A 144,179-nucleotide genomic window follows, 5' to 3' on the forward strand; every position below is an offset into this window, starting at 1 on the left:
CAGTGTATATAAGGACTCATAGAGTCATCAATGCCAATTATACAATCAATGCAAAAACCTAAAAAATATATTATAATAAATAGCATATATGCAAGTGGATAAATCACATAGTGAATATAAACATCTACGAGTGTAGATACATTAAAAGTGCGTATATACAATGTAAGGCTACATGTAAAATATACAGAAGTAGCTAAAGTGCCTAATTTAGACCAGGCGGAAAAGTGAATTAAAAATTGCAGTATATTAATACATATAACACAGGTGGACTTCACATTCCTCCGTCTCGGCGTCCTCAAACCCTTCATGCGCATGTTTATCTAAAGAACTCTATGATGTCACCGGTATGCTCTGAATGGGTTGAATGGCGCATGTGCGCCTGGAACGCAGAAAGCTTTCCTATTGAAAATTGACCTGAGTCAAATTCTGACATCACTCGCACATGCGCAACATAATCAACACACCTTACAGTGGCGGGCACCAGCGCTGCCATTAAGAGTACGCTATTCTACTTGCCCACAACTACTAATTTAAAGAGGCTCTGTCACCAGATTCTCAAATCCCTATCTCCTATTGCATGTGATCGGCGCTGCAATGTACATAACAGTAACGTTTTTGTTTTTTTTAAAACGTTCATTTTTGGCCAAGTTATGAGCTATTTTATATATATGCAAATGAGGTTTGAAATGGACAACTGGGCGTTTTTTTTTCGTTATGTCCAACTGGGCGTGTATTGTGTTTTTAACCGGCCGTGTTTACGTGTATGACGCTGACCAATCAGTGACCAGTCAGCATCATACACTCCTCTACATTCATTTACACAGCAGCGATGTGCAGCCACATAAACAGAGATTAACGTTAATAAAGTGTCCTGATAATGAATACACATGAAATCCAGCCTGGACGTCATGTGTATTCAGAATCCTGACACTTCTGAATCTTTTCTGTGAGATTTCCAGCAAGGGAAACGAAATCTCGTTTACCTCTGTAATCTCGCGAGATTTCGTTTCCCTTGCTAGAAATCTCAAAGAAAAGAGTCAGAAGTGTCAGGATTCTGAATACACATGACGTCCAGGCTGGATGATCATGTGTATTCATTATCAGGACACTTGATTAACGTTAATCTCTGTGTATGCGGCTGCACATCGCTGCTGTGTAAATAAATGTAGAGGAGTGTATGATGCTGACTGGTCACTGATTGGTCAGCGTCATACACGTAAACACGCTCAGTTAAAAACACAATACACGCCCAGTTGGACATACGAAAAAAAACGCCCAGTTGTCCATTTCAAACCTCATTTGCATATATACATAAAATAGCTCATAACTTGGCCAAAAATGAACGTTTAAAAAAAAAAAAAACGTTACTGTAATCTACATTGCAGTGCCGATCACATGCAATAGGAGATAGGGATTTGAGAATCTGGTGACGGAGCCTCTTTAAGTCAAAATTTAAGAGAAGGATATAATATTGTATAATATATAAATATATGTAATTATCACCTTAGTTGTAGTTACCCAAAACGATAAGACGAAAAAACTAAGAACAATCGGAAAGAATATCTATATACCTCTATATGGGAACAGAATCTGCCCACCACATAGAGGAAATCAGATATCTGCCAATAACATATAAATTAAACATTTCGGATACTATACCCGAGATTATACTAAACAGTAAAATTACATCCTTAATGTTATCACATAAACATGATCAAATATACTGTAGAGGGACCATCCGTTATTTATCGAGAAGAATCCTCTGTTGATACAGAGGGGACCAAGCATATCTAAAGCAGGATATGAGGAAGATGAGATGTGCAAGCTCGGAGGAGGAAGTCCACGCAGGGGCGGATTACAATGAGGGCAATATGGGCAAGTGCCCGGGGCCCGAGGGTTGAAGGGGGCCCCGTTCGCCCTAGTTCTCCCTTACCGGCTGTTAAAATTACAGCCGGTTCAGAGAACCTGAGTGAAGCGGGACCGCTCACCCAACCAGTGGCGTAGCTATACACTACACTACGCACTACACAATAAAAAAGTTACTATAGTAACGGGAGCCGCGGCCTGTTACTATAGTAACTACAGTACTTACCTTCCTGTTTCCGGTGCGCAGCGCATGACGTCACCACCATCCTGAGTCAGGACATCCGCTGCGGCTGAAGAGCAGGGTAAGTTTAATACCCCTTCTACTTGGAGCTGATGGCTTGGAGTCCGACTCCCAGGATCACCTGTTTTAAGGGGACGTAGCGCTCGTACGAGAGCTGGTGCTTCCCCTTCATTTCGGTCACTTGCTCACATTGTGAATCCGTGTCGGCGATCCACAGTGTGACCGAGTAAGTGAAATGAAGGGGAAGCAGCTTTCGTACGAGTGCTGCGGCCCCTTCAAAACAGATGATTGGGGGTTCCCGGGAGACGGACCCCAAGCCATCAGCTATTGATGGCCTATCCTGAGGATAGGCCATCAATGTTTATGGACTGGACAATCCCTTTAAGTCTATGATGTTGCAGGCTTAGAGGGCCCATGAGACAGGATCACAGATTGTGTGATGCTGTCTGCTGGGCCCTGTATCTAAGCCAATCACATGGTAGGCTTAGATACAATGCCCATGTGTGATCCTGTCTGCTGGGCCCTGTATCTAAGCATCTTACATAAGCACATGGTAGGCTTAGATACATGGCCCATGTGTGATCCTCTCTGATGGGCCCTGTATATAAGCCTACCACACGTGTTACTAATCGTTTTTGTTGTTTGTGTTTTTTTACAGGTTCGGTTGTTGGACTACGTCGGATTCCAGGACTACTTCGATGACGGCATTTTTATTATCAATAAAAAGATTAATGAGGGTTGTCTTGGTGGTTTTTATTTCAATAAAATATTTTTTCTATGTCTTTGTTTGTTTTTTAAACTTTATTATTACCGCCTTAGTAATGGCCGCTGATTGACAGCGTCCATTACTAAGGTGAGGCTTAGTGTTAGCCGGTACAGAGGTGCTGTATATATGTACTGAGCTTGATTCTGGTGCTGTGTCTGTGTGTGTATATATATATATATATAAATATATATATGTACTGAGCTTGGTTCTGGTGCTGTATATATATACAGTGAAGGAAATAAGTATTTGATCCCTTGCTGATTTTGTAAGTTTGCCCACTGTCAAAGACATGAACAGTCTAGAATTTTTAGGCTAGGTTAATTTTACCAGTGAGAGATAGATTATAAAAAAAAACAGAAAATCATTGTCAAAATTATATATATTTATTTGCATTGTGCACAGAGAAATAAGTATTTGGATCCCTTTGGCAAACAAGACTTAATACTTGGTGGCAAAACCCTTGTTGGCAAGCACAGCAGTCAGACATTTTTTGTAGTTGATGATGAGGTTTGCACACATGCTAGATGGAATTTTGGCCCACTCCTCTTTGCAGATCATCTGTAAATCATTAAGATTTCGAGGCCGTCGCTTGGCAACTCGGATCTTCAGCTCCCTCCATAAGTTTTCGATGGGATTAAGGTCTGGAGACTAGCTAGGCCACTCCATGACCTTAATGTGCTTCTTTTTGAGCCACTCCTTTGTTGCCTTGGCTGTATGTTTCGGGTCATTGTCGTGCTGGAAGACCCAGCCATGAGCCATTTTTAATGTCCTGGTGGAGGGATGGAGGTTGTCACTCAGGATTTGACGGTACATGGCTCCATCCATTCTCCCATTGATGCGGTGAAGTAGTCCTGTGCCCTTAGCAGAGAAACACCCCCCAAAACATAATGTTTCCACCTCCATGCTTGACAGTGGGGATGGTGTTCTTTGGGTCATAGGCAGCATTTCTCTTCCTCCAAACACGGCGAGTTGAGTTAATGCCAAAGAGCTCAATTTTAGTGTCATCTGACCACAACACCTTCTCCCAATCACTCTCAGAATCATCCAGATGTTTATTTGCAAATTTCAGACGGGCCTGTACATGTGCCTTCTTGAGCAGGGGGACCTTGCGGGCACTGCATGATTTTAATCCATTACGGCGTAATGTGTTACCAATGGTTTTCTTGGTGACTGTGGTCCCAGCTGCCTTGAGATCATTAACAAGTTCCCCCCGTGTAGTTTTCGGCTGAGCTCTCACCTTCCTCAAGATCAAGGATACCCCACGAGGTGAGATTTTGCATGGAGCCCCAGATCGATGTCGATTGACAGTAATTTTGTATGTCTTCCATTTTCTTACTATTGCACCAACAGTTGTCTCCTACTCACCCAGCGTCTTAGTTATGGTTTTGTAGCCCATTCCAGCCTTGTGCAGGTCTATGATCTTGTCCCTGACATCCTTAGAAAGCTCTTTGGTCTTGCCCATGTTGTAGAGGTTAGAGTCAGACTGATTAATTGAGTCTGTGGACAGGAGTCTTTTATACAGGTGACCATGTAAGACAGCTGTCTTTAATGCAGGCACCAAGTTGATTTGGAGCGTGTAACTGGTCTGGAGGAGGCTGAACTCTTAATGGTTGGTAGGGGATCAAATACTTATTTCTCTGTGCACAATGCAAATAAATATATATAATTTTGACTGTGGTTTTCTGTTTTTTTAAAAAAATATAATCTATCTCTTACTGGTAAAATTAACCTAGCCTAAAAATTCTAGACTGTTCATGTCTTTGACAGTGGGCAAACGTACAAAATCAGCAAGGAATCAAATACTTATTTCCTTCACTGTATATATACTGAGCTTGGTTCTGGAGTTATATATATGTTCTGAGCTAGGTTACTTCCCGCACGAGGACGTACAGTTACTGAGTTTTTCCCGGTGCACACTGTCGGCGACAGTGTGCACCGGGAACCGGGAGGTCAGCTGTCGCCGACAGCTGACACTCCCCTCTTGCCGGCCAGTGGTCCTTTGCCGCTGTTTTCGGCGAATTAACCCCTTCAATTCGGCGATCGGTTGCAATCGCCGAATTTTAGGGGTTTCTAGCATATCATCAGACCCTGGTCTGAAATCGCGGGGTCTGCCGACAGTTAGTATGGAAAACGGAAGCCAAACCATAGCTTCCGGGTCTGCTATGGACGGAAGCCCATCAGGACCAACCTTCGGCTGGTCCTGATGGGCTTCCTGTCAGAGTGACAGGAAGTCACTGTGTCGTTCCTAATGCACACTGTCGGCGACAAGGTGTGCATCGGGAACTTGGAGATCAGCTGTCCACGACAGCTGACACTCCAGTGTTGCCGATCAGCGGCTCATCGCCGCTGATTTCGGCAATTAACCCTTTACATGTGGGGCTCGATTGCGATCTCCGCATGTAGCGGGTTTGTAGCGCATCAGCAGCCCCCATGCAATCGTTTTCCTATAATAAGTCATTTATTATAGGGAAAAAATGAAAACGTCAAAAAAAAGTACACATATTTGGTATCACTGTGTTTGTAACGACCCAAACTATGAAACTATAATGTTCATTTTTCCGCACGGTGAACGCCGCAAACAAAATAAACGGAAAACTGTCAGCATCGCTATTTTTTGGTCACCACCCCTCCCAAGATATAGAATAAAAAGTGATCAAAAAGTCGCATTTACCCCAAAATGGTACCAATAAAAACTACAACCCGTCCCGCAAAAAACAAGACCTCCCACAGCTTTTTTGACGAAAAAATAAAAAAGTTACGGCTCAGAATAGCGTGTCCCAGAAAATAAATTATTTTATAGAAACTTAATTTTATTGTGCAAATGCTGCAAAACTTAAAAAAAAACTATACACATATGGTATCGGCGTAATCGTACCGACCGGCAGAATAAATTAAACCTTAAATTATTGCGCACAGTGAACGCTGTAATAAATAAAGAATTTAAAGCGCCAAAATCGCTGTTTTTTGGTCACCTTAGCGCTAAAAAAGATCCTCAGGGGCCAAAATGCTCACCATACCCCTAGAAAAATTCCTTGAGGGGTGTAGATTCCAAAATAGGGTCACTTTTGGGGGGTTTCCACTGTTTTGGTCCCTCCGGGGCGTTGCAAACCCGACATGGCACTGAAAACCAATCCAGCAAAATCTGGCCCCAAAATCCACTAGGTGCTCCTTTGCTTCTGAGGCCTGGATTTCAATCCATTAGGACAATAGGGCCACATGTTGTATATTTTTAAAATCTGCAGAATCTGGGCAATAAATATTGAGTTGCATTTCCCTGGTAAAACCTTCTGTGTTACAGATTTTTTTTTATTACAAATGAATTTCGGCAAAAAAAATTTGTAATTTCACCTCTACTTTGCCTTAATTCCTGTGAAACGCCTAAAGGGTTAAAATACTTTCTGAATGTGCTTTTGAATACCTTGAGGGGTGCAGTTTTCAAAATGGGGTGATTTATGGGGACTTTCTAATATATAAGGCCCTCAAAGCCACTTCAGAACTGAACTGGTCCGTGAAAAAATGGCCTATTGAAATTTTATTGAAAATATGAGAAATTGCTGCTAAAGTTCTAAGCCTCGTAACGTCTTAGAAAAATAAAAGTATGTGAAAAAAAATGATGCAAACATAAAGTAGACATATGGGGGATGTTAACTGGTAACTATTTTGTGTGGTATTACTATCTGTTTTACAAGAAAATACATTTAAATTTAGAAAAATGCAAATTTTTGCTAAAATTTGAAATTTTTCACAAATAAATATTTAATTTATCGACCACATTTTTTAACTAACATAAAGTACAATATGTCACGAGAAAACAATCTCAGAATAGCTTGGATAGGTAAAAGCATTCCGGAGTTATTACCACATAAAGTAACACATGTCAGATTTTAAAAAATCATCTGTGTCCACAAGGCCAAAACAGGCTGTGTCCTAAAGGGGTTAAGAGAAGGTAAATATATACAGTAAAAACTAAATCCAAAAAACCATGGAGGAATCTCAGTTTTTTCCAATTCACCCATTATATGGTACTTCACATGGTGCCAATAAAAACGATACCTCCTCCCGCAAAAAAATAATCCTTCACACACCACTCCATTGACGTAAAAATAAAAAAGTTATAAAGCGCCTGACCACTTCAGTGTCTCAAAGTATTCTGCTTTCTTTCTTCTATATGACTCATTCTGCTTTTACAGCTAAATTAAAACCGTGCCAGATCTGTGGCCGCCTAAACAGAAATCTGCAAATGTGTACGGTACAGCGTCTTCGGAGTTTGCGGGGGGGGGGGGGGCAGACCTGAAAAAGTGCCCGGGGACCATGGTGCCCTTAATCCGACCCTGAGTCCACGTATCAATTTTAATCTAAAAAGATATAGAGAGAAAATATAAAAATATAATCATGAGACGTTTTATATAGAATCATAAAGTAATCAAGTTACAATCAGGCAAAAGTATGTTCAAGGCCTAACATATCGTACTAAAGACACCCCAGGAAAAATGCAGGTGTACCCATGGAGCTAACATCAAACTCAATGTACCTATTAGACCACTCTAGAACTAACCTTAAAGTCAAGATTTAACCCATTAGGTGATAATGCATTAAGCCGGAAAATCCATTCAAGTTGAGTTTCGCAGTCCTGTCACCACCTCTCCTATGGATGGGTACATGGTCTATGATCCAAAATTTCAGATCATTGACGCTATGTCCAGCCTTCAAAAAATGGCTTGAGACAGGTAGATCAATTCTTTTCGTATGAATCGTAGACTTGTGTTTATTAATTCTGGCCCTACATTCTTGTGTAGTTTCCCCCACATTAATTAATTTACACGGGCATTGCAAAACGTAGACTACATAGGTGGACAAGCACGTCAAGAAGTGTATAACCTGAAATGTCCTACCACTGCCAGGATCAGTAAATGTATTACCCGTAACAGAATTAGTACAATTCCCACAATTGAGATGAGGGAAGTACCCAGTTTTAGGAGGGGCCAATGTCAACTGATGGCATCTACGAGAGGGTCCTACATCAGCATGAAACAAATGATTCTTGAGATTTTTAGTCCGCCTGAAGGCCATCCTGGGAGGTGCCTTGAATTCCAGTACAGACCCGGATAAATAACTCAGTGTATGCCATTTACGGCGATGAATAATGTCACTAATTTTGCCACTAATATTTAAATATGTGGAAATAAAGGACAATATGGAAGGTGAATCCTGTCTGTGAGCAATTAGAAGATTATCACGAGACGTCATACAAACCTTTGCATTAAATTAGCTGCATTTGAATAATAAATCCATATAGTGTAGCTGTCACGATGCGGGGTGTGGACCCACTGGGCCGTACCGCGTAGCGGGATGGCAGCTGGCCAAACAGGTAAGTACAGAGTTCAATTAGTTCAGCGAGCATACCTGAGGCAATCGTAGGCAGTAGCGAGGCAAGAGCGTCCAGGACCAGGCGGCGGGAAGTCGTCAGGTGAGGAGTAGCAGATCAAGCGTAGACTGTAGCACAGCACGGCAATAGCACAGCACGGCAATAGCACTAGGTAGCACGGAAACAGGATACGGGATACAGGAGCAAGGTACACTGGGAAACTGGAAGACACTGGGAGACACTGGCAAAGAGCAAGAGGACAGAGCCCTTTTTATAGCCCAGGGCATCCCGGGCTAGATTGCAGACTTCCTGCAAAAATGGGTGCACTGGCCCTTTAAGGAGACACTCGAGATACGGAAGTGAGTGCCGGCGCCTCACAGGAGGACGACGCTGCAACGAGGTAAGATGTCCATGGCCACGGCCGTCGAGGTTAACGACCGAACGACAGACCGTGGCCATAGACGTTACAGTGGCTTAAATGGGAAAAATAGTGCAGTTGTGTATTGTACGAAAGGTCTACACAAGATGTGTTTCTAATCAGAATATAAAACTTACACCTTATTACAATATATTACTGATGTTCCTTTTCTCTTTCTCACAGCAATGCAGGATTGGGGTACAACGATATGTGGGGTTTTTGTATTGTTGCATGGTGTATTTCAGAGATCACGGGTTTAAATAAAAATGATTATAAAAAAACCAACAACCAATAGGAACAAGTTCACATGTATAAGTATTGATGTAGCAAGAAGCAGTATCACTGTCTCTTATAAGAAAAATACATTCAGTAGTGCCACGTCTTTGTTCAAGGAGAGTTGCTAGTTTTGTGTTAAAGAGGTTGACCGATTTCTACTGAAATGTCCAAAATGACCTAAAATATTGTGTTTAGACACAGGCACCCTAAACTACACCCATTGCTTACCCCTGTGCTGCATTTGAAGGTCCCCTGCTCCTCCTGGTTCAGAGGTATTGACAGTGGATGGCAGCCAATGATCCCGTTCATAGCTCTCAATATGGAGGCGTTCATGTGATCTACCCACTTGACCGCCTCCTAGGCTGCCTGCCCCCCCCCCCAAAAAAAAAGGTATACCAGTCCAATCGAGGCCAAAAGTCCCTGAATAGAGTATACGTTGGGAGCTTACCCGATTAAACTTAGGGCCAAAACGTAATGTGAACTAGGCCTAACACGTTTAAAAAAAGTTTTTATTATACATGATTGTGGTGCTTGGATATGTTTGTTGCAATTGCACTGCTGATCACATAACATGTACTATATGTTTTGTGTCCAGATCACAGTAAATACAATAGCCTAAAGCCTTGACCAGAACACAAGAAAGAAAATACGTGTGCATCATGCTGTATAGCCCTCGTTAGGATCATTATAGCTCTCTAGTGATGGATGTTTTCCACAAGTAGCAATCCCTACTTTGTAACCAAATTTTGGCAGTGCTTGTTCTAGCACTCTTTAGTGCCTGAAAGTGACTTTTAATAGGTGGTATGCACCATTGAAAAAATAAAGATGTTGAGAAGAATGATTGTTTTGTTTTCCAGAAACAGCTGCCTTTTTGTCCATGAGTTGTGTCTTGTACGACAACCCAGCCCCATTCATACAACTACTTTAACGTTATACTTTGTACTAGGGCAGGGCAATTATGATCGAACTCAAAATCATGATTAGTTGAACATGTAATCTTGGTTACGATTATTGAACGATTATTTAGGTCACACCCCCTTTTTCATGCCACACCCCAACTTGCATTCTACGCCATTGAACTAATATTTATCCCCTGAGCCTGCTGTATACTACTGTATATAATATACCCCCTGACACTGCCCCACTCAGTATATCTCCCCCATAGTTCTCCCCACACATTATAATGCCCCTATAACTACCTCCACACAGTATAATGCGTTTTATATATATATATATATATATATATATATATATATATATATATATATATATATATGTATATATATATATATATATATATATATATATATATAATTTTTTTATTTTATTTTTAAATGCCCCTATAACTGCCTCCACACAATATAATGCCCCTATAGTTGCCCTCCACACAGTATAATGCCCCCATAACTGTCCTCCACACTGTATAATGCCCCCATAAGTGCCCTCCACACAGTATAATGCCCCATAGCTGCCGCTACATAGTATAATACCCCCATAACTGACATCCACTCAGTACAATGCTCCTATAGCAGGCCTCACACAGTATAATGCCCTCATAACTGCCCCACACTATATAATGCCCCCACAGCTGCCCCCAATAGTGACTGATAAAAATAAAAAATACATGCTCACCTAACCCCGTTCCAATGACGAGTGGAAGAGATCCCTCTGATACTATGATCTGTGCAGCTCGGCGCAGACAGGCGCCATGACGTGATTGCCTCACGTTTAGCGATACATAGTGAATGGTAGAGCGGGTCCCCTTATCTACCATTGGATTCAACTGTATCTGCATCCTGAAGATGTAGATACAGTTTAAACCGGGAGAAAATAATTGATAAAACCGAAATTCACAAAATGACGTTGATTAATTGCCATGAATTTCTATTTAGATTATTTTTCTATTAATTGCCCCAGCCCCACTTTGTACCTAACTATGTGGCAAGGTACTTTTCACCAGAAATATGCCTGTGTATAGATTTCAGAGATTAAGACAGTAATTTACATATACAAAACAGCCATAACATTAAAACCACCTCCCTAATATTGCATACATCCCCCTCATGGCGCCAAAATAGCTCTGACCCGTGGAGGCATAGACTCCCCTAGACCTCTGAAGGTGTCCTGACCTCCATGGCTCAGACTTCTTTTTCCAGCACATCCCACACATACTCAAGCAGATTGGGATCGGAGGAATTTGGAGGCCAAGTCAACATCTTGAACTCATTCTCAAGTTCCTCAAACCATTCCTGAACAATTTTTGCAGAGTGGCAGGGTGCAATATTCTACTGAAGTGGCCACTGCCATTAAGGTGTGTACTTGGTCTGCAACAATGTTTAGGGAGATGGTACATGTTAGGGTATGTGCACACACACTAATTACGTCCGTAAATGACGGACGTATTTCGGCCGCAAGTCCCAGACCGAACACAGTGCAGGGAGCCGGTCTCCTAGCATCATACTTATGTACGATGCTAGGAGTCCCTGCCTCGCTGCAGGACAACTGTCCCGTACTGAAAACATGATTACAGTACGGGACAGTTGTCCTGCAGCGAGGCAGGGACTCCTAGCATCGTACATAAGTATGATGCTAGGAGCCCGGCTCCCTGCACTGTGTTCGGTCCGGGACTTGCGGCCGAAATACGTCCGTCAATTACGGACGTAATTAGTGTGTGCGCACATACCCTTAAAGTAACATCCACATGAATGCCAGGACCCAAGGTTTCCCAGCAGAACATTGCCCAGAGCATCACACTGCTTGTCTTCTTCCAATAGTGCATTCTGGTGCCATCTCTTCCCAGGTAAGTGATGCACATGCACCCAGTTGTCCACATTTAAAAGAATAAATGATTCTTCAGACAAGGCCACTCTCGCCATTGCTACATGTTCCAGTTCTGATGCTTACGTGCTTGTTGTAGGTGCTTTCCGCAGTGGACATGGGTCAGCATGGCCACTCTGACCGGTCTGCTGCTACACAGTCCCAAATGCAGCGAGCTGCAATGCACTGTGTGATCTAACAGCTTTCTAAAATAGCCAGCATTAACTTTTTCAGCAATTTGGGGTACAGTAGCTCTTCTGTGGGATCGAACCAGACAGCAAGCCTTCACTCCCCACATGTATCATTGAGCCTTGGGTGTCCATGCTCCTGTCACCAACTCCCCAGTTGTCCTTCCTTGGACCACTTTTGGTATGTACTAACCACTACATACCAAGAACACCCCCACAATACCTGCCATTTTGGAAATGCTGTAACCCGGTCGTCTAGCCATCACAATTTGGCCATCGTCAAATTCGCTCAGATTCTTATGCTTGCCCATTTTTCCCACTTTCAAAGCATCAACTTTAAGAACTGACTGTTCACTTGCTGCCTATTAAGTTACACACCTTGACATTGTAACGAGATAATCCATTGTAACGAGATGATCCATTCACTACACCTTTCTTTTCTAATGTTATGACTGAATGGTGTGTGTATATATATATATATATATATATATATATATATACACACAGATGTAGCCATCTTTAACTTGACTCTGATAACTTGCTGCAGCGTGATATCACAGAACAAAAGCCATTGAAAGCCATTGAAAAAGTCATGAAAAAGTTTCATGACGCTGTGTATTTAATGCGTTAAAGGTCAAGATGCAGATGGCTATATATATGTATATGTATATATATATATATATATATATATATATACACTACCGTTCAAAAGTTTGGGGTCACCCAGACAATTTTGTGTTTTCCATGAAAACTCACACTTATATTTATCAAATGAGTTGCAAAATGACTAGAAAATATATGACAATGTTAGAAATAATGATTTTTATTTGAAATAATAATTTTCTCCTTCAAACTTTGCTTTCGTCAAAGAATGCTCCATTTGCAGCAATTACAGCATTGCAGACGTTTGCCATTCTAGCTGTTAATTTGCTGAGGTAATCGGGAGAAATTTCACCCCATGCTTCCAGAAGCCCCTCCCACAAGTTGGATTGGCTTGATGGGCACTTCTTGCGTACAATACGGTCAAGCTGCTCCCACAACAGCTCTATGGGGTTGAGATCTGGTGACTGCGCTGGCCACTCCATTACAGATAGAATACCAGCTGCCTGCTTCTTCCCGAAATAGTTCTTGCATAATTTGGAGGTGTGCTTTGGGTCATTGTCCTGTTGTAGGATGAAATTGGCTCCAATCAAGCGCTGTCCACAGGGTATGGCATGGCGTTGCAAAATGGAGTGATAGCCTTCCTTATTCAAAATCCCTTTTACCCTGTACAAATCTCCCACTTTACCAGCACCAAAGCAACCCCAGACATCACATTACCTCCACCATGCTTGACAGATGGCGTCAGGCACTCTTCCAGCATCTTTTCAGTTGTTCTGCGTCTCACAAATGTTCTTCTGTGTGATCCAAACACCTCAAACTTCGATTCGTCTGTCTATAACACTTTTTTCCAATCTTCCTCTGTCCAATGTCTGTGTGCTTTTGCCCATATTAATCTTTTCCTTTTATTAGCCAGTCTCAGATATGGCTTTTTCTTTGCCACTCTGCCCTGAAGGCCAGCATCCCAGAGTCGCCTCTTCACTGTAGACGTTGACACTGGCATTTTGCGGGTACTATTTAATGAAGCTGCCAGTTGAGGACCTGTGAGGCGTCTATTTCTCAAACTAGAGACTCTAATGTACTTGTTTTGTTGCTCAGTTGTGCAGCGGGGCTTCCCACTTCTCTTTCTACTCTGGTTAGAGCCTGTTTGTGCTGTCCTGTGAAGGGAGTAGTACACACCGTTGTAGGAAATCTTCAGTTTCTTGGCAATTTCTCGCATGGAATAGCCTTCATTTCTAAGAACAAGAATAGACTGTCGAGTTTCACATGAAAGCTCTCTTTTTCTAGCCATTTTGAGAGTTTAATCGAACCCACAAATGTAATGCTCCAGATTCTCAACTAGCTCAAAGGAAGGTCAGTTTTATAGCTCCTCTAAACAGCAAAACTGTTTACAGCGGTGCTAACATAATTGCACAAGGGTTTTCAAGTGTTTTCTAATAATCCATTAGCCTTCTAACACAGTTAGCAAACACAATGTACCATTAGAACACTGGAGTGATGGTTGCTGGAAATGCTCCTCTATACACCTATGTAGATATTGCATTAAAAACCAGACGTTTGCAGCTAGAATAGTCATTTAGCACATTAACAATGTATAGAGTGTATTTCTGATTAATTTAATGTTATCTTCATTGAAAAAAACTGTGCTTTTCTTTCAAAAATAAGGAAATTTCTAAGTGATCCTAAACTTTTGAACGGTAGTATATGTGTGTGAGTGTGTGTATGTAATTTTGATCTTAAGATAAGTCATGCATTATGTATGGATCAGCACCATGGAGAGCTCTGTACGTTAGCAATGTCTTATACTGTACATTATAACACAATATAAAAGACAATATACTTTGATATCTACAGTCATTATGACTACTTGTATATAATAAGGCCAACAACATATCTGGAGATATACTCAACCTTATACATGTTATCACTTTCTTGTTGATGAAAAGAAGTGCATCCAGTTCATTATTCCCATTATTTCCTACACATACAATGCTTCAGAGCATCTGATCAGACTACACAGAGTATCCAGGATGAATAGGAAATAAGTGAAGGTATATCAATGAATATTCATAAATACTCCACTAAAGGCTATATAAGTCCCTCGTTGAACAGTCAGACCTTGCTCTAATCCACAGAAGAAGGGTTTGTCGGCTGAACTGTTCAAAATTCAGGTATGTTAAAATTAGACTTACAATTTTCTTTTTTTTTTAATATGAAAAGTTGTTGTTAGTTACAAAATGTTTATTTGAGTCCATTATACGGTACTTATCAGTTAGAGAGTCTTGTGACTGATAACTACGGATGTAGCAGTGCTGGATTTGTAATTTACCTCTTTGTGGCTGCATTGAGTGTGCATCATGATATAGTGGAGTTAATTCCATATGAAAAATGACAAATCCTGATAGTCATGAAAAATGACAAATCCTGATAGTTGTGTCATATGTCAAACTTAGCTCTGCTTTATTTTTCTAGTAAATTAGATTATTTTGTTCTGACAAAAGACCGACTATGAAGTCTGAAGTGGGAACCTCTCAGTGCAGAAAGCAAAGTCTTATAGAAGATGCGCGCAAGGAAGTTTCTGAGTTAACTGCATCTGATCCTATGGCTGAAACAAGTGATTATCCTGATGAAGGTAGCAGCGCCTTAAATATTATTTTTACAATCAGAAAACACAGCGCCTCTCCCCTTTCTAGCAGCCTCAAGATTTTGGAGGTAAATTTTATTCATATGTATATACAAATTTTATTCTTCACATCATTCCCAGCTAGTTTGACCTGTTAGGAATTTAAGAAGTCACCAGGATATACTACAATATACAGCATATTTATTGATAGACAATTGCGCAGGACACATATACAAATAATAATGCAATAATAATATTGAGTACATTTTTATATAAACTCTGTATTATTGAAATTCAATGGGAATATTTGATTATTTAAGTTGCTTGACAGGGGTCTCACACTGTAGACCTAAATGTCCTGCCTGTGACTGTGATCAGTGGGGACCATCACTAGCAGATTACCAGCTTTGAGTGGCTAGAGAGTCAAAAATAGATTAGTGAGTAAAGCGAAACTACCAGGAACCACAACGTTCCCTCCATCCTAGACAAGAAAAGCAGCTCCACAGTGTGAGGACCGAATCAAACAACGCTTCATATCTCAGCTACCTGGACGCCTGTGAGTATAACAGGAGGGAATGGATATTGAGATTATTTGGATCCTATAGTTACCCTTTTGAGAAGTCCCTTTAATGTCTTTATAGGACTCATATGTACCGGGTGAGTACATTAAAGATGCAAACATTCAATTCAATACAATTATTTCAAGCATTGTGCCTAAGTAAGTAACAAGATATGTCGCTTGAATCTTTAACATACTCAGTTGACTGACTGAAGGCATCGTATCACTTACAGGGGTTATCCAGCCAGGACAAACCCCTTTAAAGTGTAGCCCCCCTGGTGATCACCTGACCATTAAGGATCCAGCCGCTAATATTACGGGGAAATATTGTATCACGCGGCACCCATACAAATGAATGGCCAACAGTAAAATACGCTGTCAGGCTGCATTCGCTAGGGTGAGAGCAACTCTTTGCAGCAGCTTTATTCTCTGGCTGTTGGGGGGCCTCCTTTATGCCATTCACATGCCTTAACAGCATACCTAGACAGTGGTTGTTCTAATTTGACCCCTTTATTTGTTCATTGTCCAGCTTCTCCTGACGGCTAGCACAGTGCAATACTACTACTATGGATATATTATATGTGTATGATTTCCATATTATTAGTACTTTTTTCTAAGCATATACAGACAATTTATTTATTCAGCTCACTCACAGATTTTGAGAAATATATGAAAGCAGATTATGAGAAAGGTTCCCTACATTGTAAATCGATAAGATTGTGATGTCACGTAGTTTTATATTTTATCACTAGATGGCAGAAACATCTTAATTTTCAGTCCAAGTGTTATTAACCCCTTCCCACCGCAGCCGTTTTTCAGATTTTCATTTTCTCCTTCGAAAAGGAATAACTTTTTTATTTTTTCATCGATGTAGTCCTATGAGGGCTTGATTTTTGTGGGACGAGTTGTAGTTTTTCATTGCACCATTTATTGTACCATATAATGTACTAGGAAAAAAAAATAATTGTGAGGTAGAAAATAAAAAAAACAGCGATTCCTACATTGTGTTTTGCGCTTCATTTTTACAGCATTCACGGTGCAATTAAAATGACATGTTAACTTTATTCTGCGGGTCTTTACGTTTACATTTAAATTGATATAATTTTTATTATATTACTACTTTTACAAGGAAAAAAACTATCTGTAAAAAATAAAATTTATTTTGTGTCGTCCAATTCTGTTAGCCATAACTTTTTTATTTTTCTGTTGATTGAGGAGTATGAGGGCTTATTTTTTTCAGGATAAGCTGTAGTTTTAATGATACTATTTTGGGGTACATGCAAGGTTTTGATCACTTTTTTTTGCCATCTTTTGTGGGAGATGAGATGACCAAAAAACAACAATTCTGTAGTTTTACCTTTTTTTTTTACAGTGTTTACCGTGCGCGTTAAATAATTATTTATTGTAATAGTTCAGACTGTTACAGACGTGGCGATACCAATTATGTTTGTTTATTAATTTTTTTACAATGCTTTAGGGGGAAAATATTTTTTTTTTCTAACTTTTAATATTACTTTTTTTTATACATTAAAAAAATAACTTTATTTAACTGATTTTACTTTTTTATTAGTCCCCCTAGGAAACTTGGACCAGCGATCGTTGGATCGATTTCACTATATACTGCAATACTAATGCAGTATAGCGTCTTTTTGACAGTCTTCTACTAAGCCCTGCCAGAAGCAGAGCTAAATAGAAGCACAAAGATGGCAGACCCGGGGACTTTTATTAGGCTCCCAGGCTGCCATAACAAACATCGGCACCCCGGCGCGATTGTGACGCGGGGGAGGAGCGATGGGCTGTTAGAGGGGGCACCCCCTCTTTCTAATGATTAAAATCCTGTGGCATTTAATGGGTTCAACTAGCCAGATCACGCTCGAGCGCGATCCTGCTCGTTACAGTGAAGTATTGGTCTGTAACTTAAAGCCGACACCCGCGGGTTCAGCTCGTGACGTACCCGGCTGTTACGTAACTGTATATCATATGTCGGGAAGGGGTTTAAAAAACAGTCTGTAATTTTAGTATTGGCCAGGTAAGTATAAGGGTATGTTCACACTGCTTATTTTCAGCCATTTTTCAGGCCATAAACGGCCAAAAAAACTGCCTAAATATCGGAAGCAGAATGCCTCCAAACATCTGCCCATTGATTTCAATGGGAAAAACGGTGTTCTGTTCGAAAAAACGGCGGGTAAAAAGACGCCCCGTAAAAAGAAGTGCATGTCACTTCTTGAGCCGTTTTTGGAGCAGTTTTTCATTGGCTCCATAGAAAAACAGCTCCAAAAACAGCCGTAAAAAACGCCACGAAAAACGCGAGTTTGCTTAAAAAACGTCTGAAAACAGCTCCGTATATGACTTTTTTAGTAAGCGTGTGAACATACCCTTACAGATGATAAACTAATGATCGTCCATATCAATTGTTTTTCAGGAAAATCGATGTGTATCCATGAAACGCAAGGATCACCCACACATAGTTTTGATGCAGTTTTTGTGGCAGTTTTAATTAAATTTTTTGAGCTAAAGCTAGTAGTTGATCCAAAAGGAAGGAAAGGCAAGACTGATGCATCTACTTTCTTTTCTGTCCACTGCTATGTTTGGCCTAAAAAAACTAAACCAAAAACTGCGTCAAAGCTGTGTGTGTGATACTGGCCAAAGACTTGGCAGCAAAGTATGCAACATTTTTCCAGAGCCTTTACAATATTTAAAACTGTGCGGCAGGGAGGAATTGTTGTCCAGGTGTGTGCTGGTATTGAATGACAAGGCTGGGCCAAACACAATCTGAATGTCTTGGAAAGTTGGGAATCGGAAAGTTTTAAGCATCCTGTTTACAGCCACCACCTAAACTTGTATCTGTTTCCTAAGCTGCAGCTCATTACATATATACAGCATCAGAACAAAGCTCATTACATATATACAGCACCAGAACAAAGCTCAGTACATAAATACAGCATCATAACCAAGCTCAGTACATAAATACAGCTCCAGTACCAAGCTCTGTACATATATACAGCACCAGAACACAGCTCATTACATATATACAGTACCAGAACCAAGCTCTGTACATATATACAGCTCCAGAACCAAGCTCAGTACATATATATAGTACCAGAACCAAGCTCAGTACATATATACAACACCAGCACAAATAAAGCTCAATTTAGTGCAACCCCTGCTGTATAGGTTTGCACTAAATTGTTTCCAGCTCCCAGCATGGCCCGAACAATGGTAAGTATATGCTGGGAGTTGCTGTTTCACAAAAAAAAATCATTTCATAATCATACCACCCATCATCTCGCTGCAGATCATACAGTGACTACAGTACTGATTAGAGGCAGAATAAACATTTACATTAAGTGACTCAACGGTGACGTCTCAGATTATAGTTCTTTTTCTCCCTCCGGTTCGGACCTCTATGATGATTTCTCCCGGTCACATCCCATTTCTGCAGTTTGCCGCTCAAATGTCTTTAGCTTCTAACTTTTTAAACATTTCTACACCTATAAACAAAGAAAGTTTTCATTATACCACACACTACGCCCCTAAATATAATAGCGCCATACACTGCACTTCTAATTCTAATAGCACCATACACTGTGTTCCACACACACACCCTGCCCCCTATAGATAGTTCCTGCCATAGAGCCCCCTATAGATAGTGCCCCATGGAGCCCCCTGTAGATAGTGCCCCCATATAGCCCACCCCTGTATATAATGTCCCACATATAGCTCCCCCTATAGTGCTCCACAGATAGCCCACCCCTGTATAAAGCCCCCTGTAGATATAGCCCACCCCTGTATATAGTGCTCCACAGATAGCCCACCCCTGTATGTAGCCCCCTGTAGATATAGCCCACCCCTGTATATAGTGCTCCACATATAGCCCACTCCTGTATATAGTGCTCCACATATAGCCCCCGCTGTAGATAGAACCCCCCGTAGATAAAGCCCCCCCCCCATAGTTAAAGCCCCCCACTGTAGATAAAGCCACCCCCGTAGATAATGCCACACACTTTTTTATTAGGATAAAAAAATAAACTATACATACTCACCTTAATCCCGTTCCCGCACCATCCGGCAGCAATAGAGACCTGCTCTCTTCTGCGCAAGTCTCCTGGGGTTGAACGACGCAAGCAGCGCGATGACGTGATCGCGTCGCTTGCGTCTATGAAAGGCGCTGATTGGCAGGGCAGAATTACTTTCCCTATCAATCAGCGCCTTTCAACTACGCAAACGGCGCAAAGTATCGTGCCGCTTCACTCGTAGAAAGGCCCTGAATGGCCGGGCACGGAACGTACCCAGCCACTCATTGCTTCTAATTGTTCCTGTGTCCTATAGATGCAGGTACAATTATAGTGCAGGAGGGGGTGACGGCGGCTGGTTTTAGTGGCGCCGCCGACCTCTCAGAGAGGCAGCAGGCCGCCGACATGGACGGTGCGGCCCTGGCACCCCCCTCTATGTTGTGCCTGGGGCACATGCCCCGCCTGCCCCCCTAGCTACGCCCCTGCTTAAACACGAGAGCATAGCACGATAACAGACCATGATTTCAGTCTGATTGTCACAAAAACATCTGAAATTACTTTTCTGATTTGTTTTTTCTTCATAAATAAGTGTCTTAACACAGAAGGGGATTGTGTATGAAAAGAGACTAGTTTTTACATACGTAGTAACAAAATGTACAGCTGAAAAAAAGACATTGGTCATCCAGTTCAGCCTATTGTCCTGCAATGTTGCAAATAATCATGAGGCAGAAGTGAACACTAAGGGCGGGTTCACACATGGCGGAATTCCACTTAAATTCCGCTGCGGACACTCCGCAGCGTTAATCCGCAGCGGAGCCGTTTCTCCATTGACTTTCACTTTAAATTAGCAGTGTTCGTTTACACGATGCGTACAATTCCGCTGCGGAGCATAGGCTGCGGAGCGGAATTTGGTGTCCGCAGCATGCTCTGTCTGTTGCGGAGCAGTGGCGGACTCATGGCGGAATTTCTCCATTGACTTCAATGGAGATTCAAAGTTCCGCAATGAAGTCCGCAGCTGTCATGCACATGTCATGTGTGCTGCGGATGCGTCTTGCTTTTTTAACTTGACATTTCTTCATTCTGGCTGGACCTATGTATTTCTAGGTCTACAGCCAGACTGAGGAAGTCAATGGGGCTCCCGTAATGACGGGAGCGTTGCTAGGAGACGTCAGTAAATAGTCACTGTCCAGGGTGCTGAAAGAGTTACGCGATCGGCAGTAACTGTTTCTGCACCCGGGACAGTGACTACCGATCACAATATACAGCAACCTGTAAAAAAATATAAGTTCAAACTTACCGAGAACTCCCTGCTTCTGTCTCCAGTCCGGCCTCCCAGGATGACGTTTCAGTGTAAGTGACGGCTGCAGCCAATCACAGGCAAAGCACAGGCTGCAGCGGTCACATGGACTGGCGCGTCATCCAGGGAGGTCGGGCTGGATGCCGAAAGAGGGACGCGTCACCAAGACAACGGCCGGTAAGTATGAAAATCGTTTCCTTTCACTAGGGAAAGTGCTGTCCCTTCTCTCTATCCTGCACTGATAGGGAGAAGGGAAGCACTTTTCCCGCAGTCTGCAGCAGCCAGTCCGCATCAATGTACTGCACATTTTGTGCAGATCCGCAGCAGAATCTGCAACGCAGATTCTGTGCGGCATCGATGCGGACAGTTGCGGAGGAATTCCGCCATGTGTGGTCATGCCCTAAATGTCAGTGTTTTTATTGCTTATTGAAAGATGTGACAATTTATCATTTTATGGTCACTATTACCTATTATTGCCCCACCCCAGCCTGCACCTCTGTTATTTTGTCAGATCTATGAGTTAATATTAAGTCCAAAAGGGCCTTCCCTCTAGTTGGGTCCTGCACCAGATGGAAAAAGTAATTATCTTAAGTTATTGACAGATACCTTTATGAGATACACAGGTTTTAGTTTGCTAATCTGGATAATTATAGTCCCCCATAATAACTACCTCATTGTGATTTGATGCCTCATCTTTTTGCCTTACCAAAAGATTTTCTGTGTATTGTTTTATATTTAGTGGCTTATTGCAAATCCCTAAAGTATTTTTTTATGGTTTTTCCGTCCATGCATTTCTACCCATACTAACGTTACATGATCATTTCCCTCACATAGTATCGTTCCATAGTGTGGGCTTTAGACAGGACGTTACATAAAGGTAAACCTATCCCCCTTTTTATTTTTTTACGATCCTTTGTGATCAAACTATAACCGCTGTTAGTTAACCGCCCAGTCAGTGGCATAACTACCGCTGTAGCAGCCATAGCGGCTGCTACGGGGCCTCCAGCCGGCACGCCCCCCCCCATGCCCGGAGGCACCGCTAGCAGCCACTATGGCTGCTAATCGAGGTAGCGATACCACATTCAATAGTGTCTGCGTCCTTTGGACGCAGATGCTATTGAACACTATGGCAGAGCAGGGAGGCTACTGTCGCAAAGACCGGGCCCCTAAACCTGGGGGGCCCACAGGGCACCGTAGCCGCACTGCGCTGACCGCGCTGATCCTGCTTCCTGAATGGTGGAGCAAGAAGCTGACGGCTCATTACTCCAGTATTCACTCCGCCGTGAGTGGCTCGGCACAGGCAGGCGTGATGTAGTGACGTCATTGTGCCTGTCTGCACCGAGTCACTCACAGCACAGACTGGAGGAGAAGGATCCTCCACCCGTCGTGGGAACGGGATAGGTAAGTAATTATGTTATTATTTTTCTATTAGGCACTATGGGGTATTATACTGGGTAGGGAAGGGGGGTTGATATGATAGGATCATCTTACTATATAAGGGGCATTATACTGTATGGGTGGCATTATACTGTGGAGGCATTATACTCTGGGGACAGCTATGGCGGACATTAGACTCTATGGGGGGCATTATGCTATGGGGACAGCTATGAATGGCATTATACTGTGGGGGGCATTATACAATGTGGGGGCAGCTATGGGGCATTATACTGTGGGGGCAGCTATGAGGGCATTATACTGTGGGGACAGCTAAGGGGGGCATTATACTGTGAGGACAGCTATGGGGGCATTATATTGTGGGGGTAGCTGTGAGGGGGCATTATACTGTATGGGGCATTATACTGTGGGGCAGCTATGGGGGGCATTATACTGTGTGGGACAGCTACGGGTGGCAAGATACTGCATGGGGCATTATACTGTGGGGGCTGCTATGGGGGCAATATACTGTGTGGGGGCAGCTATGGGGGGCATTATACTGTGTGGGGCAGCTATGGGGAGCATTATACTGTGGGGGCAGCCATAGGGGTATTATGCTGCATGGGGGAATTTGTTTGGGCATTGTACTGTATGGGGGCATCTGTGTGGGCATTATACTGTATGGGCCATCTGTGTGGGCATTATGCTGTAAGGGGGCATCTGTGTGGGCTTTATACTATATGGGGCATGTGTGTGGGCATTATACTGTATGGGGCATCTGTGTGGGCATTATACTGTATAGGGCATCTGTGTGGGCATTATACTGTATGGGCCATCTATGTGGGCATTATACTGTATGGGGCATTTGTATGGGCAATATACTGTATGGGGCATCTGTGTGGGCATTATACTGTATGGGGCATTATACTCTATGGTGGCAGCTATGGGAGCATGGTACTGTATGGGCTGAACCGGGTGTGTATGGGCGGGGATTGGGTGGGATTAGAGGCGTGGCTTAAAATAAAAAATTTGCCGCTGCACGCCGCATCGATTGTCCCTCTTTGTGATACTTGAAAGTATAGCACTGTCTACAGGGAGGGCTGTATAGCACTGTCTACAAGGGCGCTTTATAGCACTGTTTACAGGGGGGGGCTGTACAGTACTCTTTACAGGGGGGGTCTGTATGACACTATTTACAGGGGGACACTATTTACATGGGCGGGCTGTGTGTGGCACCCAGGGGAGGGGGGCCCAGTCAAAAGTTTGCTATGGGGCCCAGTGTTTCCTAGTTACGCCCCTGCGCCCAGTCATAATTATCATCCAGTCATGTCTCAGTTATCCCCACTATGTCATACCTTTCCTCTAACATTGTTAATTCTAGTTAACCAATTTTATTTGTCCGTTTTCTAGCATTGGTCAGGATACAGTTTAGAAGTTTTGGGTATTTTTTTTTATTTTAAACTTATTCTTATTAATTATTCTAAACCTTCCCTCCATTCAACCCCGATTCAATAATAATTCCTAGTTCTCAATCTACACTATCTTGCCCCCTACATGTGTAATTGCCCTTACCCCAATCTCTATTTTAAACATGTCATGTTTAAACAGAGAAGTCATCCCAGATGTCCAAGAACCTAAACCCCCCTTTCCTGCACCAGTTCTTGAGACACTTGTTTACCTCTCTAGTGTGGCATGTGGCACAGGTAGCATTTTAGAAAATACTATATTTGAGGTAATTTTTAAGGACCTTCCACCGACCGCTAACTTTGTTATTGGTGCCAATGTGCACCATGACCGCTGGGTTCTCACCAGACCTTCACAGTAATCTATCAACCCGTTCCGCGATCTGTCAAAGTCAAGTGCCAGGAATACAAAATATTCCCAGCCTTCGTGATGTGACAAATTGCACTGTCTGTTATTATACTGGGCGAGGAGGCACAATGGGGCATTCTACAGTGTGGGGGCAACATGGGGGCACAACATTGTGTGTGGGCACTATGGGGCATGATCAGGGTCATATTTACAGTTTGTGATGCTCTAGGGACTTTTAGGGTTGACGCCCCCGATAACGCAGCTTTTCCGCCGCAAAAATCGCAACATGTGCTAATTGAATTCAATAGGGAAATCCTGCAACAAAAAAACAGCGATTCCACAACATAAATTGACATGCTGCGGATTAAAAAAACGCACCGCAGGTCAATTTATGAACGTTTTTTTGGTGGGTTATTTACGCAGTGTGGATGAGATTTTTTAAATCTCATCCACTCTACTGCTATTTTATTATGCTGCAGATTTTTCCGCAATGAAATCCGTTGCGTAAAATCCGCAGTGTTTACGCTATGTGTGGACATACCCTAAAAGAAATGCTCAGTGCTACCCCGTTAACATTCGTTCTCCTGCTCCTCACATGAACACTGGGTCCCATTTCCCCTATTATTGATCAGGTCACAGTTTATTATTGTTTAGGAAAAAAAAAACACTCAGTACATCGTCCTACTTTTAAAAGCAAAACCATGACTTGGATAAGTAGAGTAGAGTGATCAGTAACCTTCCTTAGCCTTCCATAATAAAACACATGACACCGAGGTTGGATTTTAATGGCCACAGCAGCCGTTTATTATAAATTTTATGCAAATAAAATTTTATAACCAAAACATTAAAACACCCAAGAATTCCCCAGAATTGTAATTCTTCCCAAAAAATACATAACAAAACCCTTAACAGGGTCAATATAAATAACAACATGACCAGGGGAAGCCCTTGAGGTTACCGCCAAAGAGAAACCAACTAGCCATCTGCCACCACCACTTGTTTTTTACCTCCAGCCGTAACCCGGCTCGAAGGCACCGCTCACTTCTGCAGATGGCTTTTCCCATAAAGCACTTCAAAGGGGTAACACCCTAAGAAGCCTTCCACATATTTTGGGGGACGCATACCCCTGATGCGACCCCCCCACCAGTTTTACTGAGCAACCTCAAGGACTCCCCCCGCCACTGCGAAATGGGCCTTGACCACCTCAAGGCTATGAGCTCCTCCACACCAACACCCCTCTTTCAATTCCTTCTGCCAGGGCCAAACTCCATATATCCATCCCAACCTCATTCAGGTGCACCCCATCATGTCTCCAATAACACCCCACTCCTGCTTCCAGGTCCCTATGCCTGACCACAACTCCACCATGCTTCGCCACAAAAGCTGACACAGCCCTATTAACTTTTATTCTGGCCTTATTCAACCTTTCCACAGATCGAGCCAAACGCCATGACTTTCTAGGCACCATGTCTGACCAGACTATCATTAATCTCGGGTGCAACGCCCATAAGCACAACAAATCGTGCTTAATGTCCCTTATCAGATCGCGAAAAGGGCGCACTCCTAAATCATTTCCCCCCACATGTAACACTAAAATGTCAGGAACCCGATCTAGCTGAGTATATACCTGAAATTCCTGTAACACCTTAGCCCAGACCATCCCCCTAAAACCCAACCAGTGTAGGACAGCCTCCTCCCGCGGAATCCTCAGTTGGCGGCCATCAGGACGAACATCCGCCCTCAGAGCGCCCCAGTAAACAAAAGAGTGCCCCAAGATCTAGACCAGACAAGGGCGTAAACCTGTAAAGAGAGAAAAACACACCTCTTACAATCCCATTCGCACTCCATTTGTCACAGACTCAAACCCCCACCTTAGTAATAACTGAACCATGTTAAAGCAGATGAGGTCGCACGTAGGTGCGAAAACGGTTAGACTCCCACCTCCCACCTCCCAATATGCCTCACCCCCACCTCATCCAAACCCCATCTCACCGCTTCAGTCGCCGCGCCAATTCGAAACGAATGTGAGGAATATTCCGTCTCCCGCACCCCGCTTGCAAGCAAACAGCGTTTGAACACCGCACAAAACTGGAATCAAGATATAAACGACCCATTCTCATGTCGCAACAACGGAATCCCCGTTAACCCCCCCTGCACCCCAAATGCAGCAACACAATGTACCGGACACATCACCGAACACTCGAAAGCGAACAACACTATCCGCCTACCCTTGCCCGTTGTGTCCGGTTTTGACCTGCGCAGCACAATCTCCACCCTGTCAGCAAACAACTCCACATCATCCAGACCTATTCCGCCCGCCCGTGAAACACTTGGCGACACCAGTTCGCCAATTAAAAACGCCCCGAAAAAGCCTAACGGAAAAGCCAGGCGGAACAATCGGACTTCAAAAACCGAACTACAAACCCCTTCCACCGCCGTTCCCAGCAGGCAAAGAATCCGGAAAGAAACCGGCCGCCGCCGATCCACCGACACTCTCCCCCTGCGAACCTCTTTCAAAGCTTGCACTGCTAAAAACTCCTTAGTCACATCCACCAATCCATGCAGTTTCAAACCAAACGCCACTGCGGACACGAACTTGTTCACCTTGGATACAGACACACCTGACTCATACGCGTCCCCCAGCCAATACAACAAAGCCACCAATCTGTCCCGGTCAGACCGGACGTCACCTAGGGATCTCAACCAAAGCTCCCATTAAGCCCAGCCAGCCCTGTATGCTGCCCACGTAGTACTCGCCAGAGATCGCTCAATCAATGCTTCTGCCGCAGCGAAACCAACTCCCAAAGATGATCCGGGCAAACCTTGCCGATCCGATCCGCTCCCGGCGCCAGCTGACGAAAACGGTCCCACTGCGAGCGAGAAAGGGCATCAGCAACACAATTTTCAACCCCCGGAACATGCACCGCCACCACCCAAGCATTTAAGGACAAACACACTAGCACCAAATGCCGTAACAGTTGCACCACCGGAGGAGATGACGCCGAGATATTATTGATAGCCAACACCACCCCTAAGTTATTGCAGTGAAAACGAATTTTCTTGTTCCTGAGCCTGTCCCCCCAAATGGTCACGGCGACCACAATAGGGAACAGCTTGAGTAAGGCCAAGCTTTTCGTCAAACCGTTGTCAACCCAGGTATCTGGCCACCCTCCGGCGCACCACTGGCCCCCACAATAAGCTCCAAAACCGCCCCCTCCAGCCGCATCTGTAAACAAATCTAAATTCACTGAATCAAGAGCCCCATCCATCCAAAGTGACCGCCCGTTATATTGGCCCAAAAACCGATGCCACACTTCCAAATCCGCCCGGTGCTCACAACTCAATCTCACAAAATGATGCGGTGCCAACACCCCGGCAGTCGCCGCCGCCGCCACACGCCTACTAAACACTCTGCCCATGGGCATGATCCGACACTCGAAGTTTAACTTTCCCAATACCGATTGCAAACTACGCAACGTAACCTTTTTAAGCCTAGCCAATGCCTGAACCTCCAAACGAAGCCCCGTCAATTTATCTTCAGGTAGCCTACATTCCATCAAGCCCGAGTCAATTTCTATGCCTAAAAAACGAATAACCGTAACCGGACCCTCTGTCTTATCCGGAGCCAACGGGACTCCAAAATCCCTCATGACCCCCTGTAGAGCATACAAAATATTAGCGCACACCGCTGAACCACCCGGGCCAACACACAAAAAATCGTCCAGGTAATGAATGACAGACTTCTAACCTGCGACCTCCCGTATTACCCATTCCAAAAAAGAATTAAATGCCTCAAAATACGCGCACGACAAGGAACAACCCATAGGCAAACAACGATCAACAAAAAATTCCCCTTCCCAAAAACAACCCAACAACCTTTGGCTCATGGGATGAACCGGCAATAACCGAAACGCCGCTTCAATATCCGTTTTTGCAAGCAAAGCACCTTCACCCGCTTCCCGCACCAAAACCACCGCCTTATCAAACGACGCGTACACCACCGAACACAACTCTGGATCAAGCCCATCGTTCACCGATGCACCCCTGGGAAAGGACAGATGATGTATTAAACGAAACTTGTTCGGCTCGCGCTTAGGCACTACCCCCAATGGAGAAACCACCAAGTCATCCACCGGGGGTTCGACAAAAGGCCCCGCCATGCGGCCCAAACTAACCTCCTTACGCAACTTCTCGGTGACCACCCCCGAGTGTTGATACGCGGACCGAAGATTCCGACGAGTGACCGGGATGTCATACGGGGGAGAAGGAATCACAAAACCCATGCTAAAACCGTCCTCAATTAACTTTGCCCCAGCCCTATCCGGATAATTACTTAGAAAGGGGGCCATCCTTTCCAACCTCACCGGTGTCAATCCCTTGACCAGCTGCACCCCCCGAACCCCCTCCCCTTTTTCCTTTCCGCAAGCACTTTGACGCACCATGGGACGTCCCGCTGCAATGGGAACACACATGCTTGAACTTGCACGTGGCCCCAAATTTACATTGGCCGTCGTTAAATTGCCAACAGAAACCAAGTTTCGAACCGGAACTCTGACCTGACTGGCCGACCTGCCCTGCAGATCCCCCGCTCCCTGGAAAGGACTGTCCTGGCTTAACCGGAGCAGTCACCCTCAACCACAAAGCGATATCCTTCTGATCTCATCTAATGCTGGGTCGCACCGCCTTCCGCTGCTGAAACTGCTCATCGTTTCACAGCCATGCCATACCGCCATAAACCCGATGCGCCTCACCAATAGCATCCATATAACAGAAAAGAGCAGAGCAATGTTCCGGAGCCTTTTCCCCAACTACGCTAGCCAAGATTGCAAACGCCTGCAGCCAGTTCACGAACGTTTGTGGAATAAGACAATAACGCCATCGTTCCTCCTCCTCTTTCTTACTCTCATCCCTTTTCCCTTTATCCAAATTAAATTTTGCCAAAGGAAGGAGAGAAAATATTTCCACATATTCGTCCTTTCAAATGCGCTTGCGAACCTCCTGTTTCAAATGCGCCCCCAACGGACCTTCGAAACACACATAAACTCCCCCCCGCGCTCTATCATCCAACCGTACTCTATCACCTTCCTGTGCCCCATCCGTCTGTACCGACACCGCCACAGCCCCCGTGGAGCCCCCAACTTGCAACCTATCCAGCAGCTGCCCAACCCCCGGCGCTACCGCCCCCCCCAAACCGCAACCGGAGCCACTCCTGCCGATACCGGCGCCTGTGACTTATCTAATTTATTCACCAGCTCGCGCAAACATCCTACTAAGTCCGCAAGACCGCTAACATTCCCCCCAGAAGGCCCGCCATCGGCCGCAATGCCCGACGCGACCCTCGCGCCCCCCAACAAACCAGCAGTATGAAAAGAGATAGAAGATGAACACCCACCTGGCTGCTCAGGCGCTGTGATCCCGCCAGCCGGACTAACTTGACCACGCTGATGCTCTCCAACTTCTCCCTCTTCCAAATCACCCGCCAACCGTGACCGCTGCCCACACACACAGTGAGAGCACGGAGATCCTCTACCCGACTGTCCCGAAGGGCCGGCCTCCATTGGAGCCCTGATGCTGAGAGGGCCAACCGCCTGTTGCCCGATCCGCGGAACCCAGACCTCTGAGCGCACTCCACATCCCACCGGACTCGCCATCCTCCCTGCAGAAAGCCTCGCAGCAGCCAGCCCCCTGATCGGCTCCTCATCATGCGGGGCTGCCGACATGCCCATGTCCTGTATCACCCCCGACGGAGGGGGGGTATTTGGAAAACTGGGAGCAGACCCCCCTTACCGCCAAGCACCGCCGTGGCTGGGGATTTCTGCCAGGCCGGGACCTCCTAGGGGATGCAGCTCTCGCCGGAGACCGGCCTGCAGCGACCCTGGAGGGGCTTCGCCTGCGTCGCGCCGTGCCCGCGGGATTTCCTCAGGGCTAAGTCTCGCCGGAGGGCGGGTATGCCGAGACCTGCCAGCGGGCACCCCGTCTGAAGGAACCGGATCGATCCCTCCACTAACCGGAGTTGTGAACAGCAGCGGGCTGCCCACATCTAAATCCAGCACCACAGCCGACGACAGTGAGGGAGACGACAGTAGAGGAGCCGCCCCTCCCCCCTCCCTGGACACCGCGCGATGCGAGCGCCGGGGCCCTGCTGCCTGGAGCAGAGCCAGCCCCAAGAGTCTTGTCACCTGTGCGTCGAACCAGCCATCGTCCTGCAAGTCAGCTGCCGCCCGGAGCCGCTCCACCAGCCCCTCAAAAGACGCTATCACAGCCCAGGTAAGTAAAGTTCCAAATCAACACTAAGAACAGCTCACTGCTGCTGATGCTGTTCCTCTCGCTGTCTCCCTCGCACTGAGGAAAACAGCGGGAAGCCGAGACTCTCACCCCCTCCTCCCTCCAAACCACTCCCCTTCCCTCCCCTAACTACTGCTATGCATTTCCTCAACCCCTTCCTTCCCACTACCTCCTATCCTGTCATGGCGGCCTCCCCTTATGTCTTGCAGTCGGCAGTGCGGCCGCTCCTTTATCTTACTTGGCTTCCTGGGTCTGTGACAGTTAACTAAGCAGTGACAGCTCTTAGCTGTCATTGGTTCATTTACATCACATAGTCCCAGGTTACCTAAGTTCATTGGCCTACTTTTAACTCCTTCCAGACCACCCACCATCTTTTGACGTCAGGCGATGAAGGTTCCCAGTCTACAACGACATCTTTTGGCAGCGCTGTAGATGAGGCTGATGAGCGCTCATGTGAGCGCTCAACCTCTAAGCAGGAGCTGTAACGAACAGCTCCTAATCTGAGAGCAGCCTCCTGAACACAGCTGGGGTGGGAAAACATTTGGACCCCAGCTGTTTAACCCTTTGATCTCCGCGGTCCTAAAAATACGTCAATGAAAAAATAAAAAAGTTATGGCTGCTGAAAGGCAGAGAGGCAAAAACAGAAACATTTAGCTGGTCATTAAGGTCTTTTTAGGCTCAGTCATTAAGGGGTTAAAAGTAGGCCAATGAACTTAGGTAAACGGCCACCAAGTGATGTAAACTAACCAATGACAGCTTAGAGCTGTCACTGCTTAGATTACTAAGCCTTGTAAGTGCCACAGGATCACCCGAGATGCATCGGAATTTTGGTGCATCTCGGGTGCATGTACCACTATAAACCTAGTGCGGGGACTCCTTCAGATACAAAAGAATCCCGCACTAGGAGGTACTAGCGTCGGCGGGCCTCAGCAATAAAGTTTCAGTTGATCAGGCCTGCTTCGGCATGATATTATCGCACCCCCCGCGCCAGTTAATTTCCTCAATGGTTGTCGTTTCCAAAATGGGGTCACTTGTGGGGGGTTTCCACTGTAATGTAATGTATTCAATTGTATCCGCGTCCTTAGGAAGTGGATACAATTGAATACAGTACATTACATTAGGGTTGTCATGATACCAGAATTTGGACTTCGATACCGATACTTTGTGTTATTATTGCGATTCTCGATACAAAACTGATGTGAGGCACGTGGTGTGATGAATTGTGAACCTCACGTCACCCCTCAAAGTATTCAAAACAGCATTTAGACATTTTCTTAACCCTTTAGACGTTTCACAGAAATGAAAGCAAAGTAGAAATGAAATTTACAAATGTAATTTTTTTTTGCAGAAATTCATTTTTAATCAATTTTTTTTTGTAACACAGAAAGTTTTACCAGAGAAATGCAATTCAATATGTATTGCCCAGATTTATGAATCTGCAGATTTAGGAAATATGCCACATGCGGCCCTAGTGTGCTACTGGACTGAAGCACATGCCTCAGAAGCAGAAGGATTAACTAGTGGATTTTGGGGCCTTCCTTTTATTAGAATATATTTTAGACACTATGTCAGGTTTGAAGAGCTCTTGCGGAACCAAAACAGTGGAAATCCCCCAAAAGTGACTCCATGGGAAACTACACCCGTCAAGGAAATTATCTAGGGGTATAGTGAGCATTTTGACCCCACAGGTATATTGCAGAAATTATTGGAAGTAGGCCGTAAAAATAAAAATCTACATTTTTTTCAAAGAAAATATAGGATTAGCTAATTTTTTTTCATTTCCACAATGACTAAAGGGGAAAAAGCACAGCAAAATTTGTAAAGCAATTTCTCCCGAGTAAAACAATACCCCACATGTGGTCATAAACGGCTGTTTGAACACACGGCAGGGCTTAGAAGGGAAAGAGCGCTATTTGGCTTTTGGAGATCAAATTTAGCAGGAATAGTTTGTGGAGGCCATATCGCATTTGCAAAGCCCTTGAGGGGACAAAACCGTGAAAATGCCCAAAAATTACTCCATTTGGGAAACTACACCCCTTCAGGAATTTTTCTAGGGGTGTAGTGAGCATTTTAACCACACAGGTGTTTCATATAATTTATTAGAATTGGGCAGTGAAAATAAAAACAATCCTTTTTCTTCAATAAGACGTAGCTTTAGCTCAAAATTTTAGTACGGCAATACCCCATGTGTGGTCATAAACTGCTATTTGGGAACACTGTAGGGCTCAGAAGGGAAGGAGCACCATTTGGCTTTTGGATTGCTGATTTTGCTGGATTGGTTTCTGGTCGCAATGTCGCATTTGCAAAGCCCCCGTGGGACCAAAACAGTGGAAACCCCTAGATGTGACCACATTTTGGAAACTACACCCCTCAAGGTATTCACCTAGCGGTGTAGTGAGCATGTTAACCCCGCAGGTGTTTTGCAGAAATTAGTGTGCACTCGATGTTGTAGGGTGAACATGGGATTTTTTTCCATAGATATGCCAGTATGCGGTGCCCAGCTTGTGCCACCATAACAGGACAACTCTCTAATTATTATGCTGTGTTTCCCGGTTTTAGAAACACCCTACATGTGGCCCTAATCTTTTGCCTGGTCATTTGACAGGGCTCAGGATTAAAAGAGCACCATGAAAATTGAGGCCTAATTTGGTGATTTACAAAGTATTGGATCACAATTGCAGAGGTTCTGATGTGAAATAATAAAACCCCTGAGAAGTGACCCTATTTTGGAAACTGCACCCCTCAAGGCAGTTATTAAGGGGTGTAGTGAGCATTTTCACCCTACAGGACTTCTCCATAAATGATTGCGCTGCAGATGGTGCGAAGTAAAAATTGAAATTTTTCCCTAGATATTTCAGTGGCAAATATGTCGTGCCCAGCTTGTGCCACTGGAGACACACATCCCAAAAATTGTTACATACAGCTGATATCCATCGCTGATGATGCCGGCTCAGCTCCTGAGCCGGCGCCATCTTGCCGTTGGCTCCGAAAACCTTTAAGGCCCCACCTCCGGGCAGGGCCTGGAAGGTTTCCCTGCTAGGCAGACCGGGAGGCCAGTATTAGGCTTCCAGTTGTCATTGCAGCCACCATTGTTGCCATTGCAGCCACCACTGTTGCCATTACAGTCAGATGTCAGCAGTAATACACCGTTGACATCCGGCGATGATGGCACCGACTCAGCTTCTGAGCCGGTGTCCACCATTTGTCGTATGGATACGGCAAAATGCGGGAAGCACTAGCTTTCCATGACGTATCCATATGGCAAATGTCGGGAAGGGGTTAATAGTAATTAGCCCCATTGTGTTTCTTATTCATAATGGACCACATTGGGTTAATGTGTGAGGTACATGATGGGATTAATTAGTATTAATGTGAGGCACATTGAGGTATAAAATTCATAACACCTCATGCCTCACATTAATAAGTGAAAGAAAGCAGTTTTTATTTTATTTTTTTATACTGTACACATCATAAATGACGCTATAAATTTGTTGTACAGGTTATTATGCTCGTGACAATACCTAATGTGTGTATATTTTATGTATTGAGACTTATGGTTTATTAAAAAAATGTAACATTACTTTATTTTTACTTTTTTATTTTTAAACTTTAAAGGGGTATTCAAGTTACAACAAGTTACCACCTATCCGTAGGGTAAGGGATAACTTGCTGATCGGTGGGTGTCCAACAGCTGGGACTCCCACCGTTTACGAGTGGCAGGTCGCTCATGCGCACTGCCTCTCCATTCATTCTCTATGGAAGGGTCGGAGATAGGCAAGTACAGCGTTCAGCTATTTCCGGCGCTGCCGTAGAGAATGCGCATGAGTGACCTGCCGCTCAGTTCAAACGAGGGGTATGGGACCCCTGTTCTCGTAAACAGTGGGGGTCCCAGCTGTCGGACACCCATCGATCAGCAAGTTACAACCTATGTCCCCCAGGGTGTAACTTGTTGTAACCGGAATACTTCTTTAATGTACTGGCATCTATCTGTATGCCAGTACATTAAACTGTGTACTGATAGTACACAGGCTGTTGTTAGTACATACTTAAAGAGGCTCTGTCACCAGATTTTGCAACCCCTATCTCCTATTGCAGCAGATCGGCGCTGCAATGTAGATTACAGTAACGTTTTTATTTTTAAAAAACGAGCATTTTTGGCCAAGTTATGACCATTTTTGTATTTATGCAAATGAGGCTTGCAATAGTACAACTGGGCGTGTTTACAGTAAAAGTACAACTGGGTGTGTATTATGTGCGTACATCTGGGCGTGTTTACTTCTTTTACTAGCTGGGCGTTAGGAATGGGAGTGTATGATGCTGACGAATAAGCATCATCCACTTCTGTTTCTTAACACCCAGCTTCTGGCAGTGCAGACACACAGCGTGTTCTCGAGAGATCACGCTGTAACGTCACTCACTTCCTGCCCCAGGTCCTGCATCGTGTCGGCCACATCGGCACCAGAGGCTACAGTTGATTCTGCAGCAGCATCAGCGTTTGCAGGTAAGTAGCTGCATCGACTTACCTGCAAACGCTGATGCTGCTGCAGAATCAACTGTAGTCTCTGGTGCCGATGTGTCCTCGCTCGTCCGACATGATGCAGGACCTGGGGCAGGAAGTGAGTGACGACACAGCGTGATCTCTCGAGAACACGCTGTGTGTCTGCACTGCCAGAAGCTGGGCGTTGTGAAGAGAAGTGGATGATACTTCTCGTCAGAACGCCCAGCTAGTAAAAGAAGTAAACACGCCCAGATGTAACACACATAATACACGCCCAGTTTGACTCTTACTTTAAACACACCCAGTTGGACTTTAGCAAGCCTCATTTGCATAAATACAAAAATGGTCATAACTTGGCCAAAAATGCTCGTTTTTTAAAAATAAAAACGTTACTCTTATCTCCATTGCAGCGCCGATCTGCTGCACTAGCAGATAGAGGTTGCAAAATCTGGTGACAGAGCCTCTTTAAGTATGCCCTAACAACAGGAAATATGGTCATACAGCCCTGGGGTCCTTTAACGGACCCTGGGCTGTCTGCCCATATATGGTATATCCTTCAGTCGCGTCATAGGGATTTCCTGTGACGCGATCCAAGGGGCATCCCCCCTTCTCATTTACCCCTTGAATGCTGCGGTCAGCTTTGACCGAGATGAGAAGTTTCTCTGATCTCAGCTGTTAGAGCGGGGCTGCGGGTGTGTAATACACCCATTGCCCCGCTCCTGACAACAAGGGAGCCACACAGCTTAGTATTGCAATACATTAATTAAAGGTATTAAACCGTTTGAGGCTGCACGGCATCAAAATAGTATCGATGCATCGTGCAACCCAACACTACACCACATTACATTAATACTTACACATTACAGCAATACTTACCTGACCTGCTGCGGTGTCCGCCTGTCCTGCTCTGCTGTCCGCTCCCCCTACAGCTCTTTTTAGGCTAAGATCACATCTCGTTTTTACTCTACATCTGACGTTAACATTGATTTCTATGGTCAGGACGGATGCCGTAATGGTGTAGTTTGTGCTTACGTTGTATCTTTTTTTTCCCATGTCCTGAAAAGCGTAATCTACTACGCTTTTCAGTACTTTTCCAAAACGTATACGTTTTTATTTGTATTGAAGTCAATGGCGACGTATGCAATATTAAACCTTACGTTTGCATACGTAAAACGCATACGTTTTTGTAACCTTATATGGGAAATCTTGACTTTACAAAGTTTGATTTAGCTAAAGAACAAAAAAAGTGTACGTTTTTATAAGTAAGAACGGACACAAACGTATAAAAACGTATACGACGTATACAACAAAAAACGGAAGCATATGTTTCTAATGTATACGTTTTTGTAACTTTAAAAACGTATACGTCGTCGTATACCACAAACGTGTGCACCAAACGAGATGTGGACTTAGCCTTGGCCAATCCATTAACCGTGGGCATATCTAACAGACTAAGGCGGGATTCACACGACCGGGTCGGGTCCGAGCCCGAGTGCCGGCCGGTAAAATCAGCCATTCTGCCCGGCCGGTTTGCATAAAGTTATGCATCCGTGCCGGGCCGGGCAGATCCGGACAGTGACATCAGCGGCAGCTCCTGAAGGGGAATCCCCATGTGTTCGGGGATTCCGCTTCAGGAGTTTCCCCTGATGTCACTGCCCAGATATGGACAGAGACATCAAGCGCTCTGTCCAGGAGCGGAATCCCCGAACACACGGGGATTCCGCTCCTTCAAGGAGCTAAAGTGGGGCTAGCACATAGCAGAGCGGGGAGATACCTCCCCGCTCTGCTATAGTGGCGTCGCTGCAGTAGTAGCAGCCGCAGCAGCTGCTGCTACTAGCGGCGCCATCTAAGGTGTCGCCGAGCCAGGGTGCTTTTAACAAGCAGGGGAAGGGAGCCAGCGCAGCGCTCCCTCCACCTGCTGTACACCCCGGCCCTGCAACACAGTGTGCAGCGATGCCATTCGTCAGAATGGCATCAACTCCTCCTCCTCACATGCACTCTGCGCTGTGAGGAGGAGGAGATAGAGCGCAAGCCACGGGAAACCCGGCCATCACTCGGAACACATTCCGGTGATGGCCGTGTAATACCCGGCCCCATAGACTTCTATGGGAGCCGGGCGGCCGGGTGCCCGGGCAAAGATAGAGCATGTCCTATTTTTTGACGGCCGGATTTTCCGGCCGTCAAAAAATCGGTCGTGTGAATAGCCCCATTAGGGGTCTATCATTCCTAATGCAGCCGGGTGCCGGCCGATTTATGAACGGCCGGCACCCGGACGGGAAACCCTGCCGTGTGAATGAGGCCTTAGAAGCACTGGGTGAAGCGCGCACACCCCCCCTGCCCTGCCTTGTGAGTGACCTGACCGCTGGCCGGTCAGGTCACGAGTTTAGTTTTTAATGAAAAAAAAATATATAAAATACGATCCTCCAGCCGCCGCCCCCTGCTGGACACCCTAGGCATTGCACCCCCAGTGCCTAGTGGTAAATATGGCCCTGGGCATGATGCTGTGTGGTCGCAATATAGGAACATTATACTGTGTGCAGGGCGCTATGGGGACATTATACTCTGTGTGTGGGGGCATTATGGGGGCATAATACTTGTGTGTGGGGCACTATGCTGGCATTATACTGTGGTGGGGGCAATAGGGGCATGATTTTTTGTTGGGGCACTATAGGGGCATAATACTGTGCGGGGTCACTACGGGAGCATGATACTGTGTGTGGGAGCCCTATATGGCATGATACTGTGTGGTGGGATACTATAGGGCATGATACTGTGTGGTGGGATACTATAGGGCATGATACAGTGTGGAGGGCACACATTGCCCAAGATCTAAACCAGGTAGCATTGCTAGTTATAGAGCAGAATTGTTATCAATGGGGATGGCACCTTATAATGGAGTATAATGCAGGCAAACAGTGAATAAAGACCAGTAATCTCCTTCTAACCTCCCTAAATCTAAGTTACTTAATCAGAAGTAACACTCTTAAGACTAAACACATTTAGAATAAGGGTACTTTTACACGGCCTGACGTGGACCGCGTAAATTAGCACCGACCAACGAGACAGTTTGTTGATCGGCACTCATTTGCTCCTTTCACAAGAAGCTATTAAGGGGACGAGCGCTCGTTACTACGATCGCTCGTCCGCATACATTTCTATCATGTCGGCAGCGGGAGATGTGTTGCTGACAGCCATAATATTTTGGCCATTAAAAACGATACAATCAGCCAATGAGTGAGCGTTTGCTCGTTCATCGGCTGATCGGGAACGAGTGTTCTGTGAACGCTTGTTTGCCCGATAATTGGCCAATGTAAAAGGGCCCTAAGACACACTTGCTTTTACCACTTTCTTTAAAAAAAAAAAATTTCATTGCTTAGCTGCAGTAGATGCTGCAATTGATTCCTTGGTTACACATTAAAATAAATAGGTAATAAGCAAGGGACCTTATTTTTTGCTCGTACCCTTGTAGAATCAGTAATAGCATAGTATGTCTGTAATGTAGTAAATATTCAGTCTGAGGGTAGTAATAAGGGGCTTCCATGACAGTAGGAAAACACACAGCGTATTCAAGGCGGATACACTGCGTCAAGCTGCGCAGCGTATCCTCCCTGAACACCACAGGGAATGCTGTCTGAAATCTGGTGCGTTTTTTCGGGCGTAGATTCCGCTGCGTAAATTATCACACATACTTACCCCCTCCCTCCTCTGACGTCCGCTCCGGCCTCCCTGGATGACGTTGCAGGCCATGTGACCGCTGCAGCCTGTGATTATCTGCAGTGGTCACATGGTCTGCTACATTATCCGGGGAGGCCGGACTGGAGAAAAAGCAATTCTGGGTAAGTATAACATTATTATTTTTTTGCAGCGGAATCGCTGTGTTTCCGCTTCAAATATAGCAAGTTTAAGCATCCCATTGAATTCAATGGGAAAATCCGCAACAGAAGAGCTGTGATTCCGCAGCATTAATTGACATGCTGCAGTTGAAGAAACCACACCGCAAGTCAATTTATGTGCGTTTTTTTTTCGGCGGCCTTTTTACGCAATATGGGGGTGAGATTTGTTGAAATCTCACCCACACTGCTGCTACTGTAATATGCTGTGGATTTTCCACAATTAATTCGTTGTGGAAAATCTGCAGTGTTTACGCTGTGTGTGTTCATACCCTTAAAGGGATTTGAAGTTTCATTTTACTTTATTACAAAGGCCAAGATTGCGCTGACATTTAATGTAAATATATTTGGTTATGATCCTTCTAAAAAGGAATAATCATGGTAATTCTTTTTATGTGTAAATTGCCAAATAATTTTCTGTGTTTATACTTCTTCCTCAGAAACATGGCACTATAATTCATCATATAGAAACCAGGCCTGCTGGGAGGTACAAGAAGAAAGGAGAAGAACTGGAATGCTTTGTCAAATGTCTTATTCATAACTCTTCCATTTGTTCTTTACTATCCTCACTAAAGAAAATAACAGATGATGTTAAAGTAGTCAAGGATCAAAAGTGTGAGTAATGTCATTGCTCCTTTTCATTCCTTTTTACATAATGTAGCTTTTCAAAGTAAATTAAAGTGGTCCATACATGCTGCAGGTTTTCAATCACTATTCATATATTGAAGAGTTTATAGATGTCCATGATATAACCACTATTAAAAACTTTGAGTGGTTCACTGATAGAACTAGTTACTACTGAAGGTGTTGTCCAGTTTAAATGCTTAAAAGAGTATTCGATCTCACCCATTCGATATCAGTATCAATCTCACCCATTTAACCCAGGGGCGTAGTTAGAGGCTCATGTGCCCCGATGCAAAAATTCTTACTGGGCCCCCCCCCGCAAACTTCTCATGGCCGACGGTCCGCAGCCTTCAGCTGCATCGCTGGGTCTCCTAAGTGACCCAACAATGCAGCACTAGCAGCCGGGGGCGTCACTAAGGCTGGGTTCACACACACTATTTACGGACGTAATTCGGGCGTTTTAGCATTTTCTCCTGAAAACAGCACCGTAATTTCAGCCATAACAGAGGCTGCCGTGTGAACATACCCTCAGGGCTTAAAATGTCCGGGAAATAGCCCCAATACATATGTGTCCGCCCCAAAAAAAAGTGTGTATATGAGACAGCATAGCATATCTATAGCACTACGACCCTATAAACTATGGATAGGATTAGATACAGTGGCTGAGCAGACAGTATCACACATGATAGGATTAGATACAGTGGCTCAGAAGGCAGTATCACACATGATAGGATTAGATACAGTGGCCCAGCTGACAGTATCACACATGATAGGATTAGATACAGTGGCTCAGCAGACAGTACCACACATGATAGGATTAGATACAGTGGCTCAGAAGGCAGTATCACACATGATAGGATTAGATACAGTGGCTCAGCAGACAGTATCACACATGATCGGATTAGATATAGGGCCCAGCAGACAGTATCACACAAGATACGATTAGATACAGGGCCCAGCAGACAGTATCACACATGATTGGATTAGATACACAGCTCAGCAGACTGTATCACACATGATAGGATTAGATACAGGGCCCAGCTCGCTGACATTGCGGCTCCAGCGCTGGACCCAGGAAAGGTAAGAATAATAATTTTGCTTCTTTATGTGTTACTGATTATTTTTGTGTGTTTGTGTTTTTTTACAGGTTCGGTTGTTGGACTTCGGATACGAGGACTTCAATGACGGTGTTTTTTTTATTCTCAATAAAATGGTTAATGAGGGTTGTTTTTTTATTTCAATAAAATATTTTTTCTATGTGCTTGTATCTTTTTAAACTTTATTATCACCGCCTTAGTAATGGCCGCTGGCTGATTGACAACCTCCATTACTAAGGCGGGGCTTAATGTTAGCAGGTGCAGAGGCTAACACTAACCCCCATTATTACCCCGGTACCCACCGCCACCAGGAGTACTGGGAAGAGCCGGGTACGAACCAGTACCCGACCATCTGTAGTGACGGGCAGGCACCGGGGTGGCCGCAGGCTGGTAGTATTAGGCTGGGGAAGGCCAAAAACAGTGGCCCTTCCCACCCTTGTAATGCTGCCTGCTGCTGCTGTGTTGTATCTGGCTGGTTATGAAAATTGGGGGGGACCCGACATCGTTTTTTCCAATTATTTTTTATTTTTTTTTTTTTTAAATGACGTGGGGTCCCCCCCATTTTTCATAACCAGCCAGATACAATAAAGCAGCAGCAGCCTAGCATCACCAGGGTGGTAGGGGCCACTGTATCTGGCCTTTCCCCTCCTGATAATACCAGCCTGCGGCCACCCCAGTGGCCGACCATCACTACAGATGGTCAAGTACTGGATCGTACCCGGCTCTTCCCAGCACCCCTGATGGCGGTGGGTACGGGGGTAATAAAGGGGGTTAGTGTTAGCCTCTGCATCGGCTAACACTAAGCCCCGCCTTAGCAATGGATGCTGTCAATCAGCCGGCGGCCATTACTAAGGCGGTAGTAATATAGTTTAAAAAAAAACACAAAGACATAGAAAAAATATTTTATTGAAATAAAAAAAAAACCCACACAGCCCTCATTAACCATTTTATTAATAAAAAAAAAAGCTGTCATCGAAGTAGTCCTGGAATCCGCCGTAGTCCAACGACCGAACCTGTAAGAAAACACACAAAAAATGATTAGTAACACATGTGTTAGGGTATGTGCACATACACTAATTACGTCCGTAATTTCGTATTTCGGCCGCAAGTACCGGACCGAACACAGTACAGGGAGCCGGGCTCCTAGCATCATACTTATGTACGATGCTAGGAGTCCCTGCCTCGCTGCAGGACAACTGTCCCGTACTGAAAACATGATTACAGTACGGGACAGTTGTCCTGCAGCGAGGCAGGGACTCCTAGCGTCGTACATAACTATGATACTAGGAGCCCGGCTCCCTGCACTGTGTTCGGTCCGGTACTTGCGGCCGAAATACGTCCGTCAATTACGGACGTAATTAGTGTCTGTGCACATACCCTAAGGCTTAGATACAGGGCCCATGTGTGATACTGTCTGTGGGACCCTGTATCTAAGCCTACCACAAGGTAGGCTTAGATACAGGGTCCAGCAGACAGTAATCTTATACAGTATAAGATTACTGTGTGCTGGGGCCCTGTATCTAAACCTAGTGTGGTAGGCTTAGATACAGGGCCCAGCAGACAGGATCACACATGGGCCATGTATCTAAGCCTACCATGTGATTGGCTTAGATACAGGGCCCAGCAGACAGGATCACACAATCTGTGATCCTGTCTCATGGGCCCCCTAAGCCTGCTACATCGTAGGCTTAAGGGTTGTGCAGTCCCTAAACATTGATGGCCTATCCACAGGATAGGCCATCAATAGCTGATGTGTCGCCCGGGACCCGCAAATCAGCTGTTTTGAAGGGGCCGCAGCACTCGTACGAGAGCTGCTTCCCCTTCATTTCACTACTTGCTCACACTGTGAATCGCCGACACCGATTCACAGTGTGACCGGAATGAAGTGAACGGAATGAAGGGGAGCAGCTCTCGTACGAGTGCTGCGGCCCCTTCAAAACAGCTGATTGGCGGGTCCCGGGAGTCGGACCCCGCCAGTCAGGGCTAACCTTACCTTCCTCTTTGGCCGTGGCGGGAGTTCTGTCGTCTCGATGCTGTGCGCGGCGCATAGCGCTGTGACGTCATGCGCTGCGCACAGCGCCTGACGTCAGGACCTCCGCTGCGATCCGGAACCAGGAAGGTAAGTAAAGTATGTTACTATAGTAACAGGGCCCCGCGGCCCGAGTTACTATAGTAACTTTTTATTGATGTGGTGCGGGGGGCCTTGGGCCCCCCTGGCTTCGGGGCCCGGTCGCAATTGCGACCGCTGCGACCCCTATAGCTACGCCAGTGGTTTAACCCCTCAGATACGGCGCTCAATAGCAAGCGCCGCATCTGAGTGGTTTTGGAGAGAGGGAGGGAACTCCCTCTCATCCCACTGACTCCCGGCGATAAGATCGCCGAGTGTCTGTCTTCTATGGCAGCCGGGGGGCCTAATAAAGGCCCCCAGGTCTGCCTGTAGTGTATGCCTGCTAGGGGCATGACCTAGCAGTTGCCTGACCGTTTTACACATACAGGCATAATACACTGCAATACAGAAGTATTGCAGTGTATTATAAATGCGATCGTATAATCGCATAGTGAAGTCCCCTAGTGGGACTAGTATAAAAGTTAAAAAAAAGTTTAAGAAAAAGTGAAAAAAATAAAAATAAAAACCCACTTTTTCCCCTTACAAACTGCTTTGTTATTAAAAAACAAAATAAAGTAAAAAAGTTATACATATTTGGTATCACCGCGTCCATAACGACCCCAACTATAAACTTATTAAAACATTTAACCCGCACGGTGAACGTCGTAAAAAATAAAATAGAAAAGCATGCAAAAACTGCTGTTTTCTTTGAATCCAGCCTTAAAAAAAATTGTGATAAAAAGTAAAGCCCTCATACAACTGCATCGGTGAAAAAATAAAAAAGTTATGGCTCGTCAAATATGGAGATACAAAAACAAATAATTTTGAAAAAAAGTGTATTCACTGTGTACTAAGGGGTTAAAGGAGAGAGAATAGTCCATGTTCAATCTGCTCTCCTCCATTTCTCAGTCACCATCGACCATTTCGCTTAACACATCGGGAGTCTACGGACCCTAATTCTCCTGATGTGATTTGCCATGTGCCATGGATGTACCATAAATATTAATGGACTGATAGCCCTTTAATCACCATATCATGAAAAGTAATACCATTTTCTAATATACCTCCTCACTATTTTCATGACCTCTGCATTTAAGCATTTTTTTTAACATCCAGAGGCCAAAAAGCCGTACAAACCTAATACAGTATTTTGTCACACCTAATCCCAAGAATGAACACTTAGCTGTGAACTCCTATTTTTCTATCAATGTGTGGAGTTCTTTTCCTCCTTCTGACAGTCAGATCTTCACTTGAGCTATTTATCTTGTAGTTAGATGCGGGAAGCAGCAAGCAATGGCAGCCAGGTTTAGCAGTCATGTGTTATTTTCTTCCATTTGATCCCTGCTTCTTGCTAACCTACAGACCATAGAAGACGGGGAAGATGTAGGAGGATAAAGCATGATTGCAGGATCAGACTATACTCGGGTTACTATATTGTTTCAGTCGTTTCCCTATATTATTATTAGTGAAATACTGTCTTATTAATATAAAAACACTTTTTTCCGGCTTTGACATTTCACTGATAACTATATTATGACAAAATATAATGATCATTTCATATTTGGACTTCATGGTGTGTCTCACATGTAGGTTTTATTATGTAATTCAAACAGCGCCTTCTTTTCCAAGAAAAGTCCAAGACCTGGACATGTTTCAGCACCTAACTGTGAAATTCGAACCAAATTTCGACAAGGATCATCCAGTAAGTATTCATAAATAAACATTTAATGCCTAGTGATTATAATAAAACACAGACTACATATAAATGTATGAGACAACCACCCACAAATGCATAAAAAAGTGGTCTCCTAGAGCAGTGGGTCTCAAAATTTTCTAGCCAAGTACCCCTAGTGACAAAAAGTTCCAGACAAAATCTCCCAAGTAAGTGATCAGTTATAAATGATAACAAAATAAGGCAATGCTTACACTGCAGTCATAGGTTCTGTTTGGAGCCTCTGTCGGCAGTTCCTTCAGATTTGACAGGAAAAATAGCGCAGCATGCAGCACTATTCTTCCTGTCAAAACGATGGACACTACGTCTTTAACTTATAAAGGGGTCCGTGAGGCGCTACTGGTGTCTGTTGTGTGATGGATCCGGAACTACGTCATGGCTTTTATATGGAAGTGGGGAGCAAAAAGCGGCGCCTACTGGCCTAGTATGCTGTGCAAAAGGCTTTCTTTATGCGCTGCTCATTTATATAGTAAACACACCAAACAACAGCATTTGAATCACAAATAGTACATATGATCCTCTTCAACAGACCCCAAAATGGATATAGACCACACACTAGACCCCTACATAAATATATAGGCTCCTGGTTAGATTCCCCTCTACATAGAGCCAATAGCTGTAAACAGACTCCAGGCCAGAATCGCCCTGCATACAGACCCCCCCCCCCTGTATACAAATCCCGAATTAGACATCCCTGTATAGGGGGGTGCTATCTTCAAGGGGGTGTGGCTCTATCTACATGGACACTGTGGCACTATATGGACAATATCTGCAGGGGAAACTGTGGCGCTATCTACATGGGCACTATGTGTGGCATTATCTACATGGGCACTGTGGCACTATCTAACTGGGCACTGGCACTTTACATGTGGGCACTGGCACTAGGGACAGCTAAGGGGGCATTATACAGTATGGGGGCAGCAAAGGCAGCATAATACTGTATGGGGCAGCTATTGGGAATTATACTGTATGGTGGCAGCTAAGGGGGCATTATACTGTATGGTGGCAGCTAATGAGACATTATACTGTATGGTGGCAGTTTGTGGGCATTATACTGTATGGGGGCATCTGTGTGTGTATTATAATGTATGGGGGAATCCTTGTGGGCATTATACTTTATGGAGCAACTATAGGGGCATTATACTGTATGGGGCAGCTATGGGGGCTTTATGCTGTATGGGAGCATCTATGGGGCATTATACTGTCTGGGGGAATTTGTGTTGGCATTATTCTGTATGTAAAAAATATACAAGAAAAATTGGTCCGCTCACCACTCATTCGAAGAAAGGACGCCACATTTCATGAATATTCGGTGCACGGGCAAGATAACTACGTCGGGTGTAGGTAGAAATCCAAGGAAAAAAATTTGAGGTCCAGCACACGACATGATATGAAAAAATACAAAACTGTTTATTTAAGTCAAAATGAAAACAAGAAATGAAAAAATCCCGTGAGAGAACGCCTACGCGTTCAAAAACGCGTAGGCATTCTCCCCCGGGATTTTTAAATTTCTTGTTTTCATTTTGACTTAAATAAATAGTTTTGTATTTTTTCATATCATATCATGTGCTGGACCTCTAATTATTCTGTATGGGCAGAGGCATAACTAGCTTCTCCTGTACCCGGGGAAAAGATTCAGTTTGCAACTCCCCCCCAGCCCCCTGTAGATAGCGTCACACACAACCCCCTGTAGATAACACCACACACAGCTCCCTTATAGGTAGTGCCACACACACCACCCTGTAGATAGCTCCACACACAGCCCCCCCTTGTAGGTGTTGCCACACAGCCCCCCTCTTGTAGATAGCGCCACACAGCCCCCCTTGTAGATAGCTCCACGCACAGCCCCCCTTGTAGATAATGCCACACAGCCCCCCTCTTGTAGATAGTGCCACACACAGCCCCTCTCATGTAGATAAAACCACACAGCTCCCTCTTGTAGAGAGTGCCACACAGCCCCCTCATGGAGATAGCGCCACACACAGCCCCCCTTGTATATAGTGTCAAATACAGCCCTCCCTTGTAGATGGTGCCACACAGCCCTCCTTGTGGGTGGTGCCACACAACCCACCCTGCAGATGGTGCCACACAGCTCCCCTGTAGATGAAGCCACACAGCCCTCCCTTGTAGATGGTGCCACACAGCCCCCCTTGTAGCTGGTGCCACACAGTCCCTCTTGTAGATGATGCTATACAGCCCTTCCTTGTAGATGGTGCCACACAGCCCCCCTGCAGATGGTGCCTCATAGCACCCCCTTGTAGTTGGTGCCACACAGCCCCCCTTGCAGGTGGTGCCACATAGCTCCCCTTGTAGGTCATGTCACACAGCCCCCTCCCTTGTAGAAAATAAATAAAAAAATTACTTACCTAGCCCCGTTCCCTGCTCCATGCCGAGGCGGGACCTTTGCGTAGGCTGGCGTGATCCAGTGACGCCGTCACGCCGGCCTGCGCTGGGACTCCGTCCCAGCTTCATAGGCTGCAGGCTTGACGTGGCCTGTAGCCTAGTGATGGCAGAGCACGGAGTTGCTCTGCCATAGTTTTCAATTGTATCTGCATCCTGAGAACGCAGATACAATTGAATGTGGCAGTCGCCACAGGGCCCCCCTCTGGAGCTAGTGACGCCACCAGGCATGAGGGGGCTCGTGCCGCCCGGCCCATAAATGTAATGCCCTGTAGCAGCAAGGGGCCCTGAGAGGATGGGACCACCGCAGAGCAGCCGTATCAAAACAACTGATCGCTACTGATAGGCGCCCTGTATGCCAAACGGCTGTAGCAGCGATCGCTGCTACAGTCATCCGGCATACAGGGCACTCATCAGCAGCGATCAGCTGTTTTGATATGGCTGCTCTGCTGCGCCCCCTTCCCTAATATCTAGTTGCGCCCGGGGCACATGCCCCGCCTCCCCCCCAGCCATGCCCCTGATATGGGGGCATCTGTGTGGGCATTATACTGTATGGGGGCATCTGTGTGGGCATTATACTGTATGGGGGCATCTGTGTGGGCATTATACTGTATGGGGGCATCTATAAGGGCATTATACTGTATGGGGCAGTTATGGTGGCATAATACTGTGTGAGGGCATCTATGGGGCATTATACTGTATGGGGCAGCTATGGTGGCATAATACTATGTGGGGCAGCTATTTGTCATACTGTGTGGGAGGCACTATGGGCTATATTATACTGTGTGGGGGGCAGCTATACTGGCATTATGCTGTGTGTGGGATTCTATGGGGGCATTACACTGTGGGGAGGCACTATGGGAGCATGATACTGTGTGGGCTCAACAGGGTGTGCATGGGCGAGGATTGGGCGGGGTTAAAGGCGTGGTTTAAAACAAATAAAGGTGCTTGTTCATCTTTGTGATTCTTGAAAGTTGGGAGGTATGCGCATGTATGTGTGTGTATATATATATATATATATATATATATATATATATATATACATACGAATTTTGCATATATATGCAGTAACATACTCTCTGCTGTAAACGCTACACTCATTCCAAAGTGTAGTATAAATGCTGTGGTGCATACTGTGCACTGCCGCAGCGTATACAGCAGAGGGTTTGTAAATTTATATATATCTATGTCATTATCACTCTATGTCAGGGGTCTCAAACTCGTACGGGTAAGTGGGCTGCACATAGAAAATATGTGAAGTTGACGGGCCGGATTACTTTCAAATTTGATACAATACAAAATTATTGTTAATCAGTTAGTTAGTTATTTGAACTACTATAACAATGCTACATTACTATAACAATACTACATTACTATAATAATACTGCTAGGTTTAAACTTAACGGAAATTTGCGAGCTTTCTCCACGTGCTTATTTCAACAATCCGGTTTTCCAGTTTAAGTGTCGCTAAATGCAGTCCGGCGGCTCAGTTGGCAGTGTTTGGCAGACACACAAATGTCAGGATTGGGCAGTCACTTTTTAGATAGTGCCACAGAGCCTTCTATAGATACTGCCACAGTGCCGTCTGTAGACACTGCCACAGTGCCCTCTGTAGATAATGCCACACACCCCTAGATAATGCCACTGTGTCCTCTGTAGATACTGCCACACACCCACCTGTAGATAATGCCACAGTGCCCTCTGTAGATAATTCCACAGTGCCCTCTGTAGATACTGTCACAGTGCCCTCTGTAGATACTTCCCAGAGTGCCCTCTGTAGATGCTGCCACAGTGCCCATCTGCAGATGCTGCCACAGCACCCTCGGTAGATAATGCCACACACACCCCCAGTAGATAGCTCCATTGGGGCTCCCTCTAGGAGTGGAATCCCCAGCCAGAGCATTGCCGATGCTTTGGCTGGGCATTCCTCTGCTGTTGGAGCCCTTGAAGTCACTGTCCATACACAGTGACATCAGGGGATCCACCTGGACCGGAATGAGATGTCAGGGGCAACCCCAGAGCTGGTGTCCCAGAGCAGAGCACTAGTATAGGCTCTGCTCCGGAACTCTGGGGAAGCCACTGACATCAGTGTCCATATATGGACAGTCGCTTCTAGCACTCTGCCTTGGATTCCAGCTCTGCTCCTGATATCACTGTCCATATATGGACAGAGATGTCAGGGGCAACCCCAGAGCTGAAGTCCCGGGCAGAGCGCTAGTAGGCTCTTCCTGGGACTCCAGCTGTGCTCCTGACATCACTGTCCAAATATGGACAGTGATGTCAGGGCAACCCCGGAGCCGGAGTCCCAGGCAAAGTGCTACTAGCACTCTGCTCTGGGACTCCGGCTCTAGGGAATCCCCCGATATCACTGTCCATGTATGGACAGTAATGTCAGAGGCTTTCCCAGAGTCCCGGAGCAGAGCCTATACTAGCGCTCTGCTCGGGACTCCGGCTCTGGGGAAGCCCCCGACATCGCTGTCCATATGCAGACAGCGATGTCAGGGGATTCCAGAAAGTCCCAGAATAGAGCCTATACTAGCGCTCTGCCCGGGACTCCAGCTCTGGGTGATGTCAGGGGATTCTACAGAGTCCCGGAGCAGAGCCTATACTAGCGGCTCTGTGTCCCGCATGAGACCCCTGCTCTATGTCAATCCGAGGGTTAATTTTTTTTGTGGGGACAGTGGGGAGAGGTGATTCTTATTTCCTTAAACTCTTGTACTGTGCCACCACTACAGGACCACATCCTGCCAATGTCACTGCTGACCGATGAGTAATAATGATGCACTTTATTTTCTGTTTATAGCAAATATTAAATTCCATGGACATCTATGTAGCCCCTCCAACATGGCATATTGTGCATCATGTGCCCTCTTTCCCACAAACCTAACACTTACTGCCTGTCATGTGCCCTCCGCTTCCAACAAATCCAGCCCTTATCACCAGTTGCGTGCCCTCTGCCCCCACAAACCCAGACCTTAGAACCAATCACGTGCCCTCTGCCCCTAAAAATCCAGCGCTTAATACCAGTCATGTGCCCTCTGCTCCCACAAACCCAGCACTTAGCACCAGTCATGTGCCCCTGCCCCCACAATTCCAGCGTTTAGAAACAGTCATACGCATGACACTGATTTCAAAGCATGCAGGAGCCATTGCGGGTGTCAATGCAGTCTGCAGAGGCGCTATTACTTCTGACACACCCCCTGAGGCTGTGGCGCATACCCGCTATGAAATGCATACCACAGGTTGAAAACCACTGTTCTAGAGTGATGGTCCTCTCAAAGAAGATGATCAGTATGCATACTATAGGATGGATACTGAAAATCTGTCACAGGATAGCTGGTCTAGATCAAGAGTGGTCTTCTTAAAGGAGTGGTCTTTTGGAGAGGTTTCACTTTATAATCACTAATTAATTGATCAATTATTTAATTGGAATTATTGCAGCAGTTCATAATGGTTATTTTCACTGCTAGATTCCATCATTATTATAGCTTACATTATTGAACAAGCATAATCTCAATATCTATATCTAGATGTTGGGTGTGAACATACACTATGAGCCCCCACTGCTCACTTATATTTATGCCCCTGGTTTAATTATATAATTTTCTAGACCATACATACTTGCTCCATGTTCACACAGAAAGGATACGCTGCGTAAAAGTACACAGCGTATGCGTCCTGGAACTGGCTGGGAATTTCGGCCGGAGATCTGCACCAAATTGTGGTGCAGTTTTTCGGACGAAGTCTCCGCTGCAGAAAACTGTGGTTGAAAATAAAAGGTTTATACTTACGCCAGGCTCCGTTGTCAAAACGATGCTTTCTTCCGTTCTTGTCCTGGAATGACGCTGCAGCCCATGGGACAGCTGAAAGAAATCGCAACATTTGTTATTTGTTGCAAATTTTACCTCCCATTGAATTCATGGAAAAAAAAGAGAAAAGCAGCGATTCCGAAGCATAAATTGACATGATGCAGATTAAAAAAAATGCACCACAGGTCAATTTATGAATGTTTTTTCGGCAGAATTTTTGTGCAGCGTGTGGATGAGATTCGTTCAAATCTTATCCACTCTGCTGCTACTGTACTAAGCTGCATATTCTCCGCGCTAAAATCCGTTGCGTTTATAATATGTGTGAACATACCCTTAAAGAGAATACATTCCATTCAATAAATTTTCCTTTCACTGTCTTACCGCGCTTATTTGTCCGAATTTTTTAAATTTAGGCCGCATGCATACTACCGTAGCCGTGTGCATGGCCCGTGATTGTGGCATGAACGGCCTCGAAGTGTCATCAGTGGGCCGCCCGCAAATCACAAACCATGCACACACTGATTTCAATGAGCCCGGACTGCAAATGTGGCCCGTATAATGTCATGTCCTATCTTTTTGCGGCCTTTTTGTCCTATCTTGTTCCCGCTCAATGCACGGATCGGGGAAACCACGGCCGTGTGCATGGGCCATATAAATGAATGGTTCCGCAATTGATCCGCATTTTTGCGGATGAATTGCGGACGCAAAACACGTTTGTGTGCATGAAGCCTTAAATATAAAATTGTAATTATTGTTTTAATATATAATATATTTACTTTTTTTTTACATGTATGTGGGCCATAGGGGTTGTGTTCTGTTGTAATATCAGCAATGATTTTCAGCTTGGCCAAAGACTATTTGACAACTGTAGTTTTAACTGTAAAATTAATAAGACATTTTGGTTATCATAACCAGATTACAAGGGGAGCCATAATGCTATTACCCTTGGCTTACATATAATTACCATGTGAATCAAGTATTATATAATTTTCCCAGACAGATCATTTACATAGAAATTAGGATGTTTTACATCCACTGCTGTCAGATCTAAAACCAAGAACATGTCATCTAGTGAAGTTCTGAAAGGCTATTTCCCTGGGTGGGTATGTGCTGAGTAACTAATGCCATATGGCAGGAAACACAGCCCATTCCCATGTATGCACGGACGTCTCTATACAGCTGGGAGATGGGGTTTATTCTTTTGTAGCAAAGGTTGAGCATGTTTTCATTGCTGTAACGTCAACACTGATGATCGTGTTTCATGCTTTGAATAGCTTTTACCTTAAACAATTATTGTGCAGATTTCTCAATTATTATACCTCCAAATAATATAAAATGTATACATTTACAGTATATATTGCCCACTCTGCTAAAGTTACATGCACTGAGGTCTGGTTAGCTGAGATGCTGTATGAGTTGTTTGTTTGTAAGCTGAGATATGAGGAGTTGTTTGTTTGAAAGCTGAGATATGAGGAACGTTAGTTTAGCTGTCCCATATAAGAAATAACCACTGCAGTCAATAACTGCAATATTACAGGATCATTTAATTGTATCGCTCCTCACCTCTTTGAGAAGACCCCCCCCAGAAAGACCTTTTCTGACATATTTTGACATATTTGCAATTACACTATAGTCTATGTACAGTGGTTTTCTTTAAAAAGACCACTTCTCATTCTAACCGGTGACTACCTTTTTTGAACAGGATTTCTGCTGGTACCCCTTGTGTTTAAAATTACAAACAACTTTTGCCTGCCCATTATCTGTGCCCCATTAAATGAAATGTAGTTTAGTACAGCAAGGCCTATCAGAGGACAGGAGGGAGCCACAGTTCTAGCTAGTTCTGGGTAGAATGAGAGGGGAGGCTATGCAAGGAAACTGAGAAGAGGGAAGCTATGCTGGGTACTAAGAGGGCTAGGGGAGCTATTCTGGTCACTGACAAGCTTGTGGACACATCGTTGAGACTGTCAAGTAGAAGGGATTTGTCCTGGATACTAAGAAGGAGAGTTTAGCCTTGTTGGGGACTGAGGAGAAGAATACCAGTACTTTGGTAGGGACTGAAAAGGAGAGCGAAGTCTCGCTAGGGACTCACAAGCCTACTGTATAGTACTATCCTGTGTCAAATATTCTGTGTTATTTTTTACCTGTGGCCTTTCTTATATATATATCTTGCATTTTCTAACTACTCCCTTGCAGTTACTGTTTATGTGGGTAGTGATTACACTGCTCACCTCTGGTACCCACCACCTCTCTGGAAAATAGGGATTCCCTGCTGACTCAGTGGTGATCATATCCAGCCATTAGAGGTGGAGAAACGTGCGTGTGGATCTAGGTTTGAAGTCTAGGGAATCACTGTTTAGGCTATATTTATAACTCCCATAGAATTTAGTGGAGAGGACCTTTCCTCTTTGTCGCTGCTATAAAAGGTCAGGTAGTTTCAGTGGTGGGGACATTTTTTCCAGGTGCCTTCACCAATCTTAATACGGCCCAGGTTACACATAAGTTATAAAACAAGGTACAGGGCAGGATAATAATTTCTAGATTTCCCAGGGAACCGTGCTATATTCTATATGCAATCTGTGGAATTGATGACTTGATTTTGGATTGTTTCATGAATTCGTGTGTTTATTTGTGTACTGTGCATGTTTGCTGACTGCATTAACCCCTCAACGCAGCCAAATTTAGCCTCTAAGGACACAGGAAATTTTTTCGTTTTTGCCTCACTGCATTGCACAACTTTTCTTTTTCCATTTACATCCTAATATGAGGGCTTGACATAATGCTAAGAAAAAAGAAATTCCGCCATAGTTTTTTTGGATTTTTTTCCCCCCACCGTTTACTGTGTAATATAAATAATGTGTTCACTGTATTCTGCAGGTATTTATGTTGATAGGAATACCAAAATATGTATCGTTATTTTTATGTTTGATCACTTTTATTCAATAAATACTGTTATTATGGAAAAAAAATAATATTTATTCTTTTGTTTAACTTTATCAAACTTTATGGAACTTGTTTTTGGCCCTCTAGGTGTCTTTTACTCATAAATTTTACTTTTAACAAATAATGCATTGGAATACTCTACCTCTGTAAATAAATACAAAAACTTACAAAATAATAACAAACATTAAATAAAATAAGCAAACAAAACAATAACAAACATCAGGAACCATGGACATTTTAACGATGTACACTTCGTATATCATTCAGAAATGCCACAAACAAATCTGCTGCATTTTTCTTAGCACTTTCCAGCAAATGTTATCAAGGTGTGATTGAAACAATTCACTGCTTTCGCCTCTCATTTGCTTTAAAAGGCAAGTTTTAGTTGTGTGCGGCGGTCCACACAACGTTCTGACAACGTCACATGCTATGTCCTGGACCTAGAGTGGCTATGTTCTGGACCTAGAGTCAGGACCTAGAATGAGGACCTACAGTGGCGGCGTCCAAAGCCCACTACGAGGTTCCAGCCGAGACCAAGGTGAGGTGAATAAAAAAATTTTTTAGTCTAGTCTGAGGTCTGCTATAGGGGTCAACATCTACTGGGGGCACTGTGTGTGGCACAATCTACAGGGGGCACTGTGTGGCACTATTTATAGGGAGCACTGTGTGGCACTATTTACAGGAGACACTGTGTGGTAGTATAAACAAGGGACACTGTGTCACTTCCTAAAGGGGGCACTGTGTGGCACAATGTAAAGAGGGCACTGTGTGACACTACAGATGTAGCCGTCTTTATCATGACCTTTAACACATTAAATAAACAGCGGCAAGATCCTTCATCTTGGCTTTTTCAATGCCTTTTCAATGGCTTTTGTTGTGTGATATCTCGCTGCAGCAAGTTATCAGAGTCAAGATAAAGATGGGTACATCCGTATCTACAGGGGACGCTGTGTGGCACTCTCTAAAGGGAACACTGTGTGTGGCAATTTCTACAGGGGGCACTGTGTGGCACTATTTATATGATGCACTGTGTGGCACTATTTACAAGTGACACTGTGTGGCACTTGCTACAGGGGGCACTATGCCACTTTCTACTGGGGGCATCTCATGGCACATTCTACAGGTGGTACTGTGTGTGGGGCAATATCTACAGGGGCATTATGCAGCACTATTTATAGGGGGTACTGTTTATCACTTTCTACAGGGGCACTGTGTGGTACTATCCACAGGTGGCACTGTGTGTGTCACTCTCTGCAGGAGACACTGTGTGTGGCACTATCTACAGGGAGTACTGCGTGTGACACTATCTACATGGGGCACAGTGTGTGTAAGTTTTTATAGGTGGTACAGTGTGGCACTATCTACATGGGGAAGTCTGTGTGGCACTATCTACAGGGGGCACTGTGTGTGGCACTGTCTATGGGGTGGCATTATCTACATGAAACAATGTGTGGAACTGTCTGCAATGGGCACAGTGTGTGGCACCATCTGCAGGGAGCAACGCGTGTGGCACTTTCTACAGGGGCACAGTGTATGGCACTTTATGTAGGGCACAGCGTGTGTGGTGCTTTATATGTATAGGACACAGCTTGTGGCACTATTTTCAGGGGAAACTGCATGTAGCACTTATTTTAGCAGGCACTGTGTGTTTGGTGCTTTATTTTCAAGGGGCACAGCCTAGGGCACTATTTTCAAGGGGCAATGCATTTGTCACAATTTTTATGGGGCACTATGTGTGTGACACGATTGTATTCAGGGGCACAGTGTGTCACATTGTTGTATTCAGAGGGCACAGTATGTGTCATGGGGGACACAGTGTGTGACATGATTGTTCTCAGGGGCACAATGTGTGACATAATTGCATTCAGGGGGCACAGTGTGTGTGAGGGGGCAGCAGGGGCACAATTTGTCTAATCTGTCTAGGGCACCAAAATACTTTGTCCTGGCCCTGTCTTCAAAGAAACACTGGACTGTTTCGCTGGTCAAATTCGTACTGAAATCACTTCACCTGAAGCCATACCGAGGGTCAGGAGCAAGAGTTGAAGGAGGAGGATAAGCAGAAGCCTGTGGCGTATTGCAATTGACTACTGGACATGATCGTTGGTGGCCATTTGGATCCAATGCAATACATCATGTCCGATAAAGCATGGTTCCATCTAACCGAGTGAGTTAATTTGCAGAACAATAGGTACTGGCACACAGACATTTTACACGAGCTGCACCAGCAGCCATTTCATATGTCAAAAATCTGCGTTTGATGCGCGGTTATGGGTACGTGGATTGTGGGTCCAATTTTCTATGATGACAATGTGAACACAGCTGTGTACATGGACATATTTGAGCATTTCTTTGCACAGTTAGCTGATCATGAGTATGAGTATAGTTTCTTTCAAAAAGACAGGGTAACTTGCCATATGTCGCAAGCGTCCCTGTGCAAAGTTTATGTGGTATTCACAGAACAATCTAACAGTATGCAACTTTTATCTGTGGGGTTACCTCAAAAGTAGTGTTTATAAAACTAATCCCCAGAAAGTGCCCTAACTGGGACCGCAAATTCATGTCTGGAATATTGAACATGTGGTGTTGCAGAACGTGTTTTTCAACATAACAAGGTGTGCACAACTTTGCATGGCCCCTTGCTGAGACCAATTCCAGCATCTCCTATAAAGAGTAAAGTGTGTCATTCCTCCATTATACATAATCCTGTACAAATCATACAAGGGAGACAGCTCCATTTTTCATGGCCCACCCTGTAGTATTGAAAGTCTTACTTGTTAGTTGTCACGACCCAGGGATATGTGGACACACTAGGCCGCTCCGCCGTAGCGGAGAGGCAGCTGGCCAAGTCACAGTCTATGCAAAAATCTGCACAAACTCGTAGCACAAGGGTACCTGAAATAGTCCAGATGTTAGCAGGAGCTCTGGTACGGATGGTAGTAGGTATAGCAGGTTGCGCCAGACGTGGCGGATGACAGGAGGTGCAGTAGGTTGCGCCAGATGTGGCGGATGACAGCAGGTGCAGTAGATTGCGCCACACGTGGCAGATGACAACGGGTTTAGTAGGTTACGCCAGACGTGGTGGAGGACAACGGGTGCAGTAGTTTGCACCAGACGTGGCGGATGACAGGCCGGGAACCAGCGTGCGCTCGCCCTCTAGTTAACACTATGGGAGAGAGTGGACGCATGTGCTGGCGTCTCCGGGGAGGGAGACGTCGGCAGGAAGAGCAAGATCTGTGAGAGGCAGGTAAGCGGAGGTCGCGATCCATGACTGCGGCCGTAACAGTACCCCCCTTCATTTTTAATGGGGGTAGGGGCATTGAGGTTCTCTTCTGGCTCCCAGGATCTTTCCTCAGGACCAAACCCTCTCCAGTCCACCAAATAGAAAGTCCTTCCTCCTACCCTCTTGCAGTCCAGGATCTCCTTGACCTCAAACACATCAGATGAACCACTGGTGCGGAAACAAAATGACGAAGATAGTTCTCCAAAATTTGATTGGTCCTCTCCACCTGACCATTGGACTGTGGGTGGTAGGCGGAGGAGAAGTCCAGCTTAACATCTAGCAGGTTGCACAGGGCTCTCCAGAACTTGGACGTGAACTGTACACCCCGGTCCGAGACAATTTGCAAAGGAAGTCCGTGCAGACGGAAAAGGTGGAGAATAAACAGGTTTGCCAGGTGAGGAGCAGACGGAAGGCCCGTCAACGGAAAAAAGTTTCACATTAGAGAAACGATCCTCTACTACCCAGACCACAGTACATCCAGCTGAGGGGGGAAGGTCTGTAATAAAGTCCATAGCGATATGCTGCCAAGGGGAATCAGGGACAGGCAGGGGTAGGAGAAGACCAGCAGGTTTGGAGCAGGTAGAGTTGTTTGAGGCACAGTTTGTACATGAAGAGATGTAATCTGCAACATCTCTAGGCAGTGTGGGCCACCAGTAATGATGAGCTACCAAGTCCTGAGTCTTTCGAACACCAGAGTGCCCCGCCAGTTTGGAGCGGTTTCCTCAGCGGAGAATTCTCCTCCTGTCTGCAAGCCGAATAAAAGTCTTTCCGGGAGGAATGTTTCTAACTTGCAGAGGGATATCGGTAATAATCCTAGAAGGATCTATAATATATTGAGGAATCTCCTCAGAGTCATTAGTGTCAAATGATCGAGACAGGGCATCAGCCTTCACATTCTTATCAGCATGATGGAACTGAAGCAAGAATATAAATCGGGGCAAAGAACAACGACTACCTGGCTTGGCGAGGATTTAATCATTGTGCTGACTGTAGGTACGTAAAGTTCTTGTGATCCGTATAAATGGTAATAGGGTGAACCATGCACTCCAGCAAGTGTCCCCACTCCTCTAATGCCAACTTGACAGCCAGCAACTCCCGATCCCCGATGGAGTAATTACGTTCAGCCGGAGAGAATAGTTTTGAAATTAAGTCAAAAGCCACCATCTTGCCCTTAGAGTTACATAGTAGTGCTCCTGCACCAACGGAGGATGTGTCCATCTCCAGAAAGAACTGCCGAGATGCATCAGGGTGATTAAGAACGGAGGCTGAGGTGAAAGCGTTCTTTAGGTTTATAAATGCTGACTCTGCCTTGGCGTTCACCCCCTTCTTGGTGAGGGTGGAGATTGGGGCAGTCAGAGATGAGAAGTTCGGGATAAATTGCTGATAGAAGTTTGCAAATCCTAGAAATCATTGTATGGACTGAAGCCCCTGTGGACGTGGCCACTCTAAGACGGATTTCACCTTTTCTGGATCCATCTTGAGTCCACGATCGGACACGATGTTAACCAGGAAGGGCAGAGAGATTCTCTCGAAGACACACTTCTCGAGTTTAGCATACAAGAGATTTCCCCTTAATTGAGACAGAACTTGGCGAACATGCCTCCGGTGTGTTGTCAAATCAGGTGAGTAGATCAGGATGTCATCCAGATACAGACATACAGCAGATCCTTGAAGATGTCATTCACGAACTCCTGGAACACAGTCGGAGCATTACACAGTCCAAAGGGCATTACGAGATATGCCCCTGTGTTGAATGCGGTTTTCCACTCGTCATCTTTGTGGATACAGTTCAAGTTATAGGCCTCGCGTAGATCCATCTTCGTGAACACCTTGGCCCAATGAATTTTATCAAAGAGTTCTGAAATGAGCTGCAAGGGGTACTAATTCTTTACCGTGATTTGGTTCAAACCACAGTAATCAATACAAGGATGAAGAGATCCAGCTTTCTTTTTCCCAAAGAAGAATACGGCTCCGTGGCGTATGGTGGCTCTTATGGTGGCAAAATTGGATGAACTTGTAGTAGGCAGCAGTTAAGGCATTTGGGGCCCCATTGGAGGACTTCTCCGGAACTCCAGTCGAGAATCGGAGCATGTAGGCGAAGCAATGGCAGGCCCAGCAGAATAGGGTTGACAGCTTTAGGCAATACAAGAAGGCGATCTGTTCTGAGTGGAGAACTCCAACTGGTAGTATCAATGGTTCCGTGATGAACACAATTGGATCGGGCAATGGTAGACCATTTACAGAAGCAACAGCCAGAGTTCTCTCCAGAAGATCTGTGGGTAGAAGTAAGCGATCCACTAGATCCTGCTGGATGAAATTTACAGCTGCTCTGGAATCAAGATATCTCTCCAGATATGATGGTCACAGGAATAGATAGTTTGGAAGAGGTTTTGACGTTTGGAGACGTCCCCCCTAGAGTTGCCTCTCCAACCAACCCTAGGTGCTGAAGTTTTCCGGCTTCTGTGGACATTGGCACACGAGGCGCCCTGAGGTCCCTGTTGTTCCAAGATGGGATTCGCCCATGCAAGGGCCTTGCCAGCGAGGAGGGAGATAATAAACGCTACTTTGGCATCCTCAGAGGGGAAGAGATGAGTTTGTAGCCTAAAATGACCCGTCATTGGCTGAAGAACCCTATACAGGATCTGGGATCACCGTCATAGCAAGCAGGAAGAGGCAGTGAAAATGTGGATCCGGAACAAACAGTAGGAGCAATGGGCAGTGGAACGGCAACAGTCTCCGGAGGAGGAACCGGAGGTGGAACAGTGAGTTGATCCAGACGGGCCATGATGGAATTTACAGCCTCAAGGAGTTGATCCTGATGTGTTCATAGGTCATGCATCTCCGTCTGTATCCTTTGAACTGCGGTCTTGGGCTGGCCAGCGGGTTCCATGGCCTGAGCGTACTGTCATGATCTAGGGGTATGTGGACCCACTAGGCCGCTCCGCCGTAGCGGAGAGCAAGCTGGCCAAGTCACAGTCTATGCAAAAGTCTGTACAAGTTCGTAGCAGAAGGGTACCAGAAATAGTCCAGATTGTGGCAGGGGCTCTGTCACGGATGCAGGAGGTTGCGCCAGACGTGGCGGATGAAAGGAGGTGCAGTAGGTTGTGCCAGACGTGGCAGATGACAGCAGGTGCAGTAGATTGCGCCAGATGTGGCGGATGATAACTGGTGCAGTAGGTTGCGCCAGACGTGGCGGAGGACAACGGGTGCAGTAGGTTGCTCCAGATGTGGTGGATGACAACGGGTGCAGCAGGACACGACTCCAGTCACTAAACAGGCTCAGGAACAATAACACAGCATGGGATACAGGATACAGGTAGCAGGGCACGGGAATACTGGGAAAAGGATAACACTAAGGAACCATTTGCAAGACTAACATGGGAATTACAAACAAGACTCAGACAAGGATCAAATGGGCAGGGTCCTTTTTATAGTTCAAGGTGATCTGAGAATAATGAATGAATTAACTAATTAATTAATTAATTACATATGCGCACGACGGCACTTTAAGGCCAGGAACCAGCGCACGCGCCCTCTACTGAGCACTACGGGACAGAGCGGATGGATGTGCTGGCATCTCCGGGGAGGGAGACATTGGCAGGAAGAGGAAGATCTGCGGGAGGCAGGTAAGTGGAGGTTGCGGTCCGTGACCGTGGCCGTAACGTTAGTCACTGCTGTGTCCATGGATATTTCCAGTACAAAATAGAAAACCAGTTCTAAAATTTCGCTCAAATTCAGATTACTTTGCAATTTGTTGTTGATGTTTGTATAATGGAAACATTTTTTACCTTTTCGAACAGAGTGTGAAGTTGGGCATACTTTGCGAAGATAGGGAAGTACAGGTCTATATTCCCCACTTGTTTTGGTTTTTCTACCTTAACACTACCACATTAATGACAAGGATTTGCATTTTGGGGTGCATCAAGAAAATAGTTTTTATGTAAAAATGCAACTGCAGTTTCTTTTTGCTAAGATAATACTTTTATAGAAACCTTTAAACAGCATTATAGATTGTAAAATGTGTTACACTGATGGGTAAAATGTGTTACACACTTAAATGCTCCAAACGCCGCTTAATAACTAACAGTTATTGTGTGGGTAGACTGCACAAGGAAGGCTGGGGAGTAACGGTCCAGTTCTGTAATACAAGTGTTAGGGATCTGCCAGGTACTACGTCTAGGTATACTCCTGGGATTAATCAATCCACACCTGAGGCCAGACCTGTTCGACTGACACCATCTCCCACCAACCAGGGTGGCAGGCTTAGGAGTGGGAGAGCCTATCGGCCTGGTCAGTCGGAGTTAGCTCCGCCCCCTGTCCTTTATTACCTGCCTTGTTCTCCTCCTATGCTTGTAATTCTTCTGGATTCCTGGCCCCACTGCTGCTTGCTCCAGCCTGCTTCTGCCGTGCTTCTGCCTTGCTGCAGTTCCGCTTAACCTGCTTTGCTTTGCCTCGATGCGTCCCTCCTTAAACGCTGCTCCCCGTCCTGGTCCCCCTCGAGGAAACCTCCTGTTCCCGTTCTCACCCCTGAGGGGGTGGAATTCGAGGTGGCCAAGATTATGGACAGTAGGATGGTCCAGGGCTCCCTCCAGTACCTAGTCCATTGGAGAGGATACGGGCCGGAGGAGAGGACTTGGGTACCTGCCCGTGATGTTCACGCGGGGGTATTGATCAGGAGGTTCCACCTTCTCTTCCCTACTAAACCGGGTCCTCTTAGTAAGGGTCCGGTGGCCCCTCATAAAAAGGGGAGTACTGTTAGGGATCTGCCAGGTACTACGTCTAGGTATACTCCTGGGATTAATCAATCCACACCTGAGGCCAGACCTGTTCGACTGACACCATCTCCCACCAACCAGGGTGGCAGGCTTAGGAGTGGGAGAGCCTATCGGCCTGGTCAGTCGGAGTTAGCTCCGCCCCCTGTCCTTTATTACCTGCCTTGTTCTCCTCCTCAGTGCTTGTAATTCTTCTGGATTCCTGGCCCCACTGCTGCTTGCTCCAGCCTGCTTCTGCCGTGCTTCTGCCTTGCTGCAGTTCCGCTTAACCTGCTTTGCTTTGCCTCGGCTGCTTCCTCCTCCGTGCTCACTTGGGTATACTCCACTTCATCCTGGTCCTGACTACTCATTCACCGCTCCGTTTCCTCGCGGCGTTCCGTGGGCTACTGCCCCTTCCCTTGCGTGTTCCCTGTTTGTTCTCCCGTGCACTTAGACAGCGTAGGGACCGCCGCCCAGTTGTACCCCGTCGCCTAGGGTGGGTCGTTGCAAGTAGGCAGGGACAGGGCGGTGGGTAGATTAGGGCTCACTTTCCCTTCACCTCCTTCCTGCCATTACAACAAGGCACTTAAATATGGTGGAGAAGATAGGTAAAGTGGTGCACTTGTGAAAATGTTTTACCACTTGTCACTTCTATTAATAGGGATTTGGTGACCAGGAATACAAGAAAAGAAGAGAACATTTTGCAGAACTGGCTTTAAAGTATAAAGAGTAAGTTATTACTTCAGCTTTTACGCAATGTGCTTGGTCTGATCATAATATCCATGCCTTACATGTATGTATCGGCAACTCCACACGTATACCGTCATGGAGTTTGAATGATTCTCTTGTGACGCATCCTGAAGTTGTCACAATACTTACTAACTCCCTTCAGGACTACTTTACCACAAATACACAACAGGAATCATCTCCCACACATATATGGTTAGCACACAAAGCTGTAATACGTGGAATTCTAATGGCCCAAGATTAGAGAGAATGCAACTTCTGAATACACTTTTGCAAACTCTTACCAGGTTGGAACGTAAATATATTGATAATCCTACTCCTGTATTACAATCTCAGTTGGGGTAAAGCAAAATTATATGCTTACTCCAATGAAACTACCTCCATGTTTGCCCATAAACTGAACTCTCACATTAGAAGTAAACAGATACACCAATTCATAACTCTCAGGGAACCCTCACCACAAATCCCCTTCATATATTGGATTATGAGCCAATTATGCAACTCTGTATATGGCACAACCCCCTCGTTGTCTACTTCCAACCTGCCCAATTGGTTAACTGCCCAATCACTTCCTTCTCTGACAGAAGAGGCACGGATGGAACTTAACGCCCAGATTACAGTTGAAGAGGTGACAGAAAGTAACAAGTCTCTCGCTTCCTCCAAAAGCCCAGGCCCTGATGGCTATACCACCCGGAATTTTAAAAAAAATTCTCATATTCTGATTCCTCACTTAACTACATACCTTATTTTTCGGACTATAAGATGCACCTGACTATAAGACGCACCCAAGTTTTAGACAACAGAGAACAGGAAATTTTTTTTATATTTTACTTATTTTACAAAGAAAAAACTATTGGTTAAAAAAACAATAGTTTGTTCAGTTTCACCACATTCTGAGAGCCATAACCTATATTTTTCCATCGTTTGAGCAGTGTGAGGGCTTATTTTTTGCGGGATGAGCTGTAGTTTTTATTAGCACCATTTTTTTGGTACAAACAATTTTTTTATCACTTTTTATTTCATTCTTTTTAGCGCTATGGTGACCAAAAGACAACGTTTCTGGGTTGTTTTTTTACGCTGTTCACTGTGTGAGTCAAATAATGCTATATTGTAATAGTTTCTGACTTTTACAGACGCAGTAATACCAATTTCTTTTATTATTTTTTATTTTTACATTGTGCTTGGGGAAAAATGGGAAAAGGGTATTTATTTTTGAACTTTTAAAAACATTTTTACACTCCTGAAAATGTATCTAACTTTTTTTCTTTTTGCACATTTTATTAGTTCCCCTAGGGGACTTGAACCAGCGATCATTAGATCGCTGGTACAATACACTGCGATACATGGATGAGTTACAGAAACAGCATAACTCGCTGAGCTACGCTTTTTCTGTAACTCCCAGAGTAATCCTGTGGATATGTCAAAAATGTCCTTCATGGGAAAACCACTATAAATGCTGCGGCATTCAACTAGTTAAATGGGCAGGAACAGCGCCATTGCTGTTCCTGGCCATTAGAGCAGCATGTCAGTAGCTGATACCTACATCATCCCCTCTACGACTATAAGACGCAGGGACTTTTTAGCAATATTTATTCTTGCTAAAAACTGCGTCTTATAGTCCGAAAAATACGGTACTTTAATACACTTATGAATGGCAAAATACCTCCTTCGGAATTTTCTTTTGCGAATATATCCTTGATTCCAAAACCTGACAAAGATGAAACTTATTGTAATAACCTTCTTCCTATATCGGTACTTAATATCGACTACAAGCTGTTTACAAGAATACTTTTAGGCTGGATTCACACGAACGTTGCGTTTTGGCGCGCGTGAAAAACGCGCCGTTTCGGTTGCATTGGAGTTGCGTGTGGCATCCGTTTGGGCAGCGTGATAGCGTATTTAACGCGCGTATGGCATGCGTTTTTTACGCGCGTCAAAACAACGGAGGGTAGAGTAATGGAGAGGGCAGCCTACAAAAAGACACCTTCTCCAACACCTGCTTGCTGTGAGCACATGTTCGCATCAAGATTTCACGTTACCTCACACTTTGGCCCGTGTTTGATGTTTTTGGGTGGTTTTACAGGTTAAAAAACTACTATTGCTGCAGATGTCAGTTTAAACTGTGCGCATGTGCTCAGAAAGTGAAAAGCCACTTCCTGGTTTGTAGTTGTTTTGTCTAGTCTGCTCAACTCATTTACATAGACTTAACAAGTGTTGCGTGAAAAACGCTGTGCGTACGGAGGTGCTTCCGTGTGCCCTGCGTTGTTTTCACGCACCCATTGACTTCAATGGGTGCGTGATGCGTTGAAAACGCTGAATCAACGGACATGTCGTGCCTTTTTGGCAACGGAGCAACGCTGCGCAAAAACCACGCACATGTCTGCACGGCCCCATAGACTAAAATAGGTCCGGGCAACGCGCGTGAAAATCACGCGCGTTGCACGCGCGTATTTTACGTTCGTCTGAATAAAGCCTTAACCAGACTTGCACCATACATTACATCATTAATTTCCCCAGACCAAACAGGCTTTATACCAACGCGACAACCAACGGATAACATTAGATTAGCTCATAATATCATTCTTCATGCCTCATCACATAAACATCAATTATTTGTCTTGAGCCTAGACATTCAAAAAGCATTTGACTCAATTAGCTGGGAATACTTGTATTGAGTGTTACATCAGTTTGGTTTTGTGGGTTCCTACATGACAGCTATCAGAGCTCTGTATCATGCACCACAAGCTACAGTAAAATTTTTGGGCCAATATTCTCCTTATTTTAAGATACTAAAAGAGACACATCAAGGTTGTCCACTTTCCCCTCTCCTGTTCGCACTCGCCATGGAGCCTCTTGCTCAGAACATTCGTCTTACGATATTAAGGGATACTGTATGGATACACACTGTAATGACGGGGTAGGGAGACAGACAGGTGAGCCCTAATCTACCCGCCACTCAGTCCCTGCCTACTTGCACGGCCCGTCCTAGGCGACGGCGTACAACTGGGCGACGGTCCCTATGCTCAATATGTGCACGACAGACAAACAGACAAGGGTACACAGAAGGTAAAGGAAATGGGGCAGTTGCCCACGTCAAGACCGTGAGCAACAAGAGTAGTGAACGAGCCGAGTCAAACCAGGAATGTACGAGGTACCAAACGCAGAGCAGGAGCGTAGTCAGTAAAGCCAGGGTCAAAATGAAGCAAGGTCAATAATGATAGCAGGAGCAGCAGAGCCAGGAAACAGGAAAGAATTACAGGCAGAGACAAGCAGGAAATGAAGGTATAAATAGACCGAGGGCGGGAGCTAGAACCGTCTGGCCAGGCTGTGATAGGTTCTCCCACTCCTGAGCCTACCAGCCTGAGTGGTAGCAGATCGAGTCACTCTATCAGACTTAGGAGGAGGTGCAGACCGATTAACCACTGGCGTCGACACAGAAGCTGTGTCTGGCAGATCCTTTACACACACATATTTAAATTAAGCATATATGCTGATGATATGCTTTTATTTGTCACTACAATACTCATCTCTGCCAAGTTTTAAGGATACTCTTACGTGTTTTGGATTATTTTCAGGTCTTACTGTCAACCCATCTAAATCAACAGCTATGCTAATTAATATGACACTGAAGCAAATTCATTAACTAAAACGAAATTTTGGTTTACAATGGAAGCACTTCGGCATGACATACCTGGGGATTACACTTACTAGAGACCCAAACAATCTCTATCTCAGCAACTAGCAGAAGAAATTTGCATACATTAGAGAACTTCTAGAGAACATATCGTGGATGGGCAGACTCATAGCAATTAGAATGACAATTATACCTAAACTAATGTATTTATTTAGAGCCCTCCCTTTACAAACCATCTCTCATATACAGAGACTGGTGAATAAATTTGTATGAGCGAACCGAGGTCCGAGGGTAGGTATATCTACTTTGCATCGCTGGACTACTAGAGGGGGTCTTCCTGACCTAAATTTATACTATTACGATTCACAATGATCTCAAATTGCCGCTTAATACGGATTTTCCGCCTGGGTTATGTCCAGTGGATTTTCAGCGGTGGGCCACATCAGGACTCAATTCCCTCCTTAAGTTATGCAAAAAAGGTAGGCCTCTTCTCTTCGAGACCCTTTGAAAGGAGCTTCAAATCCCACTTAGGGAACATTTTAGTTACTTACAAATATACAATTTCCTTTCCGGTTAAAATTTTGTACCACAAGACACCACTCTAACATTCTTTGAAGTTACCTGTCATGGCTCCCCCAGGGAATAGGGGCTTATCTCAGCCCTATAAACACAATTTAGAAGCTCAACATACACCGGGTCTACATCATATATAATATCCTGGGAGAGAGAACTAGGTTCGTTATCTGACACGACCTCATGGCAACAAATGTTTGATAGAACAGCTACAGTTTTCCTATCAAACAACATTAAGGAGACTTCTTATAAAATATTAACAAGATGGTATCTCACTCCTGACAGATTGGCCATACTTTTCCCAGGAAGTCCTCATACTTGCTTTAGAAATTGTGGAGAAAGAGGCACTATATCCCACGTATGGTGGTTCTGCCCAGTGGCACAGGCCCACTGGAAAAAAATGGAGCGCTTAATGAACTCTAAATTGCACAAATTCAATTACCTCCCTGGTCGGCATTGCTGAACGCAGACATCCCTGATGTGCCCAAGAACAATAGAAAGCTAATCTCCCATATTTTATCCGCCGCTAAACGGACCATAGAAATAAACTGGAATTCCCCAACTATTCAATTTTTGAGGACACTTAATAAAATTAAAGAGATCCAACAGTTTGAAAAAATAGTTAGTATCTTAGAAAATAGGTTCCCAAAGTATAGCTCTCAATGGTCAGGCTGGTCCCGATGATGACCTCCTTTGGGAAGTTTATTTTACAAGGCTGTACATACACCCATACTGGAATTTGCAAATTTCCATACAGTAGGCTGCACTGTGGTTCGTACACCGAATTTTTAGAGCTGCATACTCAAAATAAGACCCACACTCCATTAAAAGTTCCACCATATTACTATACCCTTTGAAGTAAATGTTCACCATTCCGTTCTAAAGGTCATTACTGGAATCAGTAAGCTCAGATATTCTTCTAGCTGCAAACAGCCACCACTAGGGGAGCTAAATTCAAATAAATTTATACAGCTAGTAATGAATTCAATAAAATCAAAAGAATCAAAATGGGCCCCCTTCTAGGGCTAAATAATGCTGCCACAACAAGATGGCCCAGTTATTCTTTGCTCCATACACTTTTAAAGTTCCTTCATTCTCAATCCCTTCAGTCTGCTTTTGTTGTAGAGCCACTAGAAAGCGGAGTCCTGTGAGTGCTCTCATCTTGAATTTAGAATTGGGGCCCCATGGCAGCCACATATGCTGCCTCTATGATATATAAACCCTTGCATACAATTATACATCCAGAGCATCGATCCATTGGCTACAGCTAATTTCATATTTTCCATCCTTGCTCCTCTATCAGTCTCATCCTTATTATCCACGTTTACGGACCCTATTCTGGTTTATAAATTGGGATAATATGTATGTAGCTAAACAACTAAAGTAAAGGTTGTCAATGCTGTATTTTTTTTATTTCAGAGGAAATGTTATCCCAGGAGTTGAATATACTGCTGAAGAAATTGCCACTTGGTAAGTAATAGCAAAGCAGTTAAACTATCACATAGATCACATATTAAGCTACTGGCCAGTCCACCTGAAAGACATTTGGGGCTCTGTATATAGTTGTAAATTTACTGCAGATCATTTAAATAGCCTAGTGATTTTGCTTTTCCCTTCTGTCATTGCATACTTAAGAAGACAGGCAGATGAAGGAGAAGGGGGAGAAGGAGGCAGCTCATAAGATTATACCAGTTTGGAATAAGACTAATTATTTGATAAAGCAGGTGCACTTACCTGATGGGATGCCTCCAGAGCATCAAATTTGAGCCATTATATTTATATCTCACAATGGGTCCTGTAGTTGGAGTGCGTGGTCCACAGAACTGCTCAACTACTCAAAATCCAAATACTTCCACAGAGGGTGTGTCAGTTATAACACAAGGGGACAATGACAAAAAGAACAACAGTATATACTGTACATAATAAACTTAGAATTCTTTTTTATTAAAGAAAAACATAAACTTTAAAAATATCAAACCAACACAATATATAAACTAGAATGATCAATACATATATACATCCCTTAACTTCCACCAACATGCAGTACAATATATATAGAACATGAAAATCATGCTTTTTTTTGTTTTTTTCCCTACCACCATGCAGAAGCTGTATATACAGACCCGCAACTTAAATAAAAAATAAAAAATACCAGTTCTACACTAGCGTTCTCCAGAGTATTATCATGCTCTAGACCATATATATATATATATATATATATATATATATATATATATATATATACATATATTACAGTACAGTTATATCCAGTGTCTCACAGGTGACATCTTCTCTGATTGGAGTTCACTATCCGTCACTTCTCCATCCGACTCAGTCTTCGATGAAGACTTCTCCCATCCGCCACTTGTTTTCTGTTCCCTTTAATTCAGAACACGGTATCAATGCCACACATAAAATAGTTGCTCCTTTGTGCCGGCCATAGTAGCAGTTCCCCCTTGTGTGCCCCACCACACAGTTTTGGTGTTCCCACACCGCAATGGTGCCTCCTTAGTTCCCCCATAGAAATAGAGCCCCCTTTGTGCCCCCACATTGTAATGGTGCCCGAACATAGTAATAGTTCTCCCTCAGTTCCCCTTACAGTAAAAGTGTCCCCACACACAGTAAAAGTGCCCCCTCTGTATTTGTGCAAGCTTTTTCCCCTCCACACAGTAACTGTGCCCCCCACTCAGTAATGGTGCCACTTCAGTGGCCCCTCTCTAGAATGCAAACCATTAATATCTGTTCTTAGTTGTGACCGTAACCGCCAACTTCTGTGCCCATTTGTGACTGTAACTGTTATACTGCATGCCATATTCTGTAACTGCCATGTATGTACCGTGTTGTAACCATTACGCCCGTTGCCCCAAGTGGAGTAAAGTTATGTTCTCTGTTAACAACCGCTGTGTACGACTTAATTACTGAACCATCCTTGAGTGGAGTACCTGGTCAGGGCCGAGGGCCACACAAACATAAAAAATGCACCTCCTTACATATTCATGAGTGCGTCTCTTGATTGTAGACTTTGTCAATAATACTCCTACTTCTTGAGAGTGTTCATGACGACTGGATATTGTGAAGGGATTTTTCTTTACCAAGGAAAGAATTCTGCAATCAACCACTTCCACAGTCTTCCATGGTTTTCCAGGCCCTTTGGTGTTGCTGAGCTTGCCATTAAATCCTTTCTTTTAAGAATGTTCCAAACTGTTGATTTGGCCACTCCTAAAGTTTCAGCTATCTCCCTGATAGGTCTGTTTTGATTTTTATTTCAACCTAATAATGGTCTCATTCACAAGCACGGTTTTCCAGGCCTTTTGGTGTTGCTGAGCTTGCCAGTGCATCCTTTCTTTTAAGAATATTCCAAATTGTTGATTTGGCCACTCCTAAAGTTTCCTAATGATGGTCTCATTCACATGCATTGACTCTTCTTTTGGCCGTATATTGAGAGCTCCCATGAAGAGCTACCAAATACAAGTTCAACACTTGGAATGAGCTCCAGACCTTGTATCTTTTTCATTTGTCATGAAATAAGAAGGGAACAGGCCACTCCGGCCATGACAATGCTTATCAGTCAGTTGTCCAATTACTTTAGAGGAGCTATGTAAAAAATGGCTGTAATTCCTTAACGGTTAATACAATATTTTTGTTAAACCCCTTGAACCAAAGCTGAAAGTCTACATCTCAATCACATCTTCACTGCTTTGTTTTAAATCCATTGTGGCGGTGTACAAAGGCTAAATTTTGAAAATGGTGTCACTGTACAAATATTCTAGGTATGTGTCTATATATATATATATATATATATATATATATATATATATATATATATATATATATATACTGTACCTTCGGTGTAGTAAAATTCCCCCAAATACTGTACATTAGAAATAATGGTGTCATAATTACAGTTACCCTAAAATTAATAGTCCCAAACAGATAGTGCCCCAGGTGGTAATAGTTCCCCTCACAGTAATCTGCCGATCTTTGAGCCCCACACAATAAAAGTGTCCCTATAGTGGCTTCAACACAGTAATAGAGACGCTTTTTGTCCACCCACACAGTAATAGTGGCCCTTCACAGTATTAATGCTATCTTACTGCCCGTACACAGTAAAAGTGTGGGTGCAAAGATGCCTGCACCAAAGAAGCCTGTGACCTATGAGAGTGTGGAGCAGGGCAGGAAGCCGACTGCTCACTGCTCCGACATAGTTTTCAATAGTATCTGTGTCCTGAGGATTGGTGACGTGTTTCAGAAGTACAGCCCCGTTCTTCAGACTGGTCTAAAGAAGGGAGTTGCACTCGTGGAACTTGTTATCAATAAAGAAAATGTATTGCATTGTTCCATTAAATTTTCTGTCAAAAACAAATCTATCCATTCCTTCAGCAGAGTTGTGCCTGTCTATTAGCACAACTACTCAAGGTGAGCAGTGGTTTACCTGATTTTGTTTTTTTTATACCTTCTGTGGGGTAATATACAACGAGCGCCCTCCTGTTGTTCTTCTATTTTTTTTAACTAATAGAGAAGACTATGTTGGCCTAGAATTAGGTGCCGGTAGCATCTTGAGGAGGCACTTCAGTTTACTTCTTCTACTAATGCTGGGAAGGTGTAATCTACAAGTAGTGGAATGCTAGTTAGTCGCCAGGACAACTTCTATAAAAGCTTCGGTGGCTTTTAGCCACTTTTGCTTGGAGAAATGGGGAGCATTCTCTTTAACTAAATTCAATCTGTTCTTGTATAAGAGACCATATAAGACATGTGAATGTGTTTTCTGTGACTCATGCATTATTGAGAGCAAGGAAATTAGAGTCCATTGTATATACTGTACATAATGAGTGACTGCATGTGTGTGCACTTTATATCGTTTTCCAGTTCTTATTTATAATATCATATGCATTATTATTACAATTTTAGGAGACAAGTGTACAAATCCCTCAGCAGTCTCTATCCAAACTATGCCTGCAAGCAATACTTAGATACCTTTCAACAGTTGGAAAAATATTGTGGATATACAGAAAATTCCATACCTCAACTCCAGGATGTATCCAATTTTTTAAAAGGTAAAAGTTCAATACATTTAATTAAGTAAAACTAATCAGGGTTGTAACTAGCAAAGACTGGGCCCCACTACAAACTTTTGACTGCCCCCCCCCCCATAACCAACATGCCCATAAACAAAATATTTTTAAAGTGTCTCTGTCAGGTGTCCTTTGCTATGCTATCTGAAGGTCATATAGAATAGAGGAGAAAATGCTAAGATTGAGGACACATAGCTATTTAGGTTATATTCACAAATGGCAGATCCGTTGCAGGAATTTCTGCGACTGGAAAATCCATTCCATGAATTTCTCAAGCCTCATTCACTTGTAGAATTTTCAGCAACAGATCTGCCGCAATTGACAATACCGTTGTATAGTTTCATTATTTAATTCAGTATTTTCATGTAAAAAAGCTGTTTAAATGCTGCCAGGATTCATGGAGATAGCCTGTGAATTTTGCTTCCCGTGCCTACATAGAGTGATTAAAGGGGGTTTCCAGCCACTAAAATTTGATGGCCTTATCAAAGGATAGGCCATCAATAGCTGATGGTTTGGGGTTCGACATTCAGGACCCCCACCGATCAGCTGTCTTGAATGGGCCGCAGGGCTCATACGAGCGCTGCTCCCCCTTAATTTCTTCTTGCTCACTGTGAGACGTTGACACGCATTTAGCGGCGATTCACAGGTTTTGCAGGCTTTTCTACAATTCACTTATATGGGAGAAAAGGCTGCAATACCTGTGAATCACCGCTAAATGTGTGTCAACGACTCACAGTGAGCAAGAAGAAATGAAGGGGAAGCAGCGCTCATACGAGCGTTGCAGCCCCTTCAAAGTAGCTGATCAGTGGGGTCCTGAAAATCGGACCCTGACCCATCAGTTATTGATGGCCTATCCTGAGGATAGGCCATCAATTTTTAGTCACTGGAAAACACCTTTAATAGCTTTTCTTGTATGTCTGTAAAGGTAGAGCTGTAAATCACTGTGCAAGGGCGGGGAAGCAAGACTCAGGTTTTCTCTATGAGGAGACTTACTTAGACTAGCGGTTTATACACGAGTATTAAAATGAATGCCGCTGGAGTAAAATGTGCTAAATTTATTAATTGGCGTATGCCTCTTAACAAATTGTCGCATCTTCGGCTGTCTGTGGGCGCCAGAATGGGAAATCTAGATTTCCGCTATAATTTATGCCAGATTCTGGTGTAAATTATGGTAAATGAGCCCCGCCCCCTTTAGCTGAGTCCCACACAGTTTTTTAAATGTGGCTAAGGCAGCTGAAAAGCCAAAAAGTCGCAACTTTTTCTATGCCAGAAAACTCCCTATATTATTTACATCAAAATCCTGAATCAAGTCAAAGAAAACTCTATACCCTAGCCCAGCATCTCCCCCTCTATTACGCGCTGCCCAGATAGGAGACCGGATAGATCAACTTTAAATTCTTATCAAAGCAACCGAGAATACTTTGCTTTTTTGTTAGAGCCTACCCCGCTATATTAAGCAATTGCATAAACTGTTATTGGCTAATATAAACCTATTATTGTATCGCTCCATTTACAAAAAAGCGAGATTAATAATAAAGCAGGCTATCAACAGGAAATGACTTTGTAAGGCCCCATGCATACGAACGTAAAAACGTCCGTAATTACGGCCCGTAATTACGGGTCCATAGACTTCTATTGGCCACGGATACCTTCCCATTTTCTTACGGCAAGGTGCCCGGGCCGTTGAAAAATATAGAACATGTCCCATTTCAGGCAGTAATTACGGCACGGGCAGGCCCATAGAAGTCTACGGGTGGCTACATGTGTGCACCCGTAATTTACGGGAGCTTTGCTAGGCGACGTCAGGGGATAGTCACTGTCCAGGGTGCTGAAAGAGTTAAACAATCAGTGCGGGATAGAGAGAAGGGGCTACATTGATCGGCAGTAACTCTTTAAGCACCCAGGACAGTGACTACCGCTGGACAGTGAGTAAAAACCCACAACAAAAAAAGTTAATACTTACCCAGAACTCCCTGCCTCTTCCTCCAGTCCGGCCTCCTGGGATAACCTTTCAGTCCATGTGACCGCTGCACCCTGTGATTGGACTGCCGCGTCATCCAGGGAGGTCGGACTGAATGTCAAAACAGGCACGCGTCACCAAAACAACGGCCGCGGTACGTATGACCTTCTTTTACTTTCAATCGCTGCGTTCCGCTGCGGAAACTTTGCCCGAAAGGGCTGCCCCTTCTCTCTATCCAGCACTGATAGAGAGAAGGGGCTGCCGATTAGTGCAGTGCAATATAGCAGGTCCGTAAATACTGGTGGAATACGGGTGACAAAGGACCCGTATTTACGCCAGTATTTACGGACGGGGAAAAAATAAGTTTGTGTGCATGGGGTCTTAATCTGCCAGAAGATCTTGCAGCTTGTATTCTACTCATGAAGCAGCAGGCACAGGCTGTTTTATGAGTCTGTTGGGGCTTACCTACAATGACATGATGTCATTTGTGTGGCAGGTTCAACACTAAAAGAATATCGCGAGTGATTAAAATAAGGCTAGGTCAAACCTGGCATTGTAATAAAAAATAAAAATAATTGATATGGTGCTTAGGTTGTGACACTAAAGCCCCATCCACTTTTTAGAACGCATTTGGACGTAAGAGCTTAATAAATATGGTGTTGGGTCAGAAAACTGGTGTAAATACATTTGGAACTTGGAAGTTTCATTTGGAACTTTTGCCTTTTACTTTAGCCAGCAGGTGGCTCTCTGTTACAAGGCAGCACAACATCTGGACCACAGAGAAAAAAGTTGCCAGCTGATATATTTGTGTGTGCAGAAGTTCTAGTCGCTCCAACAAACTGTAGTGTGTCAAAGCACTACATCAAGCAAATGCTTTGGCCAATGTTTATATGAAAATATTACATGAAAAATTGTCAAATATGGCTAACACTCGTCAATAAACAAATTAAGTTTTGTATATTTTTAAGAACCCCGCCCAGTTTTCAAGATCTCTGCTTGCAGTTGTTCAGTGAGAACCTTCATTATTTAATTCCAGAAGAGCTGCCCTGGTCATGTGATGATCACAGATGCACTGCTCTGTAGAAGATACAGCTCTGATAACTGTACTATAACTATAATCAGTCCTGCACCTGTGTTTCCATCACATCCTAGGTTTTCCACCTGCATTGTTGGCAACATTTGACATTTTTTCCAGGGACACTCAGGGTGTGGTGTCTTTGGTGGGTGTGTCTTATGGAAGCGTGGCTTATATGGTGGGTTTGGCTAGTGGGGCATGGCTTTATTTCCAGAATTTCTGCATACAAATAAAAAATTGTGCACTAGTTTGGCTGACAACTACTATGATGGCCAGTATCTCTCTCTGATTATGCAGGTGATGTCTCACTTTATCATTAGGGCTTGGCGATATGTGCTGACCGCTACTGGTAGCGTAAAAAAACAGCATAGATAGTGCCACACTCAGTGCCCTTTGTAGATGGTGCCCCACACTCCGAGTAGATAGTGCCACTCACTGCTTCCTTTTGATAATGGCACATGGCCCCTGTAGATAGTGCCACAGTGCCCTCTGTAGATAGTGCCACACATCCCCTTTTTAGATAGTGCCACAGTGCTCACTGTAGCTGGTGCCACACAGCTCCCATTGTAGCTGGTGCCACATAGCCCCCTCTGTAGATGGTGCCACACAACCCCCTCTGTAGCTGGTGCCACACAGCCCCCTCTGTAGCTGGTGCGACACAGCCCCCTCTGTAGCTGGTGCCACACAGTCCCCTCTGTAGCTGGTGCCACACAGCCCCCTCTGTAGCTGGTGCCACACAGCCCCCTCTGTAGCTGGTGCCACACAGCCCCCTCTGTAGCTGGTGCCACACAGCCCCTTCTGTAGCTGGTGCCACACAGCCCCCTCTGTAGCTGGTGTCACACGGCTCCCTTTGTAGCTGGTGCCACACGGCTCCCTTTGTAGCTGGTGCCACACGGCCCCCCTGTAGCTGGTGCCACACGGCTCACTCTGTAGCTGGTGCCACACAGCCCCCTCTGTAGCTGGTGCCACACGGCCCCCTCTGTAGCTGGTGCCACACGGCCCCCTCTGTAGCTGGTGCCACACAGCCCCCTCTGTAGCTGGTGCCTCACCCCCCTCCCCTTAGATGGTGCCATTGTGGCTCCCTCTAGATGGTGAATCCACACCCAGAGCATTGTCGACACGCTAGTCAGGGATTACTCTCCTGGAGGAGCCCCTGACGTCATTGTCCATATATTGACAGTGACGCCAAGGGCTTCTCCATTAGCAGAATCCCCGACCCCATGTCTGCCATCTTTGTACTTCTTTGAAGCCCTGCCTCTGGTGCACTCAGCTGCACATGTATGGGCAGGTGAAAAGTTCTCTTTAAGTGTATAGTTTTTAAAATGGGGTCATTTATGGGAGTTTCCATCATTCTGACACATATGAGCCCCTGAAAACTTGGCTTGGTGCAGGAAATGAAAATGTACTTCAAAATTTATTAAATTATTACATTTGTAAGTCTTCTAAATTGCTCAATTTTTTTTTTTTAAAGTGCTGCCAAAATAGAGTAAAGTGATGGAAATATATATTTGATTAAAAATGTGTACAGTATGTATGTACATATGTGACATATTGCAGTTCAAAATAGGAAGAAATGTAAAGTTTTACAAAATGTCATACATTTTTGTATTTTTTAATTAATTTACGCAAATCGCATCAGTCTACTTTTACCACCTAAATAAAGTGCAACAGGTGACAATAAAACAATGTCAGAATTACTTGGATATGCAAAACTATTGCAGAGTTATATTCTGATAAAGTCAGACATACCAGATTTGAAAAATGTGGCTTGGTCATAAAGATCCAAACAAGCATGGTCATTAAGGGGTTAAGATAGATAAAAGAAAATATTTACAAAGGTTCTTTTTCTTTCATGTAGATTTATTCAGTGGAATATAAACTGTAGAGCATATCTCTCAGCCTGCATTACTGACCCACTGCATTATAGGAGTTTAGCTAAACTGTTAGGGGCGTGTCTGACAACAAGCTTGTTGACTGTTTCTAATGACAACCAGCATAATTGTCAATGCAGCTCTGGACTCACTATACTGGCTGTAATTCCTGGATCAGTACAAGATAAGTAATGCAATATATCTACAAAGTTAGTAAAAATTGTATGTACATATACTGTATTTTAATGAACGTAAAAAAATTATAGCCAAAAGCACTTGTTATCCACAAGTGTAAAGTGACCAACTCACTATCAATCGATCCTTAATTATTGTTGTCTTCTCCCCATTCCCAGTCTTAGGCCCCTGTCCCAGGTTTACATGTACCTAAATTTCACAGCACAGTGTTACCTTTTGGAAACAGGACATCCTGTTCTGGACTTGTTTAGTAACAGGCCCCTTTAGGAACATCAGAAAGTGACAACCTCAAGAAATCACTGCAACATAGAATACAGGGATGGAGAGGTTTGCCTATGTGCTAGAAAACAATATTTTTTTTTTGGCAGGCATTCAGAAACGAATGCGCACAATAAAATATTTACTTCATATGCACATTTTCTGAATGCTTGAGGTTTATATTACCTAAGAGGCTACTGCGTCAGCGGACATATCTAAATTCTATCGATATGTTCTGACGACATTGGCAGGAATGCTCTTTAATTACAAAAACATTTATTTATTCCTTCTTATTTTGCTAACAAAAAACTCAATAAATCATGACCATTGAGAAATTCTACAGTCACTATAAAGGAAACTTGTACTGGAAATGAATCAAACCCTGTGGATGTTTTTTCCCCACTTTTTTTTTCTTATTATCATATTTCAAAATTATTATCAATGTCAAAGCATTTTACGCTTTCCTAATGTCTCATATGCTTATAGCCATATAATGGATCTGTGTTGTATGGATTCATTATACGATTCCCATATAAACCTATGGGCCCATACAGTATCTCTGTAAACCATACAGATTATTTTACATCCAGAATTCCAAATCCTTTTACATAAATTGCATCAGGATTGGGACCACACTGAATGATAATTTTCCATTAAAATGCATTTTGAGCGAAATCCAGCCTATTGTTCAGTGGCCTTTAAGTGCTTTTTCAATATTGCCTATGACAGACAATACATCTTACGAATTCTCTCATTTGTATAAGATTTTAGACAGTGCCGTCTATCATATTATATCCAGTTTACAATGTTTCTCCTATTATACCAGTAATAATAATAATTGACCTTGACACTATTATCTGGGGAATTCACATGTCAGTTCAATAAATAATATTTTTTTGGCCTCATTGACTACAGTGAGTGTTGTGTTCTGTGTAGAAAGAACAGGGTACAAACTGAGACCAGCTGCTGGTTTGCTTTCTGCACGGGATTTCCTTGCTTGTTTAGCTTTTCGTGTGTTTCCAAGTACCCAGTACCTAAGACATCCTTCAGCTGTGATGCACTCACCGGAACCGTAAGTACAATTAATTACATTAATGAAATCTATGTCCAAAGTGTTACTGGCCACTAATAGGTTAAGGAGCAAAATGCCGTCTATATGTCTCTGTGGTAGTCCTAGATTCCAGTATTGCAACCATTTGTGATCGTATGTGTCTGACATGTCTTCCTCATTGCTAGTCTGTGACTGAAGCAATAGTTAGAATTAAGTGATTACTGAGTGAGTTCTCGCATGTAAGCGCTGGCTGGTATATTTATATTGTGGTATGGGTAATACTCAGCTTGGCATATTTGTGGTGGGACTGTTGTACAACAACCACTCATTGAATGCTGCTATGTCATTAGAATTAAGGGGGATGTCCGGTTTAGAAAAACATGACAACTTTCAGAAACATTCCCATGGGTTATGTCTGGTATTGTGGTGCAGCTCCATCAAAGTGAATGAGGTTGAGTTGCAATACCACACCCAACCTGTGGACAGAAGAGGCATTGTCTTAGTAAGTATTTATTTGAAATTCCTTTAGACTCCTCAATCAATATGCTCTTTGAGTATGTAGAACTTATTTCGTTTCTACCTATCAACCTGAGTTGGTGACCTTGCTGAATCTGCATGAATTTGTGTATATATTACAAGCGATTTCCATACAATTTATACATATTTTATTTCTTTAGCGACTGCTGCCATGAACTATTGGGCCATATCCCCATGCTTGCTGATAAAGAGTTTGCACAGTTTTCACAGGTAAGATAGTGGCCTGAAATAAACGTGTCATTTCCTAATAACTTATTTATATAAACTAAAGCATTGCAGGTGTCAATTAAAATCTTGTCCTAAACCTATTATAAGCAAAACCTTGTACATTTTCTATTGATCCACTACACATATTGCCACATTTACTACTGTTCATAAGGCCCATAATCGGTGTATATATAAAACTTTAGGAATGGTTATTTCTGCAGGATATTGGTCTGGCATCACTAGGAGCATCTGATGAAGATATTGAAAAACTGTCTACTGTAAGTCTCAAGTTGTTGACGTATTAATTAAAGTGAAGGTAGAGGTTTAGGATTATTCACTTGTATATTAGGGAACTGTACATATATCAAGTCTTTAACCATTGGATTTTAGTCAAAAAAATCACTACATTTGCAAGTTTGAAGAATTAAGATAAAAGGGGAGTACAGCCCTGTGGAAATTATTTCCCGTAAAGGGGTTTTCCAGGAGACTAAAAAATAATCCTGACAATAAGATATTGGATAAAAAAAACAAAAAATAAATAAATATCCCGCAACGCTCCAGCGCCGACGCTGCAGTTGTCCCCACCGGTCTATTTTTACTTGTCCTGCACTGATGACGTGCCATTTATCCACGTGACTACTTGGACCTTGTGTCGTACATGCAAGTGATTGACTGCAGCAGTCATGTGAATGTACGGTACGTCACCATTGCAGCAAAGTAAACAAAGACCGGCTGAGACCATTTTTACTGTCAGGCTAATTTATTAACCCCCTGAAAATAAAACTTTAAAGGGGTTTCCACGAATGGACAAATGATGACGTATCCACAGGATAGGTCATCAGTATATGATCGGTGCATGGTATTCAGTAGTCAGAGCCGAAATAAATGACTCCGACCACTGCATAGCGGCCGTGCTGCAGAACTGCAGCTCTGCTCCTATTCACTTGAATAGGAGCAGAGCTGCAGTACTGCAGCTCAGCCGCTATTCCGTGGCCGGAGCTATCTGCTTCCGGTATGGACGTCCAGTGCCTGGAGGCAGCCGGAGCAGCTAATCGGTGCGGGGTCCTGGTGTCGGATCACCACTGATCATCGATCATATACTGATGACCTATCTTGTGGATTGTTGTCTGTTCGTGGACAACCCCTTTAAAGCAAATGTCTAGTCTTGAGATCGAAAATTATATGTAAGTCACCTATAGGTAATGTTACTTGCTTTATATTTTCCTCAGTTCTTGCTATTTATTTGACTGATTAATTATTATTTTTTTAGCACAGTCCGCTCCGTTAGGGCAGAGCTATGATCTGTGACTACAGCCTAGCAACAGTGCCTACAGGGAATCTGAGGTAGTCTGAGACACCCCTCCTGTCTCATCATTGGTTGAAACTGCTACTCTCCTGTAATGGCAGGAAGGAGGTGAAGGGAAAGTGAGCCCTAATCTACCCACCGCCCTGTCCCTGCCTACTTGCAACGACCCGCCCTAGGCGACGAGGTACAACTGGGCGGCGGTCCCTACGCTGGCTAAGTGCACAGGAAGACAAACAGGGAACACGCAGGGGAAGGGGCAGTAGCCACGGAACGCCACGAGGAAACGGGGCGGCGAACGAACAGTCAGGACCAGGACGAAGTGAGTACACCCGAGCGGGCACGGAGACAGAAGCAAGCCAGGGCAAGCAAAGCAGGTCAAGCAGAACTGCAGCAAGGCAGAAGCACGGCAGAAGCAGGCTGGAGCAAGCAGCAGTGGGGCCAGGAATCCAAAAGAATTACAAGCACTGAGGGAGAGCACAGGGCAGGTAATAAAGGGCAGGGGGCGGAGCTAATTCCGAGAGACCAGGCCGCGATAGGCTCTCCCACTCCTGAGCCTGCCACCCTGGTTGGTGGGAGATGGTGTCAGTCGAACAGGTCTGGCCTCAGGTGTGGATTGATTAATCCCAGGAGTATAGCTAGATGAAGTACCTGGCAGATCCCTAACAGTACTCCCCCTTTTATGAGGGGCCACCGGACCCTTACTAAGGGGACCCGGTTTAGTGGGGAAGAGGAGGTGGAACCTCCTGATCAATACCCCAGCGTGAACATCACGGGCAGGTACCCAAGTCCTCTCCTCCGGCCCGTATCCTCTCCAATGGACCAGGTACTGGAGGGAGCCCTGGACCATCCTACTGTCCATAATCTTGGCCACCTCGAATTCCACCCCCTCAGGGGTGAGAACGGGAACAGGAGGTATCCTCGAGGGGGACCAGGACGGGGAGCAGCGTTTAAGGAGGGAGGCATGGAAGACGTCATGTATGCGAAAGGATGGGGGGAGCTCCAGACGGAAGGATACAGGGTTGAGGACTTCAATGATCTTATAAGGTCCAATAAATCGGGGAGCAAACTTCCTGGACGGGACCTTAAGGCGCAAGTTCCTGGACGACAACCAGACCAAATCCCCGACGACAAACCGGGGGTTAGCAGAACGTCTACTATCCGCCTGAATCTTTTGTGCGCTCTGGGACGCCTCTAGGTTCTTCTGAACCTGGGCCCAGACAGTGCACAGTTCCCGATGAACCTCCTCTACCTCAGGATTATTGGAACAACCAGGGGAGACGGAGGAGAACCTTGGGTTAAACCCGAAATTACAGAAAAACGGGGAGACCCCTGACGAGTTACTGACCCGGTTATTCAGGGAAAATTCAGCAAGGGGAAGGAATGAGACCCAATCGAATTGACAGTCAGAGATGAAACACCTTAAATATTGTTCCAGGGATTGGTTGGTCCTTTCCGTTTGGCCATTAGTTTCGGGATGGAAGGCGGAGGAGAAGGACAGATCAATCTCCAACTTTTTACAAAAAGCTCTCCAAAATAAGGAAACAAATTGTACCCCTCTGTCAGAAACGATATTGACTGGGGCCCCATGGAGACGCAGGATGTGTTTCACAAACAAAGAAGCTAACGTCTTGGCGTTAGGTAGCTTCTTAAGGGGCACAAAGTGGCACATCTTGCTGAAGCGGTCGACTACCACCCACACCACCGACTTGCCCTGAGATGGAGGCAAATCGGTGATAAAATCCATGGAGATATGGGTCCAAGGTCTCTGGGGAATGGGCAAGGAACGTAGTAGGCCCGCAGGTCGGGACCTAGGGGTTTTGGACCTAGCGCAAACCTCACAGGCGGCGACGTAAGCCCTAACATCTTTAGGCAACCCAGGCCACCAATAGTTTCTGGTAATGAGGTGTTTGGTGCCCAAGATGCCAGGATGACCAGATAGAGCGGAGTCATGGTTTTCCCTGAGTACCCTCAGCCGGTATTGCAGGGGAACAAACAGTTTGTCCCCAGGGACGTTCCCGGGAGCTGCACCCTGATCAGCCGCGATATCAGAAGCTAAATCAGAATCAGTGGCAGAGACGATTATACCAGGGGGTAAAATACAAGCGGGATCCTTCTCGGAAGGAGGATTGGCCATGAAACTACGTGACAGAGCGTCAGCCTTAATATTCTTGGACCCAGCCCTAGAGGTAACCAAGAAATTAAATCTGGTAAAGAATAGTGCCCACCGAGCTTGTCTAGGATTAAGCCTCCGGGCCGATTCTAGGAAAACCAGATTCTTGTGATCCGTAAGGACCGTTACCTGGTGTCTGGCCCCCTCCAGGAAGTGCCGCCACTCCTCAAAAGCCCATTTAATGGCTAGAAGTTCGCGGTTGCCAATATCATAGTTACTCTCCGTGGGCGAAAACTTCCTAGAGAAGTAAGCACAGGGGCGGAGATGGGTGAGGGAGCTGGTACCCTGGGACAAGACGGCCCCCACTCCCACCTCGGAAGCGTCAACCTCCACAATAAATGGCTCCTCTTGGTTGGGCTGAATCAGCACGGGGGCCGAGATAAAGCACTTCTTGAGAGTCTCAAAGGCCTGGACGGCCTCAGGGGGCCAATGGAGGACATCGGCACCCTTGCGGGTAAGGTCCGTAAGAGGCTTAGCGACGACTGAGAAGTTGGCAATAAATCTCCTGTAATAGTTGGCGAACCATAAAAAACACTGTAACGCCTTAAGGGAGGCAGGTTGGACCCATTCCGCCACAGCTTGAACCTTGGCAGGGTCCATGCGGAATTCATGAGGAGTGAGGATTTGCCCTAAAAATGGTATCTCCTGTACCCCAAAGACACATTTTTCAGTCTTAACAAACAGATTATTCTCCCGAAGAACCTGGAGCACCTTCCTGACATGCTCCACGTGGGAGGACCAGTCCTTGGAAAACACCAGTATGTCATCAAGGTACACAACAAGAAAATTACCTAGGTACTCTCTCAGGATTTCATTAATAAAATTCTGGAAGACAGCAGGGGCATTACACAACCCAAAGGGCATGACCAGGTATTCGAAATGACCCTCGGGTGTGTTGAACGCAGTTTTCCACTCATCCCCCTCTTTGATGCGGATAAGGTTATATGCCCCCCGTAGATCGAACTTAGAAAACCATTGGGCTCCCTGAACCTGATTAAAAAGATCCGGAATCAAAGGAAGTGGGTACTGGTTCCTTACAGTGACCTTATTCAGGTTACGATAATCAATGCACGGCCTAAGACCACCATCCTTCTTCCCCACGAAGAAGAAGCCAGCACCTACAGGAGAAGTCGAGGGGCGAATGAAACCCTTGGCCAGGCATTCTTGGATATACACCCTCATCGCTTCACGTTCAGGACATGAAAGATTAAATATCCTACCCTTAGGAAGCTTGGCACCAGGCACCAAATCGATAGCGCAATCGTAATCTCTATGGGGGGGCAACACCTCGGAGGCCTCCTTAGAAAACACATCGGCGAAGTCCTGAACAAACTCAGGAAGCGTGTTTACCTCCTCCCGGGGAGAAATAGAGTTAACAGAAAGACATGACATAAGACATTCATTACCCCATTTGGTGAGATCCCCAGTATTCCAATCAAATGTGGGATTATGCAACTGCAACCAGGGAAGGCCTAAAACCAGATCAGACGATAATCCCTGCATCACCAGTACAGAGCACTGCTCCAAATGCATGGAGCCAACCAGGAGTTCAAAAACAGGAGTATGCTGAGTAAAATAACCATTAGCAAGGGGGGTTGAGTCGATTCCTACTACAGGGATAGGATAAGGTAAATCAATACAAGGCATCTTTAGAGACATAGCAAATTCCACAGACATGATATTAGCAGATGAGCCAGAATCCACGAAAGCACTGCCCGTGGCAGACCGGCCAGCAAACGAGACCTGAAAGGGAAGCAAAATTTTATTGCGTTTCACATTAACGGGAAATACCTGTGCGCCCAAGTGACCTCCCCGATGATCACTTAGGCGCAGAAGTTTTCCGGCTTCTTATTCTTGCGCCTGGGACAGGTGTTCAGTAGATGCTTGTCGTCCCCACAGTAGAAGCAGAGACCATTCATTCTGCGAAACTCCCTACGTTGTCGAGGGGACATGGAGGCCCCGAGTTGCATAGGTACCTCCGAGTCCTCCGTGGAGGGGCGAGGAGACGGGACCTCGGGGGGAATCGCAGAAAAGTCAGAGGGGAGCACACTGAAGCGTTCTAGCTGACGTTCCCTGAGACGTCGGTCAAGTCGTACTGCTAGGGCCATAACCTGGTCAAGGGAGTCAGGCGAGGGGTAGCTAACCAGCAGATCCTTCAGGGCGTCAGATAATCCTAACCTAAACTGGCACCTGAGGGCCGGATCGTTCCACTGAGAAGCTACGCACCACTTCCTAAAATCAGAACAGTATTCCTCAACCGGTCTCCTACCCTGACGTAAGGTCACCAGCTGACTCTCGGCTAAAGCAGTCCTGTCAGTCTCGTCGTAAATGAGTCCGAGGGCAGAGAAAAAACGATCAACAGAGGAAAGTTCAGGGGCGTCAGGAGCCAAGGAGAAGGCCCACTCTTGGGGCCCTTCCTGGAGTCGGGATATGATGATACCCACCCGCTGGTTCTCGGAACCTGAGGAGTGGGGCTTTAGGCGGAAATACAGTCTGCAACTCTCCCGGAAGGAGAGAAACGTCTTACGGTCCCCTGAAAACCGGTTAGGTAACTTGAGGTCGGGTTCTAGAGGTGAGGTGAGGGGTACTACTAAAGCAGCGTCACCCTGATTGACCCTTTGGGCCAGGGCCTGGACCTGTAGGGAGAGGCCCTGCATCTGCTGGGTCAGGGTCTCAAGGGGGTCCATGATAGCGTCAGCGTAGGAGAAATGGTAGACTAGGTAAGGCTTGTAATTATGTAATGGCAGGAAGGAGGTGAAGGGAAAGTGAGCCCTAATCTACCCACCGCCCTGTCCCTGCCTACTTGCAACGACCCGCCCTAGGCGACGAGGTACAACTGGGCGGCGGTCCCTACGCTGGCTAAGTGCACAGGAAGACAAACAGGGAACACGCAGGGGAAGGGGCAGTAGCCACGGAACGCCACGAGGAAACGGGGCGGCGAACGAACAGTCAGGACCAGGACGAAGTGAGTACACCCGAGCGGGCACGGAGACAGAAGCAAGCCAGGGCAAGCAAAGCAGGTCAAGCAGAACTGCAGCAAGGCAGAAGCACTGCAGAAGCAGGCTGGAGCAAGCAGCAGTGGGGCCAGGAATCCAAAAGAATTACAAGCACTGAGGGAGAGCACAGGGCAGGTAATAAAGGGCAGGGGGCGGAGCTAACTCCGAGAGACCAGGCCGCGATAGGCTCTCCCACTCCTGAGCCTGCCACCCTGGTTGGTGGGAGATGGTGTCAGTCGAACAGGTCTGGCCTCAGGTGTGGATTGATTAATCCCAGGAGTATAGCTAGATGAAGTACCTGGCAGATCCCTAACATCTCCGCACTGCATCTCTGTCTCTTCAGATGGCTCCTGTGTATAAACACAAGTCCAGCACAGGCTTGCCAAGAATTCATGGAGAGCTAATTTCTATTACAGTCAGGGCAGAATGACGACAAAGTACAGTCTATTAAATTACCAGTGAGAAAAAGGAAGACTATATGGTAATTGCCACACATACTGAGACAAATCGAAATTAGTAAACAGGAGCCTGGAGAGCTGCTTTCAATTTTCTTCTACGAAATATAGCAAATATAATTAAGAACAAAACAAGGAACATAAGTACCTTGTTAATATCCATGACAAATAATCAAATCTCAACTGTCCTGTTTATTAAAGAATATCTCTAATGCGCTGAAATAGTGTGAAGAAGGCCATGCACTTTAGTTTTTGGCCAAAGGCTTGTTTGGTCAACAGTTATCTCCCTACATGCTCTGATTCACTCCTGCATCTCTACAGGTGTTTGACAGCCGCCTATCCCCCATAGGCGGCTGTCAAACACCTGTAGAGATGCTTATCTCTCAGGAAACAAAGGATTGGGCATGGTAAAATCTAATCCAGGTTCCTTCTGGCCCATCAGAGTACCAAAGGAACCGCCATTGGCACTAGAGTTACACAATAATGGGCCCCAAAGGTTCAGCAGAAAACAACCCAATTTAAAGCTAATTTTGTAGCAAAATTCCTAGTCACTTGCTTACGGTCCAAATTGACCATATTTTACAACAGTTATAGTGGAGAGGGTGGATTTTACAACAGTTACAGGTGTCCGGTGAGAAAATGAAGTAACTTGAGGAAATATATATTGTTAAATGATTGCAAATTATTCCAGCTGTACTGGTTCACCATTGAGTTCGGACTCTGCAAGCAGAATGGATCTGTCAAAGCCTATGGAGCTGGCCTGTTGTCATCTTATGGGGAACTCTTGGTAAGAATTTTTGGGTTATATTTTAATTAATAACTTCAAACATTTTCTTATTTTGGTTATGTGTAGCAAGAACAAGATGCTGTATACACTGTTTAGTCATAACATTAAAACCACTGGCAGATGAAGTGAATAACATTGATAATCTGGTTACAATGGTGCTTGTCAAGTGGTGGGATATATTAGTCAGCAAGTGAATAGTTAGTTCTTGAAATTGATGTATTGGAAGCAGGTAAAATAGGTAAGTGTATGGATCTGAGCAACTTTGATAAAGACAAAATTGTGTCGACAGGGATAAACATCTCCTAAACGGCAGATCTGTTGGGGTGTTCCTAGTATGCAGTGGTTAAAAGTGTTGCCCGAGCACGGACAACTGACGACTTATCCACAGGATAGGTCATAAGTATATGATCGTGGGGGTCCAACACCCAGACCCCGCATCGATCAGCTGCGCCGGCTGCCTCCAGGCACCGGATACCCATGGCAGAAGCAGATGGCTCCGGTCCAGAAAAGTGGCCGAGCTGTAGTACTGCAGCTCTGCTCCTGTTCAAGTGAATAGGAGCAGAGCTGCAGTTCTGCGGTATGGCCGCTATGCAGTGGTCGGAGCCATCTGCTTCTGGCTCGGAACTCTGCATAGACTGCATAACATCCAGCGCCCGGAGGCAGCTAGAGCAGCTGATCGGTGTGGGGTCCAGGTGTTGGACCCCCACTAATCATATACTGATGACCTATCCTATCGTTATTATATACAGTGGTCCCTCAGCATACAATATTAATTGGTTCCTGGACGACCATTGTATGTTGAAACCATTGCATGTTCAAACCATAACCCTATGGAAAACTGGTAATTGGTTCGGAAGCCCCCAAAATGTCCACACGAAATGATAAAAAAAGGTGGATTGAAGACAAATAAGCACCAAAATACAAATAAAGCATGTACTGTAAGTACAATGGTACCTCAAGTTACAATATTAATTGGTTCCGGGGCGACGATTGTAAGTTGAAAATATTGTAACTTGAGACCATAACTTTATGGAAAACTAAGAATTGGTTCCAAAGCCCCCAAAATTACAACCACAGATAAGAAAAAAAAAGATTTAGCAGATAACTAATACAGATAAAGCAAGTTCTCACATAGAAAAGTCAGCAATACTGTAGCTGTTGGAGGCTGTAAATCACTTTCTGCAATGAGGACAGGAGCTTCTACAGGAGCCTGAACAGTACACAGTGTACCAGAAATATAACATGGAGCCGTCCTCACCTGGTGTCAAAAGAAGCAACTCATACTGGCGCAGGTAAAGGGCAGTACAGGACTTGTAGTACTAGCGAAAGTGGACAGCCAATCAGGGCATGCACTGCATTACAAGTGTTTTACCAGTAAAATGCCCATGCTGATTGGCTGGATCTTCCAGCCAATCACACGCATCTGAGTTCCAAACCTTTTGTGTCATTGTATGTTGAATGTGGTTGCAAGTTACAATGGCCCAGGAAAGACCATTGTATGGTCAAAATATTGTAACCTGAGGCCATTGTAACTTGGGGGACCACTGTATTTGTGTTAAAATGCATTTTTACAATTACTATTTAAACTATGGCTGTGTATTTTCAGTATGCTTTATCAAATAAGCCAGAACTAAAGCCCTTTGATCCAGAAGTCACTGCAATTCAACCATACCAGGACAATTCCTTTCAGCCTGTATATTTTGTATCAGAGAGTTTTGAAGACTCCAAAGTCAAACTCAGGTGAGTATAACACTACAATAGTGTGAAGCAGGCCATATGCATAATATAAAAATCAGCCAAACCTGCCGATTTCAGCAGGATCGGACGACAATCTTTTGTTTATGGCGTCCTCCCGACTATCCCCGGTATCCAGTTGTCAGAGTAGAAAGGCTGCACGCTTGGGAAGTATTTAACCTGTTAATGACCATACGCCAAAATTGTCTGGTACATGATCCTGGGCTTTAAACCTGCGCCCTTATAAATGTAAATAACTAGTTTAACGTCTCTGTTCCTGCAATCCAGGATCCTGGAGAGAAAACAGAAGCAGCTACTACTCCTTCTTACTACTGTTACTTCTTATTACGTCTTTTCTTTTACTGCATACACAGCACTGAATAGAGGCAGCAGCACTGCTTTGACTGCAGTGAATGAGCAGACACAAGGATGCAGCCGACCCTGCAGGGGCTGTTATATAATATATATATATATATATATATATATATATGTACATATATATGTATATATATATATATATATATATATATATATATATATATATATATATATATATATATAAATATGCAAACCTTGAATATTTTAGTACTTTATAATTGCATTACTGCCATATTTACTTTACTTTAAATGACAGGTTATAACTTGTATGTGTGGCTAAACACTCTTGACTTGTTTTCCCAGACAATATGCTGTGAAGATGAAGAAGCCATTCTATTTCCGGTACGATCCTTTTACTTGCAGCGTTGAGATCTTAGACTCTTTTCAGAAGGTCAGGACTGCCCTCTGCCAGATAAAAGATGAACTGAGGAGTCTTTGCTCTGCACTTGACAATATATGCTAGAATCAAATGTAGAAATCTACATGTATAGAGTATTAAAGATGGCATAAAGATCCTAATAATACATATCAACATACCTGAAGTAGCGTTGTAACTATTTACATTTCTGATGAACTGTTGTTCCATCATGCCTGACAGCCATGGGCTAGAATATAATATTTGTTAAGTCAATAACTTAAGTGTGCATGTCTTATACTTTATATATGGACATGTACAAAATTTCAAATAAATAAGTGGTATCAATCTCATTGTTTCTTCCACTCTCATTTACTGGATTCATTATATTAAATTCATTATAGTGTTATCTTCTTTAAGCAATCCCTTTTTTCTAAAGGGTCCCCCAAGGATACGCTAATTACAGGATGTCCTACTGCTGAGAATACCAGCGATCAGATGTAATCTGTTGGGTAGCACAGCAGCAAGTGTCCAATCTCCCAGCGGTGTCCAGAGTCCACATGGAAATCAGTGGACCGTTCATGAAATGATTGCAAGTGCCGAGTCCTCCAAAGGGAATGATGCTCTTTGTAGCCGTTTTCCACTCTGGCTAAAAGATGAGGGTCAAGAACAAAGGACCCCCTTCTATTAAAGGGGATTTCCCATCAGGGACATATATGATATATCCACAGGATATGTCATAAATGTCAGATAGACGTGGGTCCCACTTCTGGGACATGCACCTATCTCTAGAACAGGGCCTCCTAAAACCAGTTCTACTGCTCTGTATTGCGTCTGAGGCGTGTGATTTCCGATCATGAAGACGAAAACAGCTCAGCTCGCTGAGCTACGCTGTTTCCGTAAGTCCCATAGAATGTAGTTCGCATGATATGCTTCTTCCGTAACTGCTATTCACTATTATGGGAGTTACGGAAATCTTCTTCATGGTTGGATATCATACGCATCAGCCGGAACACAGAGCGGTAGAACGGGGTTTAGGGGGCCCCGTTGTAGAGATATGTGCGGATCCCAGAGGTGGTACCCGCATCTATCTGACATTTATGACATATCCTATGGATATGTCCCTGGTGGGAAAACCCCTTTAACTCAGAACTCCCTAAAAGGGTATTTGAAAATGTATTTTCTAAACCAGGCAATCATTTGAATGCATTATTATAAATGTAGATAATTTTTGCAACTTAAAGGGGTTGTCCACTTTCTGAAAACTGATGACCTAGGTCATCAGTATATGATCGGTGCGTGTCCGACATCCTGACCCCTTACCGATCCGCAACTCCTGCTGCCTCCGTGCACCGGATCTTTGGAACGGGATGCATTAGTTCGAGCTGGAAGCAGATGGCCCCGACCACTGCATTGCGGCCGTTCGGCAGAACTCCAGTTCTGCTCGTATTCACTTGAATAGAAGCAGAGCTGCAATACTGCAGCTCGGCCACTATTCTTTGACTGGAGCCATCTGCTTCCGGCAACATCGTCCGGCACCCAGAGGTAGCCGAAGTGGCGGTTCGGTGCGGGGTCCGCGTGTCGGACACGCACTGATCATATACGGATGACCTATCCAGTGGATAGGTCATCAGTTGTCAGAAAGTGGAAAACCCCTTTAACTACGTCTTAAAGGTCTACAGCTGCATTATCCTCATTCATGCCTACTATAATGATGGGGGTAGAGAAACGGACAAGTGAGCCCTAATCTACCCGCCACTCTGTCCCTGCCTACTTGCAACGACCCGCCCTAGGCAGCGGGGTACAACTGGGCGGCGGTCCCTACGCTCAGTAAGTGCACGAGACAAACAGACAAGGGTACACAAAGCTAAGGGAAATGGGGCAGTTGCCCACGGCAACACCGTGAGCAACAAGAGTGGTGAACGAGCCGAGTCAAACCAGGAGTGCACGAGGTACCAAACGCAGAGCAGGAGAGTAGTCAGTAAGCCAGGGTCAGTATGGAGCAGGATCAAATAGTTAGAAGCTGTAGCTGGGCCAGGAAACCACACGAGAAGAATCACAAGCAAAGGAGGAACAGGAAAGGCAGGTATAAATAGACAGAGGGCGGGAGCTAGCTCTGTCTGGCCAGGCTGTGATAGGCTCTCCCACTCCTAAGCCTGCCATCTTGAGTGGTGGAAGATGGAGTCAGTCTCAGAGACATAGACTCAGGTGCAGACTGATTACCTATGGGCGTATACACAGAAGTTGTGCCTGGCAGATCCTTTACACCTACTATTTACAGTATTACTCTAGTTGGATTGTTTGGTGAATAAGAAATTTACTTGTCACAGAGCAATTCCCTCATGAAAATCTAGCAAATCCCTGACCTGTGTGCAATTCTTTGGTGGACAGTAGTTCATCAGTAAATATGTGCCATGAGAATCATTAATGTAGTCCCTTACATGGAATCTAGTAGATAATAGAAAGAACTGTAATTGTTCTGTGAAGTGAGCATACAGGGCCCTGTGCAGCTACATAGACTACACATGTGATAAGTAAGTCCCTGGTCCAGCTTCAGTTGATTGCCCCAAACCAGGTTTTGGGAGCTAAAAGAGTTATAAATTATTATTAGGCCCTCTACACGTTGCATTTTGGCCTCTTGTGGGATGGAATTTAGTGAAATACATATATGGACAGGTAGGCCCTGTTTACACAGAGTTTTTTGGCACTAATTTTGACGCGAAAACCATGTTGGAATGAGCGCCAAAAAATGGCTGAAATCACGCCCTATTTATTTCAATGGCAGGAGAATGTTTTCTTTTTCCTGGGAGGCTTTTGGCCACTTACGGGAAAAAAAGCGGCATGTCCTTTCTTGCTGTGGTTTCTGCCTCTGACCTCCCATTGAAATCAATATATGGCAGAAAAAACCTGCAGCGCTCGTTTCTGAGTGTTAATTCACGTCATTATTTGTCCGCGATCCTTGAAATACACCGTAAAAAACACGGAAAATAAGCGCCAGCTCCAAATTTGCCTCAAAATTCCTGAAGGATTTCTGAGGCAGATTTTTTTCTGCCTGCAAAAAATGCTGTGTGAACAGTGCCTTATGTTGCCGGAGTTTACTGCACAGCCATTCTCTGCCCAGGGACCCGGATCTGGGAAAGCTTCTGATGTTACTGTCCATATATGGACAGCGACATCAGGAACTTCCCCAGGGCTAGAGTCCCTGGGTAAAACGATTCTTGATGCTTATTCTCCATGAGGACTATGGCCCTCGGGAAGCTCCTGACATCACTGTCCAGATATCCCCCAGGACCGGAGTCCCTAGGAAGAATAAACATCAACAATCGCTCTGCCCAGTGACTCCGGTCCTGGGGATGCCCCTGATGTCACTGTCCATGTATGGACAGTGAGGTCAGGAGCTTTCCCGGGTCCAGAGTCCCTGGGCAGAGTGGCTTTACAGGAAACTCCAGCAACATAATTGTCCATATATGAACAGCTATCCCACTGGAGCTTGCTGACGTATAAATTTAACGTAAACCTGTGAAAGATGCCTAAAAGTGGCATCTGTCAACCATAGGCTCCTATATTATAAAAATGTATACCGCGTGGATCCCTCAGGATGGAATGTCTACTACGCTATTGTATCCATTAAAAAAAAGGTATACCGATGTATTATGGAGGTTATTACTCAACGCTAATGGAGTAACCGACACTAATGGAGCACTGTGGATATGTTCATCTTTGGGCTTTCCCGATGTACACGATAAATGTAGTTCATAAGCGTGATGTGAAGAGGGCATAAAGTTTATTATATTATACCTAGGTAATACAAATACCAGATTGATGCGGACTACTGTGCATTATGGGAAATGTAGTTCAGAAACAGCTGCAATGTAGACATCTGCCTGTTCATGTACTTATTCTGGACCTTCCCAGTGATTTGTATACAATACAGCATGCCTGTTTGTGCATGAACTAATCTTATATTGGAAGTGTTATGATTTTATCACTCATTTTTTATTTGAGTATGATGGCTTATTTTATATATTTACTGAAGTAGGGAGGGTGGATGTGATTATACAATCTTGGCTCTAGCACTTGGCAGTCAAATATCCCAGTGACTTTATCCCACAACCAGATGTTCATGTTGTTAATATCTTATGTTTACTTTACAAAAAAAATGGGAATTATTATGACTTTAAAAAATAAAGCATTCATGTCTCTAAAGTCTAAACATATTAAATTTAGTATATTAGGGAAACAATATATAATTTTTCCACATGGTGGCACTGAAAATACAAGATTGTCAACAAGGCTGCTATCTAAACGGAGACTGCTCAATATTAATCATACTGTACAAATAGTTGTTTGAGATTTTTAGATACCGGGTCAGATTTATCAATAATTACAGACGATAGGGAGGACAAAAGGGGCCATTGCCAGGGGCCTCCATCACCACCACCCTACTGATCACACTAATGTTTCCCTGGAAATTTTTGTTTGAAAAGTTTTTAAACTAACTTCAAAGATTATTAAAGTCACTAACTAGATGAAATCATCAGAGGTGTCATATTTGTTTCAATACACCACAGCTACAAGTGATGGGCCGCCATCAACTGCTGTGGACAAGATGTGATGTGAACAAGGAATATCAGTAGACAGAGGACACAGGTAGAAGGAGAACCTGCCTTCAAATAGTGCCCTTTAAATCTCAGGGAAAACCCCTTTAAGTTAGCCCCAGGTCAGGGGCGTAGCTAAGGGGGGGGCAAGCGGGGCATGTGCCCCGGGTGCAACTTAGAGGGGGGGCGCCAGCGCCACCTCCTCCTACACTATAATTGTACCTGTGTCTATAGGACACAGGTACAATTAGAAGCAATGAATGGCCGGGTATGTTCCGTGCCCGGCTATTCAGCTCTTTTGTACCAGTGAAGCTTCCATCGCTGTAAGGCGCTGACTGACAGGGAATGTCATTCTGCCCAGCCAATCAGCACCTTTCATAGACGCTTCGTTTCAACCCCCAGGAGATCTGCGCAGAAGACAGCAGGTCTCCATTGCTGCCGGCCGGCGTGGGAGCGGGATTAAGGTGAGTTTAAATAGTTTTAAAAAGTGTGTGGCATTATCTACAAGGGGGGCTTTATATACTGGGGGGCTGGCTTTATCTATGGGGGGGCTTTATCTACTGGGGGGGCTTTATCTATGGGGGGTTTATCTACAGGGGGGCTTTATCTACAGGGGGCTCTATCTACAGGGGGGGCTTTATACTGGGGTGGGCTATCTATGGAGCACTATATACAGGGGTGGGCTATATCTAGAGGGGGGCTATATACAGGGGTGGGCTATCTATGGAGAACTATATACAGGGTGGGCTATATCTACAGGGGGGCTATATACAGGTGTGGGCTATCTGTGGAACACTATATACAGGGGTGGGTTATATCTACATGGGGGCTATATACCGGGATGGGCTATCTATGGAGCACTATATACAGGGGTGGGCTATATCTACAGTGGGGCTATATACAGGGGTGGGCTATCTGTGGAGCACTATATACAGGGGTGGATTATATGTGGAGCACTATATACAGGGGTGGACTATATTTGGAGCACTATATACAGGGGTGGACTATATCTACAGGGGGGCTATATACAGGGGTGGGCTATATCTACAGGGGGGCTATATACAGGGGTGGGCTATCTGTGGAGCACTATAGTGGGAGCTATTTGTGGGACACTATATACAGGGGTGGGCTATATGGGGGCACTATCTATGGGGCACTATCTACAGGGGGCTCTATGTGGACACTATCTACAGGGGGCACAGTGTGTGTGTGGGACACGGTGTATGGTGATATTATAATTAGAGGTTCAGTGTATGGCACTATTATATTTAGGGCGTAGTGTGTGGTATAATGAGAACTTTATCTTTATTTATAGGTGTAGAAATGTTGGAAAAGTGAGAAGCTGAAGACATCTGAGCGGCAAACTGCAGATATGTGCTGTGACCGGGAGAAGTCATCATAGAGGTCTGGATCGGATGGAGAAAAAGAACTAGAATCTGAGACGTCACCGATGAGTCACTTAATGTAAATGTTTATTCTGCCTCTAATCAGAACTGTAGTCACTGTATCTGCAGCGAGATGATGGGTGGTATGATTATGATATGATTTATTTTTTGTGAAACAGCATCTCCCAGCATATCCTTATCATTGTTCGGGCCATGCTGGGAGCTGTAGTTTTACGCCGTACAAACCTGTACATCAGTGGTTGCACTAAATTGAGCTGTATTTGTTCTAGTGTTGTATATATGTAATGAGCTTGGATCTGGGGCTGTATTTATGTACTGAGCTTGGTTCTGGTGTTGTCTAGAGAACTATATTGCTTGTAAAATGTACAAATGTTTTTATGCTCGAGTTACATAAAAACAAATGCCAAACTGAATCTTTGCCCCGGCTGCTGGAGAACCTAGCTACGCCTCTGCTCATGTTATATGATAGTGGTACTAAGAAGGTGGCCTCTACACAGTTTTTTGTCCCGAGGCCCCCACAAATCTCGATCCTGCACTGATTTCAAGTTTGATAAGTATAGCACTTGCCAACCGGACCAGTGTGCAGCTGCAGCACATTGATAAATCTGCCCCATAGTCCATTAGCAATGTCAATGTACGTTGTAGGTTTTTGTTTGTTTTTTTCAGAGAGGTAGTATAATGTCGCACTGTGAGAAAACTGTCTTTTCAGCTTCTCAGGAACTCAACCTGAAGCCTCATTAAAGCCCCTTCTATTGTGTGCCAGACCGCTCTCAGCGATTTTAACTGTTGTTTATGGACCACAATGTTCTGAATAATCTGTGTTTTCTTGTTTTTGTTTTTTTTCCCCTTTCTTTTTAATCTTGCAAGTCTTTGAGAAAACCGCCTACTATAGACTTCTTCAACAACATTTGCTGTTATGGTAGCAGACTGAAAAAGCAGCATGCCATATTTTTATTTTCACAGCAGATTCTGTATGACAGTTGCAGCAACCCAGTGGAGCATGTGTTGAGAGGATGGGAGTCGTAGTACACGGCTGGCTGTAGTCTACGGTGTAGCTGGTGTTTCCTAGAGACTCTACCTTCTCCACCCTAACTCCTCTTGGGCTAGTACAGCGATAGAGGTGGCTGCACTGATGATAATGGTGGCAGTTGTGTTTCCCCCGGGGCAAGACCGGATGCAATATAGTGTCTCTAGCCTTGTGATGTGAGTGGGGTGCCCGTTTTGGTGTAGTGCAAGGACAAGAGGACACGGATGGATGGTACAACTCATGTTTACTGCAGAATTCCAATATGTACAATACATCCAAGATGGAGGCACAGTTCTTACAGTCCACTTCAGCCAATAGGGAAATGAAGGTGACTAGTTGGTTACCGTTTCTCTTATCCAGCAATACCTTGGCAGAGATTCCACAATTTCCAGCAGCAGTTGAATAGCGACATGAATTCTCTTTTGCAATGATTTTGGTTAAATTGGGTGACTTTATAGACGTGGGGCAGAACCGTAAACAACGCCGGCACGTGCTCTGAAGCCCGGTAATGGTTAAATTTCTCTTCGGAGGCAGAACACACAGCTTCTTAGGAGCTGAAGGAATATTGCTGTGGAGTTGTGGTAATTCTCAGTTTCATGTCTGCATTGAGGCTGTGGTAGGCTCAGCTAACAGGGTTGAGGCCTATCGCCTACTGGAAGGTGTTATGGTGTGTAGACACCCTAGAACCGCATTCAGGGGCGTAGCTAAAGGCTCATGGGCCCCGATGCAAGAATTCTCACTGCCCCCCCCCGCAAACTCCTCATGGCCGACGGTCCACAGCTTTCAGCTGCATCGCTGGGTCTCCTAAGTGACCCAACAATGCAGCACTAGCAGCCGGGGACGTCACTAAGGGTGGGTTCACACACACTATTTACGGACGTAATTCGGGCGTTTTAGCATTGAATTACGTCCGAAAATGCGGCTCAAAAGCGTTGGCAAACATCTGCCCATTCATTTAAATGGGTCTTACGATGTTCTGTGCCAACGGTAATTTTTTTTTACGCGCCGCTGTCAAAAGGCGGCGCGTAAAAAAGACGCCCGCGTCAAAGAAGTGCCTGTCACTTCTTCAGACGTAAATGGAGCCGTTTTCCATGGACTCCATAGAAAAACAGCTCCAATTACGTCCGTAATGGACGCAGCGAAAGACGCCTACACATGCTATTACGTCTGAAATTACGGTGCTGTTTTCTCCTGAAAACAGCACCGTAATTTCAGCCGTAACAGATGCTGCCGTGTGAACATACCCTCAGGGCTTAAAATGTCAGGGAAAGTGTCCGCCCCCCAAAAAAATGTGTGTATAGGAGACAGCATAGCATATCTATAGCACTACGACCCTATAAACTATGGATAGGATTAGATACAGTGGCTCAGCAGACAGTATCACACATGATAGGATTAGATGCATTGGCTCAGAAGGCAGTATCACACATGATAGGATTAGATACAGTGGCTCAGCAGACAGTATCACACATGATAGGATTAGATACAGTGGCTCAGAAGGCAGTATCACACATGATAGGATTAGATACAGTGGCTCAGCAGACAGTATCACACATGATAGGATTAGATACAGTGGCTCAGAAGGCAGTATCACACATGATAGGATTAGATACAGTGGCTCAGCAGACAGTATCACACATGATAGGATTAGATACAGTGGCTAAGAAGGCAGTATCAAACATGATAGGATTAGATACAGTGGCTCAGCAGACAGTATCACACATGATCAGATTAGATATAGGGCCCAGCAGACAGTATTACACAAGATACGATTAGATACAGGGACCAGCAGACAGTATCACACATGATTGGATTAGATACACAGCTCAGCAGACAGTATCACACATGATTGGATTAGATACAGGGCCCAGCTCTCTGACATTGCGGCTCCAGCGCTGGACCCAGGAAAGGTAAGAATAATAATTTTGCTTCTTTATGTGTTACTGATTATTTTTGTGTGTTTGTGGTTTTTTACAGGTTCGGTTGTTGGACTTCGGATTCGAGGACTTCAATGACGGCGTTTTTTTTATTCTCAATAAAATTGTTAATGAGGGTTGTGTTTTTTTATTTCAATAAAATATTTTTTCTATGTTATTGTATCTTTTTCAACTTTATTATCACCGCCTAAGTAATGGCCGCTGGCTGATTGACAACCTCCATTACTAAGGTGGGGCTTAATGTTAGCCGGTGCAGAGGCTACACTAACCCCCATTATTACCCCGGTACCCACCGCCACCAGGGGTGCTGGGAAGAGCCGGGTACGAACCAGTACCCGACCATCTGTAGTGACGGGCAGGCACCGGGGTGGCCGCAGGCTGGTAGTATTAGGCTGGGGAAGGCCAAAAAAAGTGGCCCTTCCCACCCTTGTAATGCTGCCTGCTGCTGCTGTGTTGTATCTAGCTGGTTATGAAAATTGGGGGGGACCCCACATCGTTATTTCCAATTATTTTTTTTATTTTTTTTTAAATGACGTGGGGTCCCCCCCATTTTTCATAACCAGCCAGATACAATAAAGCAGCAGCAGCCTAGCATCACCAGGGTAGGAAGGGCCACTGTATCTGGCCTTTCCCCTCCTGATAATACCAGCCTGCGGCCACCCCAGTGGCCGACCATCACTACAGATGGTCAGGTACTGGATCGTACCCGGCTCTTCCCAGCACCCCTGGTGGCGGTGGGTACCGGGGTAATAAAGCGGGTTAGTGCATCGGCTAATACTAAGCTCCGCCTTAGCAATGGATGCTGTCAATCAGCCGGCGGCAATTACTAAGGCGGTAATAATATAGTTTTAAAAAAAACACAAAGACATAGAAAAAATATTTTATTGAAATTAAAAAAAAAAACCCACACAGCCCTCATTAACCATTTTATTGATAATAAAATAAAGCCGTCATCGAAGTAGTCCTGGAATCCGACCTAGTCCAACGACCGAACCTGTAAGAAAACACACAAAAAAAACGATTAGTAACTCATGTGTTAGGCTTAGATACAGGGCCCATGTGTGATACTGTCTCTGGGACCCTGTATCTAAGCCTACCACAACGTAGGCTCAGATACAGGGTCCAGCAGACAGTAATCTTATACAGTATAAGATTACTGTGTGCTGGGGCCCTGTATCTAAACCTACAGTGTGGTAGGCTTATATACAGGGCCCATCAGACAGGATCACACATGGGCCATGTATCTAAGCCTACCATGTGATTGGCTTAGATACAGGGCCCAGCAGACTGGATCACGCATGGGCCATGTATCTAAGCCTACCATGTGATTGGCTTAGATACAGGGCTCAGCAGACATTATCACGCATGGGCCATGTATCTAAGCCTACCATGTGATTGGCTTAGATACAGGGCCCAGCAGACAGGATCACACATGGGCCATGTATCTAAGCCTACCATGTGATTGGCTTAGATACAGGGCCCAGCAGACAGGATCACGCATGGGCCATGTATCTAAGCCTACCATGTGATTGGCTTAGATACAGGGCCCAGCAGACAGGATCACACAATCTGTGATCCTGTCTCATGGGCCCCCTAAGGCTGGGTTCACACGACCATGTTACGTCCGTAATGTACGGAACGTATTTCGGCCGGAAGACCTGGACCAAACACAGTGCAGGGAGCCGGGCTCCTAGCATCATAGTGATGTACGGGACAGTAGTTCCACGCAGAGGCAGGGACTCCTAGCATCGTACATCACTATGATGCTAGGAGCCCGGCTCCCTGCACTGTGTTCGGTCCGGGTCTTCCGGCCGAAATACGTTCCGTACATTACGGACGTAACATGGTCGTGTGAACCCAGCCTTAGCCTGATACATCGTAGGCTTAGGGGTTGTACAATCCCTAAACATTGATGGCCTATCCTCAGGATAGGCCATCAATAGCTGATGTGTCTCTCGGGACCCGCAAATCAGCTGTTTTGAAGGGGCCGCAGCACTCGTACGAGAGCTGCTTCCCCTTCATTTCACTACTCGCTCACACTGTGAATCGCCGACACCGATTCACAGTGTGACCGGAATGAAGTGACAGGAATGAAGGGGAGCAGCTCTCGTACGAGTGCTGCGGCCCCTTCAAAACAGCTGATTGGCGGGTCCCGGGAGTCGGACCCCGCCAGTCAGGGCTAACCTTGCTTTCCTCTTTGGCCGCGGCGGGAGTTCTGTCGTCTAGATGCTGTGCGCGGCGCATAGCGCTGTCACCTCATGCGCTGCGCACAGCGCTTGACGTCAGGACCTCCGCTGCCATCCGGAACCAGGAAGGTAAGTAAAGTATGTTACTATAGTAACAGGGGCCCGCGGCCCGAGTTACTATAGTAACTTTTTATTGATGTGGGGCGGGGGGCCGTGGGCCCCCTGGCTTCGGGGCCCGGTCGCAATTGCGACCGCTGTGACCCCTATAGCTACGCCAGTGACCGCATCCTCTGTTTAGAGCAGGCAGGGCTAAACTAAACTGTTTTCTGTGAGAGCTCTATGGCTGTAGCCGGTCTCCACTTCCTTTCAAACACATCAGAGATGCACATTGCTCCCTCTAGTGGCTCCCAACTAGAACTGTCGCATCCTATTTGCATGGGGAACAGCACATGATGTGGAAAATAGCAAAGCATGTAAAACACATTTAAAAGGGAACCAGAAGGGTATCTTCTGGGATGCTGCACAGTGTTTAAAATCGGAGGCACTCAGAAATACATTATGGGCCAATAGTTTTCTATAGGATAGGCCATCAATTTCTTATGACTAGATAACCCCTTTAACTGGTTCCCGACCGCTGGCTGTGTTTTTACAGCTAGCTGTCAGGGTCCTTAAAACCCGCGCCATAGACTATTGACTACATGATCGCCGGGTGTCGTTACTGACAGACTGCTGCTGGGTCTTACTAGACCCAGCACAGACCTATAAGTGACAATCGTCACTATGAGAGGGCTGATTTCCCCTGTAACTGGGGCTGCTGTGCAGCTCCAGTTACAGAGGAAAAAGATGGTGTAAAAGAAAGAAAAAAAATATATAAAGTTCCCCAAAGGTCTTTTTTGACCTTTGAGGGACAGACCATAGTAATAAAAAAATAAAAGTAAAGTAAAATGCAAAAAATATATATAATAAATACACAGAAAATACCCACCCCCAAAAAAATGTTCCCCCCGCGCCAATTATTGTTGTAGCGCTAGCCCAGACCCAATTACCCTAATATAGACATGTAATATATTAAAATTGACGGTAGACAACGACGATCACAAATAAAAGGTCTATTTTAGAGTAAAACTATGTTATTACCAAAAAAATAGCTGAAAAGTAAAAAGCTTATCTATTATTTTCAAACTTTAAAGAGGCTCTGTCACCAGATTTTGCAACCCCTATCTGCTATTGCAGCAGATCGGTGCTGCAATGTAGATTACAGTAACGTTTTTATTTTTAAAAAACGAGCATTTTTGGCCAAGTTATGACCATTTTTGTATTTATGCAAATGAGGCTTGCAAAAGTACAACTGGGCGTGTTGAAAAGTAAAAGTACAACTGGGCGTGTATTATGTGCGTACATCGGGGCGTTTTTACTTCTTTTACTAGCTGGGCGTTCTGACGAGAAGTATCATCCACTTCTCTTCAGAACAGCCAGCTTCTGGCAGATCACGCTGTGACGTCACTTCCCCAGGTCCTGCATCGGGTCAGACGAGCGAGGACACATCGGCACCAGAGGCTACAGTTGATTCTGCAGCAGCATCAGCGTTTGCAGGTAAGTAGCTACATCGACTTACCTGCAAACGCCGATGCTGCTGCAGAATCATCTGTAGCCTCTGGTGCCGATGTGTCCTCGCTCGTCCGACACGATGCAGGACCTGTGAGTGACGTCACAGCGTGATCTCTCGAGAACACGCTGTCTGCACTGCCAGAAGCTGGGCGTTCTGAAGAGAAGTGGATGATACTTCTCGCCAGAACGCCCAGCTAGTAAAAGAAGTAAAAACGCCCCGATGTACGCACATAATACACGCCCAGTTGTACTTTTACTTTTCAACACGCCCAGTTGTACTTTTGCAAGCCTCATTTGCATAAATACAAAAATGGTCATAACTTGGCCAAAAATGCTCGTTTTTTAAAAATAAAAACGTTACTGTAATCTACATTGCAGCGCCTATCTGCTGCAATAGCAGATAGGGGTTGCAAAATCTGGTGACAGAGCCTCTTTAAGCCTAAAAATTCTAAAATAGCAAAAAGGATGTGTATAAAAATGATAAAAAAAAAAGAAACCTGCATTGTCTACGGAAAAAACATCGCAAAAATCACGTCGCTAGCCGAACAAATAAAAAAGTCATAGCCATTTAACTAACGCGTGCTAAAAATGGCTAAACGGTGTCTGGTCCTGAAGGCTCAAAATAGCCCGGTCCTGAACTGGTTAAGATGAAGAGAAAAAATCTAGATAGCTCTGGAATCAGAAACCACATTGAGATTTCTGTAAAAAAAACTTTGAAGTTTTCCCCATTCTCTGAAAGTGGCTCTTGTTAATAAGCATAACTCTATTTAGTTGATGTTTCCACTCCAGCACCGATGGAGGTTTACTAGTCACCGAATTATATATTATTATTATCCTGTGAAGGAATTGCATTGCGTGAAGCATGAAAAACCTTAGTGTTTCTTACATTCTGCTCACTAGTCACTTCAAATTTCTCTGTGTCTTAAAGTAATCCAATGACCCTAAGTGTATTGAATTTCTTTTTGTTTACCGTATGGTTATAGGCATGCTGTAGTCGTGTGTATATATATATATATATATATATATATAGATACTTATTTTTTAAAGAGAAGCACTGTTTTTTTCAATGAAGATAACATTAAATTAATCTGAAATACACTCTATACATTGTTAATGTGCTAAATGACTATTCTAGCTGCAAACGTCTGGTTTTTAATGCACTATCTACATAGGTGTATAGAGGCCCATTGCCAGAAGCCATCACTCCAGTGTTCTAATGGTACATTGCGTTTGCTAACTGTGTTAGAAGGCTAATGGATGATTAGAAAACACTTAAAAACCCTTGTGCAATTATGTTAGCACCGCTGTAAACCGTTTTGCTGTTTAGAGGAGCTATAAAACTGACCTTCCTTTGAGCTAGTTGACAATATGGAGCATTACATTTGTGGGTTCGATTAAACTCTCAAAATGGCTAGAAAAAGAGAGCTTTCATGTGAAACTCGACAGTCTATTCTTGTTCTTAGAAATGAAGGCTATTCCATGCGAGAAATTGCCAAGAAACTGAAGATTTCCTACAACAGTGTGTACTACTCCCTTCAGAGGACAGCACAAACAGGCTCTAACCAGTGTAGAAAGAGAAGTGGGAGGCCCCGCTGCACAACTGAGCAACAAGACAAGTACATTAGAGTCTCTAGTTTTAGAAATAGACGCCTCAAGGGTCCTCAACTGGCAGCTTCATTAAATAGTACCCGCAAAACGCCAGTGTCAACGTCTACAGTGAAGAGGCGACTCCGGCATGCTGGTCTTCAGGGCAGAGTGACAAAGAAAAAGCCATATCTGAGACTGGCTAATAAAAGGAAAAGATTAATATGGGTAAAAGCACACAGACATTGGACAGAGGAAGATTGGAAAAAAGCGTTATGGACAGACGAATCGAAATTTGAGGTGTTTGGATCACACAGAAGAACATTTGTGAGACGCAGAACAACTGAAAAGATGCTGGAAGAGTGCCTGACGTCATCTGTCGAGCATGGTGGAGGTAATGTGATGGTCTGGGGTTGCTTTGATGCTGGTAAAATGGGAGATTTGTACAAGGCAAAAGGGATTTTCAATAAGGAAGGCTATCACTCCATTTTGCAACGCCATGCCATACCCTGTGGACAGCGCTTGATTGGAGCCAATTTCATCCTACAACAGGACAATGACCCACAGCACACCTCCAAATTATGCAAGAACTATTTAGGGAAGAAGCAGGCAGCTGGTATTCTATCTGTAATGGAGTGGCCAGCGCAGTCACCAGATCTCAACCCCATAGAGCTGTTGTGGGAGCAGCTTGACCGTATGGTACGCAAGAAGTGGCCATCAAGCCAATCCAACTTGTGTGAGGGGCTTCTGGAAGCATGAGGTGAAATTTCTCCCGATTACCTCAGAAAATTTACAGCTAGAATGCCAAAGGTCTGCAATGCTGTAATTGCTGCAAATGGAGCATTCTTTGACAAAAGCAAAGTGTGAAGGAGAAAATTATTATTTCAAATAAAAATCATTATTTCTAACCTTGTTAATGTCTTGACTATATTTTCTAGTCATTTTGCAACTCATTTGATAAATATAAGGCTTGATTCACACGAGGTCATTACGTCCGTAATTGATGGACGTATTTCGGCCACAAGTCCTGGACCGAACACAGTGCAGGGAGCTGGGCTCCTAGCATCATAGTTATGTACGACGCTAGGAGTCCCTGCCTCGCTGCCGGACAACTGTCCCGTACTGTAATCATGTTTTCAGTACGGGACAGTTGTCCGGCAGCGAGGCAGGGACTCCTAGCATCGTACATAATTATGATGCTAGGAGCCCGGCTCCCTGCACTGTGTTCGGTCCAGGACTTGCAGCTGAAATACGTCCGTCAATTACGGACGTAATGACCTCGTGTGAATCCAGCCTAAGTGTGAGTTTTCATGGAAAGCACAAAATTATCTGGGTATATATACATATGTATATATATATATATATATATATATATATATATATATATATATATATACATATGTATATATATATATATATATATATTTCATAACTTCTTCTAACAAATAAATGATCAACACAGGGATGTGTTTTCAATCAAATATTCTATTCCCTATATTTCCTTAACAGCAAACCACATTATAGAGTTGCCTTAACATTATAAATGGGAGGATGTTCTTTGGAACAATACCTAGCCCAGTAACTTTGCTTGCTTCTGGAGACTATTAGTTATAATCATTATCTTTCTGTGTCTTTCACAGCGACTGGTATCCAGCTTAATATGGATTTTCGAGCACGTGATCAGTCATGGCTCGCACAATTAGACATGATTTTTAAGGAGGACTCTAATTTGTTTTTAGATGCTGGTAGCACCAATATTAGGGAACGTAGTATTAAACTTAAATCACTCCTCAACAAAAGAACGAAGTTATGGTGGAACAAGGCCTTCCTAGAAAAATACATCTCTAGGGGGTTGATACTGAGGGGCTTAAGGGTTCAGGTTTTCCCCTCCTTCGATATAGAAAACGACATGATTAAAAAGAAATGGGAGGAGCTGGCTGACACTTGCTCCAGGGGGTTTATGAATCTCCTAATCCAATCCAACTGTAACACCTTGTTGGAAATGGAAAGAGAAATAGAAGGGATACAATTGGATCTCAAAAAGGAGTTCTCTACTGAGACTCTTGCCAAATTGCAGGAAGATCTGGATAAAGATTATGCCAAATGGGAAAAAGAGATTTGCACAGTTAAATCAGGCAAATTTCAGAGAGATGTACAGGACTATAAATCTAATAGGGTCTACCAATGGTGGTCCAATTATGATAGATCAAGACCTATATCACGCTCAAGATCCTCCTCAATGTCATCACGCACCTCTGGCGACGAGTCAGGTAGAATAAGGGATGCAATGATTGCTGGCAGCAGCGGTAATAATTTGGACGCCTATATGCCAAGAAGACAATATGACAGGAATGCTAAGCGCAAAAAATCTACGATTCCACAACAGGAGAAGAGATCCGGAAACCAATTAGAGGTAATTAACCTGTCTTCACATTCCCTCTCTGATGCCCAACGTGAGGTTTTAAGTAAAGGTCTGACGTTCTCTCCTACCGCCCCTTTTGATTTCTTTACAGTTTTAAAGGATTTGCATCTGTTTTCTAGAAAACTTGTTCTTCACAAATTGCATAATAGGGGATGTGGCACCCTCGAAATTGACAGTGAGATGGAAAGGGAGGCCCTATCAGCTTTAGAAGAATTGTTAAGGGAACAGAGCACTGCAATAAGTAAGTTTCCTATGTCGGCCTTACCTAAATCCACAAAGTTTCCCCCCTTGTCGTTGTGTCCTCAGGTGGAAATATTAACCAGATTGGTAGTGGATGACCTTAAACAAATACCCAAGTTTGGGTATAGGGATAATCTTACCGCCCCTCAAAGACAAGCCTTGAGAGAATTACAATGTCTTGAGGATGTGGTCATCAAAGCCGCTGACAAGGGGGGTAACATTGTGGTATGGCCGACAGAAAAATACGAAAAAGAGGCATTTAGACAATTAAGGAATAAGCAGACCTATGCCAAACTTACGTTTAACCCTATATCTAAATTCTTCCTGGAACTGAAGGAGATCTTGAATAGGGCCTTGGAGAAAGGGATCATCACTAAGAAGATTTTTGAGGGATTAATGACAGAAGATCCCAAAATACCTACGATCTATTTCCTGCCAAAAATCCATAAAAACCTGATGGAACCCCCTGGACGTCCCATTGTGTCAGGTATGGGAGGCCTATGTGAAGCCACATGTAAATTTATAGTTCACTATCTAAAGCTGTTGGTAACAGAATTGCCATCACATGTAAAGGACACAACGGATGTCCTGGGGAGAATTAACGGGATCCAGATAGAACCCGACATATACCTTGTAACTGCGGATATTGAAAGCCTTTATACATGTATCAGACATGGGGATGGTCTGGAGGCGGTCCGCTTCTTCCTGGGGACCAGCAACTGGGATGACGAATTATGCAAACTTATCGTGGAATTACTGCAGTTTGTTTTGAGCCATAACATCTTTGTGTTCAAGGACACCTTCTATCTGCAGACCCAAGGCACTGCCATGGGTGCGGCGTGTGCGCCATCCTATGCGAACCTGTTTCTCGGGTTTTGGGAGAGGCAGGTTTTTCATGGGGATGGTGCTCGCGCCGCTGACCATGTGCAGTGCTGGCTCCGCTACATTGACGACATATTATTTGTGTGGCAGGGCTCGGAGTGTGAGTTGAGGAGCTTTATGCAGCAACTTAATGCAAACCAGGTGAATGTCAAATTGACATATTTATTTCATACGTCCAGGATCGAGTTCTCGGATTTATTGATATTTACAGATGCAAGTGGTTTCCTTCAGACGGACGTCTACCGCAAGTCGACTTCCGTCAATTCACTGCTGCATGCATCCTCTTCTCACACTCCATCTACTGTTAAAGCCATCCCAGTTGGTCAATTCCTCAGGATGAGGCGGATCTGCTCCACTGACCATCTTTTCGAACGACAATCTGAAGACCTTAGACACAGATTCGAAAATAGGGGGTATAGTAAAAGGTCCATTAAAGCAGGATACAGGAGAGCAAAAAAGTCCCCTCATGCTAATCTTCTGAGTGGCAAAACCCCTGAAGTAGGAAAAACAGCTGTTAGGTTCATCTCCACCTACAACAGTAGATGGGATGAACTAAGGACTATCTTGGGGCGACATTGGCCAATTTTAAGGTCCGAACCCAGCCTAGCCCTTTGCCTCAGTGACAAACCAACAATGACGGCCAGGCGGAGTAGGAATCTCCGTGATATCCTGGTCAAAAGTCACTATACCCCTAAAAAGGTGAACTTTTTTGGATCTCAGGGGCAAAGAAAAGGCTGCTATCCGTGTGGCAACTGTGTTGCGTGCCCTAACATTTGTAGAACAAACAAATTTGAATCAGTGGATGGCACCAAGTCCTTTGAGATTAAAGACTACATATCGTGCAGTACTACACATGTAGTGTACTATGCGGTATGTGGATGCCCAAAGATCTATGTAGGCCTGACATCGAGGGAATTACGCATACGCACTAGAGAGCATGTGCGGGATATCATTGGAGCCGGGGCCATTGATGATCCTATAGAACTTAAAACCATACCCAGACATTTTAAAATGTTCCACGGATGTAACCCAAGATCCCTCAAAATTCGGGGGATTGAACGTATACGTTGTGGCATCAGGGGGGGTAATGTGAAGAAGGTCTTGGCACAGAAGGAATGTAGGTGGATTGTGCAATTAGGCTCCATGGCACCGGCCGGACTGAATGAAAAACTAAGCTTCGCACCCTTCTTATGAGGATGTTGGAACCGTCTGACTACCAGTATAATGTAATTTTATTAATTTTAAACTGTGGATTGTTTGTATGTCTAGTTTTTAACCATTATTTTTTTAGCAGGTATGTGACATATCAGCTGATATTCAGTTAAGCGCCTATGTACCCCTAGAACAAATCTCTTGAAGCCCGATGACTCTCCACGTTGCGGACCTTCATGTGGAGTCTACATATTTGGGACTCCATATATGCTATTTATTTGTGATGTTGTCCCTATACGTGCCTGTATTAGCACTTTAATGTCGCCTGGTTTTTCACAGACGACCGTACATGACTGTTACCTTACAGTAACAGTCTCCTATATATATATATATATATATATATATATATATTTGCACTGTTTTAAGATGTTTATTATGCTTGTAAGGTTTAATTTGGAGACGTATTTATCTCCTGCACTTATGGTTTTATTACCAATACTTATGAAGTATTGTTATACCCGTAATGATATATCATATGATATGTTAAAAAATACTATTTTTCATTAAGTTGCAATATAGGATACACAATTAAATGTGTACCATATAAATACATTAGGATATTTGGCGTAATTGCCATCTTAACAAAATATTTTCTCCCCCCCCCCTTTTTTTCAAACACTGTATTATGAGGGCAACGAGATCTGTCACTGTCTTTGTATAAAAATAATTTTTTAAGTCTACACATATATTTGAGTCATTACTAAGTACTATAACGACATCAACTTGGTTAAAGTGAATTAATCGTAACACAAGTATACAATTAGATGTCACATTACATATTTACTTGCCCACATCTGGTCTGCGCTGTCCAATGGGGTGCGCGCTCCTGACGTACGCGACCGGGACTGGGGCTGGCCACGCCCGATCCTCCGATAGTGCGGTGCGCATGTCCGGATCTCTTGGTACGCGTCGAGAGTCCAGATGTGCGCCGCAGCACTGGAGGACGGAAGTGGGGCTTGCCACACTTCCGGCTGCGCCGTCGGATGCGCACCATATACCTTTGGACGAGGTAGAACGTATTTAATACACACCTGGGCTACTTATAGAAGGGGTATATATAGGGTGCCAACTGACATACACACCACACCCCCTTGAGGAAGCGGACATTCGCGAAACGCGCGTCGGGGCGCACACAGCTATCATCAGGGAACACATAAGGACACTCTATGGGTAAGAATATCCTGTCTATTCCTGAAGTTTCAGGGTATGGTCTACTTTTACCTCTTCAGTATATCATGCTTTCTTTCTGGATCATTTGTGTCCTGTAGTAGCATTAATACATGTACTGAGCTTAATCCACCATACTTTTAACCAGTGATACTCTTGCTTATGACCTATGTTGGAAAAAGGGTTTACTATTTATAACTTTGGTTTCCCTGATGTATCTCTAAGTTGACTTTATATTGAGTTTCTCCTGTCATATACAATTTTAAATGTTTGTTGTTATGCGTATTTAATAAAGAATCTTTTTGATACCTCTTGATATATATTGGCTTTAAGACTCTGTTTTTCTTGCATCTATATATATATTATAGAGTTGCCTTAACATTATAAATGGGAGGATGTTCTTTGGAACAATACCTAGCCCAGTAACTTTGCTTGCTTCTGGAGACTATTAGTTATAATCACATTCTTTGCATTACTTTATAAGCACACTTATCTTTATCTACCATGTGTGAAAACCCCCCAATTTCAATATTTTATATATGTCTTGACCTGCCTAAGTAGAGTCGTGTGTTAGTGAACCTTCCCTTATCCCTACCTATCCCTCCACCCCCACCTTTAGAAAAAACACGTGACACCGAGGTTGGATGTGAAATGGCCACAGCAGCCGTTTATTAATTTCACAGTTTTATAAAAACAATTTAAATCCGAAACATTCGGATAACTAATTAGGAATCCACCAGAGAATTCCTCCTAATAATTCACATGACCCAACATGGGTCAGAATCATAAATAACAATTTAACGTTAACATTAGTCCGAGCAGGGGAAGTCCTTGAAGCCATTTTAGATATTACTTTTTAACACACCCCGAGTTAGCCATCTGCAACCACCACCAACCAATTACCTCCAGCTGTAAACCAGCTCGGAAGCACCGCTCACCTCGGCAGATGGCTCCCACCACCAGAAGACCACTTCAAAGGGATAACACCCGATGAAGCCTTCAAGTGATATACCTTCCACCAGAAGACCACTTCAAAGGGATAACACCCGATGAAGTCTTCAACCATGTACCTTTTTTGGGGGACGCATACCCCCGATGCGACCCTCCCCACCATTTTGTACTGACTGGCCTCAAGGACTCCCCCCGCCACAGCGAAACAGGCCTTGACCACGTTAAGCCTGTGAGTTCCGCCACACCACCACCGCCCTTTCAATTCCCTCTGCTATTGCCAAGCTCCACAGATCAATACCAACCTCGGTCAAATGAACCCCATCGCTCCTCCAGTAGTTCCCCACTCCTGACTCCAAATCCCCCCATTTTTGGCTACAAAACGGGACACCGCCCGATTAACTTTAATGCGAGCCTTATTGACTCTTTCCACCGACCTAGCCAGCCGCCAATATTTCCTTGGGACAATGTCTGACCACACTATCACCAACCCGGGATAAGAAACCCACAAACACAACATATCGTGTTTAATATCCCGCACCAACTCACGAAAGGGGCGGACTCCCAAGTCATTCCCACCCACGTGCAATACCAAGACCTCTGGTACCCTATCAAGCCGGGCATATGTCTGGAATTCTGCTAACACCCTGCTCCATGACATACCTCTAAATCCCAGCCAATGCAAAACCGCATCCTGTCGCGGAATGCGCAACTGGCGACCGTCCGGGCGGACGTCCGCCCTCAAAGCCCCCAATGCACGTAAGAGTGGCCCATCAACCACACCAAACACGGAGGCGGATCTGAAACGGAAAAGAAAGTTAAATACCACCACACAAACATTTTTTAAGCGCTAACAACAAGACTCATAACAGATGAGGGCGGACATAAGACCTAAATCTGTTGGACTCCCAACGACCGATGCGCCGCACCCCTTCATCATCCAACCCCCAGCGCCCTGCTTCTGTTGCTGCGCCAATCCTGAAGGAATGAGATGAATACGAGCCCGCCGCGACACCGACCGCCGCCAAACATTTTTTAAATACAGCTCCAGATTGAAATCTGGACAAAAATTACCCATCCTCGTGACATAGCAATGGCAACTCCGGAGACCCCACCTGTGGCTTAAAACCTCGCATGCACGCCACCGGACACATAGCAGAACCCGGGAGGGCGAACAAAACTATCAGCTTCCCCTTCCCTAATTGGTCAGTTTTTGACCGACGCAACCATACCTCCAGCCGATCTGTATATAGGCTCACCTCCCCCAGTCTCAACCCCCCTGCCTGCTTGGTACTCGGCGACACCAACTCGCCAATTCTAAAGGCCCCAAAGAACGCTAAAGAAAAGGCTAACCGAAACAACTCCATCTTGGCCGAAGAACGATACTAATGATCCGCCCAAAGAGCTAAGCAGAGAAAACGACACAGGCCTTCTACGATCCGCCTCGACCCTACCTCGGCGCAAACCCTTCAAAGCCTGTCCCACTAAAAATTCCTTAGATACATCCCAAAAGCCTCGCAACTTAAAACCAAACGCCACCGCAGACATGAAACGGTTAACCTTTGCCAATGAAAACCCCGCCTCCCAGGCGTCCCCTAACCAGTACAAAAGTGCCACCAACCTGTCTCTATCCGTGTTGACGTCACCCAACTCTCTTACCCACTCCTCCCACTGCCTCCAACAAGCAGAATAAGCACTCCACGTCGTGCGCGCCAAAGACCTTTCCACCAATCGTTCTACGGGACCGAGACCAGATCCCAAAGATGTTCCGGACAAGCCAAACCGAGACGTTCCGCTCCCGGTGCCAATTGCCGAAACCGGTCCCACTGCGAGCGAGAAAGAGCATCAGCGATACAATTCCGTACCCCCGGCACATGCACCGCCACCACCCATGCGTACAACGACAAGCACACCAACACTAAATGTCGCAACAACTGAACTACCGGAGGAGAGGACGCCGTGATGTTATTAATGGCCAGCACCACCCCCATGTTGTCGCAGTAAAACCGAACCTTCTTATCCCTGAGCCTGTCCCCCCAGATGGTCGCCGCAACCACGATGGGGAACAGCTCGTGCAGGGCCAGATTCCGCGTGAGTCCACTGGACACCCAGCTAGCCGGCCATTGACCTGCGCACCATGGACCCCCCCCGTAAGCTCCAAAACCGCCCGCCCCAGCCGCATCCGTAAAAATATTTAAATCACTCGTATCCTGCGCTGGAGCCATCCATAGCGAGCGACCGTTATACTGGCCCAAAAAATCATCCCATACCTGCAGATCAGCCCGATGCTCCTCCTTGAGCCGCACAAAATGATGTGGCGCACGCACTCCCGCCGTTGCCGCCGCCAACCGTCTACCAAACACCCTCCCCATTGGCATAATCCGGCAGGCGAAATTCAACTTCCCCAGCAACGACTGAAGCTCACGCAGCGTAATTTTCTTTAACCTACAAGCCCGACGTACCTCCTGACTCAAAGCCCCCAACTTATCCGCAGGAAGACGACACTCCATTGCCACCGAATCTATTTCAATTGCCAAGAAACAAATCGTCGGTACCGGGCCCTCAGTCTTTTCTGGCGCCAAAGGGATCCCAAAATCCCTCGCAACCTTCTGCAGTGCATGAAGCAGATTACCGCAAACCGGCGAACACCCCGGGCCGACGCACAAGAAATCGTCTAAGTAATGTATCAACTAGTCGACCCCGGCTACTCCCTTCGTCACCCACTCCACGAAGCTACTAAACGCCTCGAAGTATGCGCAAGAAAGGGAACACCCCATCGGAAGGCACCGATCCACGTAAAAAGCCCCATTCCAAAAACAACCCAACAGCCGTTGGCTTTCTGGATGAACTGGCAACAACCTAAACGCCGCCTCGATGTCGGTTTTCGCTAACAGCGCGCCTGGACCCGCAGCACGAACTAACCCCACCGCCTTATCGAATGAGGTATACACTACGGAGCACAACTCGTGATCAATCCCGTCATTTACCGACGAACCCTTGGGAAACGATAAATGCTGAATCAAACGAAATTTCCGGGGCTCGCGCTTTGGAACAATACCCAATGGGGACACCACTAAATCTTTTATTGGCGGATCAACAAAAGGCCCCGCCATGCGACCCAACGAAAGTTCTTGAAACAATTTTTCCGACACGACCTCGGCATGCACGTAAGCCGATTTAAGGTTCCTCCGCGTAACCGGGACCTCATAAGGAGGCGGAGGAATAATAAAACCAACACAAAACCCATCGTAAAGTAACTTGGCCGCCGCCCTATCCGGATACTCATTTAGATAAGGGGCCATCCTTTCCACCCTCACTGGTGACAACCCCTTGACCAGCCGAGGAGGACTGGTTCCCTGACCTCTTTTTTCGCATACATTTTGCAGCCCCGTGGGATGCACCATTACACTCTGAACACACATGCTTGAACTTGCACGTGGCCCCGAACTTACACTGGCCATCGTTGAATTGCCAGCAGAATCCCAACTTTGCCCCGCCGCCTTGTCCGACCTGACTGGACTGGCCCCCTTGGCCGGCGCTCCCGGGAAAGGACTGCCTAACCGGAGCCGCAACCCTTAACCAGAGAGCAATATCCTTCTGGTCCCACCGAATCGCCGGCTGAACCGCTTTACGCTGACAGAATTGCTCATCGTATCTTAGCTACGCCTGTCCCCCATACGCCCTATGAGCCTCCCCAATGGCGTCAAAATAGCAAAACAACGCCGAACAATTTTCCGGCGCCTTTTCTCCTATTACACTGGCTAATATGGCGAACGCCTGCGACCAATTAACGAACGTCTGCGGGATAAGCCTATACCGCCGACGCTCCTCCTCGTCCTTCTTACTCTCGTCCCGCTTGCTCTTATCCAAATTGAATTTAGCAAGCGGCAGGAGAGAAAAAATCTCGACATATTCGTCCTTCCAGATACGCTCACGCACCTCCTGCTTTAAGTGCGCCCCCAACGGACCTTCGAAGCAAATATACACCTCCCCACGAGCATGATCATCAATACGCACCCGATCGCCTTCTTTTTGGGCCTCAGTCTGTACCGACACCGCGACCGCCTCTCTAGCCGCCAACACGGGTCGCGCCTGTAACGATCCCACTTCCCTGGGGCCTTCCCAAACTACCGCCGGGGACACCTCCGTAACTACTGGCGCCGCCGCCCTATCTAGACGCCCGACCAGCTCCCGCAAGCAACCCACTAAATCCGCTAGACCCGCGCCGTCGCACCCGCCCGCGCCACTACCGGCCACCGATGCGACGCTAGCAGCCCCCCTGCCGACACCCGACATAAAAATCGCTGGATACGACAAAGATGTAGTTATGCACTCACCGGGCTGCACAGGCGCTGTGTTCCCGTCAGCCGGACCATCCTGACCTCGCCGATACACATCCAGTTCACCTTCCTCCAGCTCCTCTCTCGCAGACGACTGGCCATCCCACCGACATCTCCGAAACGGGGATGATGACGCGCTGACAGATGGGCCGGCAACCTGCCGCCCGACCGCTGGGACCCAGACTTCCGACCGGACCTGTTGCCTCGACGTCGCTGCAGTTATAGGCGTCCGTCTCGACGATCCTGATGAAGCCTGCCCCCTGGCCGGAACATCACCAGGCGGGGCGGCCGTAGCTTGTCCTCCAAATCTTGCATCTGATGGGGGAGTGGTGACAGGGAGCCCGGCCTGCGACTCCCTGATTACCGCCGGACCCCGTCGCGGCTGGGGATTCCTGCCAGTACTCAGGGCCTGGGAAGAGGCGGCCCTCCCAGCTGCCTGGCCTGCAGCGTCCATTTTAGGGCTCCCCCTGCGACGCCGTGTCCGCGGGACCACCTCAGGGCTGAGGCGTTCTGGAGGTCGGGACCGCCGGGAGCGACGGGTAGACCCGGCCTGAGTCACCGTCACCCCTGGCGACGCTCTCTGCCTCCTCTGAGCAGGAGCGGGTGTTGCTGACTCCCCCCCCCCCCCCGCCGCCATATTACTGCTAGGAAGGGGGCCGGGGGAGGGGAGCCTGTCCCCAACAGCAACAGACCTCGTATGCCGGGCCTGACGTGGCGATGCTTCGGCCCCCGGGATCCTGGTAAGTGCCGCCACGGTCTCCTCCAACCATCCGAGACCGTGGTGCACAGCAGCGGCGCGCAGCCGCGCAAGTATATCAGCCTCAGACATCACACACAGAGCGGGGCAACGGGGAGCTTAATAGAATGTATGTTACTCCTCCCGCTGCTTCCGGCTCAGTGCCGAAAACAGCGGGAAGCTCTGTAACGGCCCCTAACTCCTCCCTGTCCCTCCTCCACCTCCTCCTAACTCTCCCTCAATACTTAACCCTTTCCCTCCTAGGCTGTCATGGAGGCTTCCCTCCTAAGCCCTGCAGGCTGCGTCCAGCCTCTTCTTTCCTTTTACCATTACTCTCTATTATTAGAAAGTTGCAATGCCATAGTCCCATCTTTTTAAGTGTTGTAGTTGTGAATAGATAAAATATAAGTACAAATTAGGCAACACAAATCCTCTTTCTTCGGTCGATCTAGACATTATTTCCTGTTTGATCTGAGCCGTCTTTCCCTGCCAAATAAGATAATTTATAATTGATTCTACGGTTTTAAACCCTTAACGACACGCCACATACATATATGTGACAGCCATTAAAGGGAACCTGTCACCAGCATTTCACCTATTGAACTTTACTTATCCCTCACTGGCCGCTGCTATCAAAAGTTCATTGCCATTATCCCCTCTCCTAAACTACTCCTCCAGCTGTAAATAATGGTCTGCAAACATTTTGCGCCTTTTATTGTAATAATCCGGTATCCCTTTGTGCGCACTTACCAGAAGAGGACATCAATGCACAAGCGTGGGATTTTGTGTGCTGGAGGAAGGCGAGGAGATGTCAATCAAAAGTAAGGAGACGGGGTAAACTCGGAAAGACTTGAGGAATGAAGTTATGACTCTTTTCAAATGAAGATTTTACTTTTCAAATGAAGATTTGACTTTTCAAACGAAGGTTTGACTCTTTTATGCTCATTAGCATACGGTGGGGAACACTAAAAAACTGAATACTAAAGCTACAGTGCCGACTAAGAAGACTATTATAGGTTATATAGAAATGATTTTTCACCCACTACCACCAGGTATTGCTGGTTTAATTGGTGAAATGCTGGTGACAGGTTCCCTTTAAGTAGTATGGGGCTGGCTCACAGGTTACACTCGCTCCATACTGAGCGGGCGACAGCTGTGTAATTTCAGCTGACACCTCATTGCAACGGGAGGAATCAAAGATCACTTTGATTCCACCCTTTTAACCCCTTAAATGCCGTGGTAAATAACCGCTGCATTTTAATTGTTAGGGTTCACACGGCCTATTTTCGGGCGTTTTTCGGGCCGTAAACTCCCGAAAAACGGCCGAAAAATCGGAAGCAGAACGGCTCCAAACATCTGCCCATTGATTTCAATGGGAAAAACGGCGTTCTGTTCCAATGGGCCATTTTTTAACGTGGCTGTTTTGAAAAACGGCCGCGTAAAAAACAGCCATGAAAAAGAAGTGCAGGTCACTTCTTGGGATGTTTTTGGAGCCGTTTTTCATAGACTCTATTGAAAACAGCTCCAAAAATGGCCGTAAAAAACGCAGTGAATAGCGCAGCGAAAATCGCGAATGGCTTAAAAAACGTCTGAAGATCAGGAGCTGTTTTCCATTGAAAACAGCTCTGTATTTCAGATGTTTTTTTGCTAAGCGTGTGAACATACCCTTAGAATTAATCTCTGACGTGCCATCGCCCCACTGCGACACGATCGGGTGGTGCCAATGGTCGTCATGGCAGCCTGGCAGCCTAATGAAGGCCCCAGGTCTGCCATATTTGTACTCCATTAAAGCCCTGAATATATTATTATTGCAGTATATCATGCAAGCGATCCAACGATCGCTGGTTCAAGTCCCCTAGGGGGATTAATAAAAACACAGTAAAATAAAGGTTTTTAATGTTCCAAAAAAAGTATTTTTTTCCCTAAGGTCTCTTGCACACGACCGTTTTTGACGGCATCCGAGTGGCACCCGATCGTCTTCACGGACCCATTTACTTTAGCGGATGAATCGGGTCTGTGAAAAATGGTTCGAGTCTCCAATCCGAGGAAACAGAACATGTCCTATCTTTCCTTGGATCACTGATGGGACTCGGACGGCACACATGAGTGTGTGCATGAGGCGTTAAGCAATGTTGAAAGAAATAGAAGTTAACATAACTGGTATTGCCGTAAAACTCTGAACTATTGCAAGATATCGTTATTTAACCCGCCGTACAAAATAAAAATATAAAACAGCCAAATTGCTGTGTTTGGTCATCTTAGCTCTCCAAAAAAATTGAATAAAAAGTGATCAAAAGGTTGCAGGTACCCGAAAATGCTATCAACACAAACTACAGCTTGCCCCGCAAGAAATAAGCTCTCACATCGCTCAATCAATGGAAAAATATAGAAGTTATGGCTCTCAGAATTTTTTTATTTTTAGCAAATATTTTTTGTATAAATGTGGTATAACATAAAACAAAACATATAAATTTGGTATCGATGGAATCGGATCAACCCATAGAATAAGGTGAACATGTAGTTTTTACCGCCTGATGGACGCCATAAAAACAAAACCCCCAAAAATTGCATAATCGCTGTTTTTTGACCATTTCACCCCACTAATAATGTTTGTTTTTTTTCCGTTTCCCAGTACATTATGCAGTACAATAAATGGTTCTATGAAAAATTACAACTTGTCCCACAAAAAAACAAGCCCTTAGGCTGGGTTCACACACCCTATTTACGTACGTAATTCGGGCGTTTTAGCCTCGATTTACATCTGAAAATACGGCTTTAAAGCGTCGGCAACCATCTGCCCATTCATTTGAATGGGTTTGACGATGTTCTGTGCCGACGGTAATTTTTTTTACGTGCCGCTGTCAAAAGACGGCGCGTAAAAAAGATGCCCGCGTCAAAGAAGTGCCTGTCACTTCTTGGGACGTAATTGGAGCCGTTTTCCATTGACTCCATGGAAAAAAGGCTCCAATTACGTCCGTAATTGACGCTGGGAAAAACGCCTGCACATGCCATTTACGTCTGAAATTCCGGAGCTGTTTTCTCCTGAAAACAGCTCCGTAATTTCAGGCATATCGGACATGTACGTGTGAACATACCCTTATATGGCTATGTCGTATTAAACAGTTGAACCCAATTCTGAAGCAGGGAACCATCAGCTCCCTGCTTCAGATTTAGTTCAGAGCGGAGGAGCAGAGGGAGCTCCTCCGCTTGCCGAGGACTCCCCGGTCGCAGCGCTACTTTAAGCGCTGTGCTTGGGGAAGCCCTTAAAGAGGCTCTGTCACCAGATTATAATTGTCCTATCTCTTACATAATCTGATCGGCGCTGTAATGTAGATAACAACAGTGGTTTTTATTTTGAAAAACGCCCAGTTGGTAAAAAGTAAAAACACGCCCAGTTGTCAATTAAGAAACTAATTAGCATAAATCTTAAATTGCTCATAACTTGCTCAAAAATTATCGTTTTTCAAAATAAAAACCACTGCTGTTATCTACATTACAGCGCCGATCAGATTATGTAGTAGATAGGGCATTTATAATCTGGTGACAGAGTCTCTTTATGGACAGTGACATCAGTAGCTACTCCTTGAGCGGAATTACCGACCAGAGTCGGCAACGGGGATTCCGCTCAAGGAGTAGCCACTGACATCACTGTCCATATATAGATCACATAAACAGGACAAAAGTTTGAACAGCACATTTCAACAAAATGATATAAAATGTGTATGCAGGTGCAAGAACACATGTGACTGCAAATATACAGCAGACAAAAAAATGGCGACAGCACACTGCGAACACCAATGTAACCTAAACCACTAAATATAAATAAATATGCATTACTGCTAAATCTACTTACAATAGGGAGGTTCTTAGTGCACATTTTGATCAAAAAGAGTTTGCCCGCCTGCTTAGTCCCAGTTCTGGGTGTATGTGCAGAGTAGGTACCCACCTTATAGAGGTCGGCTTGTCGTGGCAGGTGGGCAAACACTTTTTTGATCAAAATGTGCCCTAAGAACCTCACTATTGTAAGTAGATTTAGCAGTAATACATATTTATTTATATTTAGTGGTTTAGGTTACATTGGTGTTCGCAGTGTGCTGTCGCCATTTTTTTGTCTACTGTCCATATATAGACAGTGACATCAGGACTTCCCTCTAGGAGTGGAATCCCCGGCCTATGCTCTGGCTGGAGATTCAGCTCCTAGAGGAAGTCCCAATGGCGCTATCTACATGGGGTGGCGCTATCTTCAAGGGAGTCTGGCACTATTTACATGGACACTGTGGCACTATATCAGGGCACTATCTACAGGGGACACTGTGGCGCTATCTAGCTATCTACATGGGCACTGTGTCACTATCTACAAGGACACTGGCACTAGGGGCAGCTAAGGGGGCATTATACTGTATAAGAGCAGCTAGGGGGCGTTATACTGTATGGGGGCAGCTATGGGGGTATTAAGCTGTATGGGGCAAGTTTGGGGGCATTAAGCTGTATGGGGGAAGCTATGGGGGCATTATACTATATAGGGGCTTCTGTGTGGACATTATACTGTATGGGGGCATTATACTGTATTGGGCAGCTATGGGGCATTATGCTTCATGGGGCAGCTATGGGGCATTATGCTGTATGGGGGAATTTGTTTGGGCATTAAATTGCATGGGGGGAACTGTATGGCATTATACTTCATGGGAGAATTTGTGTGGGCATTAGACTGTATGGGGCATCTGTGATGGCTTTATACTGTATGGGGGCATTTATTGGGCAGTATACTGTATGGTGGCAGCTATTTAGTATTATACTGTGTGGGAGGCACTATGGGAGCATGATACTGTGTGGGCTGAACTAGGTGTGTATGGGCGGGAATAGAGGCATGGCTTAAACGAAAAAATTTGCCCTGACATCCTCCGCGTGCCGCGTTGGTTGGCCCTCTTTGTGATACTTGAAAATTGGGAGGTATGGTAATGGCATTGTTATGGAATCACTGGTTGAGCAATTCCCAGGGTGGAAGTTTATAGAATTGCTATGTGAGCGATTCCCCAAAGGCTGCTGGAGACTGTCAGGAATGAGCGTGCAAATAAATCCCCAACTACAAATTTGTCACAACTCTGATCAACAGAGTCTAAGGCTACTTTATGGTTTTCAACCGTAGCCCACCGCAAGGCAGGTTGGATTGTGCAGCATAGAACCCAGGTTTCTTTAACAGAGTTCGGTGTTTCATAAGAGGTGCAATGCAGGCAAAACCGGAACAGATAACTGACAGCCAGAGGGTAAACAGAAAGTCCAAATAACAAAGCAAGGGGATATCAGGGATTGCAGAGGTCAAAACCAGCTGGGAGCAGAAAGTCCAAATCAGTAAGCAAAGGGTAATCCAGAGACAAGCCGAGGTCCAGTTCCAAAAAGTCAAAATAGTCAAAGGTATAGGGTATAATCAGAAGCTTGATCAAAGCTTGATCAGCAAGGAAATTCACAAGTAAAAAAAACAGAACCAACCCTGCTTTAAATACTCCACCCTTCAATCAGATAGGAAGAAAGGCAAAGAAGTGAGATAGGCTCAACCACTAAAACCAGAACTGCCCAGAAGCTAGATTAGTAGTCATGGTAATCTTAATGGGACAGGCGTTTCCTAACAGAACCCCCCTTTCTACTAGGGGCTACCGGACCCTTAAACCTCGTTATAGGTTTCAAAGGATACTTCAAAGGAAAGTCTTTAACTAAACGTTTAGCATGTACTCAATAGGCAGGAATCCAAGTTCGTTCTTCTGGCCCATACCCCTTCTAGTGTACTAGTGTACTAAGTACTGGAGAGTACCCCTGACCCTTCTGGAATCACAATCATCTGAACCTCAAACTCCATATCTCCTTCCACCTGAACAGGAGGAGGAGGTTTCTTGAATGGATTAGATGCTGTAAAAAAAATAATTAAGGAGACATTTGTGAAAAACTTCATGAATTTTAAAAGACGGAGGAAGAGCCAGACAAAAAGACCCAGGGTTAATTACTTCAACAATTTCATATGGACCAATAAACCTAGGAGCATATTTATAAGATGGTGCTTTCAGTCGCAGATTCTTAGTAGAAAGCCACACCTTTTGACCGACACTAAACACAGGACCCACCATACGTTTCTTGTCAGCATATTTATTTTGGATAACTTGGGAGTTCTTCAAGTTTGATTGAACCTGAGCCCAAACTCTGCACAGTTTATTTGATTCAACTTCCACCTGAGGGTTATCACTAGAAGAGGCGGAAAATTAACAAAAACGAGGATGAAACGATAACAGAAAAACGGCGAGGTATCAAGAGAAACATGATGATGATTATTTATAGCATATTCTGCTAGTGGAAGATACGAGTCCCATTCAGCCTGATTATCAGCAACATAACACCTAAGATATTGTTCCAAGGTTTGATTAAAACACTCGGTTTGACCATTAGTCTCAGGGCGAAAAGCAGAAGAGATTGATAACTGTACACCAAGTTTCTTATAAAAAGCTCTCCAGGATTTAGCCACAAATTGTACGCCTCTATCAGAGACAATATTTTCTGGAATACCATGCAGACGGACTACCTGATCAATAAATAATTTAGACAGAGTTTTGGATTCAGGAAGTTGAAGCAAAAGAATGGAAGGAAACATTTTACTGAAACGGTCTACCACAACCCAAAATACAGTTTTCTTTTCAGAGGGAGGAAAATTGGTGATAAAATCCATAGACAGATGAGACCAAGGTTTCTGCAGATCAGACAATGGAAGCAGTTTACCCATAGTACGAACTCAAGGAGTCTTGGGCAGACATCACAAGCAGAGACATAGGAACTCTCATCACAAAAAAACAAAGACGGCCACCAGTAGAGCCGTGAGACTAATTTTTTAGTACCAGTTATCCGTGGATGACCACACAAAACAGAATCATGTAACTTATTGAGCAAACTAAATCTGAACGGAGGAGGGACAAATAAGCTCCCAGCAGGAATGATTTGCTGAGCAAGTTGCTAACATTTTTTAATCTCAGGCGATTTTGCAGAAACCACTATCCCCTTAGATAAACTAGTTTCAGGATGAATGTCGGGGACCTGTGAGGAACAGAAACTTTGAGATACGGCGTCAGACCTGACATTTTTATACCAGGGTCTGTAGGTTACAATAAAGTCAAATTTGGTAAAGAGTAAGGCCCACCTAGCTTGTCTGGGATTGACTCTTTGGCTGATTCTAAAAAAGTCAGGTTTTTATGGTCAGTCAGTACAGTAATTTGATGTCTAGGCCCCTCTAGAAAGTGGCACCACTCTTCAAACGCCAACTTAATAGCAGGAAGCTCACAATTACCTATATCATAATTTTTCTCAGTGACAGAAATTTTCCAAGAAAAAAAGCACAGGGTTGCATATTAGTCTATACAGAAGATCCTTCAGACAACACAGCCCCCACACCTTTTTCTGAGGCATCCACCTCAACAATAAAGGGGCTAGAAAGGTCAAGTTGATCAAGTACAGGCGCTTTCATAAAACACTGTGTTAAGGTTTCGAAGGCAGAGACAGCACTAAGTTTCGAATTTACAAGGTCAGAACCCCCTTTTGTAAGATCCGTCAAAGGTTTGGCAATGGAGGAGAAATTATGATTTCATTTTCTGTAATAATTAGCAAAACCCAAGAACCTCTGCAGAGCTTTTAGTGTAGTGGGTTGGACCCAATCAAGAATCACCTGAACCTTAGCAGAGTCCATACAAAAATCATGAGGAGACAGAACATACCCCAAGAATTTACCTTCCTGAAATCCAAAAATAAATTTTTCAAATTTCGCGTAAAGATAATTTTCCCTCAGTACTTGAAGGATGGATCTTAAATGTTGAACATGAGAGGACCAATCGGAAGAAAACACAAGAATATCGTCCAGATACACACTACAAAGCGTCCAATAAAATTTCTGAAAATATCATTAGCCAGGTTCTGAAAAGCTGCTGGAGCATTACTTAAACCAAAAGGCATGACCAAATACTCATAATGACCATCAGGAGTAGAGATGAGCGAACCGGGACAACCGAACCCGGTTTCGGTCCGAACTTCCGGAAAAGTTCGGTTCGCAGCGAATCCGAAATTCACCGGGTTCGGCCGAACCCGTTTTGACCGAACCCGGTCAAAAATATTATACAAATCGGCAGCCACTTATCTCTATCAATCACTGATAGAGAAAAGAGGCTGCTGATTAAAAATAAAATAAAAAGCATTTCATACGTACCTGGTCGTTGTCTTGGTGACGAGTCCCTCTTCTTCCTCCAGTCCGACCTTCTTTTCTGACGCGCCATTGTGATCGGTAGTCACTGTCCAGGGTGCTGAAACAGTTACTGACGATCAGTTAACTCTTTCAGCAACCTGGAGAGTGACTATTTACTGACGTCGCCTAGCAACGCTGCCGTAATGACAGGTGCACACATGTAGCCACCCGTCATTACGGGGCCTCATGCACACGACCGTAAAAACACCCGTTATTACGGGTCGTAATTACGACCCTAAATAGCGGGCCCATAGACTTCTGTTAGCCACGGGTACCTTCCCGTTTTCTCACGGGAAGGTGCCCGTGCCGTTAAAAAGATAGAACATGTTCTATTTTTTTATTTTACGGGCCGTGCTCGTAATTACGACTCGTAATTACGAGCACGGGCAGCCGGCCGCTTTTGCGAGCCGTGCTGTCATTATAAGGGTATGTTCACACGACAGCGTCCATTACGGCTGAAATTACGGGGATGTTTCCGCCTGAAAACATCCCCGTAATTTCAGCCGTTACGGCATGTGCAGGCGCTTGAACGCCGCGTCCATTACGGACGTAATTGGCGCTGCTATTCATTGGAGTCAATGAATAACGGCTCCAATTATGGCCAAAGAAGTGACAGGTCACTTCTTTGACGCGGGCGTCTATTTACGCGCCGTCATTTGACAGCGGTGCGTAAATATACGCCTCGTGTGAACAGACAAGCGTCTGCCCATTGCTTTCAATGGGCAGATGTTTGTCAGCGCTATCGAGGCGCTATTTTCGGACGTAATTCGGGGCAAAAACGCCCGAATTACGTCCGTAATTAGTGCGTGTGAACATACCCTGTTACGACCCGCAACAACGGGTGTTTTTACGGTCGTGTGCATAATGGGAGCACGGCTTGGAAAAACGACCGGCTGCCTGTGGCCGGCCGTGCTCATCTCCTGAAATACTCTGTGCTGCCTTAAACTCTGTGGACAGGTCAGGATCCTGTTTCCTTTAAATGCTGCTAGGGAACCCACTCGATCCACTATATAAGGCTGCGCTACAGTGCAGCATTTAAAAGAAACAGGATCCTGACCTGTCCACAGAGTTTAAGGCAGCACAGAGTATTTCAGGAGATGAGCGTGCAGATTCAGTGCTGCTGTGAACTCTGCTCTTACCATTACGTAGCTCTCAGTCTGTTACCTCTCCTCCACTACTGTCCTCAATAACACCTTCATGATTGGCAAGTCACCACGTAACGGTAAGAGCAGAGTTCACAGCAGCACAGAGTATTTCAGGAGATGAGCGTGCGGATCTTGTGCGCGGTGGTGACTTGCCAATCATGTGAAGGTGTTCTTGAGGACAGGAGTGGAGGAGAGGTAACAGACTGAGAGCTACGTAATGGTAAGAGCAGAGTTCACAGCAGCACAGAATATTTCAGGAGAGGAGCGTGCAGATTCTGTGCTGCTGTGAACTCTGCTCTTACCATTACGTAGCTCAGTCTGTTACCTCTCCTCCACTCCTGTCCTCAATAACACCTTCACATGATTGGCAAGTCACCACCCCGCACAAGATCCGCACGCTCATCTCCTGAAATACTCTGTGCTGCTGTGAACTCTGCTCTTACCATTACGTCGTGACTTGCCAATCATGTGAAGGTGTTCTTGAGGACAGGAGTGGAGGAGAGGTAACAGACTGAGAGCTACGTAATGGTAAGAGCAGAGTTCACAGCAGCACTGAATCTGCACGCTCATCTCCGGAAATACTCTGTGTTGCCTTAAACTCTATGGACAGGTCAGGATCCTGTTTCTTTTAAATGCTGCACTATAGCGCAGCCTTATATAGTGGATCGAGCGGGTTCCCCAGCAGCATTTAAAAGAAACAGGGTGTGTGTTTGGGTATGTGTCTTTGTCTGTTTTTGTTTTTATATGTGTGTTTGTGTATATGTGTGTTTATGTGTGTTTGTGTATATATGGGTGTGTTTGTGTGTATATGTTTGTGTATATATGTGCGTGTGTATATATGGGTGTATGTGTATATGTTTGTGTGTAGATGTTTGTGTGTGTGTGTTTTTGTATATGTGTGTGTTTGTGTATATGTGTGTATATGGGTGTGTGTTTATGTGTGTGTTTGTGTATATATGGGTGTGTTTGTGTATATGTGTTTGTGTATATGTGTGTGTATATATGGGTGTATTTGTGTATATGTTTGTGTGTAGATGTTTGTGTGTGTGTGTTTTTGTATATGTGTGTGTTTGTGTATATGTGTGTATATGGGTGTGTGTTTATGTGTGTGTGTTTGTGTATATATGGGTGTGTTTGTTTATATGTGTGTTTGTGTATGGTTGTTTGTGTGTGTGTGTGCGTGTATATATGTGTCTAGGTGAGTAGAAGTATTGTTATTGTTCACATTTATAACAGTTTTTTTATGTTGTTGCAGATTTTGATGTACCGATTGGACTACATCTTCGATTCGTTGGACTACTGCGTAGATCTAAGTTTTTTCAAATTTTAATAAAATGGTTAACGAGGGTTTTGTTGGGGATTTCTTATTTCAATAAAAAATAATTGTCTTTGTGGTTTTTTTTAAACTTTATTAGTGCCTAGATAATGGTAGTTGGCTGATTGACAGCGTCCATTATTAAGGCGGTACTTAGTGTTAGCCGGTGCAGAGGCTAGCACTAACCACCCATTATTACCCCGGTACCCACCACCACCAGGGGTGCCGGGAAGAGCTTGGTACGATCCAGTACCCGACCATCTGTTGTGATGGTTGGGTACTGGGGCGGCCATAGGCTGGTATTATGAGGCTGGGAAGGGCCAAAAACAGTGGACCTTCCCACCCTTGTAATGCTAGGCTGCTGCTGCTGTGTTGTATCGGGCTGGTTATAAAAATGGGGGGGACCCCACGTCGTTTTTTTTTAAAAATTTAACAATAGACGTTGGGTCCCCCAAATTTTTAATAACCAGCCATATACAAGGCCGCAGCAGTCTGGCATTACATGGGTGGGAAGGGCCACTGGTTTTGTCCATTCCCAGGCTAATAACACTGTGTTGTATGTGGCTGGTTATGATAAATTGGGTGGAACCCAATGTCTTTTTAAAAAAAAAAAAAAATAAATAAATAATTTTTAAAAATGACGTGGGGTCCCCCCCACTTTTATAACCAGCCAGATACAACACAGCAGCAGCAGCCTAGCATTACAAGGGTGGGAAGGTCCACTGTTTTTGGCCCTTCCCAGCCTCATAATACCAGCCTGCGGCCGCCCCAGAGCCCGACCATCACAACAGATGGTCGGGTACTGGATCGTACCTGGCTCTTCCCGGCACCCCTGGTGGTGGTGGGTACCGGGGTAATAATGGAGGTTAGTGTTAGCCTCTGCACCGGCTAACACTAAGCCTCGCCTTAGTAATGGATGTTGTCACTCAGACAGCGGCCATTACTAAAGTGGTAGTAATAAAATTTGAAAAGAAAAAGACAAAGATATAGATAAAATATTTTATTGAAATAAAGCACCCCCAACACAACCCTCATTAACCATTTTATTGTAGAAAAAAAAACCGTCATTGAAGTAGTCCTCGAAACCGACGTATTCCAAACACCAAACCTGTAAAAAAAAAAAAAAAATGAAATAAAACATGTCGTAGGCTTAGATTCAGTTTAATGTGTGATACTGACTGTTATACCATGTATAGAAGCCTGCCGCGAAGTTGACTTAGATACATGGCGCCAGCAGACAGTATCATACATGGCCATACAGACATATATACAAACAAACATACATGCAAACATACATACATACATATATACAAACATACATACATACATATATACAAACATACAAGCATGCACATATATACATGCAAACATACACACATATATACATACATACATGCAAACTATCATACATACATGCATACACACATGAAAACATACATACATTCAAACAAACATGCAAAGATACATACATACATATATACAAGCATGCACAAATATACATGCAAACATAAATACATGCAAACATAATTACATACATGCACATATATATAAACATACATGCAAAAATAAAAACATGCAAACATACATACATGACAACATACATACATACATACATACATACATGCAAACATACATACATACATACATGCAAATATATACATGCAAATATACATACAAACATGCACATATATACATACATGCCAACATACATGCAAACATACATGCACATATATACATACATACATGACAACATACATACATGACACCATACATACATGACAACATACATACAAACATACATTCATGCAAACATACATAAATGCAAACATACATACATGCAAATATATACATGCAAATATACATACACACATGCACATATATACATACATGCCAACATACATACATACATGACAACATACATACATGCAAACATACATACATGCAAACAAACATACATACATGCAAACATACACACATGCAAATATACATACAAACATGCACATATATACATACATGCCAACATACATGCATACATGACAACATACATACATGACAACATACATACATGCAAACATACATTCATGCAAACATACATTCATGCAAACATACATACATACATACATACATACAAACATACATTCATGCAAACATACATACATACATGCAAATATATACATGCAAATATACATACACACATGCACATATATACATACATGCCAACATACATGCAAACATACATGCACATATATACATACATACATACATTCCAAAAAAATAATAATAATACGTTCATACTTACTTTCCTCCTGTCCGGCCTCCAGCGATGACGTTTCATCCATGTCGCCGCTGCAGCCTGTGATTGGCTGCAGAGGCGGTCACGTGGGATGAAGCGTCATCCTGACGTGCGTGACCGCCACTACAGCCTGTGATTGGCTGCAGCGGCGAAAGGGATGAAACGTCATCGCTGGAGGCCGGACAGGAGGAAAGTAAGTACGAACATATTATTTTTATTTTTTTTATTACATTAAAATTTTATTTTCTGCGCGCCGAGCATGTACTGTCAAGGTTGCTGAAAGAGTTAGTGCAGCCCATTAACTCTATCAGCACCCTGGACAGTAGCATGCTCGCCGCACGGAAGTGACAGGTTCGGTCCGAACTAGTTCGGTCCGAATCGAACTTTTTTGTGAAATTCGGCGAACTAGCCGAACCGAACTTTTGAAAAGTTCGCTCATCTCCATTCAGGAGTATTAAACTCTGTCTTCCACTCATCCCCTCTGCGGATACGAACCAAATTGTAGGCCCCGCGTAAATCTAGTTTAGAGAACTAGCTGGCACCTGAGATCTGATTACACAGGTCTAGAATGAGTGGAAGAGGATATTGATTCTTAACGATAATTTTATTTAATTCACGGTAGTCGATACAGGGTCTTAAACCGCCATATTTATTTTCAGCAAAGAAAAAACCTGCACCAACCGGAGAAGTAGATGGACAAATATGACACTTAGGCTGGGTTCACACGTGGCGGAATTTCACTTAAATTCCACTGCGGACACTCCGCAGCGTTAATCCGCAGCGGAGCCGTTTCTGCATTGACTTCCACTTCTATTTAGAAGTGTTCGTTTAGACGATGCGTAACATTCCGCTGCGGAGCATAGGCTGCGGAGCGGAATTTGGTGTCCGCAGCATGCTCTGTCTGTTGCGGAGCAGTGGCGGACTCATGGCGGAATTTCTCCATTGACTTCAATGGAGATTCTAAGTTCCGCAATGAAGTCCGCAGCTGTCATGCACATGTTATGTGTGCTGCGGATGCGTCTTGCTTTTTTGCCATGACATTTCTTCATTCTGGCTGGACCTATGTATTTCTAGGTCTACAGCCAGACTGAGGAAGTCAATGGGGCTCCCGTAATGACGGGAGCGTTGCTAGGAGACGTCTGTAAATAGTCACTGTCCAGGGTGCTGAAAGAGTTAAGCGATCGGCAGTAACTGTTTCTGCACCCTGGATAGTGACTACCGATCACAATATACAGCAACCTGTAAAAAAATATAAGTTCATACTTACCGAGAACTCCCTGCTTCTGTCTCCAGTCCGGCTTCCCAGGATGACGTTTCAGTCCAAGTGAGGGCTGCAGCCAATCACAGGCCAAGCACAGGCTGCAGCGGTCACATGGACTGCCGCGTCATCCAGGGAGGTCGGGCTGGATGCCGAAAGAGGGACGCGTCACCAAGACAACGGCCGGTAAGCATGAAATTCGTTTACTTTCACTAGGGAAAGTGCTGTCCCTTCTCTCTATCCTGCACTGATAGGGAGAAGGGAAGCACTTTTCCCGCAGTCCGCAGCAGCTAGTCCGCATCAATTTACTGCACATTTTGTGCAGATCCGCAGCAGAATCTGCAACGCAGATTCTGTGCGGCATTGATGCGGACAGTTGCAGAGGAAATCCGCCACGTGTGGTCATGCCCTTACGGAGACTGTCTTTAACCCTTTGCCGCAGAATCATGTACATGCACGGCATGGAATCCAGCCATTAGCGTATTCCACCGTGCATGTGCGTGTAGAAGATCATGCGGGTACAGAAGCTGTGCTCGCACGTTTGCCGCGGGAGCCCGGCTGTCAGTCAATCCTGGCCGTTTAACACCTTAAATGCTGCGGTAAATAGCGATCGCGACATTTAAGTTGTTTGACAGAGGGAGGGAACTCTATCTGTCACCGATCGGCTGCCCGCGAATGTAATCGCCGACCACCGATGGGTTGCCATGTCAGCCGGGGGCCTAACAAAGCTGTATGCCTATTAGGCCGTGCCAGAGTTATGGCCTAATAGATTGCCTGTCAGTTTTCGGCCTTATTCACACGAACGTGTCCGTTTTGTGCACGTAAAAAATGAAGCATTTTTCTTGCATTTTAGTTCCATGTGACATCCGTGTACAGTGCGTTTCTGTGTTTTTTACTCGCGTATGTCATCCGTATGTTATGCGTTTTTTACGTCAGCAAAATAAACTGAAGGGGGTGGTTTTTTTTCCTGATCATTTGTTGCGTGAAACACGCATGGCACACGGATGTGCGTCCGTGTGCTGTCCGTGATTTTCACGCACCCATTGACTTCAGCACGGATATTTATAGTCAGACAATAACAAAATAACAATATCAAATGAGTCAGAAAGTTTAGATATAGTTCCACAACTCAATTGGCTCTTAGAGGGGCCATTCCCTCATCTTCCCTATTATTGCTGCATAGTGTTTTGCACATGGCACTATGCCTTAAAGTCCCAGAGCACCTACCTTCTAATATAACTAACTTGTACAAACATATAAGGATATGAGTATATAGAGGCCTCGCTGTGAAAAGCTCTCCGTATCTTATAAAACACATAACAATTAAAACAAGTCATAATGACAAAGACAATCATAATACATAATACATATTAGTGGTTGGAATAAGTAGCTTAAAGGGGTTGTCCCAAGTTGACTCAAATTTTTTTTTTTAAACATTCTAAGCAGGAAATTAATTTTAAAACATTTGCTGTTAAAAAATTTTAAAAATTAATTTCCTAAGTGCCTTTTTTTTACACTTGATAACTCAGCAAGTGCTGGTTATCTTTTCTAAAAAGGGGCGTGAGCGGCTCGATGTCAATCAAGCCGCTCTGCTCTGCAGTGTGCGCGCTCCCGATGTTGCTAGATACTGTAGTTCTAGCAACATCGGGAGAATGTTCGTCTCAAGCGGGCATGGTAAGCCCGATTGAGACGAACTTACCGTGAATGTCATCAACCCTACAATACACTACACTACACTACACTACATTACACTACACTACACTACACTACATTCACCCCGTTTCGGCAAACAACTTCTCTCTCCCCCCCCCCTGTCACTACATGTAATTTTTGTACCCGCCGCATCGGTGCTGCATCAGCACCCGGCGAACAACTAGAAATATATAAAAAAAATAAACTCACCTAAGACGTTCTAACGGCGCTCTGAACGGCCCCGTCACTTGCCATCTTCCTTCTTCTTGGCGCCGCTCACATTCATAGTAACAGTGTGTTGTGGCGCAGATGACGTAATCATATCAGGCCCACGTGATTACGTCATCTGCGCCCACCGCTATGTTATTGTGAATGGGAGCAGTAAGAAGAAAAGTGACGGGACCTTTCAGCTCTTCGTGGGAACGTCTTAGGTGAGTTTATTTTTGTATGTATGTTGTCATGTATGTGTATATTTGCATGTATGCATGTATGCATGTATGTATGTATGTATATGTATGTTTTCTTGTATGTATGTTGTCATGTTTGTATGTGTATGTATGTTTGCTTGTATGTATGTTTGCTTGTATGTATGTTGTCATGTTTGTATGTGTATATGTGTGTATATGTGCATGTATGTTTGCATGTATGTTTGCATGTATGTATGTATGTATGTTTGCATGTATGTATGTTTGCATGTATGTTTGTATGTATGTATGTATGTATGTTTTCATGTATGTATGTTGTCATGTTTGTATGTGTATATGTGCATGTATGTTTGCATGTATTTATGTTTTCATGTATGTATGTTTTCATGTATGTATGTTTGCTTGCATGTATGTTTGTATGTATGTTTTCTTGTATGTATGTTGTCATGTTTGTATGTGTATATGTGCATGTGTGTATATGTGAATGTATGTTTGCATGTATGTATGTTTGCTTGTATGTATGTTTGCTTGTATGTATGTATGTATGTATGTATGTTTGCTTGTATGTATGTATGTTTTCTTGTATGTATGTATGTTTGCTTGTATGTATGTATGTTTTCTTGTATGTATGTATGCATGTATGTATGTTTTCTTGTATGTATGTATGTATGTATGTATGTATGTATGTTTGCTTGTATGTATGTATGTTTGCTTGTATGTATGTATGTTTGCTTGTATGTATGTATGTATGTATGTATGTATGTATGTTTGCTTGTATGTATGTTGTCATGTTTGTATGTGTATATGTGCATGCATGTGTATATGTGCATGTATGTTTGCATGTATGTATGTATGTTTTCATGTATGTATGTTTGCATGTATGTATGCATGTATGTTTGCATTTATGTATGTTTGCATGTATGTATGTTTGCTTGTATGTATGTTTTCTTGTATGTATGTTGTCATGTTTGTATGTGTATATGTGCATGTATGTTTGCATGTATGTTTGCATGTATGTATGTTTGCATGTATGTATGTTTGCATGTATGTATGTTTGCTTGCATGTATGTATGTTTGCTTGGATGTATGTTTGCTTGTATGTATGTTTGCTTGTATGTATGTTTGCTTGTATGTATGTTTGCTTGTATGTATGTCTATGTGCATGTATGTGTTTTCATGTATGTATGTTTGCATGTATGTGTTTTCATGTATGTATGTTTGCATGTATGCATGTATGTTGTCATGTTTGTATGTGTATATGTGCATGTATGTTTGCATGTATGTATGTATGTTTGTTTGTATAAATGTCTGTATGGCCATGTATGATACTGTCTGCTGGCGCCCTGTATCTAAGCCAACTTTGCCGCAGGCTTCTATACATGGTATAACAGTCAGTATCACACATGAAAGTGAAACTAAGGCTACGACATGTTTTATTTCATTTTTTTTTTTATATTTTTGATTTTTTACAGGTTTGGTGTTTGGACTACGTCGGTTTCGAGGACTACTTAGATTACGCTTTTTTTTCATCAATAAAATGGTTAATGAGGGTTGTGTTGGGGGTGCTTTATTTCAATAAAATATTTTATCTATATCTTTGTGTTTTATTTTCAAGTTTTATTACTATCACTTTAGTAATGGCCGCTGTCGGAGTGACAAGGTCCATTACTAAGGGGAGGCTTAGTGTTAGCCGGTACAGAGGCTAACACTAAACACCATTATTACCCCGGTACCCACCACCACCAGGGGTGCCGGGAGGAGCTTGGTACGATCCAGTACCCGACCATCTGTTGTGATGGTCGGGCCCTGGGGCGGCCGCAGGCTGGTATTATGAGGCTGGGAAGGGCCAAAAACAGTGGACCTTCCCACCCTTGTAATGCTAGGCTGCTGCTGCTATGTTGTATCTGGCTGGTTATAAAAATGGGGGGGACCCCACGTCATTTTTTTAAATTATTTATTTATTATTTTTATTAAAAAGACATGGGGTTCCACCCAATTTATCATAACCAGCCACAAACACAGTGTTATTATCCTGGGAATGTACTAAACCAGTGGCCCCTCCCACCCGTGTAATGCCAGGCTGCTGCGGCCTTGTATATGGCTGGTTATTAAAAATGTGGGTGACCCAACGTCTATTGTTAAATTTAAAAAAAAAACGACGTGGGGGTCCCCCACATTTTTATAACCAGCCCGATACAACACAGCAGCAGCAGCCTAGCATTACAAGGGTGGGAAGGTCCACTGTTTTTGGCCCTTCCCAGCCTCATAATACCAGCCTACGGCCGCCCCAGTGCCCGACCATCACAACAGATGGTCGGGTACTGGATCGTACCAAGCTCTTCCCGGCACCCCTGGTGGTGGTGGGTACCGGGGTAATAATGGGTGGTTAGTGCTAGCCTCTGCACCGGCTAACACTAAGTACCGCCTTTATAATGGACGCTGTCAATCAGCCAACTGCTATTATCTAGGCACTAATAAAGTTTGAAAAAAACCACAAAGACAATTTTTTTTTATTGAAATAAGAAATCCCCAACAAAACCCTTGTTAACCATTTTATTAAAATTTTCAAAAAACGTCGATCTACGCAGTAGTCCAACGAATCGAAGACGTAGTCCAATTGGTACATCAAAATCTGCAACAACATAAAAAAAAGTTATCAATGTGAACAATACCGATACTTATACTCACCTACACACAAACAACCACACACAAACATATACACAAACACATATAAACACACACCCATATATTACATAAACACATACACACAAACATATACACAAACACACACAAACACACACATATACACACAAACACATGTACACAAACACCCATATATACACAAACACACAAACATATACACACAAACATATACACAAACACACACATATACACAAACACACACACATATACACAAACACATATACACAAACACACACATATACACAAACACCCATATATACACAAACACACACATATACACACACACACACAAACATATACACAAACACGCCCATATATACACAAACACGCCCATATATACACAAACACACACATATACACACATATACACACAAACATATGTACACAAACACACCCATATATACACAAACACAAACCCACACATATACAAAACACACACACACACAAACATATACACAAACACGCCCATATATACACAAACACGCCCATATATACACAAACACGCCCATATATACACAAACACACACATATATACACAAACACGTATACAAAAACACACACAAACATACACACAAACCTATACACATATGCACAAACACACACATATATACACAAACATATACACATATACACACAAACATATGTACACAAACACACCCATATATACACAAACACAAACCCACACATATACAAAAACACACACACACACAAACATATACACAAACACACCCATATATACACACACACCCCAATATACACAAACACGCCCATATATACACAAATACACCCATATATACACAAACACACACGTATACAAAAACACACACAAACCTATACACATATGCACAAACACACCCATATATACACAAAAACACACATATACACACAAACATATACACACAAACATATGTACACAAACACACCCATATATACACAAACCCACACATACAAAAACACACACACACACAAACATATACACACAAACATATACACAAACACACCCACACAAACACACACACATATACACAAAAATATACACAAACATATACACATACACACAAATACACCCATATATACACTCACACATAAACACACACACACACACACACACACACACACACACACAAACATATACACACTTACCTTTAGCGGAGCGCAGACTTCTCCTTGCGACGGGTGACTTCCACTGCATCATCTGCGCATGCGCCGAGAAGCGCCGAGATGCGCGTGGACGAGCAAATGACATCCTCTGCTCAGGGCGCAGAGGATGTCATTACGCATGCGCGGCCACCGCTAAAGGTAAATAGCGGTGGCCGGGAACCTAGGCAACGAGCAGGATACAAAGAGGGACCGACCGCAACTTCAATCAACGATATCAAGAAAACGACATCGCTGGACGACGGACAGGTAATTAGAATTCTTCTTATTTTTACATGGGGGAGCTTTATAGCTCCATTTATCAACTTGGGACAACCCCTTTAACACTGAACTGGCAGTCGGCGAAAAACCTGTGTATATATATATATATATATATCATACCAGTGATGAGCCGTGTCATCCTTAATCTGGGATCCTAAATGTTTTCCCACTTATAACAGCATTCATTTTGACTGTTTGTAGTGTAACATTATGTCTCCTAACCATCTCTTTTACCTCTTCTTTTAGAACTTTGTTCAACTCATCTAAGGGGAGACTAATATTAGGTGTTGGCAATGGGTCCGGTACCCATACTGTGCTTACAATCTCATCCAAATCCGGGAAAAATACAATAGTCTGGTTCTTCCATTCTATATAACTAACATTAAATATACATCCAGAAAAGGGTACCTGTAATGAAAAGGTTTTAGTGTGTTGGGTCATCATAACCATACATACACTCTGTGGTTTTATCTCTATATACAAAAATGTTTTTGTAAGATGGGGAGGCATTCCCACAAGCATATTTGTATGTAGAGATAAAACTGGAGAACTGCTGACATCTTATCATTGTACAAACACCAGTTCAATACTTGGGATAAAAACTATTCCCCTGAAGATACCGGCCGGGCTTCAGGCCCCCCTGAGAACAGGTCTACACACACGAGCACATTGTCATACACAGAGGAGTAGCTGGGTTCTCCAGCACCCGGGGCAAAGATTCAGTTTGGCGCCCCCCCCCAACCTCTTTCCCGACATCTCCTTCTCCCTCGCCGTGTTTGTTTTCTCTACCAATCGACGTGTCATTGCTTTTTATGTAACACATTTGTACATCTTACAAGCAATATGGTTCTATACACAACACCAGAACCAAGCTCAGTACATATATACAGCACCAGCACAAATACAGCTCAATTTAGTGCAACTACTGCAGTATAGGTATGTACGGCGTAAAACTACAGCTCCCAGCATGGCCCGAACAATGGTCAGGATATGCTGGGAGATGCTGTTTCACAAAAATAAATCATATCATAATCATACCACCCGGTCCATTTCTGCAGTTTGCCGCTCACATGTCTTCAGCTTCTCACTTTACCAACATTTCTGCACCTATAAGTAAATATAAAGTTATCATTATACCACACACTACACCCCTAAATATAATAGTGTCATACACTACACCTCTAATTATAATATCACCATACACCGTGTCCCACACACACACTGTGCCCCCTGTAGATAGTGCCCACATAGAGCCCCTTGTAGATAGTGCCCCCATAGATAATGCCCCCATATAGCCCACCCCAGTATATAGTGTCCCACAAATAAATCCCCCTGTAGTGCTCCACAGATAGCCCACCCCTGTATATAGCCCCCCCTGTAGATATAGCCCACCCCTATATATAGCCCCCTGTAGATATAGTCCACCCCTGTATATAGTGCTCCACATATAGTCGACCCCTGTATATAGTGCTCCACATATAGTCCACCCCTGTATATAGTGCTCCACATATAGTCCGTGTCCCACACACACACTGTGCCCCCTGTAGATAGTCTGCCATAGAGCCCCCTGTAGATAGTGCCCCAATATAGCCCTCCCCTGTATATAGTGTCCCACAAATAACTCCGCCTATAGTGCTCTACAGATAGCCCACCCCTGTATATAGCCCCCTTTAGATATAGCCAAGCCCTGTATATAGTGCTCCACGTATAGCCCAACCCTGTATATAGCCCCCTGTAGATATAGCCCACCCTTGTATATAGGGCTCTACAGATAGCCCACCCCTGTATATAGCCCCCCTGTAGATATAGCCCACCCCTGTATATAGCCCCCCTGTAGATATAGCCTACCCCTGTATATAGTGCTCCACAGATAGCCCAACCATGTATGTAGCCCCCCTGTAGATATAGCCCACCCCTGTATATAATGCTCCACATATAGCCCACCCCTGTATATAGTGCTCCACATATAGCCCACCCCTGTATATAGTGCTCCACATATAGCCCACCCCTGTATATAGCCCCCCTGTACATATAGTCCACCCCTGTATATAGTGCTCCACTAGATAGTCCACCCCTGTATATAGTGCTCCACAGATAGCCCAGGGGTGGGCTATATACAAGGGTGGGCTATATACAGGGGGGGACTATATACAGGGGGGGACTATATCTACACGGGGACTATATCTACAGGGGGACTATATCTACAGGGGGGCTATATATACAGATGTGGGCTATATACAGGGGGACTATATCTACAGGGGGACTCTATCTACAGGGGGACTATATCTACAGGGGTGGGCTATATACTATATAGCCCCCCTGTAGCCATAGCCCACCCCTGTATATGGTGCTCCATAGATAACCCACCCCAGTATATAGCCCCCCTGTAGATAGACACCCCCCCCCATAGATAAAGCCCCGCTTGTAGATGAAGGCCCCCCCGTGAAGAAAAAGTCCCCCCGTAGACAAAGTCGTCCCCCCTGTATATACAGCCGCACACTTTTATTACAATAAAAAAAAACAAAAAACAATTCAAACTCACCTTATTCCCGCTCCTACGCCGTCCGGCAGCCATGGAGACCTGCTCTCTTCTGCGCAGGTCTCCTGGGGCTTGAACGCAGCATCTATGAAAGGCGCTGATTGGCTGGGCAGGATGACTTTCCCTGTCAGTCAGTCAGCACCTTTCATCGACGGAAGCGTCACTGGTACAAAAGGTACCAGTCGCTTCATTCGTGGAAAGGCGCTGAATGGCCGGGCATGGAATGTGCCCGGTCATTCATTGCTTCTAATTATGTCCTTGCGACACAGGTACAATTATAGTGCAGGAGGAGGTGGCGCTGGCGCCCCCCTCTAAACTGCACCCGGGGCACATGCCCCGCCTGCCCCCCCCCCTAGCTACGCCCCTGGTCATACACTTCTACCTCGGGTAGTTGTATGTTCTGCAGTCGCTGGGACGGGTAATCTGGCTGGGCTGCACTTTTCACAGGTACCTTTGCTGTTTTACCTATGTCATGCCATGTGCACATCATGCAGGCTGCTACAAACCTAGTGGTGGCGTTATTGTATCCAGGGACAAGCCAATTTACTGACATCTGGCTGCACATACTCTTGTTGTCAGGTCTGTCTTCTCTTGCTCTCTCAATTGGCTTACCCGATGATCCAATAAAGTTCCTACTACCAATGGGCCCATAATTGTACCTAGAGTCAGTGTAAATGTTGGCCGTCTTACCTTCTGCCAGGTTACAGCCTCAGCGAGCACCTCCAGCTCCGCTCCTTGAGATGAATGAGAAGGTGAGAGTGGTTTCTGGATGATTTACCTTGTGCCTCGTATCCTGTCTTGTACATACTGTGTAAAGGCTCTGCCAGGTACTACGTCTGTGTATACTCCCGGGATTAATCAGTCGACACCTGAGGCCAGACCTCTTAGACTGACACCGGCTCCCACCAACCAGGGTGGCAGGCTCAGGAGTGGGAGAGCCTATCGCGGCCTGGTCAGTCGAAGTTAGCTCCGCCCCCTGTCCATTTATACCTGCCGTGTTCTCTTCCTCAGTGCTTGTTATTCTTCTTGGATTCCTGGCCCCACTGTTGCCTTGCTCCAGCCTGCTTCTGCCGTGCTTCTGCCTTGCTTCAGTTCCGCTTATCCTGCTTCGCTTTGCCCCTGACTTGCTTCCTGCTCCGTGCTCTCGTTGGTATACTCCACTACATCCTGATCCTGACTGACTCATTCACCGCTCCGTTTCCTCGCGGCGTTCCGTGGGCTACTGCCCCTTCCCTTGCGTGTTCCCTGTTTGTACTCCCTTGCACTTAGACAGTGTAGGGACCGCCGCCAAGTTGTACCCCGTCGCCTAGGGCGGGTCGTTGCAAGTAGGCAGGGACAGGGCGGTGGGTAGATTAGGGCTCACTTGTTCCCTTCTCACCCTTCCTGCCATTACATAATAACAAGCCCATACCTAGTCTACCATTTCTCCTACGCTGACGCTATCATGGACCCCCTTGAGACCCTGACCCAGCAGATGCAGGGCCTCTCCCTACAGGTCCAGGCCCTGGCTCAGAGGGTCAACCAGGGTGATGCTGCCTTAGTAGTACCCCTCACCTCACCTCTAGAACCCGACCTCAAGTTACCTGACCGATTCTCAGGGGACCGTAAGACTTTTCTCTCCTTCCGGGAGAGTTACAGACTTTATTTCCGCCTAAAACCTCACTCCTCAGGTTCCGAGAACCAGCGGGTGGGTATCATTATATCCCGACTCCAGGAAGGGCCCCAAGAGTGGGCCTTCTCCTTGGCTCCTGACGCCCCTGAACTTTCCTCCGTTGATCATTTTTTCTCTGCCCTCGGACTCATTTACGACGAGACTGACAGGACTGCCTTAGCCGAGAGTCAGCTGGTGACCTTACGTCAGGGTAGGAGACCTGTTGAGGAATACTGTTCTGATTTTAGAAAGTGGTGCGTAGCCTCTCGGTGGAACGACCCGGCCCTAAGGTGCCAGTTTAGGTTAGGATTATCTGACGCCCTGAAGGATCTGCTGGTTAGCTACCCCTCTTCTGACTCCCTAGACCAGGTTATGGCCCTAGCAGTACGACTTGACCGACGTCTCAGGGAACGTCAGCTTGAACGTTTCAATGTGTTCCCCTCTGACTTCCCTGCGATTCCCCCCGAGGTCCCGTCTCCTCGCTCTTCCACGGAGGACTCGGAGGTACCTATGCAACTCGGGGCCTCCATGTCCCCTCGACAACGTAGAGAGTTTCGCAGGAAGAATGGTCTCTGCTTCTATTGTGGGGACGACAAGCATCTACTGAACACCTGTCCCAGGCGCAAGAATAAACAGCCGGAAAACTTCCGCGCCTAAGTGATCATCGGGGAGGTCACTTGGGCGCACAGGTATTTCCCGTTAATATGAAACGCAATATAATTTTGCTTCCCTTTCAGGTCTCGTTTGCTGGCCGGTCTGCCACTGGCAGTGCCTACGTGGATTCTGGCTCATCTGCTAATATCATGTCTGTGGAATTTGCTATGTCTCTAAAAATGCCTTTTATTGATTTGCCTTATCCTATCCCGGTAGTGGGTATCGACTCCACTCCTCTTGCTAATGGTTATTTTACTCAGCATACTCCTGTTTTTGAACTCCTTGTTGGCTCCATGCATTTGGAGCAGTGCTCTGTACTGGTGATGCAGGGATTATCATCCGATCTGGTATTAGGTCTTCCCTGGTTGCAGCTGCATAATCCCACATTTGATTGGAATACTGGGGATCTCACCAAATGGGGTAGTGAATGCCTGATGTCATGTCTTTCGGTTAACTCTATTTCTCCCCGGGAGGAGGTAAACACGCTTCCTGAGTTTGTTCAGGACTCCGCTGATGTGTTTTCTAAGGAGGCCTCCGAGGTGTTGCCCCCTCATAGAGATTACGATTGCGCCATCGATATGGTGCCTGGTGCCAAGCTTCCTAAGGGTAGGATATTTAATCTTTCATGTCCTGAACGTGAAGCTATGAGGGAGTATATCCAAGAATGCCTGGCCAAGGGTTTCATTCGCCCCTCGACTTCTCCTGTAGGTGCTGGCTTCTTCTTCGTGGGGAAGAAGGATGGTGGTCTTAGGCCGTGCATTGATTATCGGAACCTGAATAAGGTCACCGTAAGGAACCAGTATCCCCTTCCTTTAATTCCGGATCTTTTTAATCAGGTTCAGGGGGCCCAATGGTTTTCTAAGTTCGATCTACGGGGGGCATATAACCTTATCCGCATCAAAGAGGGGGATGAGTGGAAAACTGCGTTCAACACACCCGAAGGTCATTTCGAATACCTGGTCATGCCCTTTGGGTTGTGTAATGCCCCTGCCGTCTTACAGAATTTTATTAATGAAATTCTGAGAGATTAGCTGGGTAATTTTCTTGTAGTGTACCTTGATGACATACTGGTGTTTTCCAAGGACTGGTCCTCCCACGTGGAGCATGTCAGGAAGGTCCTCCAGGTCCTCCGGGAAAATAATCTGTTTGCGAAGACCAAAAAATGTGTGTTTGGGGTACAGGAGATACCATTTTTAGGTCAAATCCTCACTCCTCATGAATTCCGCATGGACCCTGCCAAGGTTCAGGCTGTGGCGGAATGGGTCCAACCTGCCTCCCTGAAGGCGCTACAGTGTTTTTTGGGGTTCGCTAACTATTACAGGAGATTTATTGCCAACTTCTCGGTCGTCGCTAAGCCTCTTACGGACCTTACTCGCAAGGGTGCTGATGTCCTCCATTGGCCCCCTGAGGCCGTCCAGGCTTTTGAGACCCTCAAGAAGTGCTTTATCTCGGCCCCCGTGCTGGTTCAGCCCAACCAAAGGGAGCCGTTTATTGTGGAGGTTGACGCATCAGAGGTGGGAGTGGGGGCCGTCTTGTCCCAGGGTACCAGCTCCCTCACCCATCTCCGCCCCTGTGCTTACTTCTCTAGGAAGTTTTCGCCCACGGAGAGTAACTATGATATTGGCAACCGCGAACTTTTAGCCATTAAATGGGCTTTTGAAGAGTGGCGTCACTTCCTGGAGGGGGCCAGACACCAGGTAACGGTCCTTACTGACCACAAGAATCTGGTTTTCCTAGAATCTGCCCGGAGGCTTAATCCTAGACAAGCTCGTTGGGCACTATTCTTTACCAGATTTAATTTCTTGGTTACCTATAGGGCTGGGTCCAAAAATATTAAGGCTGATGCACTGTCACGTAGTTTCATGGCCAATCCTCCTTCCGAGAAGGATCCTGCTTGTATTTTACCCCCTGGTATAATCGTTTCTGCCACTGATTCTGATTTAGCTTCTGACATCGCAGCTGATCAAGGTTCAGCTCCCGGGAACCTCCCTGGGGACAAACTGTTTGTCCCCCTGCAATACCGGCTAAGGGTACTCAGGGAAAACCATGACTCTGCACTATCTGGTCATCCTGGCATCTTGGGTACCAAACACCTCATTACCAGAAACTATTGGTGGCCTGGGTTGCCTAAAGACGTTAGGGCTTACGTCGCCGCTTGTGAGGTTTTCACTAGGTCCAAGACCCCTAGGTCCCGACCTGCGGGCTTACTACGTTCCTTGCCCATTCCCCAGAGACCTTGGACCCATATCTCCATGGATTTTATCACCGATTTGTCTCCATCTCAGGGCAAGTCGGTGGTGTGGGTGGTAGTAGACCACTTCAGCAAGATGTGCCACTTTGTGCCCCTTAAGAAACTACCTAACGCCAAGACGTTAGCTTCTTTGTTTGTTAAACACATTCTGCGTCTCCATGGGGCCCCAGTCAATATCGTTTCTGACAGAGGGGTACAATTTGTTTCCTTATTTTGGAGAGCCTTTTGTAAAAAGTTGGAGATTGATCTGTCCTTCTCCTCCGCCTTCCATCCCGAAACTAATGGCCAAACGGAAAGGACTAACCAATCCCTGGAACAATATTTAAGGTGTTTCATCTCAGACTGTCAATTTGATTGGGTCTCATTCCTTCCCCTCGCCGAATTTTCCCTGAATAACCGGGTCAGTAACTCGTCAGGCGTCTCCCCGTTTTTCTGTAATTTCGGGTTTAACCCAAGGTTCTCCTCTGTTTCTCCTGGTTGTTACAATAATCCCGAGGTAGAGGACGTTCATCGGGAACTGTGCACAGTCTGGGCCCAGGTTCAGAAGAACCTAGAGGCGTCCCAGAGCGTACAAAAGATTCAGGCTGATAGTAGACGTTCTGCTAACCCCCCGTTTGTCGTCGGGGATCTGGTGTGGTTGTCGTCCAGGAACTTGCGCCTTAAGGTCCCGTCCAGGAAGTTTGCTCCCCGATTTATTGGACCTTATAAGATCATTGAAGTCCTCAACCCTGTATCCTTCCGTCTTGGGCTGCCCCCATCCTTTCGCATACATGACGTCTTCCATGCATCCCTCCTTAAACGCTGCTCCCCGTCCTGGTCCCCCTCGAGGAAACCTCCTGTTCCCGTTCTCACCCCTGAGGGGGTGGAATTCGAGGTGGCCAAGATTATGGACAGTATTATGATCCAGGGCTCCCTCCAGTACCTTGTCCATTGGAGAGGATACGGGCCGGAGGAGAGGACTTGGGTACCTGCTCGTGATGTTCACGCTGGGGTATTGATCAGGAGGTTCCACCTTCTCTTCCCCACTAAACCGGGTCCTCTTAGTAAGGGTCCGGTGGCCCCTCATAAAAGGGGGAGTACTGTAAAGGATCTGCCAGGTACTACGTCTGTGTATACTCCCGGGATTAATCAGTCGACACCTGAGGCCAGACCTCTTAGACTGACACCGGCTCCCACCAACCAGGGTGGCAGGCTCAGGAGTGGGAGAGCCTATCGCGGCCTGGTCAGTCGGAGTTAGCTCCGCCCCCTGTCCATTTATACCTGCCGTGTTCTCTTCCTCAGTGCTT

General features: G+C 44.9%; 1 protein-coding gene across 1 annotated transcript; it reads left to right on the forward strand.

Annotated features, from left to right (window-relative positions):
* The first annotated feature begins 15,015 nt into the window (after window positions 1-15,015).
* LOC142751092 (tyrosine 3-monooxygenase-like) lies at window positions 15,016-89,274 on the forward strand. Its single transcript, XM_075860067.1, has 12 exons — window positions 15,016-15,249; window positions 39,329-39,503; window positions 44,330-44,418; window positions 62,290-62,357; window positions 68,002-68,052; window positions 71,491-71,636; window positions 77,950-78,085; window positions 78,742-78,811; window positions 79,030-79,086; window positions 86,427-86,522; window positions 88,129-88,262; window positions 88,938-89,274. Exons 1-12 carry the CDS (start codon window positions 15,046-15,048, stop codon window positions 89,095-89,097), a joined length of 1,386 nt encoding a protein of 461 aa, XP_075716182.1. The 5' UTR covers window positions 15,016-15,045; the 3' UTR covers window positions 89,098-89,274.
* Window positions 89,275-144,179: the final 54,905 nt, after the last annotated feature.

The sequence above is a fragment of the Rhinoderma darwinii genome, chromosome 3, assembly GCF_050947455.1.
Source record: "Rhinoderma darwinii isolate aRhiDar2 chromosome 3, aRhiDar2.hap1, whole genome shotgun sequence".
Classification (NCBI taxonomy): domain Eukaryota; kingdom Metazoa; phylum Chordata; class Amphibia; order Anura; family Rhinodermatidae; genus Rhinoderma; species Rhinoderma darwinii.

Bases quoted from the DNA above. Each gene is read 5' to 3' on its own strand.
- LOC142751092 (XM_075860067.1), top strand. From the start codon at position 15,046: ATGAAGTCTGAAGTGGGAACCTCTCAGTGCAGAAAGCAAAGTCTTATA. The intron at 44,419-62,289 runs GTAAGTATTCAT...TTCTATTAATAG, and splicing joins ATTTCGACAAGGATCATCCA to GGATTTGGTGACCAGGAATA. The intron at 86,523-88,128 runs GTAAGAATTTTT...GTGTATTTTCAG, and splicing joins CATCTTATGGGGAACTCTTG to TATGCTTTATCAAATAAGCC.